This window comes from Ranitomeya imitator, chromosome 2, assembly GCF_032444005.1.
Source record: "Ranitomeya imitator isolate aRanImi1 chromosome 2, aRanImi1.pri, whole genome shotgun sequence".
Taxonomy (NCBI): Eukaryota; Metazoa; Chordata; class Amphibia; order Anura; family Dendrobatidae; genus Ranitomeya; species Ranitomeya imitator.
The window spans coordinates 634,819,976-634,939,519 of NC_091283.1; the positions used below are offsets into that span (position 1 = coordinate 634,819,976).

A 119,544-nucleotide genomic window follows, 5' to 3' on the forward strand; every position below is an offset into this window, starting at 1 on the left:
CGTACTTTATCTGCCCTGTTGAGGGCAGAGCAAAGTACTGCAGTGCGCAGGTGCTGGGAAAGGTCAGAGAGTCCCGGCGCCTGCGCACTCCCATCGGACCGGCGCCGGGAAAGCCCCTGGATGAGTATAATATAACCTATTTTTCTCATCTTTTAGGATACATCGGGGGCTTATCTACAGCATTACAGAATGCTGTAGATAAGCCCCTAATGCTGGTGAGCTTACCACACCCTCGATTTTGGGGGTGACAGGTTCCCTTTAATGTCCTTCACTAATTCCTGAAATAGGCGAATCGCCCAGATCGTTACCACCAACGTGAAACACCAAAATATCAGAAGGCCTACACAGCCTGTCACTGCAATGTCCTTCTTGAAGAACCCTGCTCCAACCCATGCCCCTGAAACCGGGCCACCTGATCACCTCCACGCTCCTGGAAAACTGAGCTGCTTCCCTTCGTGCCGCATATCCACACACCGTGCTCCCCAATGGAGATATGTGAATGGCCCAAGATCTAGATCAACAAAGGATTGGAACCTACAATAAAACAGAAACAATTTACCACAACTTTTTAAACACATGCCAAAATAAATCAACTCAAGTGCACAGCTCCACCCCAACTCCTTGGGGCCTAATGTAACTCCTCTATCCCCTAGAATCCCATCTCACAATCTGCTGCACTACTTCCGGGCCTAGACCACCAACTGCTGCTTCCGTCGTTACCCCAATCCTGAAAGAGAGAGAAGCAAACCTGGAAGCATCCAAACCCAACAACGCCAAACCCTTCCTAAGCATTGTAACAAACTGGAACTTCAATTAAAAGGAACCATCCACGTGACACAATAAAGGCCCCTTCTTACAAGGCAGAAAACCATTGAAAAATTGTAAACAGCGTACCGGACACATAAAAGATCCTGGCACCGCACCCAAGACAACCCGCTTACCATTCCCTTCTTGATCAGTTTTTGACTGCCTGATCCAAATCTCCAACTTCCCATTCGTGACCACATCCCTGGCTAACAGACCACCCCCTCTACGTCTACTGGGTGACACCATTTCCCGCACCCTTAAAGCCCCAAAGAAGGCAAGGGAAAAAATCAAACAAAAAAGACAAGCCTCAAAACCCGAATCACAGGTCCTATCAAAACTCCCACCGAACTGTTCCAATATGTTAAAAGAAACTGCGCGCCTAGAATCCCCTTGACTACCCCTTTGCCTATAACTTTTTAATGCTTGCTTTACCAAAAACAATTTTGGCAAATCCCTCTGACCCCGAAACTGAAAACCAAAAGACAAAGCTGCGACACCTTTGACGCTGACCACCCTTCAGCAGCCCCATGATTCAACCACAACAATAAAGCTCCCACCTGATCTGCAACAGAACCATTACCCACACACGACACCAACAAGCTTTCCCAGGCACACCATACCGACTGATAAGCAGCCCACATGCTGGGGGCCAGAAACAACGAGACAACGAGTCAGCAATGGAATTCTTCACACCTGGCACATGAGAGGCCATCACATACGCATTTATGGACAAACAGGTCAACACCAACTGCCGAAGAACAGGAATCACCGAAGGTGAAGATGTGGTCAAACTGCTAATTGCATAAACATACCCTCCTGTCCTGAAAATCCTTTTTCCACAAATGCACAGCTACCAAGATAGGGAATATCTCCAACAACGCAATATTCTTAACAAGGCCAGACAAAACACACTCCTCCGGCCAACAAGCCGCACACCACTGACCTCTAAAGTAAGCCCCAAAACCAACCCCACCTGACACATCTGTGAACAAATCCAAATCTCCATTTTCCACCGCCTCTTCCATGAGCAAAGAACAGCCTTTGTAATGCTCCAAGAACCTATCCCAAACCTTCAAATCAGCCCTGTGCTCTCCTGATAACCGTACAAAATGATGCGGTGCCTTAATTCCTGCAGTGGCGCTAGACAACCACCGACAGAAAACTCTTCTCATCTGGATAATGCAACAAACAAAATTCAGCTTACCGAGAAGCGACTGAACCTCTTGCAATGACAATTTTTTGAAGCGCCTGGCCTGTGCCATCTCCTGCCCCAAAGCTGCTACCTTTTCCTCAGGCAATCTGAACTCCCACTTGACCGAATCAATCACAATTCCCAAAAAGGAAAGGCACTTACAAGGCCCTTCTGTTTTCCCCTGAGCTAGAGGTACCCCAAAACGCTACCTATTCCACTGCTCTCAGAATCACCTTGCAACACCTTGACTGACCAAGACCAATATGCAAATAATGTCCAAGTAATGTATCAGGGAATCGTAACCCGACACGTCACGGACAACCCATTCTAGAAATGAACTGAAAGTCTCAAAAAACGCACACGAGAGGGAGTAACCCATCGGTAAACATCTGTCAACAAAAAACTCCCCCAGCCCCCAAAAAACAACAATTTAACACTCTCGTGATGAATCGGTAACAATCTAAAAGCAGATTCAATATCTATTTTAGCCAACATTGTTCCCCTCCCACAATTCCGAGGCCAACATGCTGCCTCATCAAATGACGTATAAACCACAAAGCAAAGTTCCGGGTCAATTTCGTCATTTACCGACCGCCCGCGAGGAAAAGACAGGTGATGGATAAGCTGAAATTTATTGGGCTCCTTTTTCGGAACAACTCCCAACGGCGAAACAACCAAATCCACAAAAGGAGGAACACTAAAAGGCCTGGAGATCCAGCCCAAAGCAACTTCCTTGCTCAACTTCTAAGTCACTACCTCCATGTGTTGCCTGGCTGACTTAAGATTCTTAAGAACCCGAGGAATCTCAAACGGAGGAGAAGGAATTATAAAACCATCCCTAAAACCAGATAACAACAACTCCGCCCTATCCGGATACCTATTTAGATAAGGGACCATCGCGGTCAGTTTCACTGGCGTCTCCCCTTTGGTATTTCTAACTTCCGCCTTTGCCTTGTTTTTTCTAAAACATCTGGCGACACCATGTGAGGAACCATTGCAGTGCGAGCACAGATGCTTGAACTTAGAGCTGGTTCCAAACTTACACTGGTCTTCATTAAACTGCCAGCATAATCCGGGCTTCTGCGCTCCAGACTGCCCTGATTGGCCCCCTGCCCATTGCAAACTCCCCTGAGCAGTTGACTGGCCGGCAACCCCGGCCCCCCATGAAAGGAATGGACAAACCTAGATGGCGCTATAACCCGCAGCCATAAACCTATGTCCTTCTGATTCCACCTGATGGCCGGACGAATAGCTTTCCGTTGGCGAAACTGCTTGTCAAAACGGAGCCATGCTTGACTCCCATAAACCTTATTAGCCTCCCCGATGGAGTCTATATAACAGAACAAAGGAGAGCAATTCTCTGGCGCCTTTTCCCCTATTACACTTGCCAAAATAGTGAACGCCTGCAACCAGTTGACAAAAGTCTGAGGGATCAGGCACCACCTACGCTTCTCCTCCTCCTTCTTACTCTCATTCTTTTTCCCTTTGTCCAAATTAAACTTCTCTAAAGGAAGTAATGAAAAAATCTCGACATATTCGTCCTCCAAGATTTTTTCACGTACCTCCTTAAGATGAGCCCCAAGCGGACCCTCAAAACAAACATAAACCTGCCCATGCGCCCTATCATCTAAATGAATTCTACATTCCTTCTCTTTTTCGTCTGCACAGACACTGACACAAGAACGGAACTTCCGCTGGGCGCCACCGATCCCAAACCCGAAAACCAGGACCCAACGACCGTGAACCAACCCACACAGCCAAATGTGCCGGAGTCGACATTCCACCCTCCAAATGGGCCAGCAAATCCCACACAGAACTCAAGACTTCAGTAAACCCCTCAACCCTCGGAACTACCTGGCCCCCAACATCTTGACCCGAAACCACTGACCGAACCACCGGACTTCCACCCACAACCGGGAACACAAACAGTGAAGGCAACGGACAACACAAAGAATCATACTCACCGGGCTGCGAGGGAGCTGTGATCCCCCCAGCAAATCCCGTGCCCAGCTGACTGTCCATTGTGCCAATCCTGTCTACAGGACCTTCTGAGGCCCGAATGCCGATGATCCTGAAGCCACCGATGTCGTAGGCCAACATTTCGGATTTTAAAATCATTTTTCAAGCTGGTGTTATAAAGTATTCTAATTTACATAATCACCAACCAACATTAACAGAAATAAACACTTTTCAATAGATCGTAGTCTGTAATAACTCTATATAATATATGAGTTTTATTTTTTGTATTGAAGAACTGAAATAAATTAACTTTTTGATGATATTCTAATTTGTGAGAATCACCTGTATTTTCTTATTCTTGATTATTATAGTATTTCCATAACTTTTATATCAAATGTGGCAATCCATGGATTTTTCAGACCTGTAACTTAGTCTTTGAACTTTGATTGATATACTAGTATATAGGAAACAGTTATTTGAATTTCTTTGCATCTGTTTCAGATCATCTAATCACTGAAGAAGTGAAGGAGTTAAACTGACAGTACCATAAAATGTTTGTTGAAAGCAGGAGACATTAATCATAATTAATTCAAGTAATTAGGCTTTGCCTTCTGTATCCTAGTGTTATATGAGAACACATATGACACCATGTTTCATGGCCAATAGAATTAAGACAAGGGGTTAACGTAGGACGTGAACTTTTCAACCTGTTAAATGACATAAAGCCGATAAGTGTCCTGTAATCCTGATTCCAGACTTATGGGAGCTGATGGGCTTTGTCTACGAAAAACAGAGCAAACATAATGAAGTAAATGGAAGGAACAAATGACTGAATGCACAAAAAATAAGGAAAACGAATCCCAGCAAACTAAATATTGTTCAGTACTTTCACAACATGGGCTAGATTTAAATAAAATGATTCCCTGAAAGCCCATATAACACTGCCACCTAATAGGAATATACTCACCCTCGGACGCGCCCTGCTTCTTTCCGGCAGCCTTCCTTCCTAAGAATCAGCGCTTGAAGGACCTTCAATTACGTCGCGGCTTGTGATTGGTCGCGCGAGCGGTCACATGGGCGGTCGCGCGACCAATCACAAGCCGCGACGTCATCTAAGGCCCTTCACGCGCTGATTCCAAGGAAGGAAGGCTGCCGGTTAGTACCAGGGCGCGTCAGAGGGTGAGTATAGCAATATTTTTTATTTTAATTCTTTATTTTACACTTAAATATGGATCCCAGGGCCTGAAGGAGAGTTTCCTCTACTTCAGACCCTGGGAACCATTGGAAACCCAATGCACTGCATTGGGTTTTGTGTTTCGGCCGACCCCGACTTTTTTATAGGATCGGCTGATTTCACTCGACCCGACTTTTGAAAAAGTCGGGTTTCGTGAAACCCGACCCGATCCTATAAAAGTAAAAGTCGCTCAACCCTACTTTGAGGTACTATGAGCTTTGCTGCCTGACCTCACACTTTGCTTTTTGACCATTTTATTGCCTTACCCTTTTGCCTTTGTCATGCTCTCCTAGTATTTGGCCATGGACTTTTTGACTTCCTTCTCTCATGGCTTGTCAGTGAGAAGTGACTCAATGTCACACACTCCTCAACTATGAGATTGCAAGAACAGGAAGGAAATTTTATGCAATTAGTGCACACACAGACATCCCCACACTTATATTCCATAACTGAAAACAGTGAGGTTATTAATGGTTGTGTGAGGAATGTTCTGCCACGCTGAGTGCACTTGAGGAAATCATCAAGATCCGCTGCTGGAAGCTTCCTGATTGATGGCCAACCAATGACATCCTAGATGTTCTTGATGGGGATCGTCCAAGTAGCATGTTTAAGCCATGCAGGCTGCTCACAGTAGCACAAGCAACATGAGCCCTGGTGTGATGAAAAAACAGCTCCTGGAACATTTTGGAGAAAATATGTTTTCATACCCAAATAGATTGATAAGTGGCAGACCCTTCCTCAGACAACCATTAATAAGTGCATTAATAGCAGCCAAGACGTGTAAGTGTGGGAATTTCTCCACTTGGCACTTATACTGAATACTAAATAAATTGAGATATTTTCAAAATGTGTTTGCAGTTTCAATTACTAACATGTTTATCACCATAATTACACAACTTATTCTTCTTGGTCTTGCAATTTAAATTTTGATGAATGTAAATCTTTTAAACTGAGCAACTACTTTAATCTCTTCACTGCCCTAGACCACCAGGAATTTTATAGAAGCAAGGAGAGGAGGGAGGAGTGAGCTCAGCATAGCCATCCAGGTAATCATAACAAAAGTTTTATACAGTTCTCAAAGCATAAAAAGTTTTATAAAAACAAGCTGATGCGTTTCTGGCGCATCAGTGTGGAGCGCACCCAGGGGCTGTGGGGTACTCGGTACCAGGTCCTGCGGTTCACGATGGCTGACCCGGTCCGTTGCCCTGGGACGTCCATATAAAAGGGAAAGGTCTTTAAAAGGATAAAGTTTATGTTCGTGATGCCACCTGTGGTATTCGGTCAGGGTGACCGACGCTGCTTTAAGGGGTCCGCTGGGGTGATGTTATGGCAGCTAGATGGTATACCTTCCCACAGGTGAAGTATATCCCCAGGGCTTCCCAGTGTGTAGGTGGTGGTAATGTGAGAGGCGCAGAGAAGAATGAGGACACAAGGTTGCAGTCTCATTACCTTTACTGAAGACTTCAGCATCCACAGTCCAGAGCACCAGATCACAGGGCAGGCAGAGCCCGGCCAGTATGGAGGCAAGTCCAGAGTCCCCTTGTCCAGGTGGAAATCAATAGCCTTCCCTTGCGCTGCAGTGGTGTAGTCCCTTACTGCCTATGACTTCACATAAGTCACACAGATGTGGTGTTTCTCTCTCTCTGTCCCCCGTGTAGGATAGGACAAAACCCGTATGACTGGTGACTTGAGCCTGTTTATAGGGTCTCTTAGATAACCCGGCTCTGTGGGGTGTCACCGTGCTTCCTGGGTGTAGGTGAGGACAGGTAACTTGCAATTAGCTGTCCTGCCGGTCTCTGAAATAAATCATAGAGGTCCTTACTCCCTCGGTGTTCTGGCTACCAGTGTTCTACACCTCAGAAGGAAGCAGCCTGTTCGGGGCTGGTCCCTTTCTGGTATCCTCTCCTTTGCTTTGACTTCCTTCACGCTGGCTGTAATACAATTCTGCCTTCCAATGTCTCTTTCTGGGAGCTGCAGCTCTGAGGGCACACACAGCTCCATGGACCCTCTGTCCTCCTCAGACAGATATCTGGAACTACCTGAGCTGAGCTCAGCCAGCAACTAACTAAAGGTACCGTCACACATAACAATTTCTTTAATGATATCGTTGCTTTTTGTGACGTAGCAACGATATCGTTAACAAAATCCTTATGTGTGACAGCGACCAACGATCAGGCCCCTGCTGGGAGATCGTTGGTCGCTGGGAATGATCAGGGCCTTTTTTTGGTCGCTGATCACCCGCTGTCATCGCTGAATCGGCGTGTGTGACGCCGATCCAGCGATGTGTTCACTGGTAACCAGGGTAAATATCGGGTTAGTAAGCGCAGGGCCGCGCTTAGTAACCCGATATTTACCCTGGTTACCATTGTAAAAGTAAAAAAAAAACCAGTACATACTCACATTCCTGTGTCTGTCACGTCCCCACCTTCAGCTTCCCGCACTGACTGTGAGCGCCGGCCGTAAAGCACAGCGGTGACGTCACCGCTGTGCTCTGCTTTACGGCCGGCCAGCGCTGACACAGTCAGTGCGGGAAGCTGACGGCGGGGGACGTGACTGACACCGGAATGTGAGTATGTACTGTTTTTTTTTTTATATTTACAATGGTAACCAGGGTAAATATCGGGTTACAATGGTAATGTTTAGTGTAACGGTACCTTAACTACCAGTTATATATATATGGGGAGTAACCTAATAAATAGGAGCAGAAGCTCCCCCTGGTGGCCTGGAGTATGAATGTGTTGCATGTTTGTGATACTTGGATGCAGTTACCCTTCCTTGCCTCCAAACGTAGTATCAATCTCCCCTGGAGGAAAGCAATACCACTGTGATGACCAGGATCCTGGGGCGCCACAAGTGCCCTTAGTCATAGGACCATTTGGCTGCAATCACCGGCAGGACAAGCACCCTCTAGAGAGAACGTGGTAAGCTGAATTTACCCTTCATCCTTGCCAGGAATTTAATAATAAACAATCTGATTGTCCTAGACCAGGGGTCTCAAACTCAGCTGGGAAAGTGGGTCGCGCATAGATAAAATTTGAATTTGAAGGGCCACATTCTTTGCGGAATAAGAGGACGTTTTCAGTGATACCACTATTTTTTTCTATGACTTTTTGATCATAATTTTTTTTGTAATTTTTTTATTATTTTTAATGAGGTTTATCATATGGGCTGTGAGGAGCTGGCCACGGACTAAAGACTATTTGATCAATGCACACAGAGTGGAATCCTCAGCTACCATGAACCCGCAACTGGAGCGAGCCTGGGGAGAGGACGCGGAGGCTGCCGGGCCTCAGTCACATTCATCGAAGAACATTTAACACCAATGTATTTTCCATGCCAGTCATATGTTAGTGAAAGTAGCCGGAGGAGAATCTCATATACTAATGTCCCCATCCTGATTGCCATCATATAGTAATGTCCGTATCCTGGTCTTCATCTTGTAGTAATGTCCTCATTTGGTCCCCATCTCAGAGTAATGTGTGTCCCTATCTTATAGTAACAGCCCCATTATTGTAGTAATCTTATAGTAATGTCACTATCCTGGTCCCCATCTTATAGTAATGTCCCCATCCTGGTCACCATCATATAGTAATGTCCCCATCCTGGTTGCCATTATTTAGTAATGTCACCATCCTTGTCCCCTTCTTGTAGTAATGTGCCCATCCTGGTCCCCATCTTATAGTAATGTTCCATCCTGGTTGCCATCATATAGTGATGTCCCCATACTGGTGGCCGTCATATAATAAGGTCCCCATCCTGGTCCTCATTTTATAGTAGTGTCCTCAATCTGGTTGCCATCATATAGAAATGTCCCCATCCTGATTGACAACATATAGTAATGTCTCCATCCTTGTCTCCTTCTTGTAGTTATGCCCCAATCCTGGTCCCCATCTTATATTAATGTCTCCATTCTGGTTGCCATCATATAGTATAGTCTCCATCCTGGTTGCCATCACATAGTATTGTCCCCATCCTTTTCCCCTTCTTGTAGTATTGTCCCTATCTTGTACCTGTAACAATGTCCCACATTCTGCCACTCTTTACACACACATAAAAAATAATTCTTCTCACCTGACCTCGCTCCCTCGGCAAGCAGTGTCTTCTTCTTCCTCCAAAGCCGATGTGGCACATAGCAGTGATGTCATGGTGGCCGCAACGGAGATGCCGATGTGAACTGCTGGCCTCTGAACACACAATGGAGCTTCGGGGGCCACTTGTTTGAGACTCCTGTCCTAGACCATCAAGGATTAAAGAATAACTCCATCTATAATTGAGTGCTTCAGTTCTTTTGTTTTGTAAGTATGTTCAGTGAGATCATACATCATTCACACATCACTTCTACTGTACACATCTGTGTGCTTTCTGTTTCTTAGGCCGGCGTCTCACTAGGCGTATGAAAATACGGTCCGTTTTTTATGGCTGTAATACGCAGAAATGTTCCCATAATAGTGATCCGTATGTCATCCGTAGGCAGGGTGTGGCAGCATATTTTGCGCATGTCATCCTCCGTATGTAATCCGTATGGCATCCGTACAGCGAGATTTTCTCGCCGGCTTGCAAAACGGACATACAATGGATCCATAATTCAATGGCCGGCTTTTGCTATCTCCTTCTCATACCCGACATGATATGAGACATGGTTTACATACAGTAAACAATTTCATATCCCTTATTTTTTTACATATTCCTCATTAGTAATGTTACAAGTGTATGTGTGTAAAATGACCTGTAGTTACCTCGAGTTGCGTTGATGCGCCCTCTGCTGGATGTCCTCATATGAACTCGAGCCTGGGAAAATATTCTGAAAAGTTCCCAGGCTCGAGTTCATATGAGGACATCCAGCAGAGGGCGCATCACCGCAACTCGAGGTAACTACAGGTCATTCACCTACATTCCATTCATTCGCCGGGTTTTTACAGGCAGCGGCGGCTGCATTAGCAGAGCTTCTGCTTGTAAAATTAGTTAACCCTTTCAGATGGATTTACAGCGTGGGACGAGACTGATCATCGGAAGGTATGGAATATTGTTGTTTGTTTTGTTTACATTTGTTACAGGTGACAAGGGTCTTCAGGTGGATTACCAGTATAATAAAACATTACAACAACCTGTGTATTTATTTCATTAAAATACTTTGAAATAATGTGTGTGTGTTTTTTTTAACCATTTCATACTATTGGATTAATAATTTATAGGTGTCATAATTGACGCCTCTAAATTATTAACCTGGCTTAATGTCACCTTAAAATAGCAAGGTGACATTAACCCTTCATTACCCCATATCCCACTGCTACATGGGAGTGGGAAGAGAGAGGCCAAGTGCCAGAATAGGTGCATCTTCCAGATGTGCCTTTTCTGGGGTGGCTGAGGGCAGATGTTTTTAGTCGGGGGGGGGGGGGAATAACCATGGACACTATCCAGGCTATTAATATCTGCCCTCAGTCACTGGCTTACCCACTCTGGCGGAAAAAATTACTGTATGTAAACCATGTCTCATATCATGTTGTGTTTCAGAAGGAGATAGGAAAAGCCGGCAATTGAATTACTGGCTTTTCTGCTATCTAGCGCTATATGATATATTAATATATATATATATATATATACTAGCTATTGAACCCGTTCTACGCCCGGGTCGCTAGCATCTATATTGGTATATGGTCTCCATCCTGGTATGTGCTGCTCCATCCTGCGTCCCCATCCTGTCATGTGCTGCTCCATCCTGCGTCTCCATCCTGTCATGTGCTGCACCCATCCTGCGCCCCAATCCTGCCATGTGTTGCACCCATCTTGCGCCCCCATTCTAACATGTGCTGCTTCCATCCTGCGCCCCCATTGTGACATGTGCTGCTCCCATCGTGCGCCCCCATTCTGACATGTTTTGCACCCATCCTGCGCCTCCATTCTGACATGTTCTGCACCCATCTTGCGCCCCCATTCTGTCATGTGTTGCACCCATCCTGCGCCCCCATTCTGTCATGTGCTGCTCCCATCCTGCGCCCCCATTGTGACATGTGCTGCACCCATCCTGCACCTCCATTCTGACATGTTCTGCACCCATCCTGCGCCTCCATTCTGTCATTTGCTGCTCCCATCCTGTGCCCCCGTTCTGTCATGTGCTGCTCCCATCCTGTGCCCCCGTTCTTTCATGTGCTGCTCCCATCCTGCGCCCCTGTTCTGTCATGTGCTGCTCCCATCCTGCGCCTGTTCTGTCATGTGCTGCTACCATCCTGCGCCCCCGTTCTGTCATGTGCTGCTCCCATCCTGCGCCCCCGTTCTGTCATGTGCTGCTCCCATCCTGCGCCCATTCTGTCATGTGCTGCTGCCATCCTGCGCCCTCGTTCTGTCATGTGCTGCTCCCATCCTGCGCCCGTTTTGTCATGTGCTGCTGCCATCGTGCGCCCGTTCTGTCATGTGCTGTTCCCATCCTGCGCCCCCGTTCTGTCATGTGCTGCTCCCATCCTGTGCCCCCGTTCTTTCATGTGCTGCTCCCATCCTGCGCCCCTGTTCTGTCATGTGCTGCTCCCATCCTGCGCCCGTTCTGTCATGTACTGCTGCCATCCTGCGCCCCCGTTCTGTCATGTGCTGCTGCCATCCTGTGCCCCTGTTCTGTCATGTGATGCTCCCATCTTGCGCCCCATTCTGTCATGTGCTGCTCCCATCCTGCGCCCCTGTTCTGTCATGTGCTGCTCCCATTCTGCGCCCCTGTTCTGTCATGTGCTGCTCCCATCCTGCGCCCATTCTGTCATGTGCTGCTGCCATCCTGCGCCCCCGTTCTGTCATGTGCTGCTCCCATCCTGCGCCCCCGTTCTGTCATGTGCTGCTGCCATCCTGCGTCCCGTTCTGTCATGTGCTGCTCCCATCCTGCGCCCCCGTTCTGTCATGTGCTGCTCCCATCCTGTGCCCCTGTTCTGTCATGTGCTGCTCCCATCCTGCGCCTCCGTTCTGTCATGTGCTGCTACCATCCTGCACCCGTTCTGTCATGTGCTGCTGCCATCCTGCGCCCGTTCTGTCATGTGCTGCTCCCATTGTTCTGTTTGATGAATCGTGTCATAAATCACACTCTGTGAGTATCTCCAGGCTCTTTAGTCACATCATGTCTCAACCTCCATTACATGAATTCCGAGTACAACAACATCCAACAAGTTCCAAACAAAGAATATAGAACACACATTAAAGTAGTGAGACCCCTAGAGGCCACATGAACATATAACATATTGCTACATCCTTTCTCTTTTAACTAGAGGAACAATAAAAGATACTAAACTAATGTATACTAGGACAAAGTTAGAAATTAACCTAGTACGTCCAGTTAGATATAATCTTTGAGGTGCGCCGGCTTTTTGCTAATTCTGCCAGCTCTGGTAATATAAGATGTGTCACTTTCTACATCTGGTACATCTGGTAGTTCTTCTGATATTGTCTGTCTCTGGCCAGAGTCCTCACCCTGATGGTCAGCTGTCACTGTTGGTGCCTGACTTGTACTTGCTGCCTCGTTGTCTTGGGTGTCTGGATACTGTTCAAAAGGCCATGAATCATCTCTTTCTTGCGTTTTCCTCAAATATCTTCGATTCCTCCTTAGTCTTCTTCCGTCGTCTGTTAGAATTTCGTAAGACCGAGGTCCCAGTTTCTGGACAACCTTTGCCTTTTGCCAGTGTTTGTCAAATGTGGTGCTTGGCTGCAGCCGAATGTTGTCATTTCTCTGGAGCTCAGGCAGATCCTTTGCAGATTTATTGTAATAGAAAGCTTGCCTAGCTTGATTCTTCTGTAATTTAGCTTCGATGTTTCCCAGCAGCTTTGGCTCTAACAGATGACACGCAGTTGGTACTAGTGTCTTTGTACACCTACTCATGAGCCTCTGTGCCGGACTGCTGTCTAGGCCTTGGGTGGGTGTGTTTCTATGATCCAGTATAGACAGATATACATCAGCACTCGCCTGGTTTGCTTTCTGCATGAGTCTTTTGGCCGTTTTTACTGCTGACTCTGCTTTCCCATTACTCTGAGGATATCTTGGAGAAGACGTCTGGTGTTCAAATTCCCATTTCTTACTGAAAGTTTTGAATTCTTCCGACGCAAACTGTGCCGCATTGTCAGAGAAAACGATATCTGGAATGCCATACCTGGCAAAATGGGCCTTGAGTTTTTTAATCACTGTTCTCGCCCTTGTGTCCTGCACCAAATCAACCTCCCAGAAGTTAGAGAAATAGTCCACTGTAATCAGGTATTCTTTGTCATTCCATGTGAACAAGTCTGTTCCTATTTTTGACCAAGGCCTATGTGGAATTTCATGAGGTTGCAATGTCTCCTTTGGTTGCTTATCATTGCAGGATGCACATATTTCACATTGTGCTATGTAATTTTTTATGTGGTCATTCATTCCTGGCCAATAAACTGATTCTCGTGCACGACGTAGGCATCCATCCATGCCTAAGTGAGAAGAGTGCAATGTCTTCAATATGCCTCTTCTGAGAACTTCAGGTATAACAGCCCTGTCTCCTTTAAAGATGATTCCTTGCTGCACTGACAATTCATCTCTTAGGCTACGTTCACATTGGCGTTCCGCCAATGTGCGTCGCTGTTGCGCCGGCGACGCAGCGGCGACGCAGCGGCGACGCGCCCCTATGTTTAACATAGGGGACGCGTGCGTTGTTTTGGTGGCGTTTTTCGCCACGTGCGTCGTTTCCGACGCTAGCGTCGGACGCAAGAAAACTCTACATTGTAGCATTTTCTGTGCGTCCGATTTTCGTCAAAAACGACGCACGCGTCGCAAAACGCGCGCGTTTTTGCGCGCGTTTGCGCGCGTTTTTACGTGCGTCGCGCGTTGCGTCGCCGACGCAGGGCGGCGCAACGCTAGTGTGAACCTAGCCTTATGTGGAAGAATGGTGAGACTTCCCTCGGAGCATGCTGCTTGTATTTTGGCCAGCCCTGCAAGATGACAGTCTTTAAACTCTGGAGACTTTTATCCTTCTCTGTAAAAGTCTGGATTTGCTTGACCTTTTCTTTTGACACTGCAAGGTAGTTACACATATTGATGGTTTCAATGTCTTCCTCCTCATCATTTGTGATAGGAAGGTAAGCTCTGCTTAGCGTATCTGCAATCAGTAAGTCTCTTCCTGGACAGTACCCGATGTCAACATCATATTTCTGAAGTCGCAACAGCATGCGCTGTAGTCTCTTTGGGGAATTCAGTAATGGTTTCTTTGTAATGCTCTCCAATGGTTTGTGATCCGACTGCACTGTTACCCGTCGACCATAGGTGTACTGGTGAAACTTCTCCATCCCAAATACCACAGCCAGTAGTTCCTTCTCAATCTGCGCATATCCCTGCTCTGTTGTTGTAAGGGCTCTGCTTGCAAATGTAATTGGCTGTTTGTTCTGCATTAATGTGGCTCCAAGGCCTTTTTCCGAAGCATCACATTGTACCACCAGTTCTCGATCTGGATCGAAATACTTTAGGGTTGCTGTATCTGCAATGGCATTTTTTACTGCTCGGAAAGCAGTCTCCTGGCTTTCTGTCCATTCCCAGCGCACATCTTTGTGGGTTAGCTGTCTCAGTGGCTCACACATGTCTGACAGATGTCTGCAAAATTTTGAGAGATAATTCACCATGCCCAAAAATCGTTGTACTCCAGAAACATCAGTAGGGGTAGGCAAATCTTGTATTGCTCTCACCTTTTCAGGATCCACTTTGACCCCAGTTGAAGTCAGTCAATGACCAATATAGGCTACTTCTGTCATTTTCAATTTGAATTTGTCCAAATTCAGCTTTATGTTTTTTTCTCTGCATCTGTCCAAAAATTGTATCATCTTCTGATCGTGATCCTTGATTGCAGATTCCATATTTTCACCTTCTCCCACTACTAGGATATCATCCGCTATTGTCTTCACTCCAGTAAGTCCTTCCAAAGCCTGCATCAATTTCTGCTGGAATATCTCTGGAGCAGGTTTTAGTCCCATTGGCATTTTCAGCCATTTAAAGCGTCCAAATGGTGACGAAAATGTTGTCAATAAACTTGAATCTTCAGTCAGGGCCACATGCCAGAATCCATTTTTTACATCACATACAGAAAATATTTTAGCCTTTGATAAATCTGGTAGAACATCATCTAATGTTGGCATTGGGTAATGATTTCGTTTCAGCGCCTTGTTGAGTTGCTTAGGATCAATACATATTCTTAACTTGCCCGATGGTTTCTGCACTATGACCAAACTGCGGATTCAATCTGTGCTCTTATGGATTGGTGCTATCATGCCTCTTCTCTGTACATCTTGCAGTTCTACTTTCAGCGGTTGCATTAAAGCTACAGGCAATCTTCTTGTAGGTAATCTGGTGGGCTGCACTGTGTTGTCAATTTCTAGCCTATATTTACCTTCAAAGCATCCATCACCTTCAAATACATCAGCATACTCTGCTTTTATTTTCTGCATGTCCAAGTTGTGCTCTGCATTTAGTTTTGGATTTTGTATATCCTGGGCAACTTCAACAGACATAATGTTCTGAGACTGTACTTTTATTAAGTCCATTGCCTGAACTGCTTTTACTCCCAGTAATGGTACATGGTTACCACCCCGTAACACGGTAAATTCAACTCTATAACTCTTTCTGTTACATGGGTTTCGTATTTTTAGCTTACATGTCCCCATTGGTTTCAGAACACTTTTGTTGTACATCACCAGTACCTTGTCAGTTGGCTCAATAGAAACCTGTTTGTTTAGCAGATCAAATGAAATTACATTGCAGCTTGCTCCACAATCCAGCTGAAATCTAATGGGCTTCTCATCCAACAAGAATGTTGCATAAAGCTGCTTGGCATCCTTCACTACTGACTGCCCGACTACATTGACTTTCTCTGTTGTAGACTGCATTTGTAGCCATGTAATGTCCTCTGCACTGTCATTGTCTGGTGTCACAGTGTGGAGCTGTCTGTACTGTTTGCCTCTTCCTTGCCTGCAGACAGCAGAGGAATGATTCTTCTTGCCACATGACCTGCAGGTTTCCCCATATGCTGGACACTTGGTTTTGTCTCTCTCATGTCTTTTCCCACAATACTTGCAGTGGACAGTGTTTATAGGGTAGTCTGGTCCTGTCTTTCCTTTCATAGATACTGCATGTACCTTGTCATCATCATTCTCACTAGTGCCTGCCATCATCTTCAGGCTGTGCTTTGTGAGCTCAGCAGCCCTGCAGATTTGCATACATTTCTCTAAAGTCATGCCTTCCTCTCTCAGTAATCTTTCTTTGAGATGACTGTCCTTTATGCCACACACCATTCTGTCCTTGATTAGACTGTCCCTGATCTCTCCAAAGCCACATGTTTCTGCAAGTCTCCTCAGCTCTGTCAGATATCTGTCCACATTTTCACCATCCTCCTGATGTCTTGTGAAAAACTTATATCTTTCCACTGTCTCATTCTTCTTTGGGTCACAGTGTTTATCAAATGCCTGCACAATGTCTGCTAGGAGGAGGTTGTCTGTGTCTGGGAGCAAGGTGTGGGCTAATTCTCTGCCATTTTCCCCAATTAGGTAATAAAACAGCTTTACTTTCCGTTTGTCATCAGTGGGGCCCACAGTCAGATCCACATACAGTGTAAACTCTTCCTTCCAATGTCTCCAAGTCTGGGACAGATTACATGAAGTGACATCCAGTCTCTGAGGGGGCTTCAGACCAGTCTCCATTTTTCTGTACTGTCAGGGAATCTGTACTTACAGTTGCAGTGATCTGTGCAGTTCCAGCCTCATATAAGCTCTAAGAATTTGCAGGTTCTGTGCCCGGCTGCCACCATGTTCTGTTTGATGAATCCTGTTATAAATCACACTCTGTGAGTATCTCCAGGCTCTTTATTCACATCATGTCTCAACCTCCATTACATGAATTGCGAGTACAACAACATCCAACAAGTTCCAAACAAAGAATATAAAACACACATTAAAGTAGTGAGACCCCTAGAGGCCACATGAACATATAACATATTGCTACACCCATCTTGCGCCCCTGTTCTGTCATGTGCTGCTCCCATCTTGCGCCCCCATTCTGTCATGTGCTGCTGCCATCCTGCGCCCCCGTTCTGTCATGTGCTGCTACCATCCTGCGCCCGTTCTGTCATGTGCTGCTGCCATCCTGCGCCCGTTCTGTCATGTGCTGCTCCCATCCTGCGCCTCCATTGTATTATATGCCCCCCATAAAATGCTCCATTATTTATGCCCCGTATGCTGCTGCCATATATATATATAAAAAAAAAAATACCATACTCACCTATCGTCGCTGGGCGCCGAGTGCTGGGGGCCTGAGCAGGCGGGGACACCGGCATGCTGTGGGGGTCAGGTGCCGGAGTCACCGCTAGCTCACGCCCCCAGCACTTGCTATACTCACCTGTCTGTCCCGTTCCAGCGCTGCGCGCATTAAGCGCGTCATCGCGCCCTCTGAACTGGGAACGTCACAGCAGAGGACCCGGGAGACGGAGCCGCACGCAGCGCTGGAACGGGGGACATGTGAATATACTCACCCTCCGGGCGGTCCCTGCCTCTCCGGTGGAGATCGCGGTGTGCGTTGTGTTTACGCACACCGCGATCTCCTGGGAGCGTCACTCTGTGAGGCCCAGACTTCGCCGGCGCTTGCGCAGTCTATAAAGGCTTCGGACAGAGTGACGCTCCCAGCGTTATATTATAGATATATATGTCTCACTGACATATATACAGTGGGGCAAAAAAGTATTTAGTCAGTCAGCAATAGTGCAAGTTCCACCACTTAAAAAGATGAGAGGCGTCTGTAATTTACATCATAGGTAGACCTCAACTATGGGAGACAAACTGAGAAAAAAAAATCCAGAAAATCACATTGCCTGTTTTTTTAACATTTTATTTGCATATTATGGTGGAAAATAAGTATTTGGTCAGAAACAAAATTTCATCTCAATACTTTGTAATATATCCTTTGTTGGCAATGACAGAGGTCAAACGTTTTCTGTAAGTCTTCACAAGGTTGCCACACACTGTTGTTGGTATGTTGGCCCATTCCTCCATGCAGATCTCCTCTAGAGCAGTGATGTTTTTGGCTTTTCGCTTGGCTACACGGACTTTCAACTCCCTCCAAAGGTTTTCTATAGGGTTGAGATCTGGAGACTGGCTAGGCCACTCCAGGACCTTGAAATGCTTCTTACGAAGCCACTCCTTCGTTGCCCTGGCGGTGTGCTTTGGATCATTGTCATGTTGAAAGACCCAGCCACGTTTCATCTTCAATGCCCTTGCTGATGGAAGGAGGTTTGCACTCAAAATCTCACGATACATGGCCCCATTCATTCTTTCATGTACCCGGATCAGTCATCCTGGCCCCTTTGCAGAGAAACAGCCCCAAAGCATGATGTTTCCACCACCATGCTTTACAGTAGGTATGGTGTTTGATGGATGCAACTCAGTATTCTTTTTCCTCCAAACACGACAAGTTGTGTTTCTACCAAAAAGTTCCAGTTTGGTTTCATCAGACCATAGGACATTCTCCCAAAACTCCTCTGGATCATCCAAATGCTCTCTAGCAAACTTCAGACGGGCCCAGACATGTACTGGCTTAAGCAGTGGGACACGTCTGGCACTGCAGGATCTGAGTCCATGGTGGCATAGTGTGTTACTTATGGTAGGCCTTGTTACATTGGTCCCAGCTCTCTGCAGTTCATTCACTAGGTCCCCCCGCGTGGTTCTGGGATTTTTGCTCACCGTTCTTGTGATCATTCTGACCCCACGGGGTGGGATTTTGCGTGGAGCCCCAGATCGAGGGAGATTATCAGTGGTCTTGCATGTCTTCCATTTTCTAATTATTGCTCCCACTGTTGATTTCTTCACTCCAAGCTGGTTGGCTATTGCAGATTCAGTCTTCCCAGCCTGGTGCAGGGCTACAATTTTGTTTCTGGTGTCCTTTGACAGCTCTTTGGTCTTCACCATAGTGGAGTTTGGAGTCAGACTGTTTGAGGGTGTGCACAGGTGTCTTTTTATACTGATAACAAGTTTAAACAGGTGCCATTACTACAGGTAATGAGTGGAGGAAAGAGGAGACTCTTAAAGAAGAAGTTACAGGTCTGTGAGAGCCAGAAATCTTGATTGTTTGTTTCTGACCAAATACTTATTTTCCACCATAATATGCAAATAAAATGTTAAAAAAACAGACAATGTGATTTTCTGGATTTTTTTTTTCTCAGTTTGTCTCCCATAGTTGAGGTCTACCTATGATGTAAATTACAGACGCCTCTCATCTTTTTAAGTGGTGGAACTTGCACTATTGCTGACTGACTAAATACTTTTTTGCCCCACTGTATATATATATAGAAATATATATATATATATATATATATATATATATATATATATACCCCTATACTATGTGTAGACATTTATTTTAGCTATTCTATTCTAACCTGTCAGTGTGATTTTACTGTACACCGCGCTGAATTGCCGGCTTTTCGCTAGAACACCGCTGCGTATTTCTCGCAAGTCACACTGTTGGTCCGTGTGTAATCTGTATTTTTCTCGCCCCCATAGACTTTCATTGGCGTATTTTTTGCGCAAAACGGTGACAAACGCAGCATGCTGCGATTTTCTGCGGCCGTAGAAGACCGTATAATACAGATCAATAAAATCCTCAGAGAGGAGCTAGGCTATAGAGAATCATTGTACCATATGCAATCCGTATTTTCTGCGCCTCTCATACGTCTGTAAAACTCGCTAGTGTGAGGCCGGCCTGAGGCTCGGAGATTTCATGGAATCACATCACATTCACTTTGCTTTGAATTGTAGACCATTTTCACGTGTAGTGCAAATGCTGTGTATTTTCTGCTGCTTTCTTTTTGCACAACAATTCTGCTGTTTAACTGTCCAAGCAAAGTGGATGTGATTTTAGGAGAACTGCGTCTAGTGTGGTCTAAAGTTGCTGCTAAGGCTACTTTCACACTAGCGTTTTCTGCAATCTGTCACAATGCGTCGTTTTGCAGAAAAAACGCATCCTGCAAAAGTGCTTGCAGGATGCGTTTTTTCCCCATAGACTTGTATTGACGACGCATTTGCGACGGATTGCCACACGTCGCATCCGTCGAGCGACGGATGCGTCGTGCTTCTGCGGACCGTCGGGAGCAAAAAACGCTACATGTAACGTTTTTTGCTCCTGACGGACCGCTTTTTCCGACCGCACATGCGCGGCCGGAACTCCGCCCCCACCTCCCCGCACCTTACAATGGGGCAGCGGATGCGCAGGAGAAATGCATCCGCTGCCTCCATTGTGCAATGCGCTAAACGCTAGCGTCGGAATCTCTCCCCGATGCATTGCGCCGGGGAGATTCCGACGCTAGTGTGAAAGAAGCCTAAACTGTGCGCTTTTAGTGCTTTTTTTCTCCTGATACCTCTATGTGGAGCCTAAAAAAAGCATGAAAAATGTGCACAATCAAAGCTTTCCTTTATTATAAAAAACACATTAAAACTCGGCTTTAGATCTGCTCCAAAAACGCATCAAATAAGAGGGAGAAGATTGTTAGTGTGTAGTTTGGTGTGGCTGTAAGAAGACGGACCCGACCTGGGATACCTTTCTTGCCCGGGGTCCGGAACTGTCAGGACAGTCACCTTTGTTGTCTGGGGGAAGGCTTAGAGACCCTGACTGACCTTTGCACACGACATCAGGGGGTCTAGTGAGGATAAAAAGGGCAGAGCGCGCGAAAAGGCAGACAGACCTGGCGGGAGCGCGCAGCACGCAGCAGGGGAAGTTTGGTGCTCCATCCTCTGAGCACCGTGACAGCACAGGCCCACGCTACAGTATCCCTGCTGCCACTTACAGTGACTGTGACCGGAGAACTGCTTTTTGTCCGGTGGTACCCACTGCTGAAGATTCCCAACCCTACGGGTTAGTAAATATCGCGCTCGTGCCGCCTAAGAAAGACCAGGTGACTCACCGAGAACTGTTCCCTCTTTCACCCGCATACCTCTGCCAAGCTTCGTCAAGCTCCGGCAGTGTTAGAGACTGCACTTCACTCTGCAACATGAATCCAGGACCCAGGATCCTGCGCCAGACGTCAAGGACTCATCATCACCGCCAGGAACCGGATCATCAATGTCTGCAGGATGACACCGGATTCATCATTTGCTGACCGCGTTGGCACCACCATCTGAATCTAGGACTCTGCAGTCAGGAAGCCATCAGACTGATAAGTTGACCCTAATGAACAGTTGTTATACCTATTGCCAAAGTTACCTCCCTATTGTGCTCTATTCACCTGCCACACCCCTGCCTCTCCTTTCACCTCCCTGCATGGAGTATTCCCATGTTCAAGTAAAAATTAATGTTAACCCTTGCTCTGTGTCATGAATGGGAAACTAAGAGAAGAAACCAGAAAGTGGACCCTCTGGGTGTTGGCTCCAGAGCCCCCAAATACGAGCGAACCAGATGGGACCACCCCCTATACAGGGAGTGTTAAGAGCAAGCCCAAGGGGGATGGAACCACAACTTCCAGAGCCAAAGGGACGACTGGGGACGAAAATGAAGATAGGTAGTGAGTGGAAAACAAGGAGGGATCGGGAACTGATGGTGGCTGGAACCTGGGAACTGGAAAGGAAGAAACAAATAGTAAACGGCAGGAATACTAATGGGCTACAGAGTCAAAGGGAAGACAAAAGGACAAGGCAAGGAGGAGGCAAGAAAGTGGAAGGGACAAGATAACCAGGCCAGGGGAAAGGAAATGGCACAGGGCTTAGCGAGGGAAAATAGCAGAGGAATGGGACCTGAGGACGTAAAGGAAAACCTGAGATAAGCAGGCGCCGCTATGACAAAAGATACACAGGTGTCTTACCTGGGTAAACGCCGAACAGAAATACCCAGTGGGTGCCGCAATATTGGGGCGGATCCACCGGGTCACGACCTCCCAGAACCCCTGGCGGCGGAAGAGGCGCTACGGTGCATGCGCGAGCCACCGAAGCACTGTGAGCCCGAGAAGCCGGGCGGAATGCAGCGAGGAACCACATCGGAAGCACGCTGGCCGGACAGTTAAGTATTGGAGGGCGCGACAGTACCCCCTCTCTTACTCCCCCTTTTTTTAAAGCTGGAGAGGAACCTCCTCAAGATAAGAGGAGCATTGATGTTCTCCCGGGGTTCCCACAATCTCTCCTCAGGACCGAACCCTTTCCAATCAATTAAAAATAAAGTCCTCCCCCTAACTGTATTTTTGGCTAGAATATCCTGAACCTCAAATATACCATCAGAAATGGTGGATAGAGGAGAATGAGACTGGGAAGAATGAAAGTGATTAAAGACTGCAGGTTTAAGGAGCGATACATGAAAAGCATTTGGGATTTGCAGCAAAGCAGGCAGCTTTAACTTGTAGGCCACATCATTAATACGACTGGAAATTTCAAAAGGACCAATGCAGCGTGGACCAAGCTTCTGAGAGGGAATCTCAAGTCTAATGTAGCGAGAAGAGAGCAAGACTTTATCTCCCGGTTGATATGGAGGAGCATCTAGGCATCTCTTGTCAGCGTATCTTTTCATTCTGCTACTAGGCCTTTCAAGAGCCTCTTTAGTCTCTTGCCATGCTTTAGAGAATTCCAAGGACAAAGAGTCCGCCGCCGGTATGCCTGAGGTGGGGGAAATGGGAGGAGGAAGGCCGGGGTGTTGCCTAAAGACCATAAAAAAGGAGATTTAGCGGAGGATTCACTAGGGTGATTGTTGTAGGTGAACTCTGCCCATGGGAGAAGAGAAACCCAATCATTCTGGTGAGCATTGGAGAAATGCTGAAGATAAGATGTGAGAACTTGATTAACACGCTCAACCTGACCATTGGATTGAGGCTGATAGGCAGAGGAGAAATTCAGAGTCACTTCCATTAAACTGCAAAGAGCCCTCCAAAAACGGGAGGTGAACTGGACTCCTCAGTCAAACACGATATGCTGTGGGAAGCTGTGAAGTCGGAAGACATGGTGTATGAAGATCTTCGCCAACTCGGGGAAGAGGGCAGTCCTGGCAAGGAAACGAAGTGAGCCATCTTGGAAAACCTATCCACTACTACCAAGATAACGAAGCAATTCGAGGAGCGAGGCAAATCAGTGATGAAGTCCATAGCAATATGGCTCCAAGGAACTGTAGGCACATTAAGTGGATGCAGGATTCCAGAAGGTAGTTGCCGAGGAACTTTGCTTCTGGTGCAAGAAGAGCAGGAAGCGATGAAATCAAGGACATCTTGGCAAGAGACGGCCACCAATAATTGCGAGAAATGAGAGAGTGTCTTCTTGCTTCCGGCAAACTTGGAGGAATGACCCCAACGCAAGGTTCTCACCTTGTCACAGTCTGCCACAAAGGTTTTTCCAGGAGGAGGAGTGATTACGTTCAAAGGAGCCACGGAGATGATCCTAGCTGGATCGATAACATATTTATTAATGACCTTGTAGGGGCATGCAGAGTAGAATTTAAATATTTGCAGATGACACTAAACTCTGCAGGGTAATCAATACAGAGGAAGACAATTTTATATTACAGGATGATTTATGCAAACTAGAAGCTTGGGCAGATAAATGGCAAATGAGCTTTAATGGGGATAAATGTAAGGTCATGCACTTTGGTAGAAGTAATAAGATGTACTGTATAACTATGTGCTTAATTCTACAACTCTGGGCAAAACCGTCAATGAAAAAGACCTGGGAGTATGGGTGAATGACAAACTCACATTTAGTGGCCAGTGTCAGGCAGCTGCTACAAAGGCAAATAAAATAATGGGATGCATTAAAAGAGGCATATATGCTCATGAGGAGAACATAATTTTACTGCTATACAAGTCACAAGTTTGACCACACTTAGAATACTGTGTACACTTCTGGTCTCTGGTGTATAAGAAAGACGTATCTGAACTAGAGCGCATGCAGAGAAGAGCGACCAAGGTTATTAGAGGACTGGGGGGTCTGCAATACCAAGAGAGATTATTACACTTGGGGCTATTTAGTTTGGAAAAACGATGGCTAAGGGGTGATCTTATTTTAATGTATAAATATATGAGGGGACAGTACAAAGACCTTTCTGATTATCTGTTTAATCATAGACCTGAGACAGGGACAAAGGGGGCATCCTCCTTGTCTGGAGGAAAGAAGGTTTAAGCATAATAACAGATGCAGATTCTTTACTGTAAGAGCAGTGAGACTATGGAACTCACTGCCGTATGATGTTGTAATGAGTGATTCATTACTTAAATTTAAGAGGTGACTGGACGCCTTTCTTGAAAAGTATAATGTTACAGGTTATATATACTAGATTCCTTGATAGGGCGTTGATCCAGGAAACTAGTTTGATTGCCGTATGTGGAGTCGGGAAGGAATTTTTTTCCCCAATGTGGAGCTTACTCTTTGCCACATGGTTTTTTTTTGCCTTCCTCTGGATCAACATGTTAGGGCATGTAAGGTTAGGCTACGGGATGAACTAGATGGACTTAAAGTCTTCCTTCAACCTTAATAACTATGTTACTATGTTATGATAATATGCGCTGGATTCATCCATACATCCATAGGCTGGAAGGTCCTAGAGAGGACATCAGCTCTGATATTCTTATCACCTGGGCGAAAGTGGAGCTCAAAGTCAAAACGTCCAAAGAACAGGGACCATCTGGCTTGCCGAGGGTTAAGCCTTTGGGCGGACTGAGCATAAGCCAAATTTTTGTGATCTGTAAAAATGATGAAGGGTTGAACGACCCCGTCGAGAAGATAGCGCCACTCCTCCAAAGCCAGCTTAATGGCTAACAGTTCCTTGTCACCTATGGAATAATTGCATTCTGAAGGGGAGAAGGACTTAGAGAAGAAGCCACAGGTGACTATACGACCAGAGATAGATCTTTGTAAAAGAACTGCCCCGGCTCCAACAGAAGATGCATCGACTTCTAGAATAAATGGTTTATTGGCATCCAGACAATGGAGGGGCTGCAGGAAGTTCTCGCTTCAAGGTCTGAAAGGCGACTTCTGCCTCCGAGGGACAGTGATTGGGATCGACACTTTTTGCGGGTAAGTGCAGAGATTGGTCTGGTCAAGGAGGAGAAATGAGGAATAAATTACCTATTATGATTGGCAAAGCCAAGAAAACGTTGAATGGCCTTCACTCCAAGGGGACGTGGCCAGTTGAGTACGGCAGACACCTTTGCTGGATCCTTCCTCAGGTCAGACTTCGAGACTATAAAACCGAGGAAGGGTACTGAAGATTGCTCAAAGACACACTTCTCAATCTTAGCGAAGAGAAGATTCTCCCTTAGTCATTGTAGAACCAGACGAACGTCACGCCAATGAGTGGATAGATTAGGAGAGAAGATGAGGATGTTGTCCAGGTAGACTACGACACTAGAATAGAGGCAATCTCGGAACACATCGTTCACAAATTCTTGGAACACTGCAGGAGCATTACGGAGACCAAAAAGCATGACCAAATATTCATAGTGATCGTCACGGGTGTTAAATGCGGTCTTCCACTCGTCCCCTGCTTGGTTACGAACCAAGTTATAGGCTCCTCGAATATCAAGCTTGGTAAATATTCGTGCTCCCCTCAGGCGATCAAAGAGCTCTGGGATAAGTGGCAACGGGTATTTATTCTTCACCGTAATGTTGTTTAGGCCCCAATAATCAATGCATGGGCGAAGAGAGCTATCCTTTTTCTTAATGAAAAAGAAACCTGCCCTGGCAGGAGAAGAAGAATTCCAAATGAAGCCTTTGGCGAGATTCTCTTGGACATACTCCGACATGGCTTGAGTCTCAGCGGGAGAGAGAGTATAGATTCTTCCTCTAGGTGACGCAGTACCAGGAACGAGTTCAATTGGGCAGTCGTAGGGTCGATGCGGGGGAAGATTCTCCGCCTCCTTCTTGTCGAAGACATCTGAGAAAGAACTGTAAACCGAGGGCAATCCAGAAGGAATAGAGGGGGAACAAGAAACACCAACAGGACGCACCGGCAGCAGACACCAAGCCCGATAGGAATCCCCCCCAACGCAGAATATTACCATTATGCCAATCTAAGGTAGGCTCGTGGGTCCGCAACCAAGGAAGACCGAGAAGAACTGGATGGGAAATACTGGCTAAAACATAAAACGCAATCTTTTCTTTATGCAGGGCCCCTACCTGAAGCTCAACCACCTGTGTAACCTGAGTTATGGTTTCTTGCAGGGCCTTGCCATCCACGGAAGCGAGGAAGAGGGGTTTTTCTAAGGTCCTAACTGGGACAGAAAAATTAACAACCTCCTCTAACCTAATAAAATTCCCCATGGCGCCCGAATCAACATAGGTTAATAAGGAAAAGCATTTACCAGAAACATGAAACAAGACAGATAGAGTGAGGGGTAGAGAGGTATTACATTCACCTAGGGAGACCTCTCTTACCTGACCTAGGAGGAGTTTTCCGGTCGCTCCGGACAGGCACGAAGGAGATGGGAGGGATTCCCACAGTAGAAGCAAAGATCTTGAGTGCGTCTCTCCTGGTGACGTTGTTCTGACATTCTGAGCCGATCAACTTGCATCGGCTTCGGGTATGATACAGCGGCAGTCATCCTGAGATGTGGACTGAGTGGTCTGCGTGAAGACGAACGGGAATACCTTCTCTCTCGGGCACGCTCCTGAAAGCAAAGGTCTATACGGGTAGCCAAAGAAATCAGGTCCTCCAAAACAGTTGGGGTATCACGACCCGCTAACTCATCCTTTATACGCCCGGATAGACCTCGCCAAAAAGGTCCCACCAGAGCTTCATTAATCCAACCTAAATCGGAAGACGAGGTACAGAACTGAATGGCGTACTGACCTACAGTTAAAGACCCTTGGTGAAGATTAAATAAAGACTCTGTGATAGAGGCCAGGTGACCTGGCTTGTCGAACACTCAACAAAAAGTCTCCAAAAAATTAGGTAGTTGTGAGACCACAGGGTCGTCACACTCCCAAAGAGGGTTTACCCATGCCAACGTGTCTCCCTCCAAGTGGGAAATTATGAAGGCTACTTTGGCCCGATCAAAAGGGTATTGCAGAGGCAAAAGCTCAAAATGGAGATGACATTGATTTAAGAAACCCCGGCATAATTTGGGATCTCCATTGTAGCGCGGTGGCTTAGCTAAACAGGGAGGAGGGTGAGGAGCCGGAGCTGGAACGGGAGCTGACGCGGCAGACTGTAAGGAAAGTAACCGAGTGTCAACGGATGCCATGTAACTTAGGGTATGGGCTTGGGTGTCACGCTGCGGAGCCAGTTCTTGTTGCGGACCGGTCAGCTGGGAAGCATTCCCCGGGTCAGAGGTCTGAAGAATGGAGAGACGAGAGTCCATGGACTTAATAAAGGACATCATACGGGACTGATTCTCCCGTAAGAAGACTAGTTCCTTCTGGGCGGCCAAGGCTCCAGCGGGATTCATGGCCTGTGTATAAAGTCACGAATGGGACACTAAGAAAAGAAACCCGAAAGAGCCCCCGAGGGCGAGCGAACCAGATGGGACCACCCCTATACAGGGAGTGTTAGGAGCAAGCCCAAGGGGGATGGAACCACAACTGCCGAATCCAAAGGGACGACTGGGGCAAAAAACGAAGATAGACAGTGATGGGAAAACAAGGAGAGATCGGGAACTGAGGCTGGCTGGAAGCTGGGAACTGGAAAGGAAGAAACAAATAGTTAACGGCAGATATAATAATGGGCTACAGAGTCAAAGGGAAGACAAAAGGACAAGGCAAGGAGGAGGCAAGAAAGTGGAAGGGACAAGATAACCAAACTAGGGAAAAGGAAATGGCACAGGGCTTAGCGAGGGAAAATAGCAGAGGAACGGGACCTGAGGACGTAAAGGAAAACCTGAGATAAGCAGGTGCCGCTACGACAAAAGATACACAGGCGTCTTACCTGGGTAAACGCCGAATAGAAATACCCAGTGGGCGCCGCCATATTGAGCCTTACTGCATCCCGCAACCTACTCACACGTGGCGTAGTCAGCAGCAGGATGCAGTCCAACAGCATGGAGGCGGCAGACCAAGCAGTGGGGGGATGCCAAGGTCCAGCATATCCCTGGGGGCAATGTTAAGTAACCTCCCGAAGTTTACTGGGAACAACACCATGCTATGAAACTGGACTGAGCGAACCCGGGGAATGATGAGTATCAAGTACGGACTGCTACTGAAATTCAGCCCTGGCATTTGCAATTACACAGTCCCATGCTGTCCCTGTCCCCAAGCACCGTTGGATATATTACAAATATTTCCCTGCATGGAGGAACGCAAGATTTACTACAAGACCAATATCTCTAATGATTCTCATAGCCTGCTTGGATAAGTGATGGAGTCAGTGATTTGGTGCTCCGTCACAACTATAAACAATATGGGTGTCTTGAGAACACCGATTCTGCTAACAATGTAACAGACAAAGCGGCCCATGACCAGACAAGCCCTTCTGGCATTTGCCAGAATTTCCAGATGGCCAGTCCAGTCCTGATGAGTATGCATCCCATGACTCCTGCATTAGAGGTGGAGGCTGCCATGATGGCTTTAGATGGAGAGGCGAGGAATTCTGTTATGCTACACCCCCCTTGAGAACGGGACACTTTCAATAAGGTATTACGGACACTGGAAGAAACACACGGAGACCCCACTTGATGTAGGGAAGTTATGCATGTGTTTATTTTGCCGTGTGAAAAGGGAGGGGTAGACGGTGACCCAGTACATGAACACGCTACAGGAGATCCACACTGCCATGACTAGAAAAGATGGCATGGGCATAGGGTCTTCTGACATAGTATTGCGAGATCAGTTGGTGACAGGCTTGCGAGACGTACTGCTGAAACAGGCCTTGTGTGAGCGCTTGCAGGTAAATCCACGCATGACCTTTTCTGAAGTGACAAGCGAAGCGCGCACACGCTAGTAGGAGCAGGGGGTGACAGTCCCAGCAGGGAAGGTCCGGAGCAGGGAGGTATCTGGACAATGGCCACCAAACCACGATGGGTGGAAGAGTTGCTTGAAAGAAATACATGGAATATGAGAAGAATTGTCTGACTCAAACAAGAAACCAGCCGCATCAAACACGTCCAGGATAGAACTGGTCCTGAACCTCATCGCAAAGTGAGAATGTCCCACAGAGAACACCCTACTTGCTATAATTGGGGTGAGCTTGGACATGTGGCCGACCCCTGCAGCTCTGTCCGTTAAACTAGGAGGCTCCAAAGCTGGGGGACACCGCCGAGAGCCTGATATTGGAGTGAGTGACGGACCATGCAAGAGTCCACAATCCATTCTACATCATACTCACTCTGACCATCCACCGAAATAGGTGGCGGCGGAGATGAAGATACCCCTGAGGAAGTCCCCAATGGTTTCAAAAGAGCTTTATGGAGCACGTTGGAGATCCGTAGTGATGGAGGAAGGCACAAAAGGAAGGCCACAGGTTTGACTCTCCATAAGCTCATAAGGGCCAATGAACTTGGGCACCAAATTAGCCAATGGAACTTTAAATTTAATATTCCTGGTGGACAACCATACTTTATCCCCAAGCCAGAACACTGGCCCCACAGATCGTCTTTTGTCAGCAAAGAATTTATAACTCCCCTGAGCCTCCTCAATGTTCCTCTGAACCTCCTGCCACACCTCCCGCAACTGTTGAACAGCTAGATCAGCCTCAGGACACCCTGAATCCAGTCAGGAAAATTCCCCAAAATGAGGGTGAAACCCATAATGACAAATGAAAGGGGAGGTACCTCTGGACTGATTAATGCGATTATTAAAAGCAAATTCAGCCACAGGCAAAGAGGAATGCCAATCGTCCTTACGAGCTGTGGTCAGACATTGCAAGATTTGTTCCAGAGACTGATTGGTCCTCTCTGCCTGACCATTAGTCTCAGGATGATATGCTGAAGAAAAGGTTAAAAAGATACCTTTTACAAAAGGCCCTCCAAATCTTGGACACAAACTGCACCCACCTGTCTGAAACCACACTCACAGGCATACTATGCAACTGTACCACATGTTAAAAAAATTTAGTTAACGTCTCTGCATTAGGCAGACCGGTTAAAGGTACAAAATGCACCTGCTAGCTAAAGCTGTCCACCACCACCCAAATGACCGTTTTACCACTAGAAAGTAGAAGGAGGAAGATCGGTGATAAAATCCATGGACAGATGAGTCCATGGTCTATCAGGAATTGCCAATTGCACCAAATCCCTGGCCGGCCGGCTGTCGGAGTTCTTAGCATGAGCACATACATCACAGGGAGCACGGGATCCAAAACGCGAGACAGAAGATATAGTCGGCGTATGAGCCAGAGAGTCAAAGCCAGAAGGGAAGCAGGGTTCAGAATTCAAGCCGAATCATACACTGTAGGAAACCACCAAACAAATAATAAGTCAGGGATAGGGAACGGGTCAGGCACAAATACGGGTAGTCAGAGGCAGATGGATCACTAGGGTATACGGGTCAGCTGCTCGAGCCAGAGACTGGAACTATCACTGACATATGCTACCAAGAATGGCACCAAAAAATAGCCACCCACAAACCACCATAACCTGGCCAGGGAAAGAAAAGCAAGAAGCAAACCCCGTCCTGGATCATGACACATGCTGTCATTCTAGGGATGAACATTTTGAAGGAATTCGGAAATCTTCTCATCAACGAGTCCCCAGATGTGTTCCTAAAGCAGTGGAGCCCTAACATCCTCAGAGGAGAGTGTTCCAGCAGCTAATCCGTACAGCCCAAGCTCAAGAAACCTCTAGTGATGGGAAGATGTTGGGGAAAGTGATCTTTCCAGCGTCAGCCAACCTGGTTCTTCCGCCCGGACAGACCGTGCTTACTCTGGCCGTCCGAGCTTGTACCCTTCTGGAAGGTGTCGAGTTACAGAGATAGCCTGCTCGTATGGAGCAATTACCTCCAGTGCTCTTCGTTGCGTGGACGTTAGCTACTGTGCACCCTGGAGTGTAGTTGCGCAGATTCTGGGCATGCCGGAGGAGCTGATACCACCACAAACTGTACAGTTGACAGTGAAAGGGGAGATCCTTGGACCGTGGCTGTAGACACATCTTCGACACCAGAACCTCAGCACCTGCGAGAGGGACGCCGTATTCTGGAGCAAATGTGGGCTGAATTAACAGAACTCACACCACAACAGGTCCAGCAGGTAGAAGCTCTATTAGGGCGATATCAAGATGTATTTGCATGTCACGAGGACAATTTCGGCTGCACTACGGCAATCACCCACGGCAATCACCCACGAGATACCAACAGCGCCCATAAGAGCACGATACTGACAAATTCCATCACATATGTACCAAGAGGTGAAGGGAATACTGACACAGATGTTGCAAAGTGGTGTTATTCGAGAGAGTCAGAATCTGTGGGCTGCTTCCATTGTGCCGGTACGAAAGAAGGATGGAACTTTACGTTTCTGTGTGGACTATCGCAAGCTGAATGCCTTCACTGTGCGACATTCATATTCCCTACCCAGGATTGAGGAATCATTGTCTGCACTGGGAAGCGCAAAATACTTTTCATTGTTGGATCTAGCCAGTGGTTATTGGCAAGTACATATGTCTGAGCATGACCAAGCAAAGATGACCTTTATACTGCATATTGGCCTGTACGAATTCAACCGGATGGCTAATGCTCCTGGTACATTCCAATGAGTTATGAAGAGGTGTTTAGGCTTAAATTTTGAGACCACTCTTATCTATCTAGATGATATCATAGTGTACGCTGCTACTTTCTCGGAACATCTGCAAAAACTGGAACAGGTGCTAAGCTGTCTCCAGACACACGATTTGAAAGTGAAGCCTCAGAAGTGTCATTTATTTTGCACCCAGATTGAGTATTTTGGACATGTCTACAGAGGGGGTGAGACCGTCCCATGAGAAGATTTCTGCAGTACAAGATTGGCCTACCCCGAAGACCGTGAAAGATGTACAGGCCTTCCTGGGGCTCACCCGGTATAGAACTTTACCCGCATTGTGAACTATTGAACTATTGAAAGGGGTGCCGCCTGGTGCAAAGAACAGGACTATTCCATGAGGAGAATGCCAGGAGAGAGCATTTCGAGCTCTGAAGGTGGCTTTGACTGAAGCACCAGTGTTAGCCTACGCAGACTTCTCCCAGCCATTTATTCTCCACACTGATGGAAGCCTGCTTGAACTCGGAGCTGTGTTGTCTCAGATCCAAGATGGAAGAGAGCGAGTAATAGCCTACGCAAGTCTGTCCCTACATGACTCCAAATGGAATCCAGACAATTACAGTTCGTTCAAGCTAGAGCTGTTGGCATTAGTGTGGGCCATGACTGAGAAGTTTGCGGAATACTTGTCTGGCTCTGAAGTCCTGGTATGCACCGATAATCTTTGGCCCACCTGGAAAATGCAAAACTTGGGGCCCTGGAGCAATGCTGGGTGGCTCAGATGGTGAAGTTCCGATACAAAATCACCTACAAGAGGGGATTTGAGAATACTCACTCCAATGCCATATCCAGAGTGACACATGGGAAGCCTGGGCCCAACCGTGACAAAGAGCTGGAGGCTGAAGAGGTCTCTGAGTTCCGGGATACTGCCAGGACGTTGGCAGCTATGCATGAATAGGTACAGGCAGTGACTCGGGAATGCATACTGGGACGGTCCTGAGATAAATGGGTCTGGTTACAACAAGAAGATGGAGAACTCGCTCAAATGAGACAGTGGGTGTTGTGAATTCTGTTGTCGGGCTCCCTCCTGTGGTCATGAATGGTACTTCGGCTGGTTCTGTCCATGGACTTTCTCTGGTGGCTGTGGGTGTTTCTGAGTTTTCTTCCACAGGTGACGAGGTTAATTCGTTAGCTGGCTGCTCTATTTAACTCCACTTAGATCTTTGCTCCATGCCACCTGTCAATGTTCCAGTATTGGTCTAGTTCACTCCTGGATCGTTCTTGTGACCTGTCTTCCCAGCAGAAGCTAAGTGTCTGCTTGTTTTTCTCTGGTTGCTATTTTTCTGTCCAGCTTGCTATTTTGAATGTTCTTGCTTGCTGGAAGCTCTGGGACGCAGAGGGAGCGCCTCCGCACCGTGAGTCGGTGCGGAGGGTCTTTTTGCGCCCTCTGCGTGGTCTTTTTGTAGGTTTTTGTGCTGACCGCAAAGCTACCTTTTCTATCCTCAGTCTGTTCAGTAAGTCGGGCCTCACTTTGCTTAATCTATTTCATCTCTGTGTTTGTATTTTCATCTTTACTCACAGTCATTATATGTGGGGGGCTGCCTTTTCCTTTGGGGAATTTCTCTGAGGCAAGGTAGGCTTTATTTTTCTATCTTCAGGGCTAGCTAGTTCCTTAGGCTGTGCCGAGTTGCATAGGGAGCGTTAGGAGCAATCCACGGCTATTTCTAGTGTGGTTGATAGGATCAGGGATTGCGGTCAGCAGAGTTCCCACGTCCCAGAGCTCGTCCTATATTATCAGTAACTATCAGGTCATTCCGTGTGCTCTTAACCATCAGGTCCATTATTGTCCTGACCACCAGGTCATAACAGTACAGGAGGCCCAAAGTACTAATGCATCTCAATAGAGGGATAAGAGAAGTTCTGAGACCATTTTTTTTTCTTTGCAGTGTGTTTTGTCTCTCTTTTCCCCTTTACATCTGGGTGGTTCAGAACACAGATGTAGACATGGACATTCAAGGTCTGTCCTCTTTGATTGATAATCTCACTATAAGTGTACAAAACATTCAAGATTTTGTGGTTCAGAATCCGATGTTAGAGCCTAGGATTCCAATTCCTGATTTGTTTTTTGGTGATAGATCTAAGTTCTTGAATTTCAAAAATAATTGTAAATTGTTTCTTGCCTTGAAACCTCGCTCCTCAGGTGACCCTGTTCAACAAGTAAAGATCATTATTTCTTTGTTACGTGGTGACCCTCAAGACTGGGCATTTTCCCTTGCGCCAGGAGATCCGGCATTGCGTGATGTTGATGCATTTTTCCTGGTGCTTGGATTGCTTTATGACGAACCTAATTCAGTGGATCAGGCAGAGAAAATCTTGCTGGCTCTGTGTCAGGGTCAGGATGAAGCGGAGATATATTGTCAGAAGTTTAGAAAGTGGTCTGTGCTCACTCAGTGGAATGAATGTGCCCTGGCAGCAATCTTCAGAAAGGGTCTCTCTGAAGCCCTTAAGGATGTCATTGTGGGATTTCCCATGCCTGCTGGTCTGAATGAGTCTATGTCTTTGGCCATTCAGATCGATCGACGCTTGCGTGAGCGTAAAGCTGTGCACCATTTGGCGGTACTATCTGAGCATGGGCCTGAGCCTATGCAATGTGATAGTACTTTGACCAGAGCTGAACGGCAAGAACACAGACGTCGGAATGGGCTATGTTTTTACTGTGGTGATTCCACTCATGCTAACTCCGATTGTCCTAAGCGCACTAAGCGGTTCGCTAGGTCTGACACCATTGGTACGGTACAGTCTAAATTTCTATTGTCCGTTACTCTGATTTGCTCTTTGTCATCCTATTCTGTTATGGCATTTGTGGATTCAGGCGCTGCCCTGAATTTGATGGACTTGGAGTATGCTAGGCGCTGTGGTTTTTTCTTGGAGCCCTTGCAGTATCCTATTCCATTGAGAGGAATTGATGCTACGCCTTTGGCCAAGAATAAGCCTCAGTACTGGACCCAATTGACCATGTGCATGGCTCCGGCACATCAGGAGGATATCCGCTTTCTGGTGTTGCATAATCTGCATGATGTGGTCGTTTTGGGGTTGCCATGGCTACAGGTTCATAATCCAGTATTGGACTGGAAATCTATGTCTGTGTCCAGCTGGGGTTGCCAGGGGGTACATGGTGATGTTCCATTTTTGTCTATTTCGTCTTCCACTCCTTCTGAAGTTCCAAAGTTTTTGTCGGATTATCGGGATGTATTTGATGAGCCCAAAGCCAGTGCCCTACCTCCTGGTAGTAAGTTTCCTAAGGGCCGATTGTTCAATTTATCTGTGCCAGAATACGCCGCTGTGCGGAGTTATATAAAGGAATCCTTGGAGAAAGGCCATATTCGCCCGTCGTCATCACCGTTAGGAGCAGGGTTCTTTTTTGTGGCCAAGAAGGATGGTTCTTTGAGACCTTGTATTGATTACTGCCTTCTCAATAAAATTACAGTCAAATTTCAGTATCCTTTGCCGTTGCTGTCTGATTTGTTTGCTCATATTAAAGGGGCTAGTTGGTTCACCAAGATAGATCTTTGAGGGGCGTATAATCTCGTGCGTATTAAACAAGGCGATGAATAGAAAACAGCATTTAATACTCCCGAGGGCCATTTTGAGTACCTGGTTATGCCATTCGGGCTTTCCAATGCTCCATCAGTATTTCAGTCCTTTATGCATGACATCTTCCGAGAGTACCTGGATAAATTCCTGATTGTGTGTTTGGATGATATTTTGGTCTTTTTGGATGATTGGGAGTCTCATGTGAAGCAGGTCAGAATGGTGTTCCAGGTCCTTCGTGCAAATTCCTTGTTTGTGAAGGGGTCAAAGTGTCTCTTTGGAGTTCAGAAGGTTTCATTTTTGGGGTTCATTTTTTCCCCTTCTACTATCGAGATGGACCCTGTTAAAGTCCAAGCCATTTACGATTGGACCCAGCCGACATCTGTGAAGAGCCTGCAAAAGTTCCTGGGCTTTGCTAATTTTTATCGGCGCTTCATCGCTAATTTTTCTAATGTTGCTAAACCGTTGACTGATTTGACCAAGAAGGGTGCTGATGTGGTCAATTGGTCTTTTGCAGCTGTAGAGGCTTTTCAGGAGTTGAAGCATCGTTTTTCTTCTGCCCCTGTGTTGTGCCAGCCAGATGTTTCACTCCCGTTTCAGGTTGAGGTTGATGCTTCTGAGATTGGAGCTGGGGCTGTTTTGTCGCAAAGACGTTCTGATGGCTCGGTGATGAAGCCATGTGCTTTCTTTCCTAGAAAGTTTTCGCCTGCTGAGCGCAATTATGATGTTGGTAATCGAGAGTTGTTGGCCATGAAGTGGGCATTCGAGGAGTGGCGTCATTGGCTTGAAGGAGCCAAGCATCGCGTGGTAGTATTGACAGATCACAAGAATTTGACTTATCTTGAGTCTGCCAAATGGTTGAATCCGAGACAGGCTCGATGGTCGTTATTTTTCTCCCGTTTTTATTTTGTGGTTTCGTACCTTCCGGGCTCTAAGAATGTGAAGGCTGATGCCCTGTCAAGGAGTTTTGTGCCTGACTCTCCGGGTGATCCTGAGCCGGCGGGTATTCTCAAAGAGGGGGTAATTTTGTCTGCCATCTCTCCTGATTTGCGGTGGGTGCTGCAAAAATTTCAGGCTGATAGACCTGACCGTTGCCCAGTGGAGAAACTGTTTGTCCCTGATAGATGGACTAGTAGAGTTATCTCTGAGATTCATTGTTCAGTGTTGGCTGGGCATCCTGGAATCTTTGGTACCAGAGATTTGGTGGCTAGATCCTTTTGGTGGCCGTCTTTGTCACGGGATGTGCGTTCTTTTGTGCAGTCCTGTGGGACTTTTGCTCGGGCTAAGCCCTGCTGTTCTCGTGCCAGTGGGTTGCTTTTGCCCTTGCCGGTCCCGAAGAGGCCCTGGACGCATATTTCTATGGATTTTATTTCGGATCTCCCCGTCTCTCAAAAGATGTCGGTCATTTGGGTGGTTTGTGATCGCTTTTCTAAGATGGTCCATTTGGTACCTTTGTCTAAATTGCCTTCCTCCTCTGATTTGGTGCCATTATTTTTCCAGCATGTGGTTCGTTTACATGGTATCCCGGAGAACATCGTTTCTGACAGAGGTTCCCAGTTTGTTTCGAGGTTTTGGCGATCTTTTTGTGCTAGGATGGGCATTAATTTGTCTTTTTCCTCGGCTTTCCATCCTCAGACAAATGGCCAAACCGAACGAACTAATCAGACTTTGGAAACATATCTGAGATGCTTTGTTTCTGCTGATCAGGATGATTGGGTGTCCTTTTTGCCGTTGGCTGAGTTCGCCCTTAATAATCGGGCCAGCTCGGCTACTTTGGTTTCGCCGTTTTTCTGCAATTCTGGTTTCCATCCGCGTTTCTCTTCAGGGCAGGTTGAGTCTTCGGACTGTCCTGGTGTAGATACTGTGGTGGATAGGTTGCAGCAGATTTGGACTCATGTGGTGGACAATTTGACATTGTCCCAGGAGAAGGCTCAACGTTTCGCTAACCGCCGGCGTTGTGTGGGTCCCCGACTTCGTGTTGGGGATTTGGTTTGGTTGTCGTCTCGTTATGTTCCTATGAAGGTTTCCTCTCCTAAGTTTAAGCCTCGTTTCATTGGTCCGTATAAGATTTCTGAGGTTATCAATCCTGTGTCATTTCGTTTGGCCCTTCCTGCTTCTTTTGCCATCCATAATGTGTTCCATAGGTCGTTATTGCGGAGATACGTGGCGCCTGTGGTTCCATCCGTTGATCCTCCTGCCCCGGTGTTGGTTGAGGGGGAGTTGGAGTATGTGGTGGAGAAGATTTTGGATTCTCGTATTTCGAGACGGAAACTCCAGTACCTGGTCAAGTGGAAGGGTTATGGTCAGGAAGATAATTCCTGGGTTTTTGCCTGTGATGTTCATGCTGCCGATCTGGTTCGTGCCTTTCATTTGGCTCATCCTGGTCGGCCTGGGGACTCTGGTGAGGGTTCGGTGACCCCTCCTCAAGGGGGGATACTGTTGTGAATTCTGTTGTCGGGCTCCCTCCTGTGGTCATGAATGGTACTTCGGCTGGCTCTGTCCATGGACTTTCTCTGGTGGCTGTGGGTGTTTCTGAGTTTCCTTCCACAGGTGACGAGGTTAATTCGTTAGCTGGCTGCTCTATTTAACTCCACTTAGATCTTTGCTCCATGCCACCTGTCAATGTTCCAGTATTGGTCTAGTTCACTCCTGGATCGTTCTTGTGACCTGTCTTCCCAGCAGAAGCTAAGTGTCTGCTTGTTTTTCTCTGGTTGCTATTTTTCTGTCCAGCTTGCTATTTTGATTGTTCTTGCTTGCTGGAAGCTCTGGGACGCAGAGGGAGCGCCTCCGCACCGTGAGTTGGTGCGGAGGGTCTTTTTGCGCCCTCTGCGTGGTCTTTTTGTAGGTTTTTGTGCTGACCGCAAAGCTACCTTTCCTATCCTCAGTCTGTTCAGTAAGTCGGGCCTCACTTTGCCTAATCTATTTCATCTCTGTGTTTGTATTTTCATCTTTACTCACAGTCATTATATGTGTGGGGCTGCCTTTTCCTTTGGGGAATTTCTCTGAGGCAAGGTAGGCTTTATTTTTCTATCTTCAGGGCTAGCTAGTTCCTTAGGCTGTGCCGAGTTGCATAGGGAGCGTTAGGAGCAATCCACGGCTATTTCTAGTGTGGTTGATAGGATTAGGGATTGCGGTCAGCAGAGTTCCCACGTCCCAGAGCTCGTCCTATATTATCAGTAACTATCAGGTCATTCCGTGTGCTCTTAACCATCAGGTCCATTATTGTCCTGACCACCAGGTCATAACAAGTGGGTAACTTTGAAACAACTACCCAGTCAAAGAAAAAGAGATAGCCTGCCCTCAGGGACTATGCAGATCCTTTGACAGTGGGAAAGGTTCCAACTGAAGAATGGGCTATTATTCCAAAAGATTCAGTTACAACGGGAACTGGGTGTCTCCTGGCAGGTGGTGATCCCCGAGGTGCTGCAGACTAAAGTGGCGACAGAAGCACATGAAAGAGGAGCTCACTTTGGTCAAGAGAAGACTTTTCAGTGGCTGCAAAAGCTAGTTTACCATCCTCACCTGAAAGCCGTGGTGGAAGAGACCTGTCGGCTATGCAGAAGCTGCAAATTAGCTAAGCCTTTGGAGCAGAGAGCTCCCACACAAACCATCGTGACTTCTGCTCCTCTGGAAGCATTAATGATAGACTATCTGACAATAGGTCCGGCCCACCAGGGATATGAACATTGTCTAGTAATGACGGACCACTTCACTAAGTTCGCCGTTGTGACTCCAACCCATGACCAAACTGCCGAATCAGCAGCACATGCCATCTGGAAGAATTTAACTCAAATGTACGGCTGCCCGAAGAGAATTCACTCTGATTAAGGTGCCTGTTCCTAGGGCAAGTGATGGAAGAATTGCATCGCCTGTACCAGATCGAAAAATCTTGGATGACGCCTTACCACCCTCAGGGAAATGGAGCCTGTAAAGGGTTCAATTGGACTCTTATCCAGATGTCAAGAACACTAGAGGAAGACCGAAAGGCCCGGTGGCCTGAATTTGTAGCTGAGTTAGAGTGGGTGTATAACAACTGAGTACATCGCACCACCGGTTACACACCATATACCCTGCTGTTCAGCTGGCCAGGAAGAGAGATCACCGAACTGGAGTTGGACCCAGAGGAGGACTACCCAAGGACGAGGGTGTCCACCTGGGTCTGAGAACATCATCATCTGCAGACACTACATCGCCTGGTGCAAAACCATCTTTCGGGAACTTGAGCATCCAGAGACAGCTCCCTGCTGCCACTTACAGAGACTGTGACTGGAGAACTGCTTTTTGTCCTGTGGTACCCGCAGCTGAAGGTACCCAACCCTACGGGTCAGTAAATATCACGCGCGTGCTTCCTAAGAAAAACCGGGTGACTCACCGAGAACTGTTCCCTCTCTCACCCGGATACCTCTGCTGAGGTTCGTCAAGCTCCAGGAGTGTTAGAGACTGCACTTCACTCTACAACCTGAATCCTGGACCAAGGACCCTGTGGCAGATGTCGAGAACTCATCACTACCACGAACCAGATCGTGAACACCTGCAGGACAACACCGGATTCATCACGTGCTGACCGCGTTGGCACCACCGTCTGAATTTAGGACTCTGCAGTCAGGAAGCCGTCAGACTGATAAGTTGACCCTAATGAACAGTTGTCATACCTATTGCCCACGTTACCTCCCTCAGTACCCTTATTGTGCTCTTTTCACCTGCCATACCCCTGACTCTCCTTTCCCCTCCCTGTGGAGCGCCCGCTAGTACCGTGGGGTACTTGGAACCGGGCCGGTTCTTAAAGGGATGTGTCACGGTGGCAGTGACCCGGTCCGTGGTCCTGGGCATCCAATAAAAGGAGAAAGGTGCAGTGGGAATAAAGTCTATTGTAAGAAGGAAGACTTGTATTGCATTCACAGGAGCTGGCACTCTGCTGAAGACGCTTGGATGGATGGATCACACAACCAGGGCCTGCGTTTGGCACAGGCAGACCAGGCAGTCGCCTGGGGCCCCCACCTAGAAAGGGGGCCCCCTGCCTCTGCAGTCCCTGTATGAAGTGCCCAGAGGGTGTACAGCAGTGAAGCAGCAGTCCCAGAACGTGTGTCCCAAACCCCCCCTGAGACCCCCTCAGTGCTGTGATTTACTCATTTGGTGCAGAGCAATTCCCACATGAAATAATAAGGATAAACCATACACATATATAGTACAGCTGTGCATAGGAATCAGCGTTTTTGGTGCATTTTTTTTTTTTGCAGCCAAAGCCTGCTCTCGTGGCAGTAAAAACACTGCTTTCAAAACACCCATTTTTTAGGGTATGTGCAGAGGATCCAGAAATGGCAGCACCTTGGATGCAGCGGACATGTGCTGCATCCAAAGTGCTGCCATCTTTTGAATACAGGTGGTTCCGCGTGTGTTCATTGAACCGTGTGGAATCCCTGCGTCCTATACATTGTAGGGGTGAGATTTCTCTTGCGGAGACTCGTGTCTGCGCGAGATAAATTGACATGCTGGGGTCTGGAGAGACGCAGTTGTGAAATTCAGTCAACGGAAAATAAAAGGGTGTGCAGGAGATTTCTGAAAATCTCAGTTTTTGCTTGTGTTGTAAACTGCTGTAAACTTATTATTTGCAGAAGAAAAAGCTGCAAAAATTCTGCCTATGAACATGGCCAAAAGCTGCTTTTCAAAGTGCCAGCAGTGACCCTGCATACAGCTAATAATGGCAGACCCATTGGCCGATATAAGACCCCTAAATATGGGGGCCACAGTGCAATGTTATCATTTGGGGCCCCACTTTAAATTTTTGCCTAGGGCCCCACTTTGTCTAAAACCGGCCCTGCACACAACACACTCCTCCTTGCAAGTGCCCCTCCCCTCCTGAAAGCACACAGCACACAGACTCCTCAGGGCAGAGGAGTGGATCAGTGTCACCATAGTAATGCAGTCTATTTACAGAGGGGCTGGCACATTCTAATGCAGGAGGAGGTAGCAATTTCTCCACACAATCTGAGGCAGGGGGGCTGGCACCTCCTTTCTGGAATGACAGACAATTCAAAGCGCAGTCTATGCAAGGGGGAGGGGTCTATTTTGGCGCTGTTTCTGAGGCTCCGCCCATGATGGGACACCCTGCATATAATTTAGGCTACTTTCACACTTCTGTCGGTACGGGCCGTTGCAAACCGTCGGCCCGACGTACCGACGGACGTTGTGCTAAACGTGGGCAGCGGATGCAGTTTTACAATGCATCCGCTGCCCATTGTGATGAGCGGTCCGAAATGGCGGACACATTGCACAAAAAAAAGTTACATTGAACTTTTTTTGTACGTTGCGTCCGCCAAAACACGACGGATGTGAGATGTGCCCATCCGTCGCGATCCGTCGCTAATACAAGTCTATGGGCAAAAAACGCATCCTGCAAGCACATTTGGAGGATCCGTTTTTTGCCCATAGCGATGGATTACGACGGAAGTGTGAAAGTAGCCTAACTCCACCTGTGCTTCGGTAATGGCCACTCTCAAAGTTCCAATGCACCACACAGCATGCAGCGTCTTACACAGTTCACAAACCGTTCAGAAGCAGATATTAGGCGCACAGCACTCCGCTTAGCGGCGGTTCTTTATCCTGTTCGTGATGCCAAAATGTAGCGCCCACTAGGGCAATGGGGTACTCAGAACTTATCCAGTTCTTAAAGGGGTGGTCATGGTGGCAGTGACCTGGTCCGTGGCCCTGGGCATCCAATAAAAGGGGAAAGGTGCAGTGGGAATAAAGTCTATTGTTGTAGAGTTCATGACGCCACCTGTTGTATTAAGCCAGGGATGGGCGACGCTGCTTAAAGGGGTCCTCTGGGGATAATGGTATTTCAGCAGAGGTGGTATAGTTCCCCACAGGTAGAACTCAGTCTCCAGGGATCCCAGTGTAGAAGGCAAAGATGACAGATGGTGCAGTGCCAGAAAGAATTGGAGGACACAAGGTTGCAGTCTTTTTACCTTTTACTGGTGGTATGCAGCCACAGACCAGGGTATGGATCACAGGTGGTGGTGAGGTCTGGCCAGCCTGGAAGAGATTCGGAATCCCCTAGCCAGGTGGGGTTGGAAGCCTTTCTTACTGCGCCGTGGTTTAAGTCCCTTTCTGCCTAAGGCTTCACACAAGGTCCTCATTTTCTCTCTGTCCCTTTAAGCAGGACACTAATCCATGTGGCAGGCAACTCGAGCCTTTTTACAGGTGTCCCTGGTTGCAGCGACTCCAGGCTCTATATGTTGCTGTGCCTTCGGATGGAATCGTGGATAGGTAACTTGAAATCTCCTGCCCGCCGGTTTCTGCTCTGGAGCATACAGTTACCCCCACAACCTCGGAATGCCAGCTTACGGTTACTTGCACTGATTCTGGAGTGAGTCTTCTCGCAGCTCCACTCCCAGTATCTCTGCTCTCCTTTGCCTCTTCTCCCCTCGCAGTCTCTCACAGACTGCTCTGTCCCTCTCTTCTCTTTCCATGAGCTGCAGAACCACGTGTCTGCACGGCTCCAGCTTTACACTCCTCACTCCTCTCTGACAGACTAACTACTCCTCTAGCCAGAATATATATATAGGGGAGTCACCCACAAACTGGATCAGGGCTCCCCCTTCTGGCCTGTAGTCAGAACAGTGTTGTATGTACATGCTACCTGTTAAAGGGATCCTTCCTCACTTCCAAGCATGGCATCACCCTCCCCATGAGGAAGGCAATACCACTGTGACAACTGAACTCGTGGAGTGTCACACCTGCGTGAGTATTCCCCTGTTCAAGTAAAAATTAACGTTAACCGTTGCTCTGCCTCGTGTCCTTTACTGCATCCCGCAACATGCTCACATGGACATCTGAAAAACAAAAAACTATTACTTTAGCAAACAAAAGTCCGAACGTAACGTTCTAGACAACTCTGACCAATATTAACAAGCAAAACAGCAAAGCCAGGCACTAAATTCTAAAACTTAACATTTAATATGTATGCAAATAATATAATTTAATTTCTGCACTGAGCAAAGAGAAGTGGCTCTGACCCGGAGGAGAAGCTACAGATCTATGAAGACGTTAGAGACAGGTGAAAAGCTCTGATGTGCCGGGACGGTTGGTAGCTACTAGTGATGAGCGAGTATACTCGTTGCTTTGGTTTTCCTGAGCAAGGACAGACTGGAGCGAGCCGTCCCCTCCCCCTACGGCGTAAGGAAAGGCCATCATGACGATGGTTTGGGGAGATGGGGATGGAGTAGGCTAATTGCAAGGGGTTGGGGCTGGTGGTGGGCATAAAGTAGGGGTTGGGAGCAAGGCCTGGTCAGTTCCAGCTCACCTTCCAAAGTTGTCCCTCCCTCCCGCCCTAATTTGTTTTTTGAGGTTATATCGCCCGGGTCGAGCGGGTAGTCCTGGTTCTTAAGTAAGTTGTTTTTAGTTTTGGGTCATTGTGGCCGGGGCGGCTGGGGGAAGTCCTTGGAGTTGGTGGAAATTGGTTTGGGGGATCCATTGGCATATGGCTCCTCTGTTTTTTGGAGTTTAATATATTTCGGATCTGGTGAATGGTGGTGGGGAGTTCCGGCAGGGGGGTCGGATCTCCAGAATATTATCGTGAACAGTGAACCCTCTTGTGGGGTTTTTGGTGCTCCCGAGCCAGGGTTACAACGGCTGGGAGTAAAAAATTGGTGTTATGTTATGTTCACTTTATGGGTCGTTAATCACCAGATTCTTGTGGGCTCCAAGGACTCCTTCTAGTTCAAAATGTTAATGTATTTACATTCATTGTTAATTGTATGTTAAATAAAAGAGGCTGCTGTGGCCTACATTATTCCAAAAGAAATTCTGGTCTTTGTTTTACTTGGGCTAGGGTGGGGTGAATAGTTGTGCTGTTAATAACGGGGAATTCAATAATTGGTTGGGCCAGAGTGAATGTTACCCCTTCATATGGAGCACCTTCGACAATACCAGTGTCAAGGACAGGCCGGAGCGAGCCGTCCCCTCCTCCCACAGCGTAAGCAAAGGCCATCATGACGATGGTTTGGAGGGGTGGGAGTGGAGTAGGCTAATTACAAGGGGTGGGGGCTGGTGGTGGGCATAAAGTAGGGGTTGGGGGCGGGGCCTGGTCAGTTCCTGCTCACCTTCCAAAGTTGTAAAATCCCTCCCGCCCTAATTTGTTTTTTGAGGTTATATCGCCCGGGTCGAGCGGGTAGTCCTGGTTCTTAAGTAAGTTGTTTTTAGTTTTGGGTCATTGTGGCCGGGGCGGCTGGGGGAAGTCCTTGGAGTTGGTGGAAATTGGTTTGGGGGATCCATTGGCATATGGCTCCTCTGTTTTTTGGAGTTTAATATGTTTCGGATCTGGTGAATGGTGGTGGGGAGTTCCGGCAGGGGGGTCGGATCTCCAGAATATTATCGTGAACAGTGAACCCTCTTGTGGGGTTTTTGGTGCTCCCGAGCCAGGGTTACAACGGCTGGGAGTAAAAAATTGGTGTTATGTTATGTTCACTTTATGGGTCGTTAATCACCAGATTCTTGTGGGCTCCAAGGACTCCTTCTAGTTCAGTCCTACATTATTCCAAAAGAAATTCTGGTCTTTGTTTTACTTGGGCTAGGGTGGGGTGAATAGTTGTGCTGTTAATAACGGGGAATTCAATAATTGGTTGTGCTAGAGTAAGTGTTACCCCTTCATATAGAGCACCTTCGACAATACCAGTGTTACGCTCAGGTGATCTCCGAGTATTTGTAAGTGCTCGATGATTTTGTTTTTGTCACCTTAGCTGAATGATTTATGGCTGCTAGACAGGCTGAACACATGTGGGAATTCCCTAGCAACCAGGCAACCCCCACATGTACGCAGCCTGGCTAGTAGCCGTAAATCATTCAGCTGCGGTGACAAAAACTAAATCTCCGAACACTAACAAATACTCGGAGACCACCCGAGCGTGCTCTGGGAAAACCCGAGCAATGAGTACACTCGCTCATCACTAGTAGCTACGGTTAAATGACTTTTAATGCCTTTATGTCTCAACGAGTGGCATTCTTGGTACTGGCCCCATCCCCATTGTAGTCTTTATAAACCCCTCTGATCGTTACACTGCTTGGCTGCAAGTCCTTAATATGCAACTCACTTAGTGGGATGTCACGGTGGCTGACCCGGTCTGTGGCCCTCAGGAGGTCCGTTGATGAAATGGTGGGGGAAAGGTCTTTAACCCTCCGTCACATACAATATTCGGACTAACGAGTTCACATACAATGTGCCTGTCGGGCGCCTGCTAGAAAAATACCTATAATATCTAATGTTTGTAATTTCAGTGCTCTAAAAGTGATCAGTGACCTTCATAGGGATGTAATAAAAGAGACTACACATAATCAGTTGCAAAAAAAAACATTTACTTAACATAAAACTAATAACTATGAAATACAAACTTTTCAAAACTCCCGCCAAATAGTCCCCAGTTCGACTCTCTCAAAAAAATGTACAAAGAAAATTTTTGAACACAAACTTAATTTTAAGGTACCTTAAGTACTATTAAAAACATATTCAATCAGAAGTAGATGCTGAGGTTTCCCCAGAAAAGTCACACTTGCAGAGCAAATAGCAAGAATTACACACCATTTTTGAATGTGTCAGGCAAATTGCTTTATGACATTTGAGACATTCATAATTTGAAAGCCTTCTGGTTCCGCTTTCCGTTTGGCAGGTGGTGCATCTCCTTCTTTTGTGAGGTGGTGCAGATGGTGACTTTTCACCATCATCTTCTGGGCGGAACCTTTTGAGCTGAACTTAAAGGCGAGAGGGGATACCGATTGTTTTCACGCTTCTCCTGCGTAGCTCTCCAAGTACTAGTTCATGGGCCAATTTTTTCAGATACAATAGTCTACGGAGTGGTTCAAGCTTGTTTTCAAGATAAATTACTTGTGAATTTATTCCACCCAAATTCAACATAGCAAAAAATATGACCATTGGCCAGCGTTTGATGTTTCTGCTGACGTTGAAAGTGGAGCACATCTGATCTGCTGTATCCACACCCCATTTGGTGGCATTGTAAAATGTAATTATCTCCGTTTTTTTTCTGCCCCAGTCCCAGGATCGATGGCAGCATCATCATGAAGTGTTGATAGAAGAAGTACGATTTTTTTGGCATGTGGTACATAGGAAACTAAAGCCTTTCCATTATGGAATGCAAACATACTGCTGTACTGTTGTCTCTCTTTTACACTTACAAACTGTGGCGGCAATTCCCTTTTGTTTTTTCTTACAGTTCCCACGTATGACAGCTTCTGAATTTTCAGATAATCAATCAGATCACAACTTGTAAACCAATTGTCAGCTGTAATATTGCGACCCGATCCAAATAAGGGTTCAGCCAGTCTTTTTACAACATCAATGGGTTTGTTGCTCACACAGTAAGGACCTTCTGGTTGTTTTCCTGCATAAACTTCCAGGTTGTAAGTGTAGGTCTTACTGGCATCAACAAGGGCATACATTTTTATTCCATATTTGTTTGGCTTTGATGGAATATATTGACGAAAGGCACATCTACCACGAAAACCAGGGAGCATTTCGTCAATAGTGAGATTCTCTCCAGGGTAATAACTTTGTTTACAGTTTACAACAAATCTTTGAAATATATCACGAATTGGAGCAAGTCGTTCATGTGTTTTGCGTTCGGTTCGGGTAGTTCTGTCGTCAAACCGAAGGCAACAAATTAGAATCTTGAAAAATCTAGCCTTGTTATGTCCATAAACAGATTCAACTCCATCCCCATCTTTACCCCAAAGTTCCTCCAAACTTTGTCTATTTGCCCTATAAGCTCCTGCAAGGTACAGTAATCCAAAAAAGGCACGCAGTTCTATTTCATCTGTGGGCTTGATGGTTCTGTTGCAGATGTACTTGTCCTTTATAATGTCTATATATTGGTTGGTATATGTGACAATAGAGTCCAGAATGTCATCTGTAAATATACTGTTCCAGCATTCAACTGCAGTTTTTGCATTACGTGCAGTTCCTATTACTGCAGGAAGGTGAGTAATAATGTTTAAAGGTTCCCTACGTTTTTTCTGGAATGGCTTCTTGTTCCATTTAGTATTTTTATCTTTTCCAATATAATATGATCCAACTTCTTCATCCTCACCACTGTCACCATCTTGCTCTGTTTCAGAATCCAGGACACATTCTTCCACCTCATCATGAGAATCAATCTCACTTTCCTCTCCTAAATCCTCATTCAGTGTGAGGTCTCTATCATCTAACAGCATGTTTGTTACTTCCTCAACATCAAGTTGTTTGGATAAATTGTACATTTTCCTCTCCATTTCAGCAGATAATCTGAAGCAAGAGAAGGAATATGTTAGGGAACTACTGTATATGCCTGAGCAGCACACTTTCTTTTATAAAACCTCCCTTATTTCTATGAAATATCCTCACATTGTGTGCTATACATTCATAAAACAAGCTAAATAAACTATTGTGATGAATAAAAACATAAAATACCAACCTTACTGAATGTGACGTATTCACATACAATGAGCCTGAGAGATCTGTGCAGCTATATCCTCTCCCCTGAAGCTCTGAAATCCAACTGTGATATCAGGTTTCACAGACCTTCAAGAGACAGGAGACTACCTGGAGGGAGGGGGTTTCCTCACAATCTGGTGAGGAAGGAGAAATGAAAGTAAAAGAGAAGCGCCTGTCAGATCAGTTGTATGTGACGGAGGGTTAAAGGGATAATGTTCGTGACGCCACCTATGGTATTCGGTCAGGGTGACCGACGCTGCTTAAGGGTCCGCTGGGTTGATGTTATGGCAGCTAAATGGTATACCTTCCCACAGGTGAAGTATGTCCCCAATGCTTCCCAGTGAGTGGATGATGGATGGTGTGAGGCGCAGTGAATAACGCGGACGCAAGGTTGCAGTCTCTTTACCTTTACTGAAGGCTTCAGCATCCACAGTCCAGAGTAGGGACCACAGGGTAGGGAGAGTCCAGCCGGTCTGAAGGCAAATCCAGAGTCCCCTTATCCAGGTGGAATTCAATGGCCTTCTTCTAACGCCTGGGCGTTGTAGTACCTCCCTGCTGAGCAACTTGGTAAGGTCCTCACAACTATTGTAGATGTTAAGTCTCTTCTCTCTGTCCCCCTGATGGATAGGATAGGACAAACCCGTATGACAGATGGCTTGAGGCTTTTTAATAGGGACCCTAGTGACGCCCCGGCCCCCACAAGTTGCCACCCTGCCTCCTGGGTAAATGGTCTGGCAGCTAACGTGGAATTAACTGTCCTGCCAGTCTCTGAAATAACGGCATAGAGCTCTATACTCCCTCGGTGTTCTGGCTACCGGCACTGCGCTTCAGAAGGAGGCATCTTGCTTCAAGCTGGTCTCCCTCTGATGTTTCACTCCTGTTGCTATGACTTCGTTGCTCACTCACTGCAACACAATTCCTTTCATGTCCTTTCTTAGGATGCTGCCGCACAGCTCTGTGTACCTTCCTTCCATAGGCCGCAGTCTGGAGCTGGCTGGAATCCAACCCAGCCAGCCTCTGCCAAACTCGGTCAGGACCCACTGACTCTCTCCTTCTCCCTCCAGTCAGCTTCTGCCCCTTCTTGACTAACTTCCTCCCCAACCCACCAGTTTTACCCAATTGTGAGGAGTGCCCTAATAGATAAAAGCATGGCTCCCCCTGGTGGACTGGAGTGTGAGGTGTGTATTGGTGGTTGTGATACCTGGACAGAAGATCTCCTTCATTGCCTTCAGACATAACATCACTCTCCCTGGTGGAAGAATAACATTACTGCAATGAACCAGGACTCTGGGACGCTATAGTCGCATTGGCCATTTCTGTTTTATTGACACTATTTTGGTGTAGATACAATGTTTTGATCGCCTCTTATTGCATTTTATTGCAATCCTGCATCGGCCAAAAAAATTAATTCTGACATTTTGATTTTTTTTCTTGTTATGCCATTCTCCAATTGGATTAATTTATTTTATATTTTAATAGGTCAGACATTTCTCAAAGCAGCAATACCAAATACGTGCTTGTTTTTTTAATTCCTTTATTTTCAATGGGGAAAAATGGTGATTTGAGCTTGTATGGGTTTTTTTTAAGTTTTCACACTTTACTGACTTAAAGGCTATGTGTCCACATTCAGGATTGTTCGCAGAATTTTCCTGATCAAAACCGGACTCCTTCCGCAGGAAATTCGCACTTGTTTTTTTTCACGTTTTTATCGCATTTGTTGCTCATTTTTTTCACGGATTTTTCGCGGCTTTTTTTCCGGAGCTTCCCAATGCAATAATATAGCAGCAAACCCGCAGATTTTCCACAAAATTAATGAACATGCTGTGGAAAAAAAACGCAGCATAGGCACAATAATTGTGGAATGCATTGAAATGATGGGATGCTTAATTCAAGCGTTTTTTAAGTGGTTTTGCAGCAGAAAACCACCGAAAAAACGTGAAAAATCCTGAACGTGGGCACATAGCCAAATAGTTCCCTTAGGAGACAAAACTGTGATCATCTGATAGCTTGTGCTGTACATAGCAGGGCTTAAGCACTGCTGTGTTTTGAAAAAAATCACGAACGCCAGTCACAAACCAGCGCTAGCAGGAGATAGACTATGACAGGCACGGGGTTCTTCTACAGACCCGCCGCTGTCATGATAACCCATTGGCGCCCCATGATCATGTGATGGGAGCTGATGAGTGGGATGAATGACGCATTTCTGGCTGGCACTTCTTAAATTCCGTTTTCAGTGTTTGACAGCAGGATTTAGAGGTAACGTAAATGTACGCCAAAGATCGTGAAGTAGTTAAAGGGAATCTGTCACCAGGTTTTTACTATCCCATCTGAGAGCATCATGATGTAGTGATAGAGACCCTCAGTCCCGAGATATGACATTTACTGTGCTGCTTGTGGTAGTTATGATAAAATCACAGTTTTATCTGCCACAGGTCTACCAGTTCTGTGAATGCTGAGCTCTATTTAAGCCCTCTCACATCACTGATTGACAACTTCCTGTGCACACTGTGGCAATAAGTGGTGGGGTTACACAGAGCTTGAAAATATGGAGGAATACATGGATGTAGGGGCAGACGTATCTCCGATGCAGCTGCATCGAGGCCCAGAAGTGGAGGGAGGCACAAGAGTACATTTCAGTTGGATGTTGTCCTTGGACGCACATTCAGCTTTTTTGTATGGCGACACAGGGAACCCACCACTTCCCTGTGCTGCAATACACGCCGCCAGCCAATCAGAGTCCAGCAGTTGACGATGGCATGCCCGTGACTGGGGATGCATGGCAGTGGTGTCATGGCGGGAACACCGAGGTCAGCTGCCGACTCCCATGCCGGCTATAGAAGTAGACTCCACGCAGTGTGAGATCATGGGGGAAGGTGAGTAGTATTGTTTGTTTTTAATGCATTACAAAACAGGGCACATAAGATGGGGAACATAAATACCTGGATGGAGCACATTAAATTTGGATGGGGGGACATCTATACGAGGATGGGACACAATAAAGCAGGATGGGGCAGCTATATACAGGGATGGGGCACATTGTACCAGGATGGGATGGGGGACATATAAACCAGATTGGGGCACATTATACCTGGAAGGTGCCCAGGATAGGGTACGTTATACCAGGATTGGGATATTATACCAGGAAGGGGACTAGGATGGGAGGCATAAGACCAAGGGGACTAGGATGGGGGAAATTATATCAGGAAGTGGTCCAGGGTACCAGAAGAAGGTAGAAGGAGGCCAGGTTTGGAGACATTATCCCTCATATGCGTATTATAATGAGGGCAATCTGGGCTACCGCCCAAGGCCACATTATAATGTTTTGTACACAATTAATGAGGTGCACATATCCCTGCAGGGAGCTTTACTGGTGCTCCACTGCCGACGGTACAGAATAGCAGCTTATTGTCTCCTTTTCTTGGTTGGTTTGACTGAAGGAATATCCTGATGAACCCCTGAATGCCTGAAAAAGGGGGAAACGTGTCGGAAGAAGATGCCATTTAGCTAAGTACACAACTGTTCAGGCCATATAAGGTATATACAGTATACATATACAGTATATACACCTTATATCTCATGCACTTTAGTTGTTAGTGGCTCATGGTCCACTCTTTATCTATCTTGCATACATACTTGCATTTGGTAAGATTTATAATGTATATGTAGGGTCTCTCCATTTTCTCTTTCGCATTTAATCTAGTTATCAAGTGATAAAATCATTATTTTATCAGCTGGGGATGATCAAAACAACAGCAAGCAGCTGCGTAAATGAAACATCACTGATATCTGGATCTTTGTCTCTTTATTATGGTACTCTCAGACCAGGTGGCATTCGAGAGTGAATCTATTTCTTTACAATATAACACATCTGGTATCAAGTGACTAGATATTCCCTTGGATATAAAGTCATGGGCGCAGGGTCTATTATACCACCAGACACTATTGTTCCCCTAGCCAACAAGCCATTTGATTCCACACATTATCAGTATGATAACTAAATGCTATTTTACTGGAATCCATCAACAGAATGAAGTCCAGATTATAGGGAACCATAATTAATCTATGGGGTCCTGCTCTAAGTTCCTATTCCACTGATCTTATATGGTGGCGTGGTGCTTGTAGTGTGGTACTTTGTAGAGGCACAAGCTCTCTGAATATTTGACACCATATGCCACCATAGTAGACCCTTACCTTCAGTTCAAATACCTTGCTTCAAATTCAAGTTATGAACAAATGTAAATTTATAGAGTTAGTATGTGAAAAATATGAAGGAAGAAAGAAATAAGAAATAGAACAAAATACTTAAAAATATCTTCTTTATTTACTTATACATTTTTGCAACATTTCACAAAAATTCACCAACATATGGCACAAAACATATTGGGAAACAGCATATTTTCAACCCCGATATAAGGCAGATGGATTGGATTATTTGGACTTTGAACTAGTCTTGATATTAAAGGGAACCTGTCATGTCCTTTGTATTATGTACACTGTCCCCAGTGGTTGCTAGTGCTGCAATGTGAATCACTAACATGTTTTTTCATTATAAGCGACGCTGTAATCATGTGCAAAAAGCACTTTATGTAGTTATATTGTATGTGCTCATTTATTCACAGGGGTGCTGCTTCATTCATTCAGTCATGGTTGACGCCGCCCATGGAGTTTCAATGATGTTCCTGGGGATGCACCGACGTCACACAAATCCACTTTGAAATCCCAGTGTATATCATGGAGCTGCGCTTGCGCAGTGTGGAGTGGAAAGCTATGCTTGTGCAGTGTCGATCAGGGAGTTGTGTATGCGCAGTGACGAGTGGGAAGCCGCACTTGCGCAGCGTGGAGTGGGAAGCCATGCTTGTGCAGTGTCGAGCGGGAAGCCGTGCTTGTGCAGTGTCGATCAGTGAGCCGTGTATGTGCAGTGACTAGCAGGAAGCTGTGCTTGCACAGTGTCGAGCAGGAAGCCGTGTATGCACAGTGTCGAACTGGAAGGCGGGCTTGCGCAGTGACGAGTGGGAAGCCGCGATTGCGCAGTGTGGAGTGGGAAGCCATGCTTGTGCAGTGTCGAGCGGGAAGCCGTGCTTTTGCAGTGTCGATCAGGGAGCCGTGTATGTGCAGTGACTAGCAGGAAGCTGTGCTTGCACAGTGTCAAGCAGGAAGCCGTGTATGCACAGTGTCGAACTGGAAGGCGGGCTTGCGCAGTGACGAGTGGGAAGCCGTGATTGCGCAGTATGGAGCAGGAAGCCGCGCTTGTGTAGTGTCGATCAGGGAGCCGCGTATGCGCAATGACAAGCGGGAAGCCGTGATTGCGCAGTGTGGAGTGGGAAGCCGCACTTGTGCAGTGTCGATAAGTGAGCCGCGTATGCGCAATGACAAGCGGGAAGCCGTGATTGCGCAGTGTGGAGTGGGAAGCCATGCTTGCGCAGTGTGGAGCAGGAAGCCACGCTTGTGCAGTGTCGATCAGGGAGCCTTGTATGCGCAGTGACGAGCGGGAAGCCACGCTTGTGCTGTGTACATCGGGGAGCCTTGTATGCGCAGTGACGAGCGGGAAGCCGCGCTTGTGCAGTGTCGATCAGGGAGCCGCGTATGCGCAATGACAAGCGGGAAGCCGTGATTGCGCAGTATGGAGTGGGAAGCCGCACTTGTGCAGTGTCGATAAGTGAGCCGCGTATGCGCAATGACAAGCGGGAAGCCGTGATTGCGCAGTGTGGAGTGGGAAGCCATGCTTGCGCAGTGTGGAGCGGGAAGCCACGCTTGTGCAGTGTCGATCAGGGAGCCTTGCATGCGCAGTGACAAGCGGGAAGCCACGCTTGTGCTGTGTAGATCGGGGAGCCTTGTATGCGCAGTGACGAGCGGGAAGCCGCGCTTGTGCAGTGTCGATCAGGGAGCCATGTATGCATAGTGACGAACGGGAAGCTGCGATTGTGTAGTGTCGATCAGGGAGCCGTATATGCGCAGTGATGAGCGGTTTCCAGCACATGCGCACTTAAACTGTGCGTAGTACCCAGCTTCACTGACTGTCAGCGATCGATTTGGGAGCCGTGCATGCGCCATGAAGAGTGGGTCCCCTCCGCGTGCGCTCTGAAGCTGTGTCGACAGTCAATGAAGTTGGGTACTACACACAGCTTCAGTGTGGACGCGCGGCTCCCCGCTTGACACTGCACAAGTGAAGCTCCACGATACACACTGCACAAGCGCAGGATTTCAAAGCGGATTTGTGTGACGTTGGCACAACCCCGGGAACATCAAACTGCGTGGGCGGCGACAACCAGTAGTGAACAAAATGAAGCACACTCCTATGAATAAATGAGCAGGTATGATCTAACAATCTAAAGTGCTTTTTGAACATGATTACAACGTCTTTTTAAGTTAAAAAAATGTTTTAATGATACACATTGCGGCACTAACAACGCCCTGGGGATGGTTTTAAAGTTAAAAATTACATGACAGTTTCCCTTTAAATCTGGCTTTAAATGGAATCTGTCACCAGATTTTTGCCACCAAATCTGAGAGCAGCATAATGTGGGGCAGAGACTATGATTACGGCAATGTGTCACTTACAGGGCTGCTTGGTGTAGTTTTAATAAGGTCACTGTTTTATCAGTAGGAGATTATCACTATCACTGGGGGATTAGTAAACCTGCTGCCATTCGTCCTAAATATGCAGGAGCTCTGTTAACCCCACTCCACTATTGATTGGTAGCTTTCTGCCTATGCACAGTGTGAACAGAAAGTAGCCAATCAGTAATGTTGGCAAGGTTATACAGAACTCAGCATTCAGAGAACTGGTAGATTTGCAGCAGATAAAACAATGATTTTATCAAAACAGCAACAAGCAGCCCAGGAAGTAACACATGGAATCAGGGTCTCTGTCCCTACAATAGGTTGCTCTCAGAAGGCATAACAAAAACCCATTGACAGATTCTCTTTAAATAGTAGGTAGACAATTGTTTGAGATAACATTTTCTGTGTTTCATGTGATATTACAGAGTTGGAACAAATTATAGATGATACTTTGTTCACAGTCTAACCTAGGGGATGGTTTTTCTGTTTCCTGGCCATTAGCTATATCTGGTTTTGTAGCACAGTCTCATCCACTTTGATGTATCTGCGCTGTGATACAAAATATAACCCGTGGACATGAGCGGCACTGTTAAATAAAGAAAAAACAAAAAAATAAATACTTTATACAACTCTTGTAAACTGGCCACAGACAAAATGATTGGGTTAGGATAAAACAAACATTTCCTTTTATTTAAATTGAAACACTTATAAAATCTCGTGCAAAATACAGTGTGTCCGTAAAGTCATGGTGCACTTTTATAGTTTACATTTTGGCGCCCTTTCTCTGGCCCAGTCATAACAGACCTGTTCATGAGGAGAGATAACAAGAACCAAACAACACAAACTCATTTAAGCTGTTGCTGAGCCCCCAGTCAGATTAACCCCTGATAAACTGAACTCTGATTAATATACTGCCAAGTCTGTGACATCATGCAACCACAAGCTTATGCCAGCTGTGTGGTTTTTTCCATGCCAGTCGAGATGTGGACGGTACAGGGGAAAGTTCAATGTGTTCTGTGGCTCTCTAAATTCGAATCCGTGACCATCGGGGCCTTTATAACGAAGCGTCACCACATAGGAATAACATTATCTCGTCCTGGTAGGCCATCAGTCAGTGATCGGATGTGTTTAAATAAAATGTCCCTGTGCGGAGATAATCTTATAGCGGTGCCCCTGCTGTGTACTGTGTAATGGCTGTGTCTGACCGTACAGGAACATAGTCTGATCATACCACAGCTCCTGGGCAGGGGAGGAAGCAAAAGAATATACAGACAGGACAGCATGGGATCACAGCTGATTCTTTCTGTGAGGTAAAACATTGTTTAAAAACAGACAGGGAAATGTTTTACCTCACAAATAGAATAAACTATGATCCCATGCTGTCCTGTCTGTATACTTTCTTCTCCCCCCCCTGGCCAGTAGCTGTGGTATAATCAGAATATGTTCCTGTATGGTCAGACACGGCCATTACACAGTACACAGCAGGGCCACATCTATAAGATTATCTCAGCACAGGAACATTTATTTAAACACATCCAGTTGTGGAAATTATTATTATTCCAAGATCTATTGATTAAAATCAACTTTTGTTCGAGGGATAACCCCTTTAAGAGATTATGATGCAAGATGCAATATCTCCCAATGGAACAAGTCTAGCCTATTAAAGGGAATCTGTCATGAGGATTTTGCCACATGATCTGAGAACAGCATAATATAAGGGTTCAAACACTGATTTTAACGAGTGGGCTGCTTGCTGTAGTTTTGATCAACTCACTGTTTTACCAGCAGGAAATTACCACTAGAGGACTGGTAAACCCGATACCAGGTAGTACTCCATATTCATGAGCTCTGTATTAGCTCACCCACACCAATGACTATGCGCAGTGTACACAGAAAGCTGTCAATCAGTGGTGTGGGAGGCGTTTTCAGATTTTAGCATTCAGAGATCTGAACTACACTACCCAGCCCAGTAAGTGACACATCATTGGAATCAAGGTCTTCGTCCCAACATCATGCTGCTGTCTGGTGGCGTAGTAAAAACATGGCGATGGCCACAGATTCCCTTTAAGCTGATACTGCATGCATGTCCCCAAAAGTGCTTTATTTAAATATCTTCACGCCTGTCAATAATATCTATTAGCCTCTTAGAAGCAGAAAAAAAGCATCATAAATGGGCTGAGGATGTCGCACGAAAGAAAACAAAGATATGTTCCTATTAATGATGCATGTACAACATAACAGTTGACTTCTGGCTGATATGAATATAAAAAATGTACAGTGTGCAAATTAATATATTACAACCTCATTCGAATCTGAAAAATAATATACAGAATATTGTCAATTTCACACTCTCCTTCAGTTAAAATACCATAGACATTTTTCCTTTAGTATTATTCCCACGTACCTGGCCCTATTATCACCTAGTCATACTGATCCATAATTTCATCCCATCTTTTATCGGCATCCTTCATACTCACTGCACCCCACACTTAATATCTGGCCTTTATTACTACTATATGTCAACTGCCACATTTAGTATAATGTGTTAAATAAATTGTAAGCCCTTGCTCACCCGTTTGTTACTGTGAGGTCTGATTTTGTTTTTGTACCCTTTGAATTGGGTGTAAAAGTGCTATAGAACATTGACACAATATAGGTAAAGGGTATCATATCATTATATGTGATATAATACCCATAGATTGCATTAGGCTCATACTTTATCTCCATACACCTTCAATTTTATATGGAGGCATGAAGAGGTTCTTCTCACAGGTTCCAATGCCTGCTATGCTATGAAAGGTATTTTCCCCTAGAAATATTTTCTCCTATGAGTGAACATGACCCCAAAATTCAGTCCTAAACAAAATCGGGCATCCTCCTAATTTTTTAGACCTTTATTCTCCTTAGCTCTACACACAAGTGGCGCTGATTCTAGGAGATGGCAGGCAGTCACTGATTTTCTAATTCTGGTCATCTTTTCTAACATGCCATATTATTCTCATGCTATTAGCTAGTAGCAGGGAGAATTAGCAAATTTACGGTGTAACCTGCCATCCTTAACGCATGCCTGTCCATTGGTGCCTGAATCAGTTATTGTCTCTAGTAAACATGGTCTAGTAATGAAGACTACCTGCAGCCACACTCCACTACTTTCATATCTTCATAATTTTTCTTGATGACTATCTGTTTATTTTCCCGGTATACCACATGCAAACTTTCCAACTTCGTTGGCACGCAACAAACATTTCCAACATCTTTTGGTTTGGTCATATGCATGACTGACTGAACTAGGGCATGTTTCGTTGGCTTCAGGTTGTCTGTCAGAGGATAGTAACAAGTTCCAACACATTGGCCAGCATCATAACTTGGTGGGAAGATTATGAATGAGTCCCATCCAATGTCTTTGAAGTTGACCATTAGTGAAACTTTTGTGCAATGGTCCCTTTCTGCACCGCGCTTTGACCTTTTCTTACCTTCTTCTAAGGGTTCGTGTCCTTCACCATGATCAGTTGTAGAGTTTTTCGAAAATATTCCCAGGTCGTTACTTTGCTTAAAGAGCATTATTTGTGTTAGATCCATGGTATTCTCCTTCATACTGTTGTCACTTTGATCATCTGAGAAAATTATTAGAATTGGAGGATGACTACGGTCAGAATCTATGGTTTTGAAGCATGTTTCCAATGGAGACTTCATCTTCAGGAAAATTTCCATTTTATTCAGTTGCACCTTGGATTTTATCCATCGCCTCACAGCCCTTGTGACATCAATTGTTACAGATTCATCTCCATCAACATCTTTAGAAGCTAAAAAGGCATTGGCGTCCTTTAAGTTCTCTGAGGGTTCAATGTGTATGACGTCAAACAAACTGAGGTGTCCCAAACTGGCGTTGCCTAAAGAAATTTTCAGCTTCAGTTCAGCCTTTGTGACCTCCTCGTGTGGTGGGATTGTCACATTAAACAACAGGATGTGACTTTGTAGAAGATTTTCTTGAGAAAACGATGACAAAATGTCTGCAAGAGAATAAACATCCTATTATTTCCAGGAAAGTATAGTGAAACTTTAAAGTACCGTACCTGTTCTGGTTTAAAATCAGAAAAAACTTGGCACTTGTAGAGAAATTTTGGCATGCAAAGAAAATATTTATTGATGCGCATCAATAAATATTCACTTTGCACGCCAAAATTTCTCTAAGAGTGCCAAGTTTTTTCTGATTTTGGACTATTTGGGGCTGGATACCCTACTTGAGCACCTATCCTATCCATTACTACGAGTGCCATGTTGCTCCGTTTCAACACGTTCTGGTTTAAAGGCATCCAGAAAAAATCAAGCCATTCATTTTGGTTGCCCAAGATTTTTTTTGGCTCAAGTCCTCAAGTCTTCATACTGCTTTGTTCTATAAACCCCAATTCTGTGTGTATATACAAAAAACAAGAAGGTCTCATAGTAATAAAACATGGTTAAAACTGTGTAGATAGTCGAAAGGCTGAACTAGTTCATTCAGAGGTGTAGTCAAGATAAAATGAAGTATATGGGAAGCAAACTTATTAGAAACGTATACATACGCAATCTACTCAAGGTCCGCAGAAGTCAAACATGTAATCAGGGAAGCACAAGTAATAACATGTAAAAGTGTCTTCAAATCCAGAAAACTCCATACTTGAGTCATTCAATATGAGAACAAATTCATCAAAGGGCTTGCGTGTTCTTCTCTCATCAGGAGCAAACTGCTTTTCTGTCTCCTGGCTTCCTGTATGCCAGGGGGCGGTGAGCTGTTGGAGATTGACAGATTGGATCAGTGGCATGGTCACACCTCTGATTATGGGGATAGCGCAGGGGACGGAAACTGGGCAGATCCAGCAATCTGGTTAGCTTCAGAGCCGTGCTTGCTTGCAGTCTAATCTGGCATGTCCTCCTTGTTTTGTTAACCAGGCTCTCTGAGACTGCAGGGTGGCTAGTAACTTAGGAAATGAGCAGGACACAATATAAATAAAATTACCTCCACTTTGAGAATGAAGGGGATTTTTAATAAGAGGTAAATTGCAAAGTCGCTTGTTTTTATATTGCATTTCCCATTACTGAGGATGAGATAACCCCGATCAAGATTACTGCGTATATCAAGGGGCCTCCGACTCAAGACCCCTTTAGTAGCCAAGGGAATAAAAACAGTGAATGGCTGTATGAATATTTCCCACTTTCCTTAGCTACATCTGCCAGGTTTGTCGAATCTCTAGCCGCAAGCCATGATTTACTGTATATAAAAATAAGTTGACTTTATGTCACCAGCCTCTTAAGCTGACCATACACGGAAAAGTTTGGCCATGATTTAGCAGTGTACCCATGTGTGTTCCTAAGAATACTAATCAGAAAGATGTAAATTTGAACAATATTTTCCATGTTAATGATTTTCCCTGTGGAAAATAATTGCCTCCACCTAATGACGAGGGCTAAAGAAGCTATAATTAACAGGATGGATAACAACATCACACATTACAGAACCTACAAAATAATTACAGCTGTAGCATCATAGATTTTTAACTGTGGCAGTATTACAGCATTCTAAAACTATCTCATTAATTATAATGACGTGACATTCAATTTTTTAGTGGGTAACAAATGATAACCTTACACTGCAACTGATTTTGAGACATTGCACAATCCATTTATGACAGCATTTAAACAGCAGATGGCAGCAATTGTCAAACTATCAGCCATCATTTCCCTTTTTTATGTTTCTTCCCCTGATAGTAAAGTGTAGTATAATGTCTTGGTATCACGTAGATAACCCCATTCTCTCTTTTGCAGCATGCTTTTGTAACCTAATCCCCTTAAATATTGTGATCTGTACGCTGCATATAAAGTGACAGCTGTTTCACCTCTAAAAATTAAAACGTTATCTCCCCATAAAAAGTGATAAACCTATAGCTTTATAGATGTTATTGTGGCACCCCTAGGGGTATTTGCCACAAAAATAGTTACTGACAGTAAATACAAATACTAAAATAGCAAGACTGCACTACCACCTCCGACCAGAAGGGGGAGCTCCAGAGACTCCCCTTAATCCATTCTGGTCTGAGAGAAGAACTGGCAGTTGGGCTAAGGAGCTGATAGTGAGAGGTCATACAGTTGAATCTCTAACAGCCCTATGACGGTTTCCAGGCCCAAATCACGGCCTGAGGAGAAAAGGGACAGAGAAAAAGGACATTGTGAGAACCGGGTAGCATTAATCACTACCCAGAAGAGGCGCAAAGACGGATACCGGATCCGTGGCTGTATTCATTATATATAATACAGCAACCGGAAAAACGTGAGGTGATATCAGCTTCACTAGGGCCGGACGCAGCAACAGACACAGAGTTCAGCGGTACTCCTGGAGGGGGTAAGCCGATAAAAGGACTCGGGTTGCCCGTCGAACCAGGACCCGGAGGGGACAGATTGGGCCGGCAGCCAGTTCACATACAGCAGCAGGGCCACACAGAAATTGCGCACAATAAGAGGCGAAGATCCCGGCAGGGTCAAAGTAACTCAGAGTTCCCATACAGACTCCGGTGACAGGACTGGTTGTAAATCCTTTTATGTTAAAGTAAACTGGTTAAACGTTTCAGTGCCTCAGTCTTTCATTTGGACAATAGCCATCTATCCAGGATCGGGATCGTCACCGCTGGGAGAACCTGCTGCTGATCAAGTAAGTGCCTGTCCCCTCACGATACCCCTTACACTGTGCATTGCCTGAGGCCACAGCACCGGGTCAAGCCACCCGTGACATCCCCCTCAAGAGACAGACCCCATTGGTCCAGTGCTGGGTATCCCGGTCTCTTGGGCGTCACAATTGGCGTCACGAACAGGATCTAGCCAGCCCGTATACCGGGTATTGTGTGCCGTGATTGGAGCTCAAAACTGTGAAAACTTGGATGAAAAATCTTGAAAATTGACTTTATTAAAGAAAAATCCATTCCCCATTGAAAACTATTGAAAGTGACTTTTCCCCATTGGTTATAATGGAGTAAAGATGGCCGCCATCCCCTGAGGTAATCACTTCATAACCGTTAGGCACGAGACTGTTAATTGAGCTACGCCATCACCTGAGCCCCAGTCTAACTGAAAATCTTCAGAATCCGCCATTACAGAGCGTGGTGGGTGGGAGCAGCAGGGGGCGTGTCATTGTGGGCGGCACCAAGCTGAGCGCTCTGACATCAGAGCAAGGGGAAAATCGATCCTGCTGCACAGCGGAACGAATCTACACTATCCCAACGGAAGCGGAGGACCGGAAGGGTCCGGATTAACTAAGGGGGCACAGTATGTCGCAGCACGGAGACGCCGCAGCACCCGGCGACGCTAATGCAGCTGAAAGACAGAGTGTCGATAGAGAGTCCGGTAGCGCAGCGGTGCAAGGAGTGCCGCCCATCATGCCGGTGCTGATGCCATATACCCCGGGTGGCCCATGGCTTCCAATGTATGAAGGTGAGCCTAATACCCTTGACGATTTCAGAGAAAAGATGCTGGCCCATTTTGACATGTTCCCCATGGGTGAAGTTCAGCGTGTTAGTCTCCTGATGATGCAGTTAAGTGGCCATGCTAAGCGAGAAGTCACAGCATGGGCAGCTGATGTAAAAGGCAATGTTGAACGCATATTTGCTGGATTAAAAGCTACATTTGAAACCACTGCCAGCAGCAAAGCTAAAGTACGATTCTTTAATTGCAAACAAAAAGTTAATGAGGGCGTGAGAGACTTTGCCTTAAACCTGCAGGAAGCCCTTAAATCACTTACACTGGCTGAACCCATTTTTAACACCGGAGCGGATAAACTGCTAAGAGATCAATTTATTGAGGGACTCTACACCCCTTCTCACCGGGGGCATGTGAGCATGCTTGTTTTTAAGAACCCTGAATTGACATTTGCCCAATTAAAGGAGAGCGTTATACGTCTCCAGCTGGCAGAGGCACCTCGGGATCAGGAGCCTGCGCAACTCATGGCAGAGGCTCCTCAACAACATGGAGTACCAGTGACATCAGCTATGTCCGGGGCCATTGCTAAGCCCCTGAGACCCAGTACTAATGAGGCTCTTCAACAAAAGCTTGACTCTTTAACTGATATTGTTGCTTCAATGGCTAAAACCATGCAGGAGATGAGAGGACCCAAGATGGAGTTGTCAAACCGTAGAGAAGGTGTTCCATGGATGAGACCCCGGAGATACCCGACATGGAGAGGACGACCCCGCGACCGCTACCAACCGGATGGACAGCCCATTTGCCGCCGTTGCCAGCAGCCAGGCCACTTTGCACGAGATTGTGATTTAAACGGGAATCCCCTGGGAATGCGGGCCGCTTCGCAGGAATGAACTTTCAAGGCCCAACACCCTGGCACGACAGGTACATCGGAGGACGACCCATTATCCCTATCGTGCTGGACGGAATGCCCCTCAACACTTTGCTGGACACAGGTTTCCAGATTTCATCTATACCGTATATCCTTTATAAGAGGTACTGGGCTGATGCAGATATTGATAAAGGGCCCTCTGATGTTGAACTAGATATATGGGCCAGTAATGGTAAGTTGGTACCGAAACTAGGATTCAGGGAGATGACCATAAAGATTGGTAAAGTAGAATTGAAGAAACAGGGTATAATTGTTGTTGATGTTGACCGGCGGAACTGTGAACCAACTGTATTGATAGGAATGAATGTGTTAGAGAACTGCTTTTCCGAAGTCATTTCTGTCTTACAGCAAATTGCTGAAACTGCCCAATCCTGCCAGCAGAGAGTTCTCCGGAGGGAAATAAAAGTATTGATGTTAAGGCAACAGGTAGAAGTTGCAGGTGGAGAAATCGGCAGTGTGAGGGTAAGTGATCCAACGTCTATTGTAATCCCACCAAAAACAGAAATGCTGGTATGGTGTAGAGCAGCCATTGGTACTAAGGGACGAGATTATCAAGCCTTAATAGAACCAGTGTACACCGACAGCAGGCCCACTATACTCACAGCACGAGGGATAGTCGAGGTACACCGGGGACGAGTGCCGGTACGACTTTTGAACTGTGGAGAGGAAGAGGTCACTTTGCCAAGGTATGCTACAATGGCAAAGCTATATACTGTTGACAACAATGCCATCACAACCATTGAGCCCTTAGAACCAACCTGTCAGGTGGAAGGCAATGGCTCAGATGGAGAAATGGAGGATTCGTGCCAACAGCTACACGTGGGCATAAATTCAACACCTACCCATCAAAAACAAGGGGTGTATAGGCTAGTGACGGAATATGAACAAGTCTTCAGTAAACACCCATTGGACTTCGGACGGATAGAAGGGGTAGAACACACAATCCCCACAGGTGACCATCCCCCAATAAAAGAAAGATATAGACCCATACCGCCCGCTCACTATCAATGTGCAAAAGATATGCTGAGGGAAATGAAACAGGCCGGGGTAATAAGAGACAGCTGTAGCCCCTGGGCGGCCCCTCTAGTGATTGTCAAAAAAAAAGATGGAACTATGAGAATGTGCGTAGACTACCGGCAGATTAATAACATCACCCATAAAGATGCCTACCCCTTGCCTAGGATAGAAAAGTCCTTGACTGCTTTGAAATCTGCTAATTATTTTTCCACCTTAGACTTAACAAGCGGGTATTGGCAAGTCCCTGTGGCTGAGAGAGATAAGGAAAAGACGGCATTCACCACACCAATGGGTCTAAGTGAATTTAATCGCATGCCGTTCGGACTCTGCAATGCATCCGGTACCTTCCAGCGGCTGATGGAATGCTGCCTCGGACACAAGAACTTCGAGACCGTCCTCCTGTACCTAGATGATGTGATCGTCTACTCAAAGACTTACGAACAACACTTAAAAGACTTGGCAGAAGTGTTCGAAGCCTTATCCAGGTATGGCATGAAAATCAAGCCATCCAAATGTCACCTTCTCAAGCCAAAGGTACAGTACCTGGGACACATCGTGAGTTCGGAGGGAGTAGCACCGGATTCCGAGAAAATAACCGCCATAAGGGATTGGCCGAGACCTACCAGCGCAAAAGACGTGAGGCAATTCCTGGGATTGGTGGGTTACTATCGCAGATTTATAAAAGGATTTACCAAGTTGGCAGCACCCTTGCAAGACGCCTTGGTAGGGCAGACGAAGAAACCTTCAAACCGAAACCCTCCTTTCCAGTGGAACGACGAAAGGGAAGACTCCTTTGAACAACTAAAGAAGGCACTAACCGGAGAAGAGGTTCTGGCATACCCAGATTACCATCAACCTTTCATCCTCTACACCGATGCCAGTAATGTGGGACTAGGAGCGGTGCTGTCACAAAAGCAAGAAGGTCGGGAGAAAGTCATCGCCTTTGCAAGTAGAAAGCTCCGGCCTACTGAAAGAAATCCAGAAAATTATAGCTCCTTCAAATTGGAACTACTGGCAGTAGTTTGGGCTGTGACGGAACGTTTCAAACACTATCTGGCCGCTGCAGAATTTATTGTCTATACTGACAACAATCCGTTGACCCACCTGGACACAGCCAAATTAGGTGCGTTAGAACAGCGATGGATAGCCCGGTTATCTAATTACAACTTCAAGATCAAGTATCGAGCAGGTCGCAAGAATGGAAATGCCGATGCCCTATCCCGGATGCCACACTTGAGAGATGTAGAAGAAGAAACGGGGGAGCTTGAAGAAATTGAACTACCAGCCTTCCATCATCCCAAGGCAAAACATCATCAGTCAAGTACCTATCAGAAACAATAAGAGGTGAATTTTAATCCGTTAGCACACCATAGATGGGCTGACACCCAAGACAGCAATCCGGCTGTGAAGTTGGTGAAGGAACTGTTAACTGAGCAAAGTGCATATCCCGATGAGGATGCCCCAGAAGAGACGCATCAACTCTGGAAAGAGAGAGGCAAAATGTTCCTGTATCAAGGGAAGCTCTGTAGAAGGTACACCAATCCGAAAACACATGAATTGGTTTGGCAGATTATCGTGCCTAAACAAGATGTCAAGATGGTCCTCGAAGCTTACCATAATGGTGCTGGTCACTTTGGTTGGAAAAAGTTAGAAGTACTTCTAAGAGAAAGATTTTATTGGGTCGGGATGAGAAAATCAATCGAACAGTGGTGCAGAAATTGTGGCCCGTGCAACCTCAGAAGAAACGATCAAAAGAACCAAAGAGCACCACTGCAGCCCATAATCACCAAACAACCACTTGAACTTGTAGCCATAGACCACGTGAAGTTAATACCAAGCCGGTCCGGCTATGTCTATGCCTTGACCATCGTGGACCATTATTCACGCTTCTTGGTAGTAGTACCCGTAAAAGATCTGACAGGAAAAACAGCAGCCAAAGCGTTCCAAACGTACTTTTGCAGACCCCATGGATATCCGGAACAGGTTCTCACCGACCAAGGTACAGCCTTTGAATCAGAGATCTTCAGAGAATTCTGTAATATGTATGGTTGCAAAAAGATCAGGACGACGGCCTATCATCCACAAACAAACGGCTTATGCGAGAAGATGAACCATATTGTAATAGACCTACTAAAGACTTTACCTGAGACAGAAAGGAATCAATGGCCAGAGAAATTGCCTGACTTGGTGGATCTGTATAATCATGTCCCGGTGAGCTCCACCAACTGCACCCCAGCTTATCTTATGCGTGCAAGACCCGGCCAATTACCAATCGATCTAGAAATGGGAATTCTGAAACCAGACGCAGAAGTTCAAGACTCCAATTGGGATATCATACGGCAAAAGCAGTATCGCCAAGTGCAAGAGAGTGTGGAAAGAAGCCTTCAGCAAACTAGAGAAAGACAAGAGCGAACTTTCAACCAGAATGCTCTAGCGACCCCATTAAGACCAGGTGATCAAGTGCTCAAGAGAAACCGTCGAACCAATAAACTAGACAATCAGTGGGAAGCCGTACCCTACACAGTTTTACCAACATGAATGGATAATCCTAAAATGTGTCTCATTAGCAAAAACGGAGGCTTAACATCTGTAGTAGTGTCAAGAGACAATCTTAAATTGTGGCCGGAAGCATTGAAAGAGCCAGAAGTTGTACAGCCAGAATCAGAAGTTATTCAACCCATTCACGGTGGACTTGCCAACTCCATAGTCATGGAATTATCTTTAGCAGAGCGGGCAGATACTACATCCGCAGTAGACAGTAGTACACCACATGAAGAGATACCGCTATTACGTAGATCACAGCGTAGTACCCAGGGTCAATTACCGGCCAGGTATGCAGATTACCAATTATAAAACTATAGTCATTGTTATCATTCTGCAACGTTTAAGCCCAGTACCTACAGAGACTTGTCTGTATGAACTTCTTGCATATTCTTGAACTTGTTATCAGCCCGGAGGCACTAAATCAAAGCTCCGGAAAGACTGCTTTTTGAACTTTGCTTTTTGCTCTTTTTGAACTTTCTTTAGACTTTATATTGACAACTTCGTTGGAAAAATGGAACTAAATTCCTGGACACAAAGTGCAGTGCCTTTCCTAGTACCTTCAAGGATAGGACTGTATTAATGGACGCTATTTGAAGTGACTTTTTACAGAACTCTATTTTTGTTTCCTTGAGTGGTTTTTGTAACTTTTCATTTTTAAGACTCTGTACATATTAATTGTTATTTCAAAATGTTATCGTCCCACAGTCCCGGAGTACTGTTCTTAACTAAGGGGGAATGTGGCACCCCTAGGGGTATTTGCCACAAAAATAGTTACTGACAGTAAATACAAATACTAAAATAGCAAGACTGCACTACCACCTCCGGCCAGAAGGGGGAGCTCCAGAGACTCCCCTTGATCCATTCTGGTCTGAGAGAAGAAATGGCAGTTGGGCTAAGGAGCTGATAGTGAGAGGTCATACAGCTGAATTTCTAACAGCCCTATGACGGTTTCCAGGCCCAAATCACCGGCCTGAGGAGCAAAGGGACAGAGAAAAAGGACATTGTGAGAACCGGGTAGCATTAATCACTACCCAGAACAGGCGCAAAGACGGATACCGGATCCGTGGCTGTATTCATTATATATAATACAGCAACCGGAAAAACGTGAGGTGATATCAGCTTCACTAGGGCCGGACGCAGCAACAGACACAGAGTTCAGCGGTACTCCTGGAGGGGGTAAGCCGATAAAAGGACTCGGGTTGCCCGTCGAACCAGGACCCGGAGGGGACAGATTGGGCCGGCAGCCAGTTCACATACAGCAGCAGGGCCACACAGAAATTGCGCACAATAAGAGGCGAAGACCCCGGCAGGGTCAAAGTAACTCAGAGTTCCCATACAGACTCCGGTGACAGGACTGGTTGTAAATCCTTTTATGTTAAAGTAAACTGGTTAAACGTTTCAGTGCCTCAGTCTTTCATTTGGACAATAGCCATCTATCCAGGATCGGGATCATCACCGCTGGGAGAACCTGCTGCTGATCAAGTAAGTGCCTGTCCCCTCACGATACCCCTTACACTGTGCATTGCCTGAGGCCACAGCACCAGGTCAAGCCACCCGTGACATCCCCCTCAAGAGACAGACCCCATTGGTCCGGTGCTGGGTATCCCGGTCTCTTGGGCGTCACATTATGGTGGAAGGTGAGTCCGCAAAGTTCAACCTGTAATCTAGATCCAAGAAGTATTGATTCTCCTTGCAGAGAGTGACATGTTAATCATGCCAAGATGAGGAATCTTTTATGCCGCATTGCTCCTCTGGGAAATATGCAAATTGTCTCTTCAGAGAGGAAGAGGGCTAGAGCTCTAGCGCCACCTATAGGAAGCAGCAATCCAAAAAGTCAATGTCTACCCTTTAAGAGCCTTGTTACATGACTTAGCAAAGAAGCCAAAACCAGAATTTCTTCAAAAACCCTATAAGGCAGATACTCATTACCACATAAGTGGGACAAAAAAAACCCTTCTCGATTTCAAACTCGAATCCCCGTCCCGCATGTTTGGCGCCTGTTACTCAGCCAATAAGCATGCTGGAATTGCCTGTGAGTCACTGTAATGCCATTGCCATTTTGGTGGTGTCATTACTGTGATTGGCTGGCCGTGTGCCATCATCAGGGGTATAAAAGGACAGGCACAGCCAGGCTCGGCACACTGACACTGTTGCACAGCTCTGTGACAGTTGTTACTGGAGGGAGATAGTGCTTATCCAGGCGTGTGTGCACATAGTTTAACAAATCAAACTCCTGTAGTGTTGATACTGGTGCTGAAGCTGAGCCATCATACTAACAGTCCTTGTGAGGGCTAAATCTGTGATTTGCTGTTTGTATCAGATACGTTTTGCATTTAGGGTGTCTGACTACAGTCTCTAGGCAGGGATTAGGGCTTTGCAGTCTGTTGCTAAATATATAGCAGTTGAACATATTTGGGGGGGAGGTGAAAAAATTGACTATATTGTCATCCATAGAATATTAAATGCTTTTTTGGTACATTTCTGTGTTATATAACACTCCAAAAAAGCATTGAAACAATTTTCTGTATTTAATTACTCACCCATAGAGTATTACGTGCTTTGCGGTACATTTCCGTGTTATATAACACTCCCAAAATGGTTGAAACACTTTTCTGTATTCAATTACTCATTCATATACTATGACCATACTTGCTCTGTGGTACATTTCAATGGCATATAACACTCCCAAAAAGCATTGAATAATGTTTCTGCATTCAATTACTCATCAAGATACTCTTAGGTGCTCTATGGTACATTTAAAGAAAGCGTTGAAAACATTTTCTGGTATGCAATTACTCATCCATATACTATTACATGCTATGTGGTACATTTTGGTGTTATATAACAGTCCAAAAACATTTTTCTGTATTCAATTACTCATCCACATACTATTATGTGCTATTCGGTGACATATAAAACTCCCAAAAAGCATTTTTTGAAATTCAATTACTCACCCATAGAGTATTAGCTGCTTTGTGGTCGATTTCTGTGTTTTTTAGCACTCCAAAAAAGCGTTCAAAAATGTTTCTGTATTCAATTACTCATCCATAGAGTATTATATGCTCTGTGTGCAGCAAAGATGGCAGAATCATGCGAGACTCCTGGGGAAGTGACTGGAGGAATATCAGAGCCAGAGGAAGTTGGTGCGACATTGGAGGTAGCAGGAGGCTGCAGTCCAGGATCAGCCACTTTCTCAGAACCATAAAGGCCTTAACCCAGGCCAGAGCCTTCACCACTGTATACTGTGGACCGGAGAGCCAGGATACAGGAACTGGAGAGCGGACTGAGGGGCCTCGGCTAGTCGGAAGAGAGAAGGAGGCGAGCCATGGCTGGAGAAATTCTAGCGATCATCCCAGGGGGAGGTCGTTATGTACGACTGGCAGTGGAGATGGGGTCCATACCAACCAAAGGGCAGTAGAGACAGAATGCTTGCCTCGAAGGCTGCAAAAGTTGACGGCTGGAACCATGGTCACGTTCCTCAAAATAGAGGGGCTACATCGCTGGTATGCAGTCGGTGTTATCTGAGAAGGAAGAAAGCAGGATAAATCCTTCTTGAGAAATAAATGGGCCTGAGAGAGGGTGCTTGTAGCGGCTCGAGATGGGGCTACCACCCCTGAGAGATAGGACTGTCCTGGGGTTCCACACCTCGTAAGCGGGAGAAGGTGATGGTGCAGATGACACAAGGGGCTGTCACACATTGCTACATTTCAGAGGCATCAGCACAACCTGAAGTCGGGTCACTTACAGCCCAGGCATCTGGGAATCGTTGGGCTCCAGGAAGCAGATGGAGGCAGTCCCACCAGCCATCCGAGGAGGGAAAAAAAGTGGACACTCCTTAGAATTTTTTTCCTGGCTTTGCATCAAGTACATTTGGTGCAAAGCCTTTATGAGTGTAGAAGTACATCAACCACACTTTAAAAATATAAGTCTCCAAAAAGATGTTGAAAAATGTGTCTGTATTCACTTAGTCATCCATAGAGAGTATTAGGTGCTTTCTGTGACATTTCGGTGGTATATAAGATTTCAAAAAAGCATTGAAAAATTTATTAGGTTTCAATTAGTCTTCCATACAGTATTAGGTGCTTTCAGTTAATTTTTGGTCATATATAACATTCAAAAAAAAATTAATTTTGTATGAATTCAGTTAGTCATCTCTACAGTGTAAAGTGCTTTGTGCAAAATTACAATAGATGCAAATTTAGAAAAAACGCCTAGCCTAGTACAATTTAGAAAATATTTTTGTTGAAAAAATTGACTATTGTAAAATATACCGTAGAACCTGCTTTGTGTGAAATTTAATTAGTTTGAAATGAAAACCAAAATTGGCCTCCTACAGGTGTACAAATTTGGTTGTTCAAAAATTGACTATTGTCATATATACTGTAGATATTGGTTTGTGTGAAATTTAGTTGGTTTGAAGTAAAAAAACAAAATTGGCCTGCTAAACGTGTACAAATTTGGTAGCTTGGTACTTGGTCCCCAGCCGCCACTATTTCTCCCAGTGTATGTCCTTACCAACAAGGTTACTGAGATTGTCCACTTAATGATCGACACACGGACAAACGCTTGTGATCAGGGACTCTACATTTCACTGACAGATGAACATTGTGGAGGCCGGGGCCGAGCACTACCCTGGCACGGCACATGTGCAACCCACACTGAGGATTGATAGCCCTACTTCTATCAGTGTTTCCTCAACCACCAGTTCCTGCACAACCTCCTGCTCCTTCTCATCCTCCATCTCAGAGATGTGCTATCTCAGAGCACACATTAGCTGGAAGCTCTGCAGCATTGCCTCAGCAATTCGGCAACAGGCTCTGCTGAAGCTAATTTGTCTAGGAGGCAAACCGCACACCACAGCACAGTTATTGAAAGGAATAACAGATTAGAAGAATCTGTGGCTCTCACCGCTGAACCTACAACCAGGCATGGTTGTGTGTGATAATGGCCGTAACATAGTAGCAGCTGTAAATCTTCAACTACCATGCTTGGCCCATGTGCTCCACTTGGTAGTTCATCAGTTTCGGAAAACCTACTTATATTTGCCAGAGCATCTGTGAAGGTACGCCACATCAGTGCTAATTTCTGCCAGTCAGCTACAGCTGCCGCCGCTCTGCCAGTGCTGCAGCAGGGCATGCAAGTGTCAGCTAACTAACTGATGTGCAACGTGACCAAGCGATGGAACTTCACAATGTATATGCATTAACGGTTAACGGTGCTCTGGATTGAGGATCCCGAAGCCTTCAGTAAAAGGTAAAGAGACTGCAACCCTGTATCCTCGTTATTGACTGCGCCTCACACCATTGCCACCTACACTACTGGAAAGCCCTGGGGATATACTTCACCTGTGGGAAGGTATACCATCTAGCTGCCATCACATCACCCCAGTGGACCCCAAGCAGCGTCGGTCGACCTGACCGAATACCACAGGTGGCGTCACTAAACTTTAGCTGACTTTCATCATCCCTTTTATTGGACGCCCCTTAGCAGGGTCACGGACCGGGTCCAGCCACCGTGACAACCCCAGAACCGAGACAGAGAGGACCAGTACCGAGTAACCCCCGGCACTGTGTCTGGCGGCGGTCCAACTTGGCGTCACAAACAGGATGTACTTAAGCCTGAAGAATCGGGTAATGTGTGCCTTAGAACTGTGTTGGAATTGTGCTTGAACTGTGACTTATTGCAAAGACTGTGTATTGCTATTTGCCACCAAGGTTCCCGCCAAAACTGCCGCCATTACAGCACCACGAGGAGTGCAGGAGAAGAAGAAGGGCGTGGAGTTGTGGGCGTGAACGAACTGACAAGCGCAAAGAACAATGGCCGCCCATTCCAAGTACTTTTGTACCTTGAGGATGTGTCCGTCAGCAGCCGAGATCCGCCTCCTGATCCTCAATGGCGGACGGAGACAAAGAAAACGAAACCGCCCAAGGAGGAGAGAGCGGGAAAAGGACGAGGGAGAAGAAGTGAGCCACGTGGGAGATGCCATGGCCAGCCGACCGGGATCGGAGCGTGGGGTCGGAGCAGAGTACTCCCCCAGCTACCCAGAGAGATACCGCGGCCAAGCGTCACCTGTGGGCCCCGAATTCCTGCAGGCCGGAGTGGACGAGCTCAGCGATCAACTCCGGCGGACGCAGCTGAGCACTGAGGCCGAGTGGAAGGAGACCGTCATCGGGGGCCTCACCCGACGTCTGTCGGCAGCCTCGTCTGGTCCGGAGCAAGAAAGAAGTTCCAGCGCTCCAATGCCAGAAAGCAAGGCCCTGCCGGAAAGCGAGATACTGCAAACGGAGATGACAACGCCACAGCGCAAGGCCCTGCAGTCAGCGTTCCAGATCCCAGCGGAGACTGAGTCGGCCGACCCCCAGGACACCGTGGTGGCAGGTAAGAACGCCGACCCTGCCCCAGTGACAGAAGACCTATCGGTAGGCCCCGTAGCAGCGCCACCTGCTGCCATGACTAAGACTAACTTTGAACTGACAAATCCTAATACTACTACCACAGTGGGCATTATTGCCGCTACTGAACCTACTACCAAAATTGACATTCAATCCCAGATTATATTTGAAAAACCGATTAGTGATATTGATACCGCATCGGATGAGAAGTCGAACACAGATCTTTCCAGGCCAGGAAGTGTTCGCTACCAACTGATGCCTTGCAACCTACCGTCGCGAGAATTTACCTCGAAACCCCGACAAATGTAAATAGTTAACTGTTTGTTTCCTGCTCTTTTGCTGCCTAAACCCGTAGGGGTTAGTGAGTCCTCCTGAGAACCATAGAGAGATGGTTGCTAGATCCTAGAAGAAGAGATGCAGTAGGCCCAGACAAGTAGCTAGGCGGTCCTGCATATGTGAAGTTGAAGAAGTGAAGAAAAGGGTTACATTTGTACCATAGAGTTTTATAGTCGGCCTTTAGTGGGTTCAGCTTATATGCCCTCAAAGGAAAAGTTAAATTATTGTTCATAATTTGTATTTAGTAGATTGAATACCCGGCTGGGTAATGATGGTTATTTATAGTCGAGCTAGTCATAAGTGTTATTTATAACCTTGAGTAAGAATGTAAATATGTTTCTGTTTGTAACGTTCAAGTGACCTCACCTCCCATAAAGGGAAGTATTGTAATGTTTACATTGTTCAAAGCATTTCAAAAATGTTGTATGTCTTTTTTCTAATATCTATTGTTGTTCTTCTTTTCCCAGTCCGGGAGTACTGGATTTAACCGGGGGGAGTGCAGCTCCCCAGAGACCTGGTCATTGCAGTAATGTCGCTCTGCCACTAAGGGGAGTGATGTTATGTCTGATTGCACTAAAGGAGTTCACCTGACCAGGTATCACAGTCACACATTACACTTCACACTGTGGCCACTAGGGGCAGCAAAAGGCACTATGTATTAGGCCACTCCTCACACTGGTAAAACTAGGGGTCGGATAGGAAGTTAGACCAGAACGCAGCCTGGGAAGAGTCCAGGGAGGACCTGTCAGGGGTGGGTTCCTGACAGGGGCCTAGCAGAACGATTAGAAAGCAACGGAACCGCGCCTGCACTACCTTGCGGCAGTATCCTAAGAAAGGACATGAAGAGAAGGATATTGTGGACAGTGAGAAACGAGATCAAGCACAAAGGAGAGCCAGTAGGAGTCGTGCCCTGAGAACGGCAACATCTTACTGAGGCGCGTAGCCGGTGACCGGAACACCGAGGAAGCAACTGAATTTATGCCTTACTTCAAATACCTCAGGACAGTTAATTATAGGTTGGCTGTCTACCATACATCACCTAAGCAGACATAGGGGGCAAGCGTGGAGAGAGGCGTCTCTTGGGTCCCAGAACAGCTCCGAGCCTTCCCGTCAAACAGGTGCGTCCTATCCAGATAAACCTGGGGGACGGAGAGAGAGAGAGAGAGAAAGAACGAGAGCAGAAGTTGTGAGGACTATCCCGAATGCTCAGCAGGGAAGAACTACAACACACAGGCGCTAGTGGTAGGCAACAATTTCCACCTGCAAAGGGAACTCTGGAGGTCAGGCTTGCCGCACTCTGTACACTCGCACCCCCGGCCGTGATGTGTTTTATGTGAGACAATAAAAGTTACCTCTCGTGATGGATCGGTGAGTGCTGCCTTTTTTCTGCTTTCTCTTATCGGATGGACTTTGAAATATGTTTTGGCCAGAGCACCCAAGATCCAGCGGTCACACTCCCATCACAGGTGAGCAGGAGTGATTCATTCCTTTGAGCGGTGGTGCTGTCAGCTGTTTTTTCTTATAGACTGAACTCTGGATGTGCCTTCGGACCAGCCGGTCTCAGCCAGCCCTGTTAACGGTGCTCTGGATTGAGGATCCCGAAGCCTTCAGTAAAAGGTAAAGAGACTGCAACCCTGTATCCTCGTTATTGACTGCGCCTCACACCATTGCCACCTACACTACTGGGAAGCCCTGGGGACATACTTCACCTGTGGGAAGGTATACCATCTAGCTGCTATCACATCACCCCAGTGGACCCCAAGCAGCGTCGGTCGACCTGACCGAATACCGCAGGTGGCGTCACGAAACTTTAGCCAACTTTCATCATCCCTTTTATTGGACGCCCCTTAACAGGGTCACGGACCGGGTCCAGCCACTGAGACAACCCCAGAACCGAGACAGAGAGGACCGGTACCGAGAAACCCGTGGCCCTGTGTCTGGGGGCGCTCCACTATGCTGTAACGTCTGGACGCTGCGTGTTTGATGCTGTGGCTCTACGCATCTTCAAACACGCAGCGTTTCCTGAACGTGGAAACATACCCTTTCCCTAGCCTCATCTAACACACTCTTCATCACATTTAAGGAGCTTGTCCTCTAATTTTTCATTGATGACCCATACTTAGGATAGGATTAGAAAACACGGCACTCAGTAGATATGAGGATTGGCGGTGCTCAAGTAGGGTGTCCACCCCGTAGACTACTGATGAATAAAACTTGGCACTCAATGTGAGAAGAAAAGCTTCTTAGTTTATTGATGCATCCAGACAAACAAAACTGCTAAACGTTTTCGGTCCACAGCGGACCTTCGTCAGAGCGTTTCTTTGACATTGACTGGATGAGGAAGCTAAAAAGCCTGGATGAGCGTCAGCTAGAACAGGATATATAAGAGCTACAGTATGCTGGAGGATCACAGTGGAAAGTGCCTCGCCATGGAAAGGCACAGAGCCTGAAGGGAGTAGCGGCGCTGGATCCTGGGCGCATGTAGAGCAGAGCAGAGAGGAGCTGACGCTCATCCAGGCTTTTTAGTTTCCTCATCCAGTCAATGTCAAAGAAACGCTCTGACGAAGGTCCGGTGTGGACCAAAAACGTTTAGCAGTTTTGTTTGTCTGGATGCATCAATAAACTAAGAAGCTTTTCTTCTCACATTGAGTGCCATACTTAGGATAGGTCGTCAATGTCTGATCTACCAGGGTCCGACACCTGGCACTCCCGTCGATCAGCTGTTATCAGTGTTGACAGTGGATGCCGGTCGGAAATACTGAATACTGTCTTCTGAAAGTGGCCACATGGTACTGCACATTCACCTCCTATTGATTTGCATAGCAGGTAGATGTGCAGGACCCTGCCTTGGTCTCTCCATTCCTTTATATTCTCATGTGAGTTTTATACCTTGTGGCTCATATGAACACTTGAAATTCAAAACTATAAAGAGTATCTGTACAATGTTAGGCTGCCGTCACACTAGCAGAATGTGGTCAGTATTTTACATTAGTATTTGTAAGACAAAACCAGGAGTGGAACAATTAGAGGAAAAGTATAACAGAAACATATGCACCACTTCTGTATTTATCACCCACACCTGGTTTTGGCTTCCAAATACTGAGGTAAAATACTGACCAAATACTGACCGTGTGACAGTGGTCTTATTCTGTATACACTGCGTGCAGAATTATTAGTCAAGTTGTTTTTTGGATCACATGATACTTTTTATATATTTTGTCCTTCTCCAAGCTGTTCAGGCTTGAGAGCCAACTGCAAATTAAGTAAATCAGGTGATGTGCATCTCTGTAATGAGGAGGGGTGTTGTCTAATGACATCAAAACCCTATATAAGGTGTGCTTAATTATTAGGCAACTTCCTTTCCTTTGGCAAAATGGGTCAGAAGAGAGATTTGACGGGCTCTTAAAAGTCCAAAATTGTGAGATGTCTTGCAGAGGGATGCAGCAGTCTTGAAATTGCCAAACTTTTGAAGCGTGATCACTGAACAATCAAGCGTTTCATGGCAAATAGCCAACAGGGTTGCAAAAAGCGTGTTGGGAAAAAAAGGCACAAAATAACTGCCCATGAATTGAGGAAAATCAAGCGTGAAGCTGCCAAGATGCCATTTGCCACCAGTTGTGCCATATTTCAGAGCTGCAACGTTACTGGAGTAACAAAAAGCACAAGGTGTGTGATACTCAGGGACATGGCCAAGGTAAGGAAGGCTGAAAAACGACCACCTTTGAACAAGAAACATAAAATAAAATGTCAAGACTGGGCCAAGAAATATCTTAAGACTGACTTTTCAAAGGTTTTATGGACTGATGAAATGAGAGTGACTCTTGATGGGCCAGATGGATGGGCCAGAGGCTGGATCAGTAAAGGGCAGAGAACTCCACTCCATCTCAGACGCCAGCAAGGTGGAGGTGGGGTACTGGTATGGGCTGGTATCATCAAAGATGAACTTGTGGAACCTTTTCGGGTTGAGGATGGAGTGAAGCTCAACTCTCTGGCCTACTGCCAGTTTCTGGAACACTTCTTCAAGCAGTGGTACAGGAAGAAGTCGGTATCGTTCAATAAAAACATGATTTTTATGCAGGACAATGCTCCATCAGATGCCTCCAACTACTCCACATCGTGGCTGGACAGTAAAGGTCTCGAAGAAGAAAAAATCATGACGTGGCCCCCTTGTTCACCTGATCTGAACCCCATAGAGAACCTGTGGTCCCTCATAAAATGTGAGCTCTGCAGGGAGGGAAAACAGTCCACCTCTCGGAACAGTGTCTGGGAGGCTGTGGTGGCTGCTGCACGCAATGTTGATCGTAAACAGATCAAGCAACTGACAGAATTTATGGATGGAAGGCTGTTGAGTGTCATCATAAAGAAAGGTGGCTATATTGGTCACTAATTTTTGGGGGTTTTGTTTTTGCATGTTAGAAATATTTATTTCTAAACTTTGTGCAGTTATATTGGTTTCAAAACAAATAAATATGTATATATACACAAGTTATATATACAGGTATGCGCTAGGAAAATAACGGGAATAATGGTAAAGAGAAATAACATATGATAAAACCAAAGTTACCCTATTTGAGAAAATGTCCCAGTATGAATAGTCTAGCCAGATCGCCACTGGTAAAGTGGCAATGCGTTCGCTTAGCAAAGCAAAAAAAGTGCAGCAACACTTAGGAGCACTTAGGAATAGTTCCTACCTCCGTTGTAGACTGAAGATCTGGAGTGTTCCTCCTGTCAGGGAGATTTTTCGGCGAGTGATCTAGACAAGTGGCTGCCCCGGCCGGCGGCCAGCCACCATCAGCTGATCTCCGGGTGGAGACGGGATCCTGCAGAGCCGACGCCGCGTGTGATAGCGGCGGTGCATACAAACGGTGCGCAGGACCTGAGTGACGTGGAAAGTCACGTGACCGTAACCCCCGGTGACAAAGTGAGTACGAAGTGCAGCTAGGACCAAACAACCGACGCGTTTCGTTTGTACTAAACATTCTAGGGACGTTTTCTATTCCAATGAGGACCAAGGAACGTTCAATATATATTGAATATTAATTATTAATTTTAGGAGATATAACTGTATACTACGGCCCTAGCACCTTTATTGAGTACAGATATGATATATGTATAGAAGAGAAAAACTATATAGCAATAACAATATGTGTGATGTAGCCAATAATTGCTAAGTACCTTCCCCGACAGTGGAAGGTAGCTTGTGCCCACAATGATATACGGTGAGAATGATGTTGGATATAGGGGCCCATGAACAGTGTGACATCACTGAAAACTAAGCTACAGGACCTCGGCTGCCAGGTGGAAGTGTGGGGGGAAGGTGAAGCCAAAAAGAACACATAGAAATGGTGCAGAAGAGAGTAGGTTCTCCAAGTTCACAAAGTGAAAATATGCACAGTTAAAGGAAACAAATACAATCTAAATGTTTATTTAGTTTAAGAAAATGTGATCATGATCACTCTTAACCCCTTAATCTCCGGGCCATTTTCCGTTTTTGAGTTTTCGTTTTTTGCTCCCCTTCTTCCCAGAGCCATAACTTTTTTATTTTTCAGTCAAAATGGCCATGTGAGGGCTTTTTTTTTTTCTGTGGGACGAGTTGTACTTTTCAACAACTCCACTGGTTTTAACATATCGAGTACTGGAAAACAGGAAAAAAAATTTCAAGTGCTGTGAAATTGCAAAACAAGTGCAATTCCACAGTTGTTTTTATTTTTATTTTTTTACTACGTGCAATAAGTGCTAAAACTGACCTGCCATTATGATTCTCCAGGTCATTGCAAGTTCATAGACACCAAACATGTCTAGGTTCTTTTTTATTTAAGTGGTGAAAAAAAATCGAAACTTTAGAAAATGGCGCCATTTTTTTTACCAAGACCTGTAGTGTCTCCATTTTTTGTGATTTGGGACTATGTGATGGCTTTTTTTTTTGCATGCCGAGCTGACATTTTTAACCCCTCTCTGACCTTCAACGTACTATCTCGTCGAGGTGCGCTGGGCCTATCTGACCCTCGACGGGATAGTACGTCATGCCCTTTAATGCGATACCGCGACTTAAGTCGTGGTGATCGCATTAAAATTCCGACACCATCTTACCTGGGGGAAGATGGCCTCGGCATCCAGGGCATTGGCGTCGCCCACCCACCCTCCAGATCGCTGTGATTGGCTGTTCAATTCTGAACAGCCAATCACAGACATTCTCATTGTTTCAGCCAATCGGAGCGGCTGAAACAATGAGGTGACAGGCTAGGATCGAGTACCGATGTACTCGATCCTAGGTCCAGTGCCTGGCAACGCCAGGCACCGGCAAGAACACCCCGGATTGGCGCGATCGCCGATCGCATCGATCGCGCCAATCGCAGGGCACCGCACTGTATTACCGTGCTGTGCCCTGCCGGAACCTGCGTGGATCGGTGCTCTAATAGCACCGATCCTAGGATAAAACATAGTACAGGCCCAGCAGGGCCTGCAGGAGCTGATTGGCGCGATCGATGTCATCGTCGATCGCGCCAATCACAGGGCACAGCGGCGATCACGCTGTGACCACTCTGTGCCCTGCAGGTGACCTGGCTGTGACCTGCCTAGGATCGGCGCGAACAGCTCCGATCCTAGGCAGGTCACAGCCAGGTCATCAGCAGTTGCCTGGGTGACTAGGAAAGCTCTGATTGGTGGGATCGATGTTATGGTCGATCCCACCAATGACAGGTCATAGCAGCAGCATGACCGCTCTGTGACCTGTCTGTGTCACCTGCCTGACCTGTGTATGACCGCTCTGCAGGGGTCCTCACTCTAGCTGAGGATTCCTACAGAGCGGTCATACAGCTGGATCTCCCTGCTGGATTTTGTGCCTGGATCTACCTGCCGTGCTGGGTATTGTGGTGCCACAGCAGCCTGTAGCACCACAATCCCTGCTAAAGAAAGAAGACAACTAAACGTAAGTTTTATCCCTGCCCAATCCCCGTTCATCCACCCCAATCCCCGTTCATCCACCCCAATCCCCGTTCATCCACCCCAATCCCTGTTCATCCACCCCAATCCCCCCTTCCCCCTCTTTTTACCCCCTCCACCCCATTTGTGCCGCCTCCGTGCGCACATTTAGTAGCTGCCGAGCGTTGATTGGTGACGCAGTTCACCGATCAACGCTCGCGCTCGCTTTTTTTCCCTCACCCCCGTTGCGCCAACTCCGTACACACATCGAGCAGCTGCCAAACTTTGATAAGTGACGCAGTTCACTTATCAGAGTTTATGCCTGCCGTTTTCCTTTTTTTTTTTTCACCTCCGCTTTGCGCCACCTGACTACAACCGTACGTTTTGATCACTGATCCCTGCCCAATCCCCACTTCCACCCCCATCTCCCTTCCCCCTCTTTTTACCCCCCTTTGCACCTCCTTCCGTGCGACCATTTAACAGCCGCCGAGCGTTGATTGGTGACGCAGTTCACTGATCAACGCTCGCGCTTGCTTTTTTTCCCCTCAGCCCCTTTGCGCAACCTCCGTACACACATCCCGCAGCCGCCAAACTTTGATAAGTGACGCAGTTCTCTTATGAGAGTTTGTGCCTGCCGTTTTCCTTTTTTTTTTCCCCCCCCCCCCCCCCCCCTTGCCCGACCCTCGTGCGCACATCAAGCAGCGGCCAAATTTTGATAAGTGAAACAGTTCATTTATCAGAGCTGGGCCTACTGTTTTAGACACTTTTACTTTTTTTTTCATCTCCGTGCGTACATCCAGCAGCCGCCGAATTTTGATAAGTGACGCAAGTTCACTTATCAGAGCTAGGGCCTGCTGTTTTAGACTTTTCTTTTTGCAGGTTTTTTTTCTCCTTTTAGCGTTTTCTTTTCAGATAAGTTTGCACAAATCACTATCCACCCACACATACACATACAGTTATCAATAAAGTGCACCCAATCACGATATTCACACAAAAATGTCCCGCTCGTTCCGTTCGTCCCAACAGCGCTATTCATTGGAGGAGGCATATGCTTTCCTTGCCTCCGACACTGATAGCGAGGGAGAGGATCCCACTTTTCTTTACTTTTCTGATTCTTCATCCTCTTCTTCATCCTCCTCCTCCTCCTCCTCTTCCTCCTCATCTTCCTCCTCGGGTCCTGCGGAACCGCCACGCAGACGCCCCAGGACAGAAGATGAGGCAGCCCCCACCACTCCTGAACCAGCGCTCCCCACTGTGGACCCCATATGGACCTCGCCCCCCGAAAATTACGAGCCACTGATTCCTGATTTTGTGGCAGAATCAGGAATCAAGTTTGACACTGCCGGCCTCACAGAAACTGACTTTTTCAAAGTCTTTTTCTCTGAGGATTTTATTAACCTCATGGTGGAGCAAACTTATTAACCTCATGGTGGAGCAAACTAATTTGTATGCTCGTCAATTTTTGGAGCAAAACCCTGGTACATCATTTTCCAACTGGTCTCCTGTAGACGCAGTTGAAATGATGCAGTTTTGGGGCCTGGTCCTCCACATGGGGATCGTGAAGAAGCCAGAAATTCGGCAATATTGGAGTGTAGATATTTTATATAACACTCCAGTGTTCCGAATGGTCATAGTTCGGAAGCGTTTTGAGGCCATCCATAAGTTCCTGCATTATTCCGATAATGCACAGTGTCCCGCACGAGATGACCCTAACTTTGACCGTCTGTTCAAAGTTCGGCCGGTCATCGAACACTTCAACAAAAAGTTTTCTGAAGTGTACGTGCCCAAAAGGGACATCTGCGTGGATGAGTCCTTGGTCCATTTTAAGGGGCGGCTTGGATTCCGTCAATACCTGCCCAACAAAAGGGCCAGGTATGGAATCAAACTCTACAAGCTGTGTGAGAGTGCCTCAGGGTACATCCACAGGTTTAGAGTGTATGAAGGGAAGGACAGCAGGATTGAACCCCCTGAGTGTCCTCCTGTCCTGGGAGTGAGTGGGAAGATCTTGTGGGATTTGGTGCACCCACTGCTGGATAAAGGTTATCACCTCTATACTAATAACTCTACAAATCCCTCTCTGCGCGAGGTACCGCAGCCTGCGGTACTGTCCGCAAAAATCAGAGAGGCCTCCCAAAGACGCTACTTGGGCAGATGCTCAGAAAAGGTGAGAGCAAGGCCCAATGTAGCGACCACCTGCTGGTGGTCAAGTACAAGGACAAGAGGGATGTCCTTCTCTTGACCACCATACACGGTGATGGCAGAGCCCTCAGCACTGTACGGAGTACCTCTACACAGGTCAGCAAACCGGACTGTGTACTGGGCTACAACAAAAGCATGGGGGGGGTTGATCTCTCTGATCAACTCCTCCAACCGTACAGTGCTTTGAGAAAGGCCAAGGTGTGGTACAAAAAGCTGGCCGTGCACATTGTACAAATGGCAATGCTCAACGCTTTCCTGCTGTTACGATGTGCACGCCACACCGATACGTTGTACCTTCAGTTCCAGGAGGTAGTGGTTAAGGCCCTGATATTTGGCACTCCGGAAGGAGAGGGCCCCAGTACTTCCGGAACTGAAGGCCAGCATTTTCCGGGGGTGGTCCCGCCAACCGGAAGAAAAGGTAAACCGCAAAAAAGGTGTCGAGTGTGTTACAAAAGGGGAATACGCAAGGACACCATTTATCAATGCGACACCTGCCCTGAAAAACCTGGCCTGTGTATGAAGGATTGCTTCAAATTGTACCACACCTCCATGCACTACTAATTTACTTTACAAGAAAGCGTACATTAGTTCCAAAAAGGGGGCACATCTAGATAAGTTCCTTGGGGGGGGTCTAGGTTCCAAAATGATGTCACTTGTGTTTTTTTTTTACTGTTTAGGCACATCAGGGGCTCTGCAAACGGAACATGACGACCGCAGACCATTTCATCAAAGTCTGCATTCCAAAACGTCACTACTTCCCTTTCGAGCCCCAACGTGTGCCTAAACAGTTTTTTCCCACATATGGTGTACCAGCATAATCAGGACAATTTGGACAACAACTTTTGATGTCCAATTTCTCCTGTTACCTTTGGAAAAATTAAAAATTGGGGACTAAAAGATCATTTTTGTGGGAAAAAATAGGATTTTTTATTTTCACGCCTGGGCATTACAAACTTTAGTGAAGAACGTGGGGGTTCAAAATTCTCACCACACACCTAGATAAGTTCCTTAGGGGGTACAGTTTCCAAAATGGGGTCACTTGTGGGGGTTTCTACTGTTTAGTCACATCAGGGGCTCTGCAAATGGAACATGATGCCCGCAGAACATTCCATCAAAGTCTGCATTCCAAAACATCACCACTTCCCTTTCGAGCCCCAACGTGTGCCCAAACAGTAGTTCGTCCCCACATATGGGGTATCAGCGTACTCAGGACAAATTGGACAACAACTTTTAGGGTCCAATTTCTCCTGGCACCCTTGGGAAAATTAAAAATTGGGGACTAAAAGATAATTTTTGTGGGAAAAAATAGGATTTTTTATTTTCACGCCTGGGCATTATAAACTTTAGTAAAGCACGTGGGGGATCAAAACTCTCACCACACACCTAGATAAGTTCCTTAGGGGGTACAGTTTCCGAAATGGGGTCACTTGTTGGGGGTTTCCACTGTTTAGGCACATCAGGGGCTCTGCAAACGGAACATGATGCCCGCAGAACATTCCATCAAAGTCTGCATTCCAAAACGTCACTACTTCCCTTTCGAGCCCCAACGTGTGCCCAAACAGTAGTTCCTCCCCACATATGGGGTATCAGCGTACTCAGGACAAATTGGACAACAACTTTTAGGGTCCAAATTCTCCTGGTACCCTTGGGAAAATTAAAAATTGGGGAGTAGAATATCATTTTTGTGGGAAAAAATAGGATTTTTTATTTTCACGCCTGGGCATTATAAACTTTAGTGACGCACTTGGGGAATAAAAGTGCTCATGACACATCTAGATAAGTTCCTAAGGGGGTCTTGTTTCCAAAATGGGGTCACTTGTTGGGGGTTTCCACTGTTTAGGCACATCAGGGGCTCGCCAAACGCGACACGGCGTCCGATCTCAATTCCAGCCAAATTTAGCTTGAAAAAGTCAAACGGCGCTCCTTTCCTTCTGAGCCCTGCCATGCGCCCAAACAGTGGTTCCCCCCCACATATGGTGTACCAGCATACTCAGGACAAATTGTACAACAACTTTTGGGGTCCAATTTCTCCTTTTACCCTTGAGAAAATAAAAAATTGGGGACTAAAGATCATGTTTGTGGAAAAAATAGGAATTTTTTTTTCACGCCCCGGGTGTTATAAACTTTCGTGAAGTACTTGGGGGATAAAAGTGCTCATGATACATCTAGATAAGTTCCTTAGGGGGTCTATTTTCCAAAATGGGGTCACTTGTGGGGGGTTTCCACTGTTTAGGCACATCAGGGGCTCTCCAAACGCAACATGGCGTCCGATCTCAATTCCAGCCAAATTTAGCTTGAAAAAGTCAAACAGCGCTCCTTTCCTTCTGAGCACGGCCATGCGCCCAAACAGTGGTTCCCCCCACATATGGGGTATCAGCGTACTCAGGACAAATTGTACAACAACGTTTGGTGTCCAATTTCTCCTTTTACCCTTGAGAAAATAAAAAATATGGGACTAAATGATCATGTTTGTGGAAAAAATAGGAATTTTTTTTTCACGCCCGGGCGTTATAAACGTTTGTGAAGCACTTGGGGGATAAAAGTGCTCATGACACATCTAGATAAGTTCCTTAGGGGGTCTAGTTTCCAAAATGGGTTCACTTGTGGGGGGTTTCCACTGTATAGGCACCTGAGGGGCTCGCCAAACGCGACATGGCATCCGATCTCAATTCCATCCAAAATTAGCTTGAAAAAGTCAAACGGCGCTCCTTTCCTTCTGAGCCCTGCCATGCGCCCAAACAGTGGTTCCCCCCCACATTTGGGGTATCAGCGTAGTAAGGACAAATTGGACAACAACTTTTGGGGTCCAATTTCTCCTTTTACCCTTGAGAAAATAAAAAATTGGGGACTAAACGATCATGTTTGTGGAAAAAATAGGATTTATTTTTTCACGCCCGGGCGTTATAAACTTTTGTGAAGCACTTGGTGGATAAAAGTGCTCATGACACATCTAGATAAGTTCCTTAGGGGGTCTAGTTTCCAAAATGGGGTCACTTGTGGGGGGTTTCCACTGTTTAGGCACATCAGGGGCTCGCCAAACGCGACATGGCGTCCGATCTCAATTCCAGCCAAAATTAGCTTGAAAATGTCAAACGTCGCTCCTTTCCTTCTGAGCCCTGCCATGCGCCCAAACAGTGGTTCCCCCCACATATGGGGTATCAGCGTACTCAGGACAAATTGGACAACAACTTTTGGGGTCCAATTTCTCCTTTTACCCTTGAGAAAATTAAAAAATTGGGGACTAAACTATCATGTTTGTGGAAAAAATAGGAATTTTTTTTTTCACGCCCGGGCGTAATAAACTTTCATGAAGCACTTGGGGGATAAAAGTGCTCATGACACATCTAGATAAGTTCCTTAGGGGGTCTAGTTTCCAAAATGGGGTCACTTGTGGGGGGTTACCACTGTTTAGGCACATCAGGGGCTCGCCAAACGCGACATGGCGTCCGATCTCAATTCCAGCCAAATTTAGCTTGAAAAAGTCAAACAGCGCTCCTTTCCTTCTGAGCCCTGCCATGCGCCCAAACAGTGGTTCTCCCCCACATATGGGGTATCAGCGTACTCAAAACAAATTGTACAACAACTTTTGGGGTCCAATTTCTCCTTTTACCCTTGAGAAAATAAAAAATTGGAGACTAAACGATCATGTTTGTGGAAAAAATAGGAATTTTTTTTTCACGCCCGGGCGTTATAAACTTTTGTGAAGCACTTGGGGAATAAAAGTGCTCATGACACATCTAGATATGTTCCTTAGGGGGTCTAGTTTCCAAAATGGGGTCACTTGTCTGTGGTTTCCACTGTTTAGGCACATCAGGGGCTCGCCAAACGCGACATGGCGTCCGATCTCAATTCCAGCCAAAATTAGCTTGAAAAAGTCAAACGGCGCTCCTTTCCTTCTGAGCCCTGCCATGCGCCCAAACAGTGGCTCCCCCCCCCACATATGGGGTATCAGCGTACTAAGGACAAATTGTACAACAACTTTTGGGGTCCAATTTCTCCTTTTACCCTTGAGAAAATAAAAAATTGGGGACTAAACAATCATGTTTGTGGAAAAAATAGGATTTATTTTTTCACGCCCGGGCGTTATAAACTTTCGTGAAGCACTTGGGGGATAAAAGTGCTCATGACACATCTAGATAAGTTCCTTAGGGGGTCTAGTTTCCAAAATGGGGTCACTTGTGAGGGGTTACCACTGTTTAGGCACATCAGGGGCTCGCCAAACGCGACATGGCGTCCGATCTCAATTCCAGCCAAAATTAGCTTGAAAAAGTCAAACGGCGCTCCTTTCCTTCTGAGCCCTGCCATGCGCCCAAACAGTGGTTCCCCCCCCACATATGGGGTATCAGCGTACTAAGGACAAATTGTACAACAACTTTTGGGGTCCAATTTCTCCTTTTACCCTTGAGAAAATAAAAAATTGGGGACTAAACAATCATGTTTGTGGAAAAAATAGGATTTATTTTTTCACGCCCGGGCGTTATAAACTTTCGTGAAGCACTAGGGGGATAAAAGTGCTCATGACACATCTGGATAAGTTCCTTAGGGGGTCTAGTTTCCAAAATGGGGTCACTTGTTGGGGGTTACCACTCTTTAGGCACATCAGGGGCTCGCCAAACGCGACATGGCGTCCGATCTCAATTCCAGCCAAATTTAGCTTGAAAAAGTCAAACGTCGCTCCTTTCCTTCTGAGCCCTGCCATGCGCCCAAACAGTGGTTCCCCCCACATATGGGGTATCAGCGTACTCAGTACAAATTGGACAACAACTTTTGGGGTCCATTTTCTCCTTTTACCCTTGAGAAAATAAAAAATTGGGGACTAAACAATCATGTTTGTGGAAAAAATAGGAATTTTTTTTTCACGCCCGGGCGTTATAAACTTTTGTGAAGCACTTGGGGGATAAAAGTGCTCATGACACATCTAGATATGTTCCTTAGGGGGTCTAGTTTCCAAAATGGGGTCACTTGTCTGTGGTTTCCACTGTTTAGGCACATCAGGGGCTTGCCAAACGCGACATGGTGTCCGATCTCAATTCCAGCCAAAATTAGCTTGAAAAAGTCAAACGGTGCTCCTTTCCTTCTGAGCCCTGCCATGCGCCCAAACAGTAGTTCCCCCCACATATGGGGTATCAGCGTTCTCAGGACAAATTGGACAACAACTTTTGGGGTCCAATTTCTCCTTTTACCCTTGAGAAAATAAAAAATTGGGGGCTAAACTATCATGTTTGTGGAAAAAATAGGATTTATTTTTTCACGCCCAGGCGTTATAAATTTTCGTGAAGCACTTGGGGGATAAAAGTGCTCATGACACATCTAGATAAGTTCCTTAGGGGGTCTAGTTTCCAAAATGGGGTCACTTGTGGGGGGTTTCCACTGTTTAGGCACATCAGGGGATCGCCAAACGCGACATGGCGTCCGATCTAAATTCCAGCCAAAATTAGCTTGAAAAAGTCAAACGGCGCTCCTTTCCTTCTGAGCCCTGCCATGCGCCCGAACAGTGGTTCCCCCCCCCACATATGGGGTATCAGCATACTCAGGACAAATTGTACGACAACTTTGGGGTCCAATTTCTCCTTTTAGCCTTGAAAAAATAAAAAATTGGGGACTAAACTATCATGTTTGTGGAAAAATAGGAATTTTTTTTTCACGCCCGGGCGTTATAAACTTTCGTGAAGCACTTGGGGGATAAAAGTGCTCATGACACATCGAGATATGTTCTTTAGGGGGTACAGTTTCCAAAATGGGGTCACTTGTGGGGGGTTTCCACTGTTTAGGCACATCAGGGGCTCACCAAACGCGACATGGCGTCCGATCTCAATTCCAGCCAAATTTAGCTTGAAAAAGTCAAACAGCGCTCCTTTCCTTCTGAGCCCTGCCATGCGCCCAAACAGTGGTTCCCCCCCACATATGGTGTATGAGCGTACTCAGAACAAATTGGACAACAACTTTTGGGGTCCAATTTCTCCTTTTACCCTTGAGAAAATAAAAAATTGAGGACTAAACCATCATGTTTGTGGAAAAAATAGGAATTTTTTTTTTCACGCCTGGGCATTATAAACTTTCGTGAAGCACGTGGGGGTTCAAAATTCTCACCACACACCTAGATAAGTTCCTTAGAGGGTCTAGTTTCCAAAATGGGGTCATTTGTGGGGGTTTCCACTGTTTAGGCACATCACGGGCTTGCCAAATGCAACATGGTGTCCGATCTCAATTCCAGCCAAATTTAGCTTGATAAAGTCAAACGTCGCTCCTTTCCTTCTGAGCCCTGCCATGCGCCCAAACAGTGGTTCCCCCCGACATATGGGGTATCAGGGTACTCAGGAAAAATTGGACAACAACTTTTGGGGTCCAATTTCTCCTTTTACCCTTGAGAAAATAAAAAATTGAGGACTAAACGATCATGTTTGTGGAAAAAATAGGAATTTTTTTTTCACGCCCAGGCGTTATAAACTTTCGTGAAGCACTTGGGGGATAAAAGTGCTCATCACACATCTAGATAAGTTCCTTAGGGGGTCTAGTTTCCAAAATGGTGTCACTTGTGGGGGGTTTCCACTGTTTAGGCACATCAGGGGCTCGCCAAACGCGACATGGCGTCCAATCTCAATTCCAGCCAAATTTAGCTTGAAAAAGTCAAACGGCGCTCCTTTCCTTCTGAGCCCTGCCATGCGCCCAAAAAGTGGTTCCCCCTCACATGTTGGGTATAAGCATACTCAGGATAAATTGGACAACAACTTTTGAGGTCCATTTTCTCTTTTTACCCTTGGGAAATTAAAAAGATTATTGCTGAAAGATCATTTTTGTGACTAAAAAGTAAAATGTTAATTTTTTCCTTCCATGTTGCTTCTGCTGCTGTGAATCACCTGAAGGGTTAATAAACTTCTTTAATGTGGTTTTAAGCACCTTGAGGGGTGCAGTTTTTAGAATGGTGTCACTTTTGGGTATTTTCTGCCATATAGACCCCTCAAAATGACTTCAAATGTCCTAAATGCCCTAAAAAAAATGGTTTTGTGAATTTTGTTGTAAAAATGAGAAATTGCTGGTCAAATTTTAACCCTTATAACTTCCTTGAAAAAAAAAAGTTTGTTTCCAAAATTGTGCTGATGTAAAGTAGACATGTGGGAAATGTTATTTATTAACTATATTGTTTCACATAACTCTCTGGTTTAACAGAATAAAAATTCAAATTTGGAAAATTGTGAAATTTTCAAAATTTTTGCCAAATTTCCATTTTTTTCACAAATAAACGCAAGTTATATCGAAGAAATTTTAGCACTATCATGAAGTACAATATGTTACAAGAAAACAATCTCAGAATCGCTAAGATCCGTTGAAGCGTTTTGGAGTTATAACCTCATAAAGAGACAGTGGTCAGAAATGTAAAAATTGGCCTGGTCATTAACGTGCAAACCACCCTTGGGGGTAAAGGGGTTAATGATACCATTTTTGTGTATATACGATCTTTTGATCGCCCGTTATTGCATTTTATTGCAAAAGGAAAGGAGGGTGATTTAAACTTTTATTTATTTTTTTATATTTTTTTAAAACATTTTTTTTACTTTTTTTGCATGCTTCAATAGTCTCCATGAGAGACTAGAAGCTGCAGTTGTCCGATCGGCTCTGCTACACACAGGCAATGATCAGATTGCCTTTATGTAGCATAAATGCTCACTTGCTATGAGTGCCGACCACTAGAAGCGCAAGTTAAATGCCACTATCAGAGATTGACAGTGGCATTTAACAGATTAATAGCAGTGGGTGTATTGCGATTCCACCCGCGGCTTTTAAAGGTACATGTGAGCTGTTCAAAACAGCTGACATGTGCCTTGAAAGATGTGGGCTTAGCGCCGGAGCCCACATCAAAGGGAGGGAGTCCGATGTAGGCATATTATTACGCTCAATATCAGAAAGGGATAATTAATCTATTGGTAATAAAAAATTTTTTAGTGTTTAAGTATTTTTTATTGAACTAGGAATGGTAAAATGAGATAGCAAAAAGGAAACAAAAGGTGGAGGGTGAATGTAATACTCACAAGAACAGGGCAGGAACACAAAGACCAAAATGTTTGAAACTCACCAAAAAGAAAACACATAGACAAACTACCCCATCAAAAGTTTACAATTTGAGTTCACACACATTAATAAAAGGAGGAAGTCCTCTTCCAAAAAGAGTTGAAATTTGCTCCATCCTGAGAAGCCCTTTAATTTATACATCTGCATGAAAAAATACTTACGAAATCTAGCTGTTAAGAAGTACTTTACAAAAAAGGAACAGGAGTGCAGCAGATTGGTTGGCAACAGCGACTCAGTATATATACAGGCTATTCTTTCTTTCCAATCAATCTACTTTCAACCCGACTAGCAAATATTCTAGTACCTTCATTACTTGGGTTGAGCGAAACGGATCGGTCATTTTCATAAGTCACCGACTTTTGTCAAAGTTGGGTTTCATGAAACCCGACACGATCCCTGTGTGGGGTCGGACACGCGGTCGACGACCTTCGCGCCAAAGTCGCGTTTCGATGACACGTTCAGCGCCATTTCTAAGCCAATGAAGGTGGACGCAGAGTGTGGGCAGTGTGATGACATAGTTCCTGGTCCCCACCATCTTAGAGAAGGGCATGGCAGTGATTGGCTTGATTTCTGCGGCGTCACAGGGGCTATAAAGGGGCGTTCCCGCCGACCGCCATCTTACTGCTGCTGATCTGAGCATAGGGAGAGGTTGCTGCCGCTTCGTCAGAAGCAGGGATAGCGTTAGGCAGGGTACATTAACCCCCAAACCGCTTGTGCTGTAGCGATTTCCACTGTCCAACACCACCTTTTGTTTGCAGGGACAGTGGAGGCTACATTTTTTTCCCCTCAGCGCTGTAGCTCATTGGGCTGCCCTAGAAGGCTCCCTGATAGCTGCATTGCTGTTTGTATGCCGCTGTGCAAACCAACTGCTTTTTTCAAAGCACAAATCCTGTTGCTCCTTTCTTTCTGCACAGCTATCTTGTTTGTTTGTCCACACTTTTGACTTTTTTGTGCAGCAGTCCACTCCTTGTTATTGCTGCCTGCCATACTTTGCTGAGATTACTGCAGGGAGATAGTAATTGTAGTACAGTCCCTTTTTTTTTTTTTCGTTATATCTCTTCAAGCCACTTTGTGCCACAGAAAATATACTCTAATACAGTGGCCCAGATTTATTCACTAGTCTCCCTGAAGAAAAAAAAAAAGGGTGCAGATTAAAATTGGCAAATCTGGATCAGTGGCAGTCCTGTGTGTGGCATCTGTGTCTCATTTTCTGGCACAGAAAACATACAGTCCAACAGTGGGCCTGATTTCTTGCCAATTCTCCCATAAATAAAAAAAAAATAGTGGGAGATTAAGATTGGCAATTCTGCCTCACTGCCAGTGCTGTGTGTGGCATCTGTCTCTCATTTTGTGCCACAGAAAACCTAGTGTGTAATACTGGGCCAGATTTTTTGACAATTCTCCCAGGAAAAAAAAATAGTGGGAGATTAAGATTGGCATTTCTGCCTCAATGCCAGTCCTGTGTGTGCCATCTGTCTCTCATTTTGTGCCACATAAAACCTAGTGTGTAACACTGGGCCAGATTTTTTTGACAATTCTCCCAGGAAAAAAAAATAGTGGGAGATTAAGATTGGCCATTCTGCCTCTGTGCCAGTCCTGTGTGTGGCATCTGTCTCTCATTTTGTGCCACAGAAAACCTAGTGTGTAATACTGGGCCAGATTTTTTGACAATTCTCCCATGAAAAAAAAATAGTGGGAGATTAAGATTGGCATTTCTGCCTCAATGCCAGTCCTGTGTGTGCCATCTGTCTCTCATTTTGTGCCACATAAAACCTAGTGTGTAACACTGGGCCAGATTTTTTTGACAATTCTCCCAGGAAAAAAAAATAGTGGGAGATTAAGATTGGCCATTCTGCCTATGTGCCAGTCCTGTGTGTGGTATCTGTCTCTCATTTTGTGCCACAGAAAACCTAGTGTGTAACACTGGGCCAGATTTTTTGACAATTCTCCCTGGAAAAAAATAAAATAGTGGGAGATTAAGATTGGCCATTGTGCCTCTGTGCCAGTCCTGTGTGTGGCATCTGTCTCTCATTTTGTGCCACAGAAAACCTAGTGTGTAATACTGGGCCAGATTTTTTGACAATTCTCCCATGAAAAAAAAAATTGTGGGAGATTAAGATTGGCCATTCTGCCTCTGTGCCAGTCCTGTGTGTGGCATCTGTCTCTCATTTTGTGCCACAGAAAACCTAGTGTGTAACACTGGGCCAGATTTTTTGACAATTCTCCCAGAAAAAAAAAATAGTGGGAGATTAAGATTGGCCATTCTGCCTCTGTGCCAGTCCTGTGTGTGGCATCTGTCTCTCATTTTGTGCCACAGAAAACCTAGTGTGTAACACTGGGCCAGATTTCTTGACAATTCTCCCACAATAAAGTAAAACAAGTGAGAGATTAAGATTGGCATTTCTGCCTCAGTGCCAGTCCTGTGTGTGGCATCTGTCTCTCATTTTGTGCCACAGAAAACCTAGTGTGTAACACTGGGCCAGATTTTTTGACAATTCTCCCAGGAAAAAAATAAAATAGTGGGAGATTAAGATTGGCCATTCTGCCTCTGTGCCAGTCCTGTGTGTGGCATCTGTGTCTCATTTTGTGCCACAGAAAACCTAGTGTGTAACACTGGGCCTGATTTCTTGACAATTCTCCCACAATAAAGTAAAACAAGTGGGAGATTAAGATTGGCATTTCTGCCTCAGTACCAGTCCTGTGTGTGGCATTTGTCTCTCATTTTGTGCCACAGAAAACCTAGTGTGTAACACTGGGCCAGATTTTTTGACAATTCTCCCAGGAAAAAAATAAAATAGTGGGAGATTAAGATTGGCCATTCTGCCTCTGCGCCAGTCCTGTGTGTGGCATCTGTCTCTCATTTTGTGCCACAGAAAACCTAGTGTGTAACACTGGGCCAGATTTTTTGACAATTCTCCCAGGAAAAAAAAAATAGTGGCAGATTAAGATTGGCATTTCTGCCTCAGTGCTTGTCCTGTCTGTGGCATCTGTCTTTCATTTTATGCCACAGAACATATACTGTATAAGAGTGGGCCACATTTCTTCAATATTCTCCCTGAAAAAATAAAAAGGGGGAGATTTTCATTGGTAGTGCGTGCATCTGCGTCAGTCCTGTTAGTGGCATATCTGTCCGCCACTGAAGCTGTGTACTGTTATACATTGGGCCTGATTTTTCCCTGCAGTCTCACCCACCTATAAAGGGATATATAAATCCAACAGAAGTTTGAGTTCACCTTGTAACTGGTTTTGCAGTAACAAATACCGTTAGTTTGGTTACGTTTTTCAAACAATGAGGAAGTCTGGTGGAAGAGGTCATGGCCGTGGGCGGTCATTGCCAGCTGGTAATGATGGTAGTGGTGGTGGAGCATCAGGTGGTCATGGGAAAAGCAATATAGCACCTAAGTCTCGAGTTGTTGAGCCAGCTTCGTCGTCTGGCTACACAAGGCCTCGAACGCTCCCTTTTCTGGGAGTAGGAAAACCGCTTTTAAAGCCGGAGCAGCAAGAACAAGTTTTGGCTTGTGCTGTGCACATGCTGCAGGAAAAACCGCGCAGAAACGCAGCGGTTTACAACCCGCAGCATGTCACTTCTTTGTGCAGAATCGCAGCGATTCTGCACACATAGAAATGCATTGATCAGCTTACTTCCCGCATGGGGCTATACCCACCATGCGGGACGTAAGCGGATAATGTGCGGGTGGTACCCGGGGTGGAGGAGAGGAGACTCTCCTCCAGGCCCTGGGAACCATATTTGTGGTAAAAAAAAAAAAGAATTAAAATAAAAAATAATGATATACTCACCTCTCAATGCTGCACGCGGCCGTCCGGTCTCAGGTTTGCTATGCGAGCAGGACCTGCGGTGACGTCGCGGTCACATGACCGTGACGTCACGAAGGTCCTGCTCGCATAGCAAAATGTGGCTACTTTGAAGAACCTAGAAAATTAGACATATTTTCAGTTGTTTCACACTTTTTTGTTAAGTATATAATTCCACATGTGTTAATTCATAGTTTTGATACCTTCAGTGTGAATTTCCAATTTTCATAGTCATGAAAATACAGAAAAATCATTAAATGAGAAGGTGTGTCCAAACTTTTGGTCTGTACTGTATACTCGTGTGTGTGTATATATATATATATATATACAGTGGGGCAAAAAAGTATTTAGTCAGTCAGCAATAGTGCAAGTTCCCCCACTTAAAAAGATGAGAGGCGTCTGTAATTTACATCATAGGTAGACCTCAACTATGGGAGACAAACTGAGAAAAAAAAATCCAGAAAATCACATTGTCTGTTTTTTTAACATTTTATTTGCATATTATGGTGGAAAATAAGTATTTGGTCAGAAACAAAATTTCATCTCAATACTTTGTAATATATCCTTTGTTGGCAATGATAGAGGTCAAATGTTTTCTGTAAGTCTTCACAAGGTTGCCACACACTGTTGTTGGTATGTTGGCCCATTCCTCCATGCAGATCTCCTCTAGAGCAGTGATGTTTTTGGCTTTTCGCTTGGCAACATGGACTTTCAACTCCCTCCAAAGGTTTTCTATAGGGTTGAGATCTGGAGACTGGCTAGGCCACTCCAGGACCTTGAAATGCTTCTTACGAAGCCACTCCTTCGTTGCCCTGGCGGTGTGCTTTGGATCATTGTCATGTTGAAAGACCCAGCCACGTTTCATCTTCAATGCCCTTGCTGATGGAAGGAGGTTTGCACTCAAAATCTCACGATACATGGCCCCATTCATTCTTTCATGTACCCGGATCAGTCGTCCTGGCCCCTTTGCAGAGAAACAGCCCCAAAGCATGATGTTTCCACCACCATGCTTTACAGTAGGTATGGTGTTTGATGGATGCAACTCAGTATTCTTTTTCCTCCAAACACGACAAGTTGTGTTTCTACCAAACAGTTCCAGTTTGGTTTCATCAGACCATAGGACATTCTCCCAAAACTCCTCTGGATCATCCAAATGCTCTCTAGCAAACTTCAGATGGGCCTGGACATGTAATGGCTTAAGCAGTGGGACACGTCTGGCACTGCAGGATCTGAGTCCATGGTGGCGTAGTGTGTTACTTATGGTAGGCCTTGTTACATTGGTCCCAGCTCTCTGCAGTTCATTCACTAGGTCCCCCCTTGTGGTTCTGGGATTTTTGCTCACCGTTCTTGTGATCATTCTGACCCCACGGGGTGGGATTTTGCGTGGAGCCCCAGATCGAGGGAGATTATCAGTGGTCTTGTATGTCTTCCATTTTCTAATTATTGCTCCCACTGTTGATTTTTTCACTCCAAGCTGGTTGGCTATTGCAGATTCAGTCTTCCCTGCCTGGTGCAGGGCTACAATTTTGTTTCTGGTGTCCTTTGACAGCTCTTTGGTCTTCACCATAGTGGGGTTTGGAGTCAGACTGTTTGAGGGTGTGCACAGGTGTCTTTTTATACTGATAACAAGTTTAAACAGGTGCCATTACTACAGGTAATGAGTGGAGGAAAGAGGAGACACTTAAAGAAGAAGTTACAGGTCTGTGAGAGCCAGAAATTTTGATTGTTTGTTTCTGACCAAATACTTATTTTCCACCATAATATGCAAATAAAATTTTAAAAAAACAGACAATGTGATTTTCTGGATTTTTTTTCTCAGTTTGTCTCCCATAGTTGAGGTCTACCTATGATGTAAATTACAGACGCCTCTCATCTTTTTAAGTGGTGGAACTTGCACTAGTGCTGACTGACTAAATACTTTTTTGCCCCACTGTATATATATATATATATATATATATGCATATATATATATATATATATGTATATATATATATACATATATATATATGTACAGTACAGACCAAAAGTTTGGACACACCTTCTCATAGATGCTTTGCACTTGTTGGCCCTTTTGCCTTCACTCTGCGATCCAGCTCACCCCAAACCATCTCGATTGGGTTCATGTCTGGTGACTGTGGAGGCCAGGTCATCTGGCGTAGCACCCCATCACTCTCCTTCTTGGTCAAATAGCCCTTACACAGCCTGGAGGTGTGTTTGGGGTCATTGTCCTGTTGAAAAATAAATGATGGTCCAAGTAAACGCAAACCGGATGGAATAGCATGCCGCTGCAAGTGGGTACGGAGAGTATTCTGACCCTTTTAAATATTTCACTCTTTGTTTCATTACAGTCATTTGGTAAATTCAAAAAAGTTAATTTTTTTACATTAATGTACACTCTGCACCACATCTTGACTGAAAAAACCAGAAATGTAGTAATTTTTGCAAATTTATTAAAAAAGAAAAACTGAAATATCACATGGTCATAAGTATTCAGACCCTTTCCTCAGCATTGAGTAGAAGCACCCTTTTGAGCAGATACAGAATAATATCTACATCCAGGCACCTACCGCTGAGGTCTGATTCGAGCCACTTTCTCCTGCTTCTTCTCCATCTGGTCAGACCTTCATGTCGACATCTCCTCGCCACAACTCCTCTTGCCATGATGATCTTCGCAGCCATGAAAATAACAAGGTCACATACATTGTATACATAGATGTGTCTCCCCTTGAACACAGATACAGTATGTACCCCACCATTAATATACTATTAGCCATGCACCATTAAAAATATCAAGTGATAAGGAGCACTGTGTCCCTCATTAACTATAATCTCTGACTCCCAATAATATAAACTATTCAGTCTGTGACTGTCCCCAATTACCTGTAAGGCAATGTGCAAATGGAATATATGCAAGGTTTTATAATACAGGAAAAGTGAATGAGATCCCTGAAGTCTCATGCACATATTGCTTATTTTTTCGTTGTAGATTTGCAGCAGATTAAAATCTGCATAATGTCAATTCTTGCAGCATTTTTCACCCATACTAATAGGGGAAGAAACGTAACAAAAGGATGGCAAAAATGTGGAAAAAACATAAATGTATTTTATGTAGTGTTCTTACTGCCAACACATTAGGACATGCAGTAGAATTTTCTCCTGCAAATCCTGAAAGTGTGCACATAGCCGCATTTACTATAAGCACTTGATAGCATCATAATGAATTTGGGGTGGGAGAAGGCGCTATCAGGTACTGAGCATCCTCCCAATTCAATGCAAGTCCCTGACAGCGTCTTCCCCCACCTTTCAGTTCATTATAAAGTGTTCTATGCACCTTATTGCCTTCTCTCCCCAATAAATTTTAAGTCCTCACTAGCATCACAATGAATTGTGAGAAACAGGAGGACACTATCAGGGGCTTAGCACCCTCCTCCACCACCCAGTTCATTATACAACCATATCTAACATCTTCCAACACCTCCCCCTGTTCATAAGTCCATTATAAGTCCATATTTCTCCCATCCCAATCCCCCACATCCCTCATTATCCACCTTCCCCCGCATCCCATCATTGCACTCTCCATCACCTCCATATTTGCCTTCTTCACCACCCCATCATTGTCTTCTCCACCACCCCATCATTGCCCTCTCCACCGCCCCATCATTGCCCTCGCCACCACCCCCATCATTTCCCTCTCCACCACTCCATCATTGCCTTCTCCCCTACATCATTCATTGCCCTCTCCACCACTCCATCATTGCCCTGCCACCACCCCCATCATTGCCATCCCCATCATCTCCACCATTGCCCTCCCCACAACCTCCATCATTACCCTCTCCACCGCCTCCATCATTGTTCTCCCCCTGTACCCCATCATTATCCTCTCCACCACCTCCATCATTACCTTCTCCCCACCACCCACATCATTGCCCTTTCCACCACCTCTATCATGGTTTTGTCCCCCACCACCCCATCATTGCCCTCTCCATCACCTCCATCATTGCCTTCTCCCCCACCACCCCAATAATCATTGCCCTTTCCACCACCTCTATCATGGTTTTCTCCCCCACCACCCTATTATTGCCCTCTCCATCACCTCCATCATTGCCTTCTCCCCCACCACCCCAATCATTGCCCTTTCCACCACCTCCATGATTGCCTTCTCTTCCACAACGGGATTAACATAAACTAATACCTAAAAAAAACTAATACCTAAAAATCTTTATTAAATATTTAGACAAAAAACATCAAAACGGCTTTAAGCCTGCAAAAAGCATGGATATAGAGCCATTGGAAAAACCTATTGTTCTAACCCCTATAGAACCCTAGCTACACACTCTTACACCCTTCCTAAGAGCGGAAGTTGGCACCCTAGCTTGTACGCAAAATGGCACCCCCGCTCACTGACGGCTGACCCTAGATGCACCCTAAGAAATCCCTATATAGGTGTAGGGTGCACTAAGTTAACAACTACTCTGATTCAACAGATAACGAATGCCGTGGTGAAAAAGAGAAACAGGGGGAGGTTCCTGATGAGGTAATAACACAAAGTTGTACACCTGCTCCTCATCAGGAATTATACATATATCCAATAGCACAATAACCAACCAAATAAGACGAAAAACATCAGATAAAATAATCAGCCGGATTTCTGAATGATTCAGGAATAAGGGGTGTCGCAATAAAGCCTCAATATAATAAACCCTGCAATAACCCTGATCAAAGCTTTTCCTACCTGGCTGCGGAGGTTGGCACCCTAGAAAAAAATTTTAACGCAAAATGGCGCCCCCGCTCCCGTCGACTCTTCCTCACTTACCCTTTCTATTCACCCTCTCTGCTCTCTAATGCGAGGCTTAAAGCCGTTTTGATGTTTTTTGTCTAAATGTTTAATAAAGATTTTTTTAGGTATTAGTTCATGTTAGTCCTGTTTAAAATAATACCAGTGCATCAATTTAATAATTTACATACATCTCTCCCACCACCCCTCCACCCCATCATTGCCCTCTCCATCACCTCCACCATTGCCTTCTGCCCCACCACCTACAGCATTGCCCTTTCCATAACCTCCATCATTGGCTTCTCCTTGTCCACCCCCATCATTGCTTTCTCTGCCAAGACCCCCATAATTGTCCTTTCCATCACCCCCATCATTGCCCTCTCCACCACCTACATACACACACACACCACTCACCTTTCCGCACGTTCCCCGCAGCCGCAGCATTATGCTCCTGACCGGTAGCTTTCTGTCTGACACAGATGCTCACTGAATGCTGACGTCATCCAGACAAGCTGCTGTGTCAGACAGGAAGAGCAGGCAGGAAGTAGGACGGATCCCTGCAGTTCTGCTCACTTGATATCTTCTCTTGTAGGTAGCGGAGCTGCAGGGATTGCTCACTGCCCTCTGCACATGGAGTCAATCTGGCCAGGGGCCCCTAGGAGTCAGGTGAGCAGGCCAGATTGGCCTTAGTATTGGCCGCCCTGCAGGGGCCCACCTCCACCTCTGGGCCCTTCCGGCTGCACATGCGATATGTCTGCCCCTTATCTGTCGAGTATTTTGGATGAATTTCAAAAATGGTCCACCACGTTCACTTTATTTATGTATTGTCTTTCAGCAACTAGATCAGCAAAACATTCCTGTCACTCTAATAAATTATAACACTTTTTAATGCCTCTCATACAAAAATAAGTGCGGGAAATTATTTATTTTTTGCCTTTCAAAAACTAGATTTCCAAAACATTCCCTCCACCATAAAAAAAATAGTTTATTTTAGGTATTAAGAAATCTTAATTTTTCCGCACACAAAAAAATGAGGTTAAAAGTTAAGGCAATGGTATTGCAACAGCTCCTAGTGGAAAATAAATTGAAACACCTTGGGCCTTCCAATGAAGGAGACATAAACTAGATTTTTAGCATTGTAACAAATTCTAGGGCTGTCACCAAGTTATGACTGTTTGAAGATTCAAGATCCACTAGACTGCATCTCATGAATACAGAACAGCAATTGCAAGATTAGATGGTCACAATGAACTGCAGGGAATCTGTCAGCTATGTAATCTAAGAGCAGCATGATGTATGGGCTGATAGCCTGATTTCATTAAGGTGTCACTTAATGGGCTGTGTGTTGCTATATCACTCAAATCAATGTTTTATCAACAGGAGATTATCACTACAAGACTAGGTGTTCTGTGCCTCTTAGGGTACCGTCACATTTAGCGACGCTGCAGCGATATAGACAACGATGCCGATCGCTGCAGCATCGCTGTTTAGGTCGTTGTGTGGTCGCTGGAGAGCTGTCACACAGAGCCGTGCTCTGCTTTACGGCCGGCCGGCGCTGACACAGTGCAGGGAAGCTGACGCCGGGGGACAGACACCGGAATGTAAGTATGTACTGTTTGTTTTTTTTAACTTTTACAATGGTAACCAGGGTAAACATCGGGTTACTAAGCGCGGCCCTGCGCTTAGTAACCCGATGTTTACCCTGGTTACCAGTGAACACATCGCTGGATTGGCGTCACACACGCCGATTCAGCGATGACAGCGGGTGATCAGCGACCAAATAAAGGTCCTGATCATTCCCCAACGACCAACAATCTCCCAGCAGGGGCCTGATCGTTGGTCGCTGTCACACATAACGATTTCGTTAACGATATCGTTGCTACGTCACAAAAAGCAACGATATCGTTAACAAAATCGTTATGTGTGAAGGTACCCTTAGTCAACTGCTTTGTGTAACCTCGCCCCCCGCCACTGATGAGCAGCTTTCTGCTTTTGTACAGTGTAGAGAGAAAGGTACCAATCAGTGGTGTGGGCAAGATTTTTACAGGGCTCAGCATTTAGAGTACTGCTAAATCTACATCAGAGAAAACAATGATTATATCAAAATGACAGCATGCAAACCAGCATGTGACACAACGTTGGAATCAGGGTCTTTACCTCTGTATCATGCTGCTCTCAGACTACATGGAAAAACCTGCTGACATATTGTATTCCCTTTAAGATACAAAAAGCTAATAACAGATTACATGTCCATGAGTTAAAGGTAATGATCGCGCTTTGCAATTGAAGCTTACATAACAGTATATTTTCTCATTAATTAGAGGATTGACAAATGTAATAAAAGCCATGTTACTTCTCCTTAGGCCGGAGTCAGGCGCAACGCATGAAAAATCGGTCCGATTCTCTCACTCGAGAATTGCCACAAAGTTCTTCGTATGGTGATCCATATGTAATCTGTTTGCAATGCGATGATGCGATTTCCTTGCATCTATGTATCCGTATGACATCCATATGCAATCTGTATGCAATGTGATTTTCACATGAGCTTTTACATATAGCAATTCTCTGTCATTTACACATCGTTTTAAAACAAAATATCATTCAAAACACACACACACATGCAGCGCCCCAGGGTCCTGGTCATTGCAGTAATGTCATTCTCCTCTAGGGGAGAGTGGTGTTATGTTTGGAGGCAAAGAAGGACAACTGCATCCAGGTATCACAAACATGCAACACATTTCACACTCCAGGCTACCAGGGGGAGCTCTTGCTCCAATTTGTTAGGTCACTCCCCACACTTTGGTAAAACTGGTGACCTGTAGGGAAAGTTAGTGAGTTGCTGGCTGAGCTCCGCTCAGTTGGTTGGTCCCTGGGATCCTGTCAGAGAACAAAGGAGAAGGACACAGAGCTGTGCATGCCCTCAGAGCTGCAGCTCTTAGAAAGAGACATCGAAGGCAGAACTGTATTGCAGCGAGCATGCAAGGAAGTCATAGCAAAGCAGTGAATATCAGAAGGGGACCAGCCCTACACAGGCTGCCTCCTTTTGAGGCGCAGAATCCCGGTAGCTGGAACACCGAGGGAGTAACGACCTTTATGCCTTGCTCCAGAGACTGGCAGGACAGCTAATTTCACGTTACCTGTCCGCCCTACACCCAGGAGGCATGGTGGCACCCCTTAGAGGCTGGGGCATGATAGAGTCCCGATAAACCACCTCAAGCCACCAGTCATATGGGTTTGTCCTAGCCTATTCTGGGGACAGAGAGAGAGACATAACATCTACAACAGTTGTGAGGACCTAATATGAAGCTTAGCAGTAAGGGACTACAACACTGCAGCGCAAGGGAAGGCTACAGATTTCCACCTGGACAAAGGGGACTCTGGACTTGCCTCCAAACCAGCCGGACTTTGCCTGCCCTGTGATCTGATGACCTGGACTGTGGATGCTGAAGTCTTCAGTAAAGGTAAAGAGACTGCAACCTTGTGTCCTCGTTCTTCACTGCACCTCTCACCATCCACCATCTACACACCGGGAAGCCCTGGGGATACACTTCATCTGTGGAAAGGTATACCATCTAGCTGCCATACCATCACCCCAGCGGACCCCTTTAAGCAGCATCGGTCACCCTGATTGAATACCACAGGTGGCATCACGAACATAAACTCTATCCCTTTAAAGACCTTTCCCTTTTACACGGACATCCCAGGGCCACTGACCGGGTCAGCCACCGTGACATCCCCCTGTGAACCGAAGGACCCGGTACCGAGTACCCCACGGCCCCATGGGGACGGTCCACACACATATCTATAATATAATGCTACGAGTGTCACTCTGTCTGAAGCCTTTATAGACTGCGCAAGCACGACGCGCCTGCGCAGTCTGAACCCCACAGAGGTACGCATCCGGGGATGAGGATTGTGTCTAGGAGATCGCGGTATGTGTAAGCACTGAATGCATACCGCGATCTCCAGCACAACAACTTACATATCCGGCAGTAGCGTAGCTACCGGGGGGCGGAGGGGGCCATCGCCCTGGTCCCGGTTCTCAGAGTGTGCCCACCCTGAACTACGCTACTGTAACTGTTTTGTCATGCACAGCGCGCTGAAACAGTTAAATTCTGTGGCAGAGCAGGGAGAATCGATCTCCCTACTCTGCCGCCTGACTGCTATGGGGCCCTGAAAAGGCGGGGGGTGGCAGCATTGGGCCCCCCACTTGTCATCCCAGGGTCAGCTGTATCGGCATCTAGCCGATGCAGCTGACCGCATTGATGAGGGATGAGCGCTACGCTTATTCTCCTATCATCCCCCTGTCAGCATCTGACGTCACCGACGCTGACACTGATAGGGGGCGTGATGACGTCACTGTCCGGCGCCTGCGGTCCGGAAGTGAGCGGGAGCAGGGAGCAGCGCAGGAACCAGGAAGAAAGGAGGTGAGTATGTATTTATTGTTTTTCTTTATGGGGTCTGCCTTATACTACAGGGTCTGCCTGTGGGGGGTGCTGCCTTATACTACAGAGTCTGCCTGTGGGGGGGAATGCTGCCTTATACTACAGAGTCTGCCTGTGAAGGGGGTGCTGCCTTATACTACAGGGTCTTCCTGTGGGGGGGTGCTGCCTTATACTACAGAGTGTGCCTGTGGGGGGTGCTGCCTTATACTACAGTGTCTGCCTGGGGGGTGCTGCCTTATGGTACAGGGTCTTCCTGTGGGGAGGTGCTGCCTTATACTACAGAGTCTGCCTGTGGGGAGGTGCTGCCTTATACTACAGAGTCTGCCTCTGGGGGGTGCTGCCTTATACTGCAGAGTCTGCCTGTGGGGGTGCTGCCTAATACTACAGGGTCTGCCTATTGGGTGCTGTCTTATACTACAGGGTCTTCCTATGGGGTTCTGCCTCATATTACAGGGTCTGCATACATAAAATACGTCAGCGCAGCAAGCCAGTGACTTTTTACTGCACATGACAGAATGGGGGCGCAGCATTGGTGCAACACATGACAAAATGGGGGCACAGAATGGGAGCAGCACATCACAGAATGGGGTGCAGAATGTGAGCAGCACACTACAGAATGGGGCACAGGATAAGAACATCACATCACAGGATGGGGCGCAGGATGGGAGCAGCACATGACAGGATGTGAGCACCACATGACAGGATGGGGGAGCAGAATTGGAGTAGCACATACCAGGATGGGGCAGCACATACCAAAATGGGCGCGCATGATGGGAGCAGCACATGACAGCATGGGGGTGCAGGATGGGAGCACCACATGACAGGATTGGGACGCAGGGTGGGAGCACATAACAGGATTGGGGCGTGGGATGAGAGCACATGACAGGATGAGGGCACAGGAAGAGAATAGCACATGACAAGATGGAGGCACACAAAACAGGATGAGGGTGCAGGATAGGGGCTGCACATGAAAGGAAGCGGGCGCAGGATGGGTAGATAGATAGATGTCAGTGACCAATTCAATTAGTAGTGTGTGAGTGTGCAAATTATGGGACATGCATGTAATTAATAAAAGATTATTTTTGAGGAAAAAAATGGCATGGGCTCCTGTGCAATTTTCAGAACCAGCAGAGGGAAAGCTAGCACCTGGGAGCTGATGTTAAAAGCCTAGGAAGGGACCATGATACTTGCCTTCCCTCCCCCGGCTAAAAACATCAGTTCCCATCCGCCCCAGAAAAGGCGCATCTCTAAGATGCTGGCACTTAGCCTTGCTCATCCCACTTGCCCTGTAGCGGTGGCAAGTGAGGTAATAGTTGTAGGATTGATGTCACCTTTGTATTGTAAGGTGACATCAAGCCCATGGCTTAGTAATGGACAGGTGTCAATAAGACACGCAACCATTACTAATCCTATAGTTGATGTTACATGTTAAATAAAGACACAGCCAGAATAAAGTCGTTTAATGAAATAAAACACAACACAGTTTTCCCATTTTATTCTTACTCCTAATCCATGCCATTCCCTCGATCTCCTGTAATAAAAATAATAAACCAACAATATTCCCATACCTGTCCATCGTTATGTCCCACGCAGTAATCCATATCTGGGGAATATACAGTTTCAACCAGGATGGTGCCAAGATGCCACCTCCCCAGCTGAAAACAACTGGTGAAAGAGGAGATGCTGTGAGCGGAGCTTCAGTGAGTAGCGGTGACGTCACTGATGCTGCGCTACCTCACACCCTGACCTGCGCTGAACTCTGGAGCATGGGAAAATGCCAGTTCATTTTATTGTTGGTTTATTATTTTACTTTTATTACAGGAGATCGAGGGCATCGGGGATTTAGGTGTGACAGTAAGTATGGTTTAATTTAGAACATTAAAGGAGTCTATGTCTTTATTTTAATTAAAGGCTTTTTTACTCTGTGTCTGTGTTTTCTTTAGTAATGGGGGTATCTTATTGATGCCTCTCTATTACTAACCTCAGGGCTTGAGGTCACAAAGGTGACATCAACCCCCACAAACATTACCCCACTTGACACCGCTACAGGGCAAGTGGGAAGAGCGAGGCTAAGTGCCAGAATTAGCATAACTTAGAGATGCGCCTTTTCTGGGGCAGCTGAGTGCTGATGTTATTACCCAGGGGGACCAATATCCATGGAACCTCTCTAGGTGATTAATATCAGCCCGCAGCTGTCTGCATAGCCTTTGCTGGTTATTAATTCTAGGGGAACCCCACGTCATTTTTTGTTGAGTTCCCCTATTTTAATAGCCAGTAAAGGCTGAGTATACAGTTGTGAGCTGATATTAATAGCCTGGGAAGCTTCATGCGTGTTACCCCCTTCCCAGGCTATAAACATCTGCCCCTAGTCGCTGGTTTTCCCTCTGCTGGTAGCGAAAATTGAGAGGGAGCCTATGCCCTTTTTTCCGTAAAATAATCTTTTATTAATGAAATACATGTCCAGTAATATGCACACACACTGTACTAATTGTATTTGTCACTGACATCTATACAGTATAGCTACCTAATCTTTATGTATTTACTGTACATAGTCCACCTCTTCTATCCTGTCGGCTCCTGCAGTGATATTACAGAAGCGGGCAGATGAATTACTGGCTTTTCTTCTATCTATCTATCTATCTTTCTGTGCAGTATAAATACATATATACAGTATATATGTGTGTGTTGCTGACATATATATATATATACTGTATATAAATATTCTGTGGGTATATTTCTATTCAATCTATTCTATTCTAACCTGTCAGTGTACACCGCACATGAATTACAGGCTTTTCAAAGGACACCGGTGCGTAAAAAACAGACAGCACTCGCATGCTGCGAGTGCTGTGCGTTTTTTCTTGCACCCATAGACTTGCATTGGTGAGACTCTGCCGATATATATGCGTACAATCTCATCATGCTGCGATTTCACTTACACGTAGACTATGCCCGAGAAAAAAAAACGGTGATGTGAGCTTCCCCATAAATTAACACTGGTCCAAGTGCTATGTGATGTTTTCTCGCATAGCACTCGTCCGTATTATATACTAGTGTGACTCCGGCCTAATTGGGACATCTGAAGTCTTATAGGGACAAAAAGGGATTGCAAATCCCCTGCGTTCCCTGCAACATGTCAGCACATTATCCCTGCACCTTCCTTCATTCTGGCCATTTATGGGGGTAATGTTGAAAGAGGGGACAGAAAGTTCATAGACTTGTACATCATTATCTGATTCTGGAAAATAAATGGTTAGGCTAGATGTTGCCATTGAACAAACTGGAGGAGAAGAGAGAAGATAATAAATAATACTTTTATTCATATAGCGCCAATATATTCTACAGCACTTTTCAATTGAGTTGGGGCTTGTACAGACAATAAAGACAATACATAAAAACAATACAAAGCAACACATAGGTCAACAGTTACAGGAGGAGTGATGGCCCTGCTCACAATCTTACAATATTACAATCTATAAAATGGCATTGGGAGAGCATTGCAATGAAATAGACTGAAGGGGTCCGAGAGTTCTGGAGAGGAGACCACAGAAAAGGATGTTGCAGTAAGCTAAGAGGGTTATACTGAGGACATTTACATGGTTTTTGATTGACTTGAAGAAAAACTAAGAGCAGATATATTCCAAGGAGGTACTATGTTCGCGTGTGAATAAACCCCTTAAAGACCAGAGGTATTTTTGGGTTTGCATTTTCATTTTTTGCTCCCGTTCTTCCCAATCATTACTTTTTTATTGTTTTGGTCAAAATGCGGTTAAATTGCAAAAAAAGTGAAATCCCACAGGTGTTTTTTTTTCTACCATGTTCACTAAATGCTAAAACTGACCTGCCATTATGATTCTCTAGGTAATTACGAGTTCATAGACACCAAACATGTATAGGTTCTATTTTATTTAAGTGGTAAAAAAAAATTGTGCCATTTTCCGATACCTGTATCGTCTTAATTTTTCGTGATCTTGGGTCGGGTGAGGGTATATTTTTTGCGTGCCGAACTGACGTTTTTAATTATACCATTTTGGTGCAGATATGATCTTTTGATCGCCTGTTATTGCATTTTAATACAATGTTGTGGCAACCAAAACAAATTTAATTCTGGAGTTTTGACTTTTCCTCGTTATGCCGTTTAGTGATTGGGTTAATTCATTTTTTACATTATTAGATCAGGTGATTCTGAACACTGCGATACCAAATATGTGTATGTTTGTTTTTTTATTGTTTTATTTTGAATGGGGCGAAATGGGGTGATTTGAACTTTTACATTTTTTTATTTTTTTTTATTTTTAAAAACATTTTTTTTTTACTCTTGGAATGCTTCAATAGTCTCCATGGGAGACTAGAAGCTGCCATAATCTGATCGGCTCTGCTACATACAGGCGATGATCAGATCACCTGTCTGTAGCAGAATTGCTCACTTGCTATGAGCGCCAACCACCGGGCTGGTTGTCATGCCGACTCATTGGTGTCCCGCAATCACGTGAAAGGGTCACCAATGGGCAGGATTTCTGGCACGCTTGCTGGAAGCACGAGTTAAATGCCATTGTCAGAGTTTGACAGTAGCATTTAACGGGTTAAGAACAGCGGGTGGATTGTGATTCCTCCCGCAGCTGTTAGCGGCACATGTCAGCAGTTCGAAACAGCTGACATGTGCTGTGAAAGATGTGGGCTCACCACTGGAGCCAACATCAAAGGGAGGGATTCTGACATTGGCGTACTATTAAGCCGGATGTCGGAAAGGGTTTAAAAAAAATGTCCACTGACAGTGTTATAGGCACTTCATAAAAGGAATTAGATTTAACAATTCTGAACCCTATGAATGAGGAATCGAGAAGAGATCCATAATATTAAAATATCTACCTTAATTGTTATTCAATCATAAACATATAAAAATGGGACTGTAAAAATGGAAAGCAGAGATGCCAAGATAGGGACGCTGGGTGTAAGTAATAAGGTAGGATCAAAATAATACAATGTATTTCAATAATACTGTGACTTTAAATATTCCTTTGTCATTATTGTTAAGTAAATCAGAAAAATACAAGTGGCACACTAGATAGTATGGGATAAAAATATGCAATATACTACGCAGCATATAATCAATTAATACATATGTCTTGCATTGCTGACCTAACACCTTGCATTGTTCATGCTTCTGTCAGTGGCATATCTGGGGGGGGGGGCAGCCGGCAGGGGGGCGCAGTTGGGCAGCCTAATTTGGTGGTCTGCAATGTCTCCCCCGGCGGCTACATTCTGCCACCCCCCGGATTGAGAGTCAGCTGTTCTCTGTGCCAACTGTCAAGCTGACAGTCGGCACAGAGAAGCTGCAGCGCGCCGGCTCCCAACATATGTGGACATACCGCATGTGCAGCCTGTGCGGCTGCATCGGGGTTCGGTGGAGATGGAGGGGGGCACCTGCAGGGTGGTTGCAACGTGCAGGGAGAAATCCCTGCAGCTCCGCTGCCTACAAGAGAAGATTGAAGCGGAGCTGCAGCAATCTGTCTTCCTGCCCGCGCTTCCTCTCACACAGGCAGCGCCGCTGGATGACGTCATCATTCAGCGGACGGCTGTGTCACAGGAAGGTGATGAGATGCTGCGGCAGAACGTGTGGAGAGGTGAGAGGTTGTGTGTGTGTATATATAGAGGTACTGTGTGTGTGTATATATAGAGGTGCTGTGTGTGCTGTGTGTGTCTGGCCCCTGGCCAGATTGCCCTCATGTGCGGCGAGCAGGGAGCGATGCCTGCAGCTCCGCTGCCTATGGGAGAAAATTGCAGCAGAGCGGAGCTGAAAGGATCCATCCTGCTTTATGCCTAGCGCTTCCTGTCTGATACAGCAGCGCAGCTGTAAGACTTCAGCATTCAGCGCGTGGCTCTGCCGGAGAGGAAACTACCGGCAACAAAGATGCTGCTGGGGAACATGCGGAGAGGTGAGTGGTGCTTTGTGTGTGTGTGTTTGTCTGCGGGGGAACATGCAGAGAGGTGTTTGTGTGTATGTGTGTCTCTGCAGGGAAACATGCAAAGAGGTGTGTGTGTCTGCGGGGAAGGAACGTGCAGAGAGGTGTGTGTGTGTGCGCATGTGTAGTAGGTGGTGGAGAGGGCAATGATGGGGGTGATGGAAAGGACGATGGGGTGGTGGGGGAGGAGGTAATGATTGAAGTGGTGGGGAGAAAACAATGATAAAAGTGGTGGAAAGGGCAATGATGGGGTGGTGGGGGACAAGGCAATGATGGGAGTGGTGGGGGAAATGGCAATAAAGGAGGAGATGGAGAGGGTAATGATGAGATTGTGGGTGAGAAAGCAATGATGGGGTGGTGGAAGCGGTGATGGGATGGTGGGCAAGAGGCAATGATGGAGGTGGTTGAATGGGCAATGATGTGGGTGGTGGAGGAGAAAACAATCATAGGGGTGTTGGAAAGGGCAATGATGGGGGTGGTGGAAGAAAAGGCAATGATGGGGTGGTGGGGCAGGAGACAATGATGGAGGTGGTTGAATGGGCAATGATGTGGGTGGTGGGGGAGAAAACAATCATAGAGGTGATGGAAAAGGCAATGATGGGGGTTGTGAGGGAGAAGGCAATGATGGAGGTGGTGGGGGAGAAGACAATGATGGTTGTGGTGGAAAGGACAATGATGGTGGTTGTGAGGAGGAGACAATGATGGAAATGGTGAAATGGGCAGTGGTGGGGGAGAAGGCAGTTATGGAGGTGATGGAAAGGGCAATGATATGGGTAGTGTGGGAGAAGGCAATGATGGAGGTGGTGGAAAGGGCAACGATGAGGGTGGTGGGGGAGAAGGCAATGATGGAGGTGGTGGGGGAGAAGACAATGATGGTTGTGGTGGAAAGGACAATGATGGGGGTTGTGAGGGAGAAGGCAATGATGGAGGTGGTGGGGGAGAAGACAATGATGGTTGTGGTGGAAAGGACAATGATGGTGGTTGTGAGGAGGAGACAATGATGGAAATGGTGAAATGGGCAGTGGTGGGGGAGAAGGCAGTTATGGAGGTGATGGAAAGGGCAATGATATGGGTAGTGGGGGAGAAGGCAATGATGGAGGTGGTGGAAAGGGCAACGATGAGGGTGGTGGGGGAGAAGGCAATGATGGAGGTGGTGATGAGGACAATGATGGGGGTGGCGGAGGGGGTAATGAGAGGGGCTACATTATATTCTATGAGGGGGGGCTACATTATATTCTATGAGGGGGCTACATTATGTTCTTTGAGGGTGGCTACATTATATTCTATGAGGGTTGCATTATATTCTATGAGGGGGCTACCCCAACCCCTGCTACATAATTAAGACGTGTGCTACCTTATATTATACCCTGATATTAGTGTTTTACTGCACAATCGGTGGTCTTGTATTTATTTCTCTGTAGCTACATAGTGGGCCCCAAGAATGATTTTCTCTGGTGGACCTATGGTGCTCCAGTCCGATGCTGGATTTGCTCATTGCTTTCTATGGGTGAAAAATCCTGTAAAAATGCTGAAAGAATTGACAAGCTGCAGTTTTCAAAAACAGAGACATTTTCCAGTTCAGTCAGAAGAAAAAAAAACAAGCGTGTGCATGAGATTCCTGAAATTTCATAGCTTTTGCTGGTAGTGTAAAAAGCAGCTTTTAGCTAGCATAAAAAAACCACAGCAAAAACGCAACGTGTGAACATAGCCTTATGGTTACTACCAGTAAGTAAGCAGCAAATTGGATATCAGTAAACTAATCTGCATTACATTGCAAAATGGAGGAAAATAGGAAAAGGAGAGCAGGAAGGAGTTTAAAAGGGATGTCCGGCCTCACTAAAAACTCTACAGGAGCCATGGATGGGCTGCAAATAACAAGATGATGTGTGCATTGCTCACCAGCTGTCACCTGCTCCGATGGTCTGTGCTGGTAATGGAAGCCATGACGTTTCTGTTCTCGTGTGATAACGCTTCAAGGGGTTCATTCACACTGGCATATAAATTGGACGATTTTTTTTATCTGATTGCACTGGGACCAATATAATAATGAGGCCGTGTAGATATTCTCAGCTGTGTTCGGCAGGAGAAACAAAATCGCAGCATGCTGAGTTTTCCCTCCAAATTCGGTACAATGCGAGAAAAAAACAGACCATCAACATCCGATTTTACATTAGAATTCTGCAAACGGTAAATGGTCCTGTAAAAGATTAATAGCTGCTGAGTAAAAAAATGGATATTACACAGATGACAAGGGAGGAAAACAAAATGTCCCACTCTCCTGGATGAGACTCTGACAGATGTTTTATACGCCACTATAAGCGAACCCTAAGGCCCAAGATTAGCTTCAGCGGTCAGCCAACTAGAATGGCTTGTGATCGATTGTTAACAAGCCATTCATGTCACCTGAATGCTGCATCCAATCACAGACCTTAACAGTCCTTAGACAGATGAACAGTGACGTCATGGCTTCTGATGCCGATGCAGGCCACCACCTGTGTTGTGCGACAGCAGGTTAAAATATCTCACTTTATTATTTTGGACTGGGGTGCCAATGGTACATCAGTAACTGTCATTATGGGGCCCACTCTACAGCTACACGCAGTAGCACCACACGACACTGCAGTTTTAAAATTGATTGGTAATGGCTTCAGCAACTGTTAGCGGTAAACAGTGTATGGAACTGGGGACTGCAGCACAGCTCCTAGTCAAGAAGATTTGGCCTGGAGAGGGTGGATATTGAGTGGTCTGATACTGCTCCTTTACACTTTCTCAGCCTGACTTAGTATAATAAGAATAATATGTCACTAGTGCATCACGTGCACTATACCAAGAAAGCACTACTCAGGTAGCGGTATTTGGAGCTAATTGCCCACCTCTATGCAGGGGCCCACCAGAGGATTCCCTTGAGGGAACTGATTGAGTCCATCTTGCCCTCCACACACTGCAGGTTGTCAGTATCAAAGGAAGCAAAGTAGCAGAAGAGGATCAACTGAGCCACTATCATGCTTCACTTAGACAGGGTGTTCTTTTCAGTGTATGATTCATTCTTCCTCTTCCAGTCATACCAAAGAACCACAGGCCCGAAAAATTCCATTATTTTTTTCATTCTATAGAATGGAATCACAAAATGTTTGTCGCTTATCTGTATGGTCTTGGGTATATTGTTGATGACTTTTCTTATGCTTTTGGGCCTGCAAATATGTACGTCTTGGAGTGCAGACATGGAGACCATCAACGTTTGTTTGCCTCCTTGGCAAACTGAAACCTTAGAGCCTGCTGCAACTAAATTTTACCTCAGGTCTTTTACAATCTTTTGAGGCTTTTGACTAACTGCTTCCTCAGGAATCTGGTGGCAGCTGGTGATTACTTCCTCTTTCTTCCATGTCTAGGTAGTGTAGTCATTGTTCCTATAACTTTGAACTTGTGAACATCCATTGCTTTTGCTATCTTATTGTAGGTCATAACAGCCAAAAAGTATGAAAGACACTCTTCGTGAAGGGGTTCTCACAGCGAAAATTGCATTTTGTACTAAATTTGGAGAAATCACTTGTTATGTTAGTTGTGTTGAGCTAGTGAAATTGCTCTCATTTCACTGGTTTATTGCAAACAGCAGAAAATTTGTAAATTTTAATAAACCTGTTTTGCAATGAAGGCTGAATCATTTTGATTTTCAACTTTTTAGGGGGTGCAAGGATTTTAGTAGAGTAGCTCCAGTGTCAAGACGGTCAAGTTGCCTGTGCAATGCAAACCTTATAGATTTTGCATTGCAGCCCATGAACTTCCGTTATATCTATGTTTAATACCGTGTTAGGAAACAGTAACATTAAGAAACAGTAAGCACTTTAAGGAACAAAATTTAGGTTTATAATATTATGGGTAATGACATGGATTTATAAATATAGAACAAAAAAATCTATTATCACTATATTTTAGGTAGTATGTAGAAACATGGCTGACATTGTATATTGTAGTGGTGGGGCAGATATGGTATTTTTGAAATTTGCTAAAGCATTCAGTGATGTCCCTCATGTATACCTAAGTTAGTTCTTTTGGTTTAGAAAGCATCATTTGTGATTGGGTAACTAGCTAGCTCAAGAAGCGATTCCAGAGAATGAACCCTATAAGTGATGTACCCCTAGATACCAGGTGGGGCCACTATTTTCCAACCCATTGATTCATCATATAAAAGTTAGGAATATTAAAATTGTTTGCATGTCTCTAGTTACAATTAATCTATATTCACCAGATGTTATAGGGGGAGTAAAAATGGGAGAGTCACTTTGAAGATCTGAAGGGGTATGCAATGTCAATCTCTGCTCCTTAGGTCAACATTATGTAATTTTTTATCCAAAGAGGTATAAACTCAAGAGAGAAGAACATGTTTGCTTTACAATTAGTACAACCTTATTTTATAAAAATGCAGAACATTATAGCGCACCGATTCTTACATTTCCAACAACATGCACTGAAGCTGAAAAAGGAGCAAATATAGTGAACAGAACAATTCAGAAGCACAGAAAATTTTAATTTGAACGAAGTTTAGCAGGGGGAATTTAATGTCTTGTGGATAGCATTGCAAATTATAGAAATGCATAAGAGACCCATTACAAAAAATATTATGCTAATTGTAAGAATACTTCACAAAACAATCTTTAAAAAAAATAACCAAAAGCTATAAAGCTGCGGAATAATCAACCCTAGGAATTATCTTTGGACAGATACTTTCTTGAAAACAACACAATGCAGAAAGTTGTAATAAATATTTTATTGGATGTCTATTCAAGGGTGCACAGTTTTTTTTTTTTTACTGTTTTAGGGTAAATTGAATTCAAGTCTACCCTTACTATTGGTAGTCAAGAGTTCAAAAGAAGTCTTCTGTTCACCATTTAGTGATACACCTGTTCTCCGGCTTAAACCGGTTGGTAGAAAAGGTTACCTCTCTACATTAAAATATAAATTTCTTAGTAAAAACATTACAATTCAACAATTGAAGCATCATGTTATTACATTTCAGGTTGTGTGAATAAATACATAGGTATAGAAGAGTAGAAGGTATATTCACATCAGCCATACAGAAGTCACGTCCTACCTTCAACATTAAAACTTCGTATTATGTTGGACACTGGCATAGACGTCCTATCATCTGCGTATCGGTTATAGAGATCAATCATATACTGAGGAAGCTTCATTGGGGTCTTCTCTTGAAATAAAAATCCTGTAAGGTTCAGACTCTCTTTAAGATGGTCTTCAATGGTTCCATCTATGGAGCTCAGAATTCCCTCAGCTTCTTCTTCATGATGCGTCAGAAGATCTTCCTCTACTCTTTTAGGCAATGGTTTGTTCAAGGTAAACTTTGCTAGGAATATAACTAGAGAACACAGAATGGGTAACCTGACATACCGCATCATGTTTGGATTTCCTCTTAACGTTGGAGCCGCTTATATTATAATCTCAAGATTCCTCCAGTGGTAAATCGATTTAGCAGGAATAAACCAGGCAAGGCTCTTCTTTGAGTTATTTTTCAAGCTACTATCCTGGCAGTTATGAAGCAGACCAAAGTGCTCACTGTCTCTTATCTGGGGTTTCAATTGCAATGTATCAACTGAGCTTATCACACTGAAGTCCTTAGTTAATGAAGATTCTATAAACATGTTGAACTGGTGTGGGGCATGACGGGAGGCCCTCCATATATTACATGGAAGAGGCTACTGCTTAATTAACTGTCCTTGACCAAATATCCGCATTCTTGATTTGTGAAATTTCCTAAAACTTTGTTTATTCCACTAGACATGACGCCATCCATCATTTTGTTCTTTGAAGGGTTTGTATCCCGAAATAAATATATTAAACTATTTATGGAGGACTAAAGCATAGATTTTCAAGTATACCTATAATCAAGCATTATTTTCTATTTTTTTTTCTTTGAAGACATGAAATTACAAAAATTTCAGCCTTACAGGACTAACAAATTTGTAACAGGGTCTTCTACCTTATGTAAGTTATATTACTAGTATCCTCATATGGGGCAGACAGAATGACAGACCGGGGTTCTTTATTGTCAAGGTTAACATCTATACAGAATATGTTTGTTATTATCATTGTACACTGAAGACATATTATCAAGATCCAATAGGGTATTTGTGACTCAAACCATAAGAAGCAGACTCTTGCGATAATTGATTTGCTCAAAACTAACGACTGAGTCGTAAATTTACCTCACTTTGTCCTGTGCGTAAACTCCGCACTATTGTAAATTCATGGCGAAGGGTTAAAACTTTTTGCTCCTGCAAAAATAATAGCAGCAGTAGGTTTGTGTGCCCAGGTGTCGGACACAGGGATCCTGGAGAGAAGACAGAAACGGTTTGCTACCACTTGTCTTTTATTTCACTGGCTACAGAGCACTCAATAAGTGCTGTGTAATGTACAGAAGCATTGGTGCCGCTTGGCAATCGGTGGAGCAGTCGTGATGTGCGCTGTCGACATGACATGATGCTGCAGCCAAAACACAAACACCGGAATAATGGCCAGTGCTGGACCCTAGGAGGGTGAGTACTATCCGGCTTTATGATTTTACATGACTTCTAGCTTTAATAGTGGAAAACCATTCAAGGTATAGTAGCAAACGGTGAAGGTCACCTTGTAACTAACCACTATCAGTAACTACTCAGTTGCTTGTCCTAAACAAATAATTTTGATCGAGCAGAACTTAGCTGTTCCAATTGTGTACCCTTCAAGCAAGTGGGCTTTTCCTTAAAGTACTTGCCCATTTTTGTTTTGGTTGTGTTGTGCCCATATTTAGTAAGATCCTTCTAAATGGACTAAGCACAAATGCATACACGTAAGGAAAGGAATGTATCAAAAATGTTAGAATGTAAACTAAGTGTTAGTATGTGAAAGTGAAATTATTTCCCAATGTAGTCACAAAGGATAATAATGCAGCTGGTCTTGACAGGCTACAGCCTTAAGCAATAAAGGGACTCTATCACTTCACAAAACTCATCACGTCATAGTGACATGCCAGAAGTTTTTATTATAGGGGGTTCTGGGTAGTGAGAAGCTCCACTAATTCTTAACCCCTTCACGACATATGACATACATGTACGTCATATTTTGCATCCTTGTCTTTGATACAGACTCGCATGCCTTTCCCACATCTTTCCCGGGACATGATGGCTGATTTAAGGTACCGTCACACATAACGATATCGTTAACGATATCGTTGCATTTTGTGACGTAGCAACGATATCGTTAACGAAATCGTTATGCGTGACAGCGACCATCAGGCCCCTGCTGGGAGATCGTTGGTCGCTGGGGAATGATCAGGACTTTATTTCGTCGCTGGATCACCCGCTGACATCGCTGAATCGGCGTGTGTGACGTCTTCACTGGTTACCAGGGTAAACATCGGGTTACTAAGCGCAGGGCCGCGCTTAGTAACCTGATGTTTACCCTGGTTACCACTGTAAAAGTTTAAAAAAAAAACACTACATACTTACCTTCCTGTCACGTCTCTCAGCGTCAGCTTCCCTGCGTCCCCCAGTGTCAGCGCCGGCCGGCCGTAAAGCAGAGCACAGCGGTGACGTCACCGCTCTGCTTTCCGGCCAGCGCTTACACAGTGCAGGGAAGCTGACGCTGGGGGACGCGACAGGAATGTAAGTATGTAGTGTTTTACCCTGGTTACGCGGGGACTTCGGCATCGTTGGTCACTGGAGAGCTGTCTGTGTGACAGCTCTCCAGCGACCACGCAATGACTTACCAACGATCACGGCCAAGTCGTATCGCTGGTCGAGATCGTTGGTAAATCGTTAAGTGTAACGGTACCTTTAGTCAGTCATCACGTGCCTTTACCAACCGTGAGTTGAATGCCAATCACTGTGGTATTTGACCACGCAGGCAGGGGGGAGCATCATTCCACACATCCATCCATCATCGGATGGGTTGCCATCACATGAGTCATTATCATGGGTTACTGAATACCTCCGTGTTGGTCATCATGACGATCCTCATGATGACACATTAAATGGTGAGGAGTTGCAATTCTAGATGCAGCCTATAGACTAGACTTTTTTTCCAGCTCTTGACAATTCCTTCAATTACTTTATTGTTATAGTTATGTCTGTCATATCTATCATACATAAAGAGTAAGAAAAACACACAATAAACAAGAGTACGTTTTATTAGATCATGTGTACTATAGAAATACTTTAACATTATTCAAATGACATAGGCAGAATACATATTATATAGTCATCTAATAAAAAAATATTCCATACGTATTATTAATAAAGAACATAAATTACATCTTCAGAGCAATGGGCACAATGCAAAAAATCCTACAAGCAATATATCTAGTAGTGAGTGACCTAACAGTAATAGAAAAGTGATTCATCCAATATACACTGTGTAAAGTACCAGCTGGGCATTACTACTAGTTTATATTAGGAGTTGGCTTGTGATATAAACCCATGTCTATGAATTCATACAATAAGGCCACGTTCACACAGTCAGTATTTGGTCCGTATTTTACCTCAGTATGTGTAAAAGTACCGTCACATTAAGCGACGCTGCAGCGATATAGGCAACGATGCCGATCGCTGCAGCGTCGCTGTTTCGTCGCTGTGTGGTCACTGGAGAGCTGTCACACAGACAGCTCTCCAGCGACCAACGATGCCGAAGTCCCCTGGTAACCAGGGTAAACATTGGGTTACTAAGCGCGGCCCTGTGCTTAGTAACCCGATGTTTACCCTGGTTACCAGTGAACACATCGCTGGATCGGCGTCACACATGCCGATTCAGCGATGTCTGTGGGAGATCCAGCGACGAAATAAAGTTCTGGCCTTTCTGCTCCGACCAACGATGTCACAGCAGGATCCAGATCGCTGCTGCATGTCAAACACAACGATATCGCTATCCAGGACACTGCAACGTCACGGATCGCTAGCGATATCGTTAAGTTGTTCAGTGTGAAGGTACCTTAAGCCAAAACCAGGAGTGGAGCAATCAGAGAACAAGTATAATAGAAACCCGTCACCACTTCTGTATTCATCACCCACTCCTGGTTTTGGCTTACAAATACTGAGGTAAAATACTGACCAAATACTGATAGTGTGAACATGGCCATAGGATAGGTGATTACTTGTTTTCACCAAAGAACTTCTGTAAGTGTATATTTCCTCATCGTGACATTATAGTAAATCGCCAGTGTCCTATTTACATCATATTATAAAATATTCCTACCTGGAAAAAATGAGATACTGCTTAAAGTATATCCCGACCTGTTAACAGCATGTCATTCTAGGTCCCAAAATTAGTGCTCCATTCTTCTACTGTGCTTAGACAAATCCTGGCTACCAACGCGCGCCACTAGAAAGAGCTGATCGGCTTACTGCTTGCTGTTTTACTACTGATATAAAGGGGTTGTCCAACAGTGAAATACTTGTTTTTTTAGTAATTGATTAAAAATAATAAACAATGGCATACTCTCCTTCCACCCTAACGGATACTGTGCAGGCTACTTCGAAAGGCTCCTCCAGCTCTGGAAGTCTGTGATTGGCTGCAGCGGTCACATCGGAGAAACAACTGGTGCTGTGACTTCTGAAAGGGGAAATTCTTCCTAACTTAGTGTAAACCTTCAAAGCAGCCTATGCCGGATCCGCAGGGCGCTCTAAGGTGAGTATGCCTCTGTTTACTATTTGTAATCAATCCATAGCAAAACAAAAAAAAATACTATTGGACAACCCTTTTATACTGTACCTACTCTTTAAGATGTTTTTTAATATGTGGTAGGCATGGAAAGCCCCTTTAATCTGATTGCTGAGACCCCACAGATCACTCAAAAGACTTCCCAGCAGTCAGCTCCTGCATGAGTGTGCGTACAGCTCCTGCATGAGTGTGCGTACAGCTCCTGCATGAGTGTGCGTACAGCTCCTGATTGAGTGTGCATACAGCTCCTGCATGAATGTGTACAGCTCCTGATTGAGTGTGTGTACAGCTCCTGTATGAGTGTGCATACAGCTCCTGCATCAGTGTGCGTACAGCTCCTGTATGAGTATGCGTACAGCTCCTGATTGAGTGTGCATACAGCTCCTGCATGAGTGTGTGCGTACAGCTCCTGATTGAGTGTGCATACAGCTCCTGCATGAGTGTGCATACAGCTCTTACATGAGTGTGCGTACAGCTCCTGATTGAGTGTGCGTACAGCTCCTGCATGAGTGTGCATACAGCTCCTGATTGAGTGTGCGTACAGCTCCTGCATGAGTGTGTGCATACAGCTCCTGCATGAGTGTGCTTACATCTCCT

At 45.6% G+C, this 119,544-nt stretch overlaps 1 protein-coding gene across 1 annotated transcript; it reads right to left on the minus strand.

Annotated features, from left to right (window-relative positions):
• Positions 1 to 57,526: 57,526 nt before the first annotated feature.
• On the minus strand, positions 57,527 to 114,653 carry LOC138667656 (dorsalin-1-like). Its single transcript, XM_069755781.1, has 2 exons — positions 114,335 to 114,653; positions 57,527 to 58,410 (listed from the first exon to the last, which is right to left on the minus strand). The coding sequence occupies exons 1-2, from the start codon at positions 114,651 to 114,653 to the stop codon at positions 57,527 to 57,529; spliced, it is 1,203 nt and encodes a 400-aa protein (XP_069611882.1).
• Between the last annotated feature and the right edge of the window lie 4,891 nt (positions 114,654 to 119,544).

Excerpts from the sequence above, each read along its gene's own strand:
- LOC138667656 (XM_069755781.1), bottom strand. The coding sequence starts at position 114,653 with ATGATGCGGTATGTCAGGTTACCCATTCTGTGTTCTCTAGTTATATTC. Across the intron at positions 58,411-114,334 it reads ACGAAGTTTTAATGTTGAAG|ACATTTTGTCATCGTTTTCT; the intron begins GTAGGACGTGAC and ends ATTCTCTTGCAG.